The 142842-nt window shown below is 51.2% G+C and overlaps 6 protein-coding genes and 1 long non-coding RNA gene across 8 annotated transcripts in view; 6 read left to right on the forward strand and 1 right to left on the reverse strand.

The window, feature by feature from the left end:
• LOC119112821 (cytosolic endo-beta-N-acetylglucosaminidase) overlaps window positions 1–1140 on the forward strand; it is a 19256-nt gene extending 18116 nt beyond the window's left edge. The window contains exon 9 of the mRNA XM_037237108.1: window positions 1122–1140. Coding sequence (XP_037093003.1) covers window positions 1122–1140 — 19 coding nt within the window. The remainder of the gene's footprint in view (window positions 1–1121) is intronic.
• A 5129-nt stretch (window positions 1141–6269) lies between these two features.
• Window positions 6270–11115, forward strand: LOC119112470 (cytosolic endo-beta-N-acetylglucosaminidase 2). The gene is made up of 7 exons (XM_037236670.1): window positions 6270–6353; window positions 6734–6946; window positions 7447–7610; window positions 9195–9359; window positions 9722–9850; window positions 10183–10347; window positions 10748–11115. Exons 1-7 carry the CDS (start codon window positions 6306–6308, stop codon window positions 10866–10868), a joined length of 1005 nt encoding a protein of 334 aa, XP_037092565.1. The 5' UTR covers window positions 6270–6305; the 3' UTR covers window positions 10869–11115.
• Window positions 11116–37753: 26638 nt separating this feature from the next.
• LOC119112823 (tyrosine-protein kinase BAZ1B) lies at window positions 37754–53608 on the forward strand. Its single transcript, XM_037237109.1, has 15 exons — window positions 37754–37758; window positions 38759–38953; window positions 40802–40970; window positions 41483–42178; window positions 42279–42572; window positions 42988–43022; window positions 43065–43295; window positions 43804–43852; window positions 44261–44479; window positions 44579–44673; window positions 45027–45096; window positions 45235–45375; window positions 45980–46143; window positions 52882–53146; window positions 53204–53608. Exons 1-15 carry the CDS (start codon window positions 37754–37756, stop codon window positions 53606–53608), a joined length of 3033 nt encoding a protein of 1010 aa, XP_037093004.1.
• Window positions 53609–53930: 322 nt separating this feature from the next.
• Window positions 53931–57353, forward strand: LOC119113231 (protein IWS1 homolog). The gene is made up of 5 exons (XM_037237587.1): window positions 53931–53970; window positions 54858–55009; window positions 55336–55909; window positions 56402–56602; window positions 56958–57353. The coding sequence occupies exons 2-5, from the start codon at window positions 54936–54938 to the stop codon at window positions 56976–56978; spliced, it is 870 nt and encodes a 289-aa protein (XP_037093482.1). The 5' UTR covers window positions 53931–53970; window positions 54858–54935; the 3' UTR covers window positions 56979–57353.
• Window positions 57354–57710: 357 nt separating this feature from the next.
• Window positions 57711–84231, reverse strand: LOC119113230 (UDP-N-acetylhexosamine pyrophosphorylase). 2 transcript variants are annotated; one of them, XM_037237586.1, is made up of 9 exons: window positions 84163–84231; window positions 70128–70249; window positions 69184–69344; window positions 65914–66470; window positions 62184–62377; window positions 61439–61579; window positions 60523–60708; window positions 59688–59729; window positions 57711–59146 (listed from the first exon to the last, which is right to left on the reverse strand). In XM_037237586.1, exons 2-9 carry the CDS (start codon window positions 70241–70243, stop codon window positions 58987–58989), a joined length of 1557 nt encoding a protein of 518 aa, XP_037093481.1. In that variant the 5' UTR covers window positions 70244–70249; window positions 84163–84231; the 3' UTR covers window positions 57711–58986. The 2 variants fall into 2 exon arrangements, with proteins under 2 accessions (XP_037093481.1, XP_037093480.1); XM_037237585.1 differs by lacking the exon at window positions 84163–84231 and adding an exon at window positions 76589–76692.
• A 25791-nt stretch (window positions 84232–110022) lies between these two features.
• On the forward strand, window positions 110023–124839 carry LOC119112151 (rab GDP dissociation inhibitor alpha). Its single transcript, XM_037236200.1, has 9 exons — window positions 110023–110158; window positions 118409–118569; window positions 119977–120121; window positions 120585–120808; window positions 121434–121574; window positions 121927–122086; window positions 122791–122902; window positions 123278–123422; window positions 124209–124839. Exons 1-9 carry the CDS (start codon window positions 110114–110116, stop codon window positions 124399–124401), a joined length of 1326 nt encoding a protein of 441 aa, XP_037092095.1. The 5' UTR covers window positions 110023–110113; the 3' UTR covers window positions 124402–124839.
• A 16187-nt stretch (window positions 124840–141026) lies between these two features.
• Window positions 141027–142842, forward strand: part of LOC119112850 (uncharacterized) — a 3105-nt gene continuing 1289 nt past the window's right edge. Inside the window, exon 1 of the long non-coding RNA XR_005095792.1 lies at window positions 141027–141281. This is a non-coding gene — a long non-coding RNA (uncharacterized LOC119112850). The remainder of the gene's footprint in view (window positions 141282–142842) is intronic.

Here is a 142842-nt window from a genome sequence, read left to right on the forward strand (position 1 = left end):
ACCTGCCCAGCATGTACTGCGGCATATCGAGAGAGACGTTGGCCAGGATTGCATACGAATACGCCGAAAGACAGAGGATAAAGCAGCCCTTCAATCACCAGAAGAAGTGCGCTGGCCCAGACTGGCTGGCTCAGACTGGCTTTTTAAAAAGGCATCCGAAAATTTCGCCCAGAAAAGCCCAAGGCCACAGTTGGCAAGACTGGAAGGCGTCGACAAGAACAACATGGGAAAATTCTACGACAACCTGACGTGCGCAATATCAGCATGGACTGTACCCCCATCATAAGGTGTACAGTGTTGATGAAACTGGCCTGAAATCTGTGCCTGAAATTCCGAAAGTGCTGGCTGAAAGAGGACAACGCAAGGTCAGCCAAGTTACGACAGCAGAACGGGGCAAGCTGACGACGATTGTGGGGTGCATCAGCGCGTCGAGCGTGACTGTCCCACCAGTGATGATCTTCGGTGGGAGAAAAAGAAGAACCCGGCACTAACCAAGGACACTCCCGTTGGAACCATATGCGCCGTAGCGACAACGGCTGGATCAGCCTCGGACTTTTTGTACAGTGGTTCTGGCACTTCGTCGAGCATGCCGCTCCCGCGGCTGATAGAAGGGTTTTGCTGGTTATGAACAACCATAGCAGCCATGTCAGTCTGGACGTCATCGCCCTAGCGCGGAAACACGGCGTAGACATCGTGACCATACCATCACACTGTTCACATGTCCTGCAGCCTATCGGCACAGCACGGCGCCCTGGCAGCACCGACACGATCGCGGCACGCCACGTCGGTAGCAGCGGCACAACGTGGCACCGTGGCAACTTCGGTGTGGTTTGACACCCCGGCTACACCGTCACCTTACAGTCCAATAGGTGACATACTCCCTCTTCCAATAGTCTTTGTGTCCCCAAAAGACCAAATTGTCGGAAACAGAGAGGCACATCCCTCATAATGACCAGCTATCCTGTAAAATGGTGGCTGGAAGAGAATGCCTAAGCGAAAAACCAGTTAACGCCTTGCAAAAAGCAAAAGCGAGCTACAGCAGAAGAGAAAAGAAGCAGTAGGAAAAAACAGGCCATTAGAAAGTGTTCTCGGTACAGATGACACCTGTATGTACTGCTCAGGTGTCACCGGAAGGGATGAGGTGTGGCTTCTTTGTAGTGGATGCAGTCGTTAGGGCACATGAAGCGTGCAGTAACGGGTCCAGCAGTGCAGGAGTCGTTTGGGATCTGTCCTGCAGTTAGGTTTCTCGGTGAATGAGCCGTGTCGTGAGAAGAAACGCTGCTTAGTTACTGGTTAGTTTTCACAGCATGATTCAATGAGAAGAAATGAAAGATAAATGAACGAACGGTCTCTGCCGTGTAAAGGATAGGATGATGGTTTCTTAATTAGCCCTGGATCGGTTGTAAGAAGGCAATATGCCTCGAAGGTAAACTGGCTTTGGTATGCTTCAAAGTTTCAGGATATCCGTGGTCATATGATGCAGTAGGAACTTCGATATCGCCTGAAATTTCAGATCTGGAACACTGAAAAGAAAACGGGGGCAAATCTAAAGAAAGGAAAGTGGGAAATGTCGAGACGTTCCACCCACGTCGAGTCAGAACGACGTGACCTGGGTCATAGGGACAATTTTTACCCGATGGAGAACACACAGGCTACTTTTCCTGCAAATTTGGGGTTTCTAAACGTCAGGCGACCGCAACCATTGGTACACTCGGACAGACTGTACCGGGAAGCGAAGGGCGGTATAACCCCGCTTTCGGTGCTACGCCACAATATGACAATTTTTCAAAACCTTTCGGAATGCTAGTAACCCGATGTTGACCGCTCTTGAAGAAAATTAAGCAAAATGATAAGTGATTGCACGCAAATCCCTTTCCTGCCACCCGCACATCAAACTCCACCAGGATATGAAGAAGAAGAAAGGGGGGCGAGGGTCGACTTCTTCCTGCCCCACAATCCTGTCGGCTTTTTTACAAAAGAGAACGCGACGCACGTGGTCGCACACCCCTTTCATGGAGAGCTAGCAAGTGCAAAGGCCATATTAGCGCCAAGGGGCCATGGTGCGACTGGGGTTCGAAACCCACGTCGAAATCGCCGGCCTTTCGGCCATCACACCTGAATGTTATTTGGGAAAATATCACAGTTTAGCGTAATCCCCTAAGCATGCCCGCTTATTTGGACCTTGTGTTGTATTATAGAAGGCCGGCATAACGCGATGCGCAAGGTGTTCGTATGTGACGTTTGATTTTCTGGTATTTTATGGCCTGGACCTTCAGTCATCTGGTCTTTTGATTGCGGCAGGAACTCCTACGTAATCTGTGTATAGTTTACATGTGTCATTTCACTGGGAGTTCAGCTAACTTCTAAAATCACGTCACGTCACTTCACGTTCTACAATCGGTTGGGTGGTCCCAGCCGAAGAGGTTGACCGAATCCAGGGTAATAGATATCGGCATAACCTGCGTCCAAAGCTTGATTTTGTCCTGGATGTCGTCCACTTGATGCTGATGGTGAAATAAATCAAACCTTTCAATGTTTCGTGGAATCGAAGCTGTGTTTCTGCGGATGAAGAAATTTGCATTTCAAGTAAATTTGAACAACGCTTTTGTGAAAAGCTTAGAATGATTCAGAAAAAAGAAAACTTCATATACCTCAGTATGGGATCGCTGATGACCGTCGCTTTCTCTGATCCTGTTGCGTAACCGCAACAGCCACGGTTATGTAACAAATATACTAGCCACTGTTGGGGAGAACATGCGTTAACATGAATCGCCCCGCCCCCCGTACTTTCAAACGCTGGCGCATGCTGCAGTTCATTGTTCTCCATCCCAATCCAGGTGTTTTTTTTTTAGGAAAAAAATTAGTAACATTTGCGGACTAGCTGATCAGTTAAAGCAGTTCACGTGACAAAAACATTAGGCACATACAGGACATTCTTGGTACAAAATTAGCATGAGACTGATAATGATGTGCTGATAGGAACCTTTTACTTCGTACATCAAGATTTGATGATCGTTCTTTTCTTATATGGTCTAGTAATCCCTCTTTGCTCATATACATTGAAGGGCTCAGATGAGCATTATGGGGAGGGGGAAGCTCAGCCCCCCCCCTCCCCCCCCCCCCCCCCCCCTGAAAGTATATAAGTGACTTCACCGGCAATGTTTGAAATTTTAAACACACTTTGCGGCACGTTCTACACGACAAGTGGTGACGAGATCTGCACTCGTTTCCGACCTGCGTATTCCGCGCTTCTCTAAACCCATTTGTCTGTTTGGCGGCTTCACGTTGCCTATGTCAGTCGAAACGGAAAACAGTGACCACATTACGACGCTACAGAAATATGCCACCCAAAAGGGGTGGAACTTCTTATCTCAATGGGGCCATGCTCCCCAACAAAATCCAGCTCCCCAATGCTGATCTACCCCCTTACCCCGCCCCCCCCCGGCCAATGTTGGGCCGGGCTTCCGCAATAGTGGGCTGGGCGCCCAGAATACTAAACGGAACTTCCACAATGTGGAACTTGGCGCTCAATACTTAACATAGTTCTTTGAAAAAACAGTTCTTTGAAATAAAGATAATTTAAAGTTTGGAAAACTAGAAGTACATCTCAAATTGAAGTGTTTGTGTTTATTTGTGTATATCCCCGAGATATAACAAAATTGAATTATTAAGCTGTTGGTTCAGCGGGTTCCTGTACTGTGCTGGTGAAATGAAGCACACCGTATTTTAGACAACAGACATCTGTGAATGAATGTAAAATTCAAGCGCGTCTTTGCAGTCCGCTTCGTGCTGCGCGGGTCCCCCATGGTGCTCCGCAGGCACAGTGGAAGCTACAAACAACGTTTTACAGTTTTTTAGGCGTACCACGAGGGGCGAATCCAGGGGTATATTAAGGGAGAGACCACCCTGCACTACGGAACTCGAACCGGGTGACTTGAAACTTGGTGCCTCCCCTCTCACAGAATTTCACTATATATCGGCCATTTCATTTTCTGATCCCTATTTTGTAATCGGGAAACTATCGTCCCTTGCGCATCGTAAAGGGTCACACACACACACCACACACACACCACACACACACACACACACACACACACACACACACACACACACACACACACACACACACACACACACACACACACACACACACACACACCCACACACACACACACACACACACACACACACACACACACACACACACACACACACACCACACACACACACACACACACCACACACACACACACACACACACACACACACACACACACACACACACACACACACACACACACACACACACACACACACACACACACACACACACACACACACACCACACACACACACCACACACACACACACACACACACACACACACCACACACACACACACACCACACACACACACACACACACACCCACACACACACCACACACACACACACACACACACACACACACACACACACACACACACACACACACACACACACACACACACACACACACACACACACACACACACACACACACACACACACACCCACACACACACACACACACACACACACACCACACACACACCACACACACACACACACACCACACACCACACACACACACACACACACACACACACACACGCACACGCACACACACACGCACGCACGCACGCACGCACGCACGCACGCATATACATAATGTGCGTGCGTGATAGCGTGCGTGCGTGCGGTGCTTGGTGCGGCTTCATATTTTTACAGAGACTGATGAATCCTTCCTATGGTGTTTTAGAGAAGGCATGAAAAAACTAAGCGCAAGGGAAGACTCATCTGACCTAAGCATAGCTGAAGATCAGATGGAGTTGGATGGCGGGGTGGGCTGTGTGGATCATTGCGGCTCACGTTTACAGAATGAGCGCTGTTTAGCATGAGGTCTGATCCCAGGTAACCATCCATTCAAAACATTCGGATCAAACGAAGACTGAAGGATTTTTCCAAACGGTACGCCATGATTTAAAGAACTGAGTTTGCGGGAAGCATCATCGTCATTTTATCATCATACGTCGTTCATTGGACCGAGGACATTGGTTGTAATCTGGCATGTAACCATGAAAATGGAATAGCATGTGACAGTATTCAGCAGTATGGTTTACAGCACATCTCGGCAACGTGATATGCATGCTTGTTGAAGAAGCTCTTTAGCGTAGAAACTTTTATTGCAATTATTTCTACGCCCGCCGGCCAAGCCTTAACCATCCTGGTGAGCGCCTGGATTTTGTCGCAGTTCCATTTATGCATATAAGTGAACGGGAACGGCTCACAGCTAAAGATGGCCAGGATGCAAACATATCAGATTTTGCTTCCGTATTAGATTCTCCTTCCGTATGAGATTTTGCTTCCGCCCATTTTCAGCCGCAGAATGTACGATCATGTATCGAACATACATCAGAGGCTTGGCTGTCTCTCCGCTGAGATGTAGTCATCTAAATCGTTACATTCGTAGACTTTCCATCAACATTTAACTTAATTCCAGTAGAGTCGTCCTCGCGAACTGCCTCTTCTTTGCTGCGCATGGTTCTGTGGATATGACCTCGAGCGAGCGGAGACGCTGCGATGCCCGTGCGCCGAGATCTACACCTGTTTCTCCGACCTGCGTTTTCAGTACCTTTTTTTACACCTGTTCCCTCGATTTGACAATTTTGTATTCCAGTCTAATGGGTCGAAAGGTGAAAACGGTGGCGACATTATGACGCTGTACAAATATGCTGTCTGATCAAACGGTTGGAATTGAAGTACCTTGAGTGGCTTTCAAGGTTAAGAGATTCAGGGTTTAAGATTAAAGATCTGGGCCACTTGTAGACGAAAACTCAAAGACATTACGGCCAGAGGCTGCAAAGATTTAAGCCCGCAAAAGGCGTGACATGCCCAGCCGAGCCGGAGCGCTGAAGCCACGTAAATTCCGGTTTGTTGACGGGATGCTCGCTTGGCCTGCGGCCTCTCTCGTAATGACTCCTGACGAGTAATTGAATATATGCACTAGGTCTGATGGTTCATCGGACGTCGCGTACCTTTTGGCTGTTGCGATGCCGCAGTGAACATTGCCAGCAAGGGAGGACGTATATCCGGTGGACCAGCAACCAAGCCGTGTGCGAGCGTAACAACCCGAATGCTGCTCGCAGGTGCTACTTCGATCTGTGTGATGGCATATTCCTCAACTACGGCTGGACGCCGGAGCGGCTGGCGGCGTCGGGCGAGCGGGCCGGCCGGCGCCGCGCCGACCTGTACGCCGGCGTCGACATGTTCGGCCGTGGCTCGCTGGGTGGCGGCGGATTCAACGTAATCCAGGTGCACCGTCTCCCGCGGTCAGCTGCGGGCGCCGCCGAACGCTCGCTGGACTGGAGATGCTCGGCGTGTTCGTCACGGGCGGTGCTTGGGGCTGCGGCACGTCCGAGTGGCGCAAAGAAGACAACAAAAAGCGACGCGCTCTGTGGTGATCATCCTATCCTGTGTTGTGTTGCTTTGTAACGGCCATGCTGTTAAGCCTACCGCAGTATCTTCCCGTCACTTTGAATCGCCTGTTTTCACGTACATCATGGATTTCATCATCTCCTTTTTATGTTTGCCCTCGTCCGTGCGCTCTTTCACTCTCCCTTTATAACGTTCCCTGTGTCTCGCTCCCCGTGTGTGTACCGCGCCTCGCCCGACGCGCGATGCGTCGCCGGCAGCCGGTGGCCGAGTCGCGCTGGCTGGGTCTCTCGACGGCGCTGTTCGCCCCCGGATGGACACACGAGCGGCTCGGCGCCGACCGGTTCGCGCTGGCCGAGGACGTGCTGTGGTCGCGGCTCTCGACACTACTCGGCGCCCGTGGACCCGCCCGTCTGCCGCTCGTCACCGACTTCTGTCAAGGCCGCGGACTGAAGCTCTGCGCCGACGGCCAGGTGGGCCCGATTTCCTCCATGTGGCGCTGGATCCAGTCGGAACCGTTGCTCGCAAGGCGCCATCTGCAGAGCGGGACCTGGAGAGCAAACCGTTCTGTCCGCTGTGCACTCCCCGCAGCGAAGTGCCTTTCTGCTGGTGCGCCTCCTCCACTGCCCGCTGTGGCGACGGCTGTGTGGTGTGGTCAGGGGAGCCATCCATCGGCTCCCCCCTCCGCTGTGGCGACGGCTGTGTGGTGTGGTCAGGGGAGCCATCCATCGGCTCCCCTCTCCGCTGTGGCGACGGCTGTGTGGTGTGGTCAGGGGAGCCATCCATCGGCTCCCCTCTCCGCTGTGTGGCGTTTCCAGTTGTTGTCCCCAAGGTGGCCCGTCTCCTGTCCTGCCCGCTGTCCGCTGTAGCGGCATCTGTGTGGTGCTGTGTGCGGAGTGCCCCGTCTGCTTTTCCCTCCTCTGCGTGATGCTGGTGTACAGTGCACGTCATGCCCGTCATGGCCCGGCGGCAGGTGACACGCGCCAAGCCGTGGCATCGGCTTTCGGCCCAGAGTCCGCAGCCGACCTTCCTGCAGACGCGGCGGCCGGCCGAGCTGGCGCTGACCGACGCCGACGGCCGGCCGGTGCAGGCCGGCTTTGCCCTGCGCGCACCAGCCCTCGGCGCCTCGGCAAAACGGTGCGTTCCGTGGAGACCCGACACTTGCGTGTGGGCTTGTTGGGTCACGTGACCAGGAGTGCCTTTTTCAAGGGAATGTTTCACATTTGAAGATATCGAAGCAAGCATCAGATATGATGAAACAAGCTCACTTAGGACTATGGTATACTTTTTAAGTGGAAAAGACTGCTCCAAACAGCACAATTCTCTATTAAGTAAATATGCTTCTGAATACGTCATGTTTTGATTGCGCCATCGTACCTTGCATAACATTGATCGAGAGCCAGTTGACGGCCGTTACATCCGGAAATCACGTTCACGAACGTCAAATATGAGTGCCTCAACAATGATATTTTTATCGGCCTTAATCGCCGCATGAGTTATGGAATGGCAGGATTTAAATGATAGTATTATGATGTCATGGATGCCAAGATGACTTTGAAATACTCTCCCCGGTATACATTTCCCCATTTTCACTGGCGCGTAGCTCAGCAACCAAAAGGTCTTAGGTCTTAGGAAGGGCAGGATTGTTAACAGCACCCAAAGGTCTTCAAGATGACTGTTTCCGTTCAAAACTTCATATCAATGTGGAGCACTCCCTTTAAATCGGTTTAGGAGCTCAGCCAAAAAGGTTGACGTAGCCTAATTTAATAAAATCAAATTTAATAAAAGCCTAATAAAAGCCTAATTAGCCTAATTTAATAAAAGCCTGATTTCTCCCTGGATTTCGGACACTTGAATTTGTATCCTTGATGTTCAAGTAAAAAACAACTTTTTAATATTTGGTAGCTTCAAAACTGTTTTCCCGCGGAGGAATGACTTCTCATTTCAAGTGAATGTGAGCTGACTGTTGTGAAAATCTTAGAATGGGGTTTAATTCACCGAAAATTATCTCGGTAAATGTTAGCAAGGGATCACTGATGACTACCAGTGTCGCTGATCATGTTGTAAAGCCACCACAGCCATGATTATGCGACAAATGCACTTGCCGCTGTTTAGGAAAACATGCATTTACTTTTATCTGGGCGACCCTGTAAATTTAAAAGCTGCCGCACATTGCGGTAAACTTTTCTTGATCCCAAACCCCATTATCTTTTTTTTTAAACTTGTCAACCATTTGCAGACCGACTTAACGTATGAAGGAGTTGGCATGACAAAGCATCGCGCACCTACAGGATCCTGTTTGTTACAACATAAAGATGGTACTCATTGTGATGTGTTTACGCGCCTACGACCTAGTATACCCATAGTAAAGACAATTGTTCTGCACTTATTTGGTCCAATATCCCCTCCTTGCTGATATGTATTGAGAGGGTCAGAGTCAGAGGCGCATGGGGGGGGGGGGGGGCTGAGCTCCCCCGAAAGTATATGAAGTGACGCCCCTGCACGTGAGACTCGCCACCGTTTTATGTACGCTGACATGCCCGCCGCCTGTCATTCTGACATACCCACAGTCTGTCATCCTGCCGCACCCGCCACTAATCCAGCGACTCTGAGGGACGGTCGCTGATCTATGCACCGTCACAAGCATGCTGCCTGTTCGCGTCCTGACATGCCTGCCGCCCGTCTGCGGATCGTAACGTGCGTGCCATTGCACAACCGCAGGGAAGATGCTCGTACGATGGAACAGCGCCGGCTCGAAGCTGTCTCTGCCGCTGGTGAGGTGCTACCCCAGCCGGGCTGGCAGGTGCGCCACACAGATAAGGACGCCTTCAGTGGTGGCGGCTGTCTGGCCGTCAGCAACGCCTCAGACCAGGACGGCGTGTTCAGGTAGGCGTACAGCGCTCGGGTTCACTGAGTGCTCAGGTGGCGGTGATACGAGCCACCCTGTTGGCGTGTATTACAGCGGGAGCCGTTCTGGCACTCTGACACCGCCTAACGTGTTATGGACGTGTGATACCCTGCTTGAACAGGTCGAATGTTCTGACAACGCTGGTCTGTGCAATTGCTGTGGCCGACGTCAGGGACGTCAGGGGCAAGAACCAGTCCAATCTCCATTTCTTGCGTTTGTCAGTTTTTCCCGTCGTTTAATGGAGCAAGCGCGCATGTGTTCGTCTGCCAAGGTCGGGTGATCCATTACGGACCGTGTCGCGGCGGCGGTGAGCTCATCTCAGCGCGCGTCTCTGCTGCAGGCTGTTTGCGTGTGACCTGAGCCTGAGCTCCGGCCGGCAGTCGCTGGCCGTGCTGTACGCCGTGAAGACGACGGACGACGGCTGCGCCCTCTGCGTGGATCTGACGGATCGGCGGGAGCCGGGTGTCAGGTGAGACGTTGGGCTGTGCCTCGTGGCCAGGGGTCTCTTTTAATCAGTTCTAAGCGGTACTTTTTGGTAGGAATAAATGAACGCTAGTAGTGAAGAAGCTATCAGAGGGAATATTCTTCGATGCATAGAATACTCCAGGACCCATAACCCTTTTCTCCAACCGTACATAGAATGCTATCATTTTTGAGGATGCAAGGTGTTGTGAGGTATTATATGTCCTTATTTATCTACGCATTATGGGACGCACCTGGCTGAGGGCGCCGTCGGGGGCGGTCGCGTCCGGCGGCGACTCGCTGCGGTCCGCCGCTGACTGCGGTCCGCCGCCGCGGCAGCCGTTACGTGCTAGAGCCACCCAGCGGCCTGCTGGGGACCGAGCCGGGTCTGCGAGCCGACGCCCGTCGTCTGTCAGTGCACCTGCCGGTGCCGGCTGACCAGGCGGAGGCCCGACTGGCGGGCCGTCCTCTGCCCGGTCCGGGTCACAACGGCTGGCAGATCAGGTGAGCGAACAGCCGACGGACCGGCACACCACGCGCGGCCTCCATTTGGGGGAAACCAGTTTGTGTTGGGTGCCGGTATTCATCTATGTTTTGACTCAAGGGTTGCTTGCAGGTGTACATGCCATCGTGCATTTCGTTACGATGGTGTGCAGCTGTGAAGTGACGTGGATTAGATTTGGTCCTTGTTGTGCGCCGTGTACCAGTTTTCAACAACAAGATGAGCACAGGGCTGCTGTTGCTGTTGCTTCAAACCTGCTGAGTCACTCTCTGCTGATGCTGAGCTGCTGTACCTTCTGCGCGGCTCAGTCGGGGAATCCTAGGGCTGGTGGAGGGCTCAGGCACCGGCTGCGCGCGTCAGATACTCAGGTGCGGTCGAGCAGTCGCGCGCGGGTTGTTTCAGACACTACCTGTTGCCGGTGTCCGGGGACGACCCGCGGGTCGTCTCGATCGGTCTGTTCCTGGCGGCGCGCACCTCGCTGCTAATCGGCTACCTGGCGCTGCAGTCAACCCAGCCGCCCTAGGGCCTGCCGCCAGCCCGGCCGCGGGGCTGGTCAGCCTGGCGCCGCGGCAGGCAGAGCCTTCATGCTGATGCGATCGGGTCACAACTGGGAGCAATGACAAACGAAGTCAAGTTTTTTTTTTTTACTTCTCCGTTCGTCGAACGGGCTGAAGAACAGTGCGGTTTCCACCGTGATGTGTATTTTCCTGTGCGTTCCACTGCGGTTTGGAATAAATGATAAATCCATATGAATACAAAATATACAGAAATCACGGCTTTCAACGTCTGGTTGAAATGCATGGTTTTCATCAGTCAGTGCATGCGCCTTTCAGTGTCGCGGGGTCAGGCAATGCCACTTTTTCTAGCCGAGGACGTCGTTAGTTTCCTTCTTGGGTCGAGACGGTTGGCATTTCACGATTGACTTACACGAAGCCGCAGGTCTGAAGCCTTCACAACTTCAAATGATCACCTTATGTGGCATGCCACAAAGTCATGGTTATCTAGGTCTCAGGATAATGGCGTTCAGGTTCGGCCGGTGGCGTAGCTCTTGCCGTTTCCCAAGTTATCGTACTGTATATGCAAACGTGGCTGAGTGATGCGCGCTTCGCTTCACAGAAAATTGTATGCCGACCGCTGGGCACCAGGGCCGGATTCTGTGCCGACCGCCGGGCACCAGGGCTGGATTGTATGCCGACCGCCGGGCACCAGGGCTGGATTGTATGCCGACCGCCGGGCACCAGGGCTGGATTGTATGCCGACCGCCGGGCACCTGGCTGGGTTGTATGCCGACCGCCGGGCACCAGGGCTGGATTGTATGCCGACCGCCGGGCACCAGGGCTGGATTGTATGCCGACCGCCGGGCACCAGGGCTGGATTGTATGCCGACCGCCGGGCACCTGGCTGGGTTGTATGCCGACCGCCGGGCACCTGGGCTGGATTGAGACTGTCATGCCGCAGTCTCAGGGCAGGCTACAAGTAGACGCAAGGGCAGATACTAGGACAGAAAATCAAAGAAAATAATTACGGCAATGACATAGATCAGTGTTACAACACAGATCAATCAAGGAAACCTAACTGATTACAACACAAACATTTAACAATCAGGAAACAATTGACGTACAAATAAAGTGTAAAGGCGACGGACCATCACTTTACTACCCGGCTACATGATCAGATAGCGAAGCAATGACTAGTTAGCTTGAGTGTGGTGGCAAGGCTAGACCGGGGCCTTTTTAGATGAGGTCATTATACTGCGATGATTGTACTGTTATATATATATATATATATATATATATATATCAATCCAGAGACATATACGTCTTTTTATGTTCTCGTGCCATAATTTGCCATATCACGTGTTTTCCAAGAAATCGGAACACGTTGCTGAATAAATCCCTGCACAAATCGCCAAAGGTCCCCGCCATGTTGGCCTTAGTTTGACCTTAAGGTGATCTCGAGAGGTCAGGGCTTTTAAACGGAAGGTAGTTCATGTGCTGGTTAATATTCTGATACTCGAAAAACTGATATCGACTGGATTCTTCCTTTTGACAGTTTGCACTTTTCGTCCCCCGAGCCTGTGTCTGACCTTGTCAGGTGACGTTCAGAGGTGAGTGCTTTTTGACGGAGGTTAGTTCATGCACGAGAGAATATTCTAATGCTTAGAGAGTTGAATTCGAACGGCAAATTTTGGTGGTATGGGGTTCCCGCCATTGGAGCCTTAGTCTGACCTGGAAAAGTAACCGCGAGAGGTCAAGACTTTTTTCGTAGTTCCTTCTGAGGGAATACTCTGGTGCTTGCAAGTGTAAAATCAGTCGGAAGTTTGTTGGCGATAGTGAGGTCCGCGTCCTTTAATCTGATTTGACCTTGAAAGGTGACCTTGAGAGAGCAGGACTTCTGATGGCCGCTAGTTCATGGGCTGGCAGGTATACTAATGCCTGGAAAGTTGACATCGGCAGGTAACTGTTTGGTGATATGGAGTTCCACATCATTTGACCTTGCTTTTGGCCTTGAAGGCAGCGTGATATTGCAAAACTAACATCATGTTTGATTTTCTCGTGCCAGTATTTGCTGGCTTGGGAAGAGGCGCATAATTAAACATGTATTGCCGAAAACCCTATTCAAGCGCGCCGCAGGCGCTTGAATTTCTTCTTATGGCGTACACAGACACCGCATATCTTCAATGTTCTTAATTTTACTTGCATGTCTGCATTTGTATTATTGCCATTTTCACATATCTATGCGCACCATTTTTTTAATGGGACGGGGACGTGTCCAATGTCTCCCAACTCCTTGGACGCTCCGCTAGCCCACCTCGAATTTATGTTGAAATGGGCCCAGCTTGCCCATGCGCAGCCATCCGAATGATATTCACGCCAACTGTCCCTCGCATTTGTACATAACATGGTAAGACATAACCAGGAAGCACACAGCACGAAAATTATTGCGTGTATGGTCAAGATGGTAGCATATGGGCATCCCATCTGGTTCCCAGATGAAACCGAAGGACCAGCCCCCCGGCATCCCATATCGGCATGTGGCTACCTTGGTCACATGCGGTCTGTTTGAATTCCAGTCTATCCGGCCCCCTCTCTTGCTTCATACGAGTTTGTGCACGATAAGCAAATGTTCAACGGTTGGGCGCAAACCACAAAACAAATGTAACAGTGAGGGAAGATGTTGGCAAAGTACCGAGCCTAAAGCACCCGTGCCACATATGGTGACGTATGGGCAGTAGCGCAGGCAGAGGGGCACGGGGGACACGCGTCCCCCCCCCCCCTTAGGTCTCGAGGGACTCGGAGGGCCCCTCGGAAGCTACGTTTAAGGGCCGAAAAGCCAGAAAACCGGCATGTTAAAGGACGCGGAACTCTACATCGCCCAAAACTTCCGATTGATTTTACACTTGCAAGCACCAGAGTATTCCCTCAGAAAGAACTAGCGTCCATAAAAAGTCCTTGCCTGTCATGGTTACCTTTCCAGGGCCAGAAAAGCAAAAAGAAGTCTTATTCAGGGGCCTGGCCCGCAGGGCCGGGCATTTAAATGTCAGCCAGAGGGCCCTGCGCCCTGATCAGAGGTCTACTGAGCCAATAATGGCCTACATTTTGATAAGACGCTACCAGGCTCCGCGGCGGCATGGACCTAAGGGCCCATTTCCCAAGTAGGGACAAAGCTGGAGCCGATTTGCATTGCTCGGGCCCCAAAGCGCCTAACAGGGGCCTTTGTGATCTCAAAGGGCCCCGAATCGGCCAGAGGCAGTGTTCGAGGAGGCCCGAAGAGCCTAGAGGGCCCATCCGGTCCGACAATCAAAGGTCCGATTGGAGGTTCTGAAGGCATACAGGGCTGGTCGGAGTCTTCTTCAGGGGCCCAAAGCTGCGAAGACGGACCCTCAACTGACGGCCAGAGGGCTCTTTGCGCCGATCGGGGATCCCCTGAGCCGATGTGGGCCTGCATGTCGGTCGGGCACCACCGTGCCACGTAGGTGGCTCCGTGTCTGTATGGGCCTGAGGACCCATTTTCCAACCAGCTATAAAGCCGGCGCCAGCAATTTACACTGGTGTGGGGGGGGGGGGGAGGGGCTTATATCTTTCAGGGGCCACAGCGCCCGGCAGAGAGTCCTGTAAGCGTCCCGAACCGAGCGAGGAAAATGTTTCATGAAGCCCGAAGAGGGGCCCGGGCGGCCCATCGGAACCGTCGATCAAAGGTCCGGTTGGAGGGCATAAGGGCCCGAGAGAGCGGCTGTCGGTCAAATAGAGAGTCGCGGCCCGTAGGGTCGTGACCTGAAATACCAGTCAGAAGTCTTGTTGCACTGTTTTAAGAAACCCTGAGACAATGAGGGTGTCTAAGTCGGTCAGAGACCACGAACACCGAACAGTCGTCTCCATGTCCGTCTGAGCTCTTGAGACCCATTTCTCAAGCAGAAATGAGGCCGGGGCCCACGCTTTGCAATGCTCCGGTTCCTAACACAATGACGGGCTTCTGCGTCGGTTAGGGGCCACAGTGCCGAACAGGGGCCCTGTGGCGACAAGTGGTCCCGAGTCGGAGTAGTGTTTGAGGGAGCCCGAAGAGGGGCTAAAGGGTATCTCGGCACCAAAGATCAAGGGCCCGATGGGATGACTGAAGGTTCCGAAGGGCTGACTGTAGGTCACATTAAGGACCTCCGCCCAAAGGGCCGTGATATCAAATGCCATTAAGATGATCTCTTGCACCGGTAGGGATCCCTGAGACAGAGCGTTCCTCTATTTCGGCCAGAGATCATGAACAACGAACACCCAGCTCCGTGTTGGTATGAGCTCTGGGAGCCCATTTCCCAAGCAGTGACAAGGGCAGGCCGTGATTTACATCGGTCGAGTTCCTGTATCGTTCAGGATCCCACAGTGCTTAACAGGCATTATGTGTCAACATGGGGCCTCGAATCGGTCAGGGGAAGATTTACTTAACAGGGACGTGGACGAAACCCTGAATGGCAGAGGGTCTCTTCCGTTGGTCGATGCCCTCCGGCAATTGAAGGAAACAAGAACTTATAATGAGTGCTCACGTTGAGGTAAAAGAAAAGTCCTGTCCCAGTCAGGGCTCCCAATACCAAACGGTGGGCCCTCCATCTCTTTTCCAGCCCGGGCCCGTTAAGCCCAACTGGAGTATATGTGCCAATTATTTGACCATCTACGGTGAGCAAGGATGTTGTTGCGTTAACGACGGTTTATGCATCCATCCCGGGTCAACTGCGTGGGTCAGAAGGCTTCCCGCGTCAGGGAGTGGACAAATGTGATGTGGTGCATCTCTCTAAGGGCGTGATACCGTCCCGTGTCCAAAGAATGACGGCCAGAAAACTCGCCGCGGTGGGACAGAGTGGCGGCCTCGTAGTGTTATACTCAAAGGGGATCCCTCTACAGGAAATAAGCGCCTCACCAGCGCTGAATGAAGTGGGTCGAAATGAGTTCTAGGCCAGCTCACGTTTCTCTGAGAATGCTCATTATCTTGCAGAAAACAAATACCATCAGTACAAAAAATACCATCAGACTGTTTGAGCCTGCGCGCTGGCTGCCTATAGTGTAGTGGTTCACGCGGCTGCATTAGGCACTGCGCGTCTGGGAAACCACAGGCACGTGGTTCGATTGACCGCGGCGCCCGCCCTTCCCGTCAGGGTGAGAGGCTGGCGGCGCCATATAGTCCCAGCAGCTGAGTGCGTCATAAAGCCCCAATGACACGGCCGTAATCTCGGGGAGCAAGGATAGCGACGACTTAAGTCATCGTTTTTGTAAAACCGAACGGCGTTGGCAACTGCAAGTAACGCCAGGCACGGGTGTCTATTTATATTCTTTTGGTTGGGCCCTTGTCCCCCTCCCCCTCCAATGTTCAATCTGGCACCCCTATCTTTCGGAGCCCAAATTCATGTATGACATTACAATTAGAAGCTCGAAATTATACCCATTTTAAAGAAGGTTTCTAATTGTTTCACTGATTAAAGAGCGACGGAAAATGAAAACTGGGTCATCATGTCCAGTTTAGGGCACCTGACTGAGTTCGTCACACTTTTAAAGCTCCGCAGTCGTGCCGTGTTCAGTTAAGTTTTTCTGTTTTTTTCTGTCTGTATTTAACTATACGATGTATTTTTATGGTTGACTTTTGTCTAGTTTTGTGCTATTGATTGGAGGAGTTGGGAGTTATGAAGTGATGTTTAAGCTAAACAGACTGTAGCAAATTGTGTTGTTTTGCTACGTCTTATCGGGAAATGAAAACAAAGCGCTGTTAAGTTATAAGCCGTCCACTTTCCGAAGAACTCCTGCAGTGTGTCGACCTTCACTTCAACATGAATGTTCGATGAAACAGTTGCAAAACTCTGGCGATCAACACCAGCCGACTAAACCGATAACGGTATCCGTCCGACCATAACCACCAACACAAGCCGTGTCAAACACCCCTAATGGGAGTGATGCAACTACACTCCACCCTGTGGCAATCAGGCGGGATTTCCACGGCAGACGCTCTTAGTCTCACAAATCACCTTATACTCTTCGCTCCTGAGGCCGTATACGTCCAACAACTTCTGAAGCGACTTATCATTGACTCTATATCGATTACCAAAACCTGGTTTCGACGATCGACGCCAAACAAAATTATAACGATTCCCAACGACAACACCTTTCGCCAGGACAAGCAAGCAAACATATTTGATCTGGTCTGTATTTTCTTTTTGTTTCGGGAGGACTTCAAGTCCATAACGTCGCTGAGGGGACATTTGGCCAAACCCGGGAGGTAGCCCATTTTATAGTGCATTTGGCGCTAGTTTTTTTCCCGCTCTTTCTGACCACTCCTATCTGCGAAACGCGCTATTATTGTGGAGTTGATATGACCGTGACACGCAAAATATTTCCACCGGATTATACTCCAAAGTCAGGTCCGGGGCTTAGAGCCATTTACCAAGCAAACACAGGGGCGAGATCCATGATTTACATTGGTCGGGGCACTGAATTCAGGATCACTCCTGCGTCAGTCAGGGGAACACAGTGCCTAACAAGGGTCGGTTATTGAAAAGGAGCTCAGAGTCGGCCTGCGACAGTATTCGAGGGCCCCGCAGAACCAACAGCCAAAGGGTCTCTCGGAACCGATGATCAAGTGCCCAATTGGAGGGCACGAAGGCAGGGCCTTCATCAGATGTCAGTTAGAAGCTTCTTGCACCGATTGGGGGCACCCTGAGACAATGCCGGTCTCTATTCTGGCCAGAGACTACCGACACCGAATAATTTGGGAACCCGCTGTTTGCATTGGTTGGGACCTTGAAAAAAAGAAGGGCTCCGGTGTTGGTGGGAAACCTACGGCGTCTAAAAAAGCATCCAATGTTTGCAAAGGGCCTCGAGTAGGCCAGGGCGACATCTGTTAAATAGGTGAGGGGACGGGACCCCAAAAGCCAGGGGCCCCTGCGTTAGTTGAGGCCCTCTGATAACAAAAGTGGAGATGAGAATTAACCATGTGAGCCCACGACGCGACAATGCAAGACCTTTTGTCAGGCAAGGCACCGGTACCGGACGCAGGGCTCTCCATCCCTTTTCAGCCAGGGGCCCCTTATGCTGAACGGTAATCTCTATGCCAATTATTGGACACCTGAGACGATAAGGGATCTTTTGCATCAATGAGGACCCCTGCATCTATTTGGGAACCAATGACGGGCTCAGGGGGCCTTAGGCGTAAGGGAGGCGACCAATCCATAATTTATCTGCACAAGGGTCTTGGTATCAACCACGGGATCCGTCCCTGTGTCACCGGCACTACAGCCGGTAAGCAACTGACGCTGTAAGCGATCGGCCCTGAAGCTCCTAACCGGTAAATATATTGTGCCCCCCATTGGTTCACCCACTGTATCCCTTGCCCGGAAAAGAAAAGAGGTTTCCTCAGTGTCCGACAGGGTAGATAACAATGAGGTCAACAATGAAAAGGCCGACACAAACGAGGCGTCCATCCTGGTTCAGGATCACCATCATGTGAAACAAATTGCATTGAACAGCTTTGGCCCTGCGTGCTCCCAATCTTAGGAGCAAGAGCACCAATGGCCGAGGTAGCGGTTTCCATGAGACCGATCGGCGTTGGCCAGTGCAACTAACATCGGGTGGTGGGCGTCTGGCGCCCAAAAACAGCCATCGTAAAATGATGCTGCCAAGAGTCTTTTAAAATCATTTAGCACCGTCCAGACAGTGGACTGCGGTTTATAATAAACTTGAATGATTTTTAGCTTGTCCACTGTAGAGATAGATAGCGACAGTAACACGAAAATAGAGATTTAACCTTTGCTTGTCTAGTTCTACCATCAAATTATTGTAGCGGCTCGCAATGCTATAAATGCTCCAACAATATTATAAACATAAAAATTGCACAGATGAAACATACTCCCGAAACACCTTCCAAGCGTTCAAATCGATATCCTGGAACGTTCAAAGCTTTTCCATTCAGAAACGTCTTCGTCCGTCCGTTGGCTATTTCTTAGAGGGACCAACGCGGCACCAACGCGGACCAACGGACCAACGCGGCACGACCCCCCGGAGACCGCGAGGCCTGACAGCGGGTTTTTTACGGTAAGGCTTGCAAGCGCGCACAGCCAAAACTGACTCATGTAATCCTGCCCCCACTTGATTCTGAACAAAATTGAGCATTCTGAGACCAAAACGGGACGATGCGAACGCAAATTTATGGCCTTGTTTCCATCTAAGATCTGCGTTCACAATGTCCCTGAACAACCCAGAAAAATTCGGGCACAGCCCCTGAGTGCTATCGGCTTAGAAACAGTCCACTGGAACATTGTAAAATTAGTCGCACCAGTGTATTTCTTTCAGTTTATCGACTTCAAAATGCAAACAGCATTGTATCTATTGATGACTCATGGCGTTTAAGGACAGGACTCTCCTAAAAATCAAGTGGGCCATAACCGATGACTTTTTTTGGGTAGGGGCCTTTCCGCAGGGAGATTTGCTTGGCTTGGCCAGCTTGGCAGAGCTTGGCCAACCCTGTGTCCCACCCCACAATTACCAAGTCTCTGGCTGCGTTCCTGTGTCGGAACGCTCAATGAGCACCGTGCACGTAAGTATCATGACGTGGTAACTGGAAAGCCAGCTCAACTAGCAGCGCTTTTTAAATAAACCTGCATTAAGCATGACATTGATATGACGGATGTTTCATTTTTCACACGTTCGAAGTCAAGCGAGCGAGGGCTGCTTTCCCCTCAGAGGCACAACAGCTTGGAACAGCACCCCCCAGACGTACAACTGGCTTGAATTTCGTGTTTATAGGAAAGAGCGGGGAAAATCGATTCTCATTAGCAGGGCATCTGCCTAAGCGTCTTGGCGGAAAGGTGGAAAACCATGTTCTTGACTTGTGCGTGAAATGAACATTAAGAATATTTTATATGAGTTCGTTCACTTTGACGCGCACCAAAATACATTTTGTTATCGATGACATTTTGGTGCATCGAGAACCTGTGTATAAATGGGTTATGATAGCCACATATATTGTTGACGCTGTATACTCGATTCTTGTGAAGGGGTAAATAGATAGAAAAACATTCTAAGCACATAATGGTGAATTATAAACTAATTTAGTTTTTCAGTAGGCGAGAGAACTCCAGCTTGCATCCCCACAGGTTCACAAAATAGGTGCCTTTATAAGAAGCAGATATAATCTGCGGGGCTTCCATGCATGACTGCTGTGGCTATACACATTAGCATTAAATGATATGTGAGCATAGCAACACACACACACACACACACACACACACACACACACACACACACACACACACACACACACACACACACACACACACACACACACACACACACACACACACACACACACACACACACACACTCTCTCTCCGTGTATATATATATATATATATATTATATATATATATATATATATATATATATACATCTGATAACCAGAACATAAAGCATGAAATTCTAGAATATTTTGGCCCTGTCCTCTTATGACGACTCCCACGAACCTGCCCCCCGGAATCATTTTCAGAAATCGACACCCATGATGCCAGAGGCGGAAGCCGAGCGCGCAACAATGACCGTAGTAAAAACATATATTCCTGCATGTCTTTCAAAATTAATTGAGCAATACGACAAATAGAACATTTACCTTTCCTCCTCCAGTTCCACAACAGATTCCGGCACCACTTCGCGATGCTGTAATGAACAAAACGTTACTGTCGTCAATTTGAAGACCGCGCAGGTAAAATATACGCCCAGAATATATCTAAATATGTGCGATTTGGTGCCCAAAAGCGTTAAAATGTACTTAAAAACCTTTCCAGCATCTGAGAAATTCCTTCAGATGCGTTTCGCTCACCTATTGACCACGGCCTAGTGTAAACCACGCGACCGACGTTGCGCGGCCTCGGGAGACTGCAACGTCTAGCGTCGAGTTTTTTGTTGCTAAGGTATGCGAGCGCGCTTGCTCAAAACTATGTCACATAATTAGTACCACCAATAATCAGTTCTGACTGGATGATGAAGATATCCTAAGAAACATGGCCTGTTCATACTAATGAAAGTTGTTGACCCATTTTGATCTTCAGCCTACATTCGCGGCATCTTTGCTATTTCTGCACAACCCAGACAACACCAAAAAGTCCGACAATGTTTCTAGGGTCTGTCGGATTAAAAAGAGTCCACTGAGCTCTTACATAATCAAGACCGCCGGCGACGTATTTCATGTAGTCATTGAACACGCAATTTTGTCAGTTTCTTTACTGTAAACTAAGGCGGCATTGATCTCGCAGTACCGTTTAGCCTATGTCATAGTCATGGATGACAGAAATGTTTAAGATGTATATGTATATATATATATATATATATATATATATATATACATGTATACACAATAATAAAAGCATGTTCTCAATAACGAGTGGGTCGTATCCGGCGATTTTTTCTTGGGGTGGGCCCTTTGTGAACCCTGCGTCCCTCCTTGCCAAGTCTCTGGCTGCGCCCCTGCGTATGGGCAGCCCATCCGGGTCCCAGATGGGGCCCAAATACCAGGTCGCCTGCAGCCTTCATTGGCATGAGCTCAGGTAGTCCATACTCAGCCCATACGGATGCCAGTCCTGGCAGCCGTCCGATGTTGTAACATAATTTTGCATGATATGGTAAAACCTAAAGACAGAAAAACGATTAGTACACAGATCATTGTTTATGTGACAGTGGCATTGCGTATGCAACATATGGCGGCCCATATACCCCCATATTATGCCAAGATGCCAACCCGCTTGCAGATCACGCTGCCATAGTCTCGGCTTGTCCACATATAGCAAATATGGATCACATCAAAGTAAGCATTGCCTCGCTGAACATAATTTCTTCTTGAAATGGTATATAGCGACGGGGCAGCACAAGGCACGAACATTTCTGGTGCACGTGGAAATATGGTGTGATGTGGGCGTCACATATGGAGCCCAGCTGGAGCCTAAGCCTCCCTGTAATCCATGCCCTCACTAACTCAGTTGCCCCACACTTCGCTCATGTATGACGTGGGCCCCATTTTAGAATGCCAACTGGTATGGTACATATGCTGGTATATAAATGAAATTGCACCCCTGATTGAACGATGTTGATCGGGCGGGCAACAGTCATTTTGTTTGTTCCTTTGATTCTGCAGCTGCAAAACAAACACTTTGGAAAGTTTGGGTGCTTAGCCTCTGTCCCCTCACCCCCTGACACTAATAATGGGAACAGTGTGACATGTGCTTTGCGCAATTTTCGTCTATCCCGTCGAAAAACTAAAACAAAGTTACGGCAATTGGCACTTAATTCCTGAATGTCATGAGCTATTTTGTTTGTTTCCTTGCCTAATGTCAAAATCATTGCCTAAATGTCAAAATCAAACACCGACTAAGAAACGATTTTTTCTCATTATGCCCACCGAAATGCCGAATGTCAAGATTTAGTAAAATGTAATCAAATATGTGATTTACGGGCTTTTCCAGGTTTTCCAATACAGACTGCAGCGTTTTAGTCGTTGCTCACGAAAAACGCGCGCCATCTGCTCGCCGGCTAATCGTCAACCGTTGTGTACAGAGCGTTGGGGGAGCGTAGCGGGGTTGTGGTGAGCGGGGGTTCGGACAGATGTGTTGTGACAACCATGCCTATATATCAGCGTCGTGTGTATTCTGTGGCAAAGCCTTTGGATGGGGTTCAATCAGAAGAGAGCATATTTACGATTGCGCACACTGGCGAGCAGTTCAAGGACGAGAAGTAAGTAATTGCGCCCTTTTGGGCGATCATGGCGCGTTTTAGCGGGATGCTTGGTTACGTATCGGCGGGCGGGCCTGACGGGCCATGCCTGGTACCTATAGCGGCTATGGCATATGTTGGCATTTTGGTGTCCTATGGGGCAGTTTGATTGCCTGGTCTGGGAATGTGCTCAAATGATGGCCGGATTGTAAAAAGTGAAGCAGTGTTGGAAATTCCAAAATTTTTCCTGGTAGTGCAGTAGAACTTTTCTATAGTGGAGTACAAAATTATTCAAGTGCTGTGGGTCATTACTGTTTTGTTTAGGGTATCTTTGGGTCAGGGTGTTCTTCCCTACCTAACATTAGAAAAAATGATTGTATACCATTTATCATGTTTAAGGCAGGACATATAAATAATCACAAAACAGGTAGATTCATGCTCTAACCTTCAATTTTGTATAATTATGATGACGAGCTCCAGAGTGCCGCACACACACAGCACCTGCGACACTGGTGCCATTACTGCGTGCAGTCACAACATTACTGCGCATCAGGCGGCATCAAGAACCATAAAAATGCACTGGGCCAAGGTAACAACAATACATGAAATTTGATCCTTGGCGCCAACGGGACCATGGATTGCGGGGGGATTGGGTGGGGAATGTAAAGCAAAATGAGAATATGGCGGCTGAATAAAAGCTCACAATACAGCACATATATATATATGGTAGGGAACATGGATGCCAATGGGATGCTGGGTTGAAGGGGATATAGGGTGGGGAGGTTAGGTTAGGTTAGGTTAGGTTAGGTTAGGTTAGGTTAGGTTAGGTTAGGTTAGGTTAGGTTAGGTTAGGTTAGGTTAGGTTAGGTTAGGTTAGGTCAGGTTAGCTTAGCTTAGCTTAGCTTAGCTTAGGTTCTGGTCTATTCTCAGTGAGGTTAGGTTAGGTTAGGTTAGGTTAATTTAGGTTAGGTTAGGTTAGGTTAGGTTAGCTTGGCTTAGCTTAGGTACTGGTCTATTCTCAGTTAGGTTAGGTTAGGTTAGGTTAGGTTGGTTAGGCTAGTTTAAGATATCTTCTGGACTATTCTGGCCTGTGTGTTTCATAAACGTACCTAAACGCGAGAAACAATTTTGGTTGCTTTATTATTGTTACCTTGTTCCCGTACATTTTTTATGGTTCTTGATAGGCAGAAATATTGTACTTACGCAACAACGCAGAAACAGCGCTTGGGATTCAAGGCGGTGCGGTGCAGTGTGTGCGGCGCTCGGGAGCTCGCTATCATATTTATTAAAATTTGAGGGTAGGAGCATGATTCTACCCGCCACTTTTTATATACAGCAATTCATGTAAATGCACTTTAAGCAAAGGGAGACATCAGCATTAAACATGGCACACTGAAGCAAGACAGTCTCATACTCTGTATTATTAAACACAGTACATCTACATTGGTTTGCAATTTATGAAGGGCTCTGTGTAGACACCCTCCAAAAAAAGGGTAATTACACAGGCTTATACACTCCAAAATGGAGGGTGGCTGCATACTGGGCTTATATACACTCCAAATTGGAGGGTGGGTACAATATGCATGGCCAGATAAAGATGGGATACAAAAAAAATGCAAATGAACACGCCATAGACGGCCACCTATTCATGCTCCACGATCACATTACGCTCCGCCACGGTTATGCGACTGCGACCCGTGCTCCACCAGCTAACTGGCTTTAAAAACAGTCAAACATTCATGCCCTCCACCTTGCCACTGTCTCGCCCGAACAATAGAGACAGGCAGCACTCTTAACTGATTTTCCGATGCAGGCCGGCCAAAAGGGATTGGAGTCAGTCGCTGCTCGCTCTGGTGGATAGTGCAGTGTATTAATGGATTTTGATGAGCTTTAACTGATATCATTCCAAAATCTGATAATTTACATTGCAATTTATTGATGTTATTGTCCTAATAAACCCTTCCTAATTTGCCAGACCAAAGTTATGGGTTGATGTCGCTCTGGTGTCCTGGTGTTTTTGCTGGAGTGAGGTGGCTGTGTCTGAAGTTTTTTGGCTATTTATAGCTGCATTATGTGACCTTAAAGGGTATTTTTGTAAAGCCTCAATTACCAGCTTTAATTTCACACCCTTAAGTGACAAATTTACCTTGGTGGAATCCACAGCTGCCATAGCATTTTTGTACTCCGGGTACCAGCAAGTGGCCGTAAATCCAACCACATGGCAGTTCTCGATGAGTACAAATAGGTACAAAGGTCCTTCACAGTCATGTTGCCCATCTCTATACAGCTTCCCTATGAATGTTTACAAATCTGTTCAAGGCATGAGCAGGAGCAGAATGTTTATGCTCGTGACAAGTCAGTCATAAGGAGGTGAATCATTAAAACCAATGGGAGAGTTTTGCTATGATCAGCCTCCAACCTGAGCGGGGAAGCGGGCGCAAGCCACTGAATAGTTGAGACGTTTCCGATGATAAATTGCGAGTGAATCTCATATTTGCATTGCCATAGCACAGTGGTGGTGCGTGGGTAGTCGGCCATATGTGGCAGGTGATTGTGCGGTTCTCTATGGCTGTTGCATTCTTGGCGGTTAATGTGGTTTGTCATCAATGGCAGGTTAAGTCATGTCCAAGTTTGAGTTGATCTGCGTGGGGCATAGGAAGTTGGAGCTTTGCAAATACATACCAGTGTGATTCTGGTACTTGTTTCTCATATCCCAGTATTCAAAAAGGTGATAACATTCAACATTCACACACTTTTTTCACATTTCCATACATAGTTTATCATAACCTAGGTGGCAACACAGGCTGCTTGCTATTGGGCATCTTAGTCTGGTGGGTGCAAGATCTGTGCTCATGCAAATATCGATACATGGCTCCTGATGGAAGCAGCAAGTCTCAAGCTGTTGCACCTTCTGGTTTTATTTTGTCTTGGCATGAAGCAAAATGGGTTTTTCCAAATGCTGTTCTTGTTGCATCATGATGGAGTACAAACTATTTCATTTTGTCCAGTCACAATCCTGGGGTACAAAATCTCCTGCCATACATTATACCAGGAAATGTCAAGTTTTCCAACACTGGACTGAAGTTAGTATGACATTAAGAATGCCTCAATTTTAGCATTGGTGACTGTCTTCAAAGTTTGGACTGTCAGGACTAGTGTGCTGAAAGTTTTTGCACTTTTGGTTTGTTTAAAAGAACTACAGATGGAGTAAGCATGTTCAACATGTCTGAATTATTTCATATGAATGTGAAACTTCATGAATTTTTATTGTGAGTGATAGCTGTCTCATAGTTGGTTCAACAGTTTAATGTGCATTAAGGCCTTTATTTTTTGTAATGAATCCCAAAATTTTAAGTGGGGTTTGTATATGTTTCATTAGAACATATCCTGTTATGCTTGTCCTCAGATCCAAACTCTGAAATTTATGCTACCATTCCTTTCCATGTCATTGTCTGGATAAGTGCATGGCATTTTTTTACACTGCTGGCTCATTTCAAGGAATCACTCATGGAATAAGCATGTCTAACATGTCTTAGTTATTGCATATGAAAAGGAAATCTGAAAAATTTTATAAGGAATGATAACTGATGTGTGGTTCCATTGTCCAGTGCCAATCAAGCCTGTGATTCTTTGGGAATGAATCCCCAAAATTTTAAGTGGGCTTTGTGTACATTTCACTAGGATATGTTCTTTTCTGTATGTGTTCAGATCCACCCACTGAAATATATTGTACCATTCCTCCCCATGTCAGTAATTAAAGCATGTGCAGAAATGATTTAAATGGCATTAATTTTATGCTGGCAGCAGTGCTGAGTTTAGGTTTTTAGGTCCTGATAAGACTGTTATTTAATTTATGTGCATATCATGTAGGTGGCATGATAATCCTGTCTACTAGAAACAGCAAATTTTGTTAAGTCTTAGGGGAGCAGAGTTGATGCAATGATTGATATTTGTGCCAGCTTGGGAATTGAAAGAGGTCACATTTGACTTCAGAGTAGCTCAGAGGCCATTGGGGCAGGTATGGAGCTGGAAAACATGCAGATGTGCATACAAAAAGTACAAGTGACAGTTTGCAATGTTGTCTTTATCACTGCTGCCTTCCAGTCAGGCCTTGGATGCAACTGCTCATGTAACACCACTATAGTTAGAGATCCACCAATAAAGGGTGATTTGGCAGCACACCAAGAATGTTAATTACATCACATAGATTCTTTGCTGCTGGTGACAGTAGGGCTAGTTTTTGTTCACATCTTATGATCACTTATGGTCAGTCCTCTGCACATACATCAGCCTCTTTTTAATTGAAAGTTTTACCATTTCTATTTTGCTCTGATCAAGTCACAGTAAAAACTGTGGGATTCTGTATGTTGGCAAAGATTCTATGTAATATTATATAGGATTATTGGGTTGCTGTGAACACAAAAATGGGTGGCAGTTATGGGATATGGCATGAGTGGCATGGGCAGCATAAGATTTTTGTTATCTTGGTGGCTGCAAACACATCCCAAATTGAAGAGCTCAAACAATTTGTTGTGCAAGCAAGACATATTTGTGCACTCCAGCACCCTCTGCTTGCACTGAACAGATCAATCAGGCACAAACAACTGCACCCCAGATGGGACAGTATCAGCATGGTGGCTCTGAAACTGTAATATTATATTGTTTGCATCAGAAATTTGGTGCAGATTTTAGATGCTGTAAGTTTGCCAAGTTTTTGTAAGGTAAGGTAAAAATGCAAAATGTTGGCTGGTAAATGTAAGGTGGTTCTGACCAATCACAAGCAGAGCAGGGGTGGTTTGTGGTCAGTAGGTGCAAATAGGATGATTCAGAAAATCTTACAGACCACCCCTGTCATTGATTAATAGGCCCATGCCCCTCAGCAGAGACATTGGCTGCCCCATTTGGGTGACAATCAAAGCTGCCTCAAATATTTTGTCTACCTGTCTGCCAGCAACCTTTTGCAGACTGGATGACAGAGAGAGGGGTTGGTCCTTTCATTGAATGGTGGTGGTTTTGCTCAGCTTTAAAGGCATTTGTTGTGATCGCTGATACAATTTTGCCAGGTGGACTTTTCCATTTTTTTGCAACTTAGTTTGTGAAAAAGGCTCTTGTGTAATTTGAATAACTTGGATGACCAATCAACAGGATGTTTCAACTGCGCAACTTATGGCTGATATGGCCCCACATGGCAAATGGGCCTGCCAGCTTGTCTGCTTGGGGTAAGGATCAGTGACTGATGAATGGAAAAGGGGCCCTTTGGCAACCCAATTTTTCTCCTAATATATAACTGCTTTGGAAATATGTACAAGTAAATTAAATTTCCAGGTTGCTGTTCCATCTTTTGCACACGTTATTATTTCACTATGCCGGTTTACAATATGTGTCAGTGCGTCAAGCTTTTCACGCGTGAATGCTAGGAACCCACAGCTGTGAGGCTACCGTGCTTCTTGACCACTCTGCCACTGTCAGGAACCTACAGCTGCGAGGCTACCATGCTTCTTGACCACTCTGCCACTGCTAGGCACCCACAGCTGCAAGGCTACCATGCTTCTTGACCAATCTGCCACTGCTAGGCACCCACAGCTGTGAGGCCACCATGCTTCTTGACCACTCTGCCACTGCTAGGCACCCACAGCTGCAAGGCTACCATGCCTCTTGACCAATCTGTCACTGCTAGGCACCCACAGCTGCAAGGCTACCATGCTTCTTGACCACTCTGCCACCACCTGGCCTTTTAGCCATGGAGGTGTTTGTGGCTCGTGAATCACATTTGTAGTTTGTGCCAGGTTTGTGTTTATTTACCATAAAGCCACCAAATAATGTGACAGTTTCAGTTTTAACATGGGCTGCCAAAAGCAAATAGCAGTTGCATTTTATTGGAGGATCTCTGACTGCATGTGTGAGCACACAAGATATGGGGCACTGAAGAGGACAGACAGGATAGGACACAGACAGGACACTGAACAGAAACTGGGACAACTATGGTGCATTTGAAATTAACAAACTGAATTTAAAAAGATCATTCAAACCTTTTGGATGAATCCATTTCCAGGATCCAAGCTCAGTTAAGCAGTCCTTGTCATGTGAGATTTTGCCCTTATCATCTGGTCATGCAATTCCAGGGAAACAGCAGAATTTGGAGGCAAAAGTTTGCCATGTCACAATGTTTGGTATGGTCCATCCCACCCTCTGACATCAACTGACTTTGAGCACAGCTGCTGCCACCAGCCACAGGCCATACCTGTCAAGGGCAAAAAGCGAGCACCTAAAGTGACATGAACCCACCTGGCTCGGGATGGTTGGATTGAAAGGCAGGCACTGACCAACTGAGCCACCAGGATGGACCAAGGCAGCGTCTGCTTCCATTCATCACGTCCAACCTGCCCCTCAGTCCAGAATGTGACCAAGGCACTGAATGGCCCTATGGTAACATGAATGGACCCAATTAGGAACTTTTACTCTGAAATTTAACAAGCTGCCTCATGTTTAAGCTGCCTTTTTGCTCCAGTTCTGCCTGAATGAGATGTTGCTGCCATGTGCCATGTTCTGCGGGCTGGGCTCTCAGTGTTAGTTGGTTTCTTTCATATAGGGTCCCACTGGTTGGTGATGTAATAGAGATGGTTTCCTATAAAGGTTTGATGAATCTTACACAAGCTGTTCAGTGCATTAGTGATGAACATTGTTCTCATAGATAATGACAGTAGTGTAGGTCTTATTCCTCAGAAAAACCAGGAAAATGGAGATATAGTTGGGTTGATATTTTTGCAACATGCTTTTATTGCATTAATACCGGAAGACTTCTTGCTGACTTCTGCTATTGTTTCAAGAAGGGCATGTTGCCAAAATATCAACCTAATTGTCTCCATTTTCCTGGTTTTTGTTAGGAATAATGCCAATACTACTACCTTTTAGTGAATTTTTGTCAAGTTTGACATAAGAAGGCTAACAAAAGAAATTCTAAGAATTCTTGGAGATTGCATGGTGTTGTTAGTCTCATGCTGGTGGCCAAAAGTAGTCCTCAAGCATACCACAATGTGGATTCCTAGGTTTCATTCTCTTACTTTTCCCTCAAGTTTACTTCTGTCACCTATCACTGCATTCAATACTCATTTCATAGCGAACTGTGTGGTCTGTTATCCCATGTAGTTACCTTGCACTTAATCACATTAAATTCTAATGAGTCATTAAACTCTGCCCAGTGAGTCAACATCATCTGGTAGTACCATTTGTTGCGGCTATCTTGAATGGAACTGTATGTCTGCAGTCTTGTAGACATACAGTTCCATTCAATATATATATATATATATATATATATATATATATATATATATATATATGTAGTTATTTCTTATATATTAACTACATGTACATATATAGCTATATTAATAGCTTATTAGCAAGAATAGCACAGGTTAGAGGGCAAAGCACGGATTCCTTAGAGCATCCACTAGCATCATTGGCCCAGCTTGACTGGCCTTCCAAACCGCACAACTATGTTTGGTCATTGTAAAGGCTGCTGTTAATGTCTGCAGCTATGCGTGAGGTTTTGTTGTGTTGCATAATTTTGCCAGTTGATGACATTATCACAGATAATTGACCTATTAAGAAAGCCTTGTTAGGTGGTGCTACTTTTATGCTACAAGTAAAGGGAACATTTCACATTTGAAGATAATGAAGCAAATACCAAATATGATGAACTAAGCTTACTTATGATTATTGGTACACTTTCAAATGGAAAAAGGCTGCTCTAGACAACATGATTTTCTCGTTTAGTAACTAGGCTTTTCAGTACATCATTGTTTGATAATGTCATCATATCTTGCACAGCATAGGTGGAAAGCTGCTTCAAATGGGAAATGGCTGCTCTAGACATCACGATTTTCTCGTTTAGTAACTAGGCTTTTCAGTACATCATTGTTTGATGATGTCATCATATCTTGCACAGCATAGGTGGAGAGCTAATTGACGGCCGTTACGTCCGGAAATCATGCTCACGAACGCTAGATGTGAAAAAGTTGACCATTCTGTTTTTTTTGGCCTTGATCGCCCCATGACTCATGGAATGACAGCATTTGAATGATGTTATTATGACATCATGGATGTCTGTGTGGCCTGGAATAGTATTCCCGAAAAAGTGCGCACATCATAACTGGCGTGTAGCTCAGAAATTAGAGGGATTTAGGTCTTAAGAAGGACAGGGCCGTGAACCACACAGAGAATGATCTTCATGATTGCTTTTCATTTCAACACCCCATACAAATGTGGAACACTTCCTTTAACAATACAACTGACTATGTGTTAACTTTGCGACACGGACGACATCCGATGGAGGTTAGTTTAGGTCAAGTTGGTAAGAAAATATCTTAATGAAGGTTTTCAAGGTTTTGTAATCATGATAGACTGTTAAGTTCCAGGTTGAAAGGGTGAGATTGAATGGATGTTCCAGTCTCCCATGATGTCGATGTATGGTCACAATCTTCACCATCTTACGATTTCGATAAATCTCTTGTTGTTAATATGCTTTTACGTGCGGACGAATTACAGCGTTAGGCATATGACATCTATGGACATGCATACGCGGGTCATTATTTTACACTTGGATATTTTTGCCCATAATGTTTGTCAGCTCGCATCCACAACGACGTCTGCTGAGAGGCAGCTTCAGTTATGCCTGATTCGACTAACTGAATGGAGCCTTAAGAATGGCTTCAAATGTTCGACCACCAAGACTAAGTGTATGCACTTCTGCTCACGGATTAGAGGCTGTAGAGACCCGGAGTTGCGACTCTATAATGCCACTATCCCAGTTTGTAACGACATCTGTTTCCTGGGCCTCACGTTTGACCGTCGGCTCACGTGTAAGCAACGCTTTAAGATGGTTAAGACTAAGTGTCTCAAGCGCATGAACCTCATGAAGGTAATGTGTCATATGACCTTTGGAGCCGATAGAAGCACCCTGTTGAACTTGAATAGGGCCCTAATTCGATTAGTCATCGATCAAAGCAGGTTTTGGACACAATCCACCATACATGTGTTCGTATAGCCACTGGGGCGTTTCGTACGACCCGAACAAGAAACTTGCTGGTGGAAGCGAATGAGCCGCCCTTGCCTCTTAGGAGACAACGACTTACTTTGAATTACGCTATAAAAGTTTCACAATTTCCGGATCACCCAGCCTTTAAGTTCGTCTTCTCTCAGACGTTAATCCGTTCTTTCTTGAGGGGACGGCCCACGTCAGCGCGGCCGATGTGCCTGCGCGTCCGGGACTGGCTGGACGAGGCGGATATTACGCTGGATGACATTGCCCCGCACACTCTTCGGGACCCAGCTCTGTGGAGACGTCTGAGTCTGAAGTATGATTTGGAACTTTGTCAGCATCATAAAAATGACACTTCACCACGAGAGTTCCTCACCTATTCTTTGGAACAGATATCACAATACGCGAGCTCATTACAAATATTTGCCGATGGGTCCAAGGGCTCAACTGGAACGGGTTGTGCATTTGTTTGCGGTGACCATACCGTAGGTCTATGCCTGCCGCAGCACATGTCAGTTTTTTCCTCAGAACTGTTTGCCATTTTAGCAGCGCTTCAGTACGTTGCTTGTCGTCCTGAAAGGGATGTAGTCATTTTGACCAGCTCACGTAGTGCACTTTTATCATTAGACCCGACGGCGATGTCGCGTGACCACTCATTTTTGACGCGCTCAATTTGGGAGGAACTGGAATGGCTGGACAACACTTCTTGCCATATCACATTTATGTGGATCCCCAGCCACATAGGAATAATGGGAAATGAAAAAGCCGACGCCGCAGCGAAAGCTGCGGCATGTGGGAGAAACCCAATACCAATTTATGTACCCGCTCGAGATCTAAAGTCAGTCATTTACAAATACGTCCGCAGTACGCGGCAGTACATGTTCGACCAACATCTCCACGATTTCAGGGAAATCAAGCCCCAACTGGGTGATTGGGAATCCTCCCATCGCCGAAGCCGCTTCCAGGAAGTCGCCCTTTGCAGGCTTCGGTTGGGTCATGCAATGCAACACACTCGTTTTACTTGACGCGTAGGGATGTGCTACGGTGTGATAGATGCGGGGACCGGTTGTCTGTTGAACATGCCCTCGTCTCATGCCGGCGCCTTGAGACGGAGAGGCGACGATTTTTTCCTCCAGCGCCCCTTCATGGGTTACTCGGTCGAGACCCATGTGGTGAACTTGGAGATATACTCGCATTTTTAGCACACATTGACTTTGACATTGTTATTTTCACTCACCCCTCAGTGTAAGTGCGCCAGTGATACTACCTGTTATTAGTTGACAACATACTTATCGCGTCGTCGCAGAGGTAGATAACCGTCATCGAGTGGGTGCAAAATGGCCCCGATGCCGACGCGCCCTTAAAAACCAAATCACCACCACACCACACAGGTCAGAGCTTTGACTCAGAGAACATATGACTCATTTTGTTTCAGTTAGGCTGTTTTGATACCTCAAGAGCAGACTTCTGATCCCTTTATCACACCTGTCATCACTGGAACTGTACTGTACTAGCTGCTCAGCTGCGGAGGCGATCTGGCCTCGCCTGCTTCTGACACTGGCAGGAACCTCAAGAGCAGACTTCTGGTCTCTTTATCACACCTGTCATCATTGGAACTGTACTAGCTGCTGCTCAGCTGCTGAGGCGATCTGGCCTCGCCTGCCTCTGACACTGGCAGGAAGGGTGGGCGCCGCGAGCGATCCAACCCTGTACCTCTGGTGACCCAGACGCGCAATGGTCAACGCAGACACATTAAGCACTGCACTTTAGGTACCCTGTATCACACCTGGTGTGCAGATGCAGTTTGTAAGTCAGATCATAACTAAGCTCTTCTGAACAGGCACATATTTATCCGGATGTAATTTAGACAAATTTAGGCACTCTCCTGACCTTAGTAACGTTGTGTGCGGGTGAGGGCTGGCATGCTGAACAATCACACTGCATATCCGTGTATTTTTGACGATGTTTTAGCTCCCTCGCTGTAGCACCAAGTTGTTGTGCCATCTAGGCTTGATTTAGTTGTGACTGCATTCTAACGTGAAACTAGGGGCTTTGAAACAAAGTCATAAAATTGTGAGCAGTTGCAAATTATAGTTGAAATACCAACAAAGTGTGTGGTTCGTTTCACATAGCGTTCATAATTTAAAATAAAACTCTTCCTTCGATAGCTCGATAAACTCGATAAAACGTTTAATGCTCAATCGCCTCCAACTGGATAGGAAACTACAACCCTGTCCGGTAGTTTGATTGCACAGAGCAAAGCGATATAGTACTTCAATGCTGCTTTTGCCACTAATGTAGGTATCATCAGGCTACCTCATTGCAGTACTTCAGGCTACTCCATTGCACCAATCGAATGAACCTTTCGCCCACCTGTTGGCTGGCGCACGTTCTACGCACCGTTCCATCATCAGCTGCACGCCACCCGACAGCAGCCTTTTCACTCTGTCTGCACGCCTCGTCTCCCGCAGCTGGTTAACTGTGCACAAGCCAGACGTCGATCGCGCGTCGCACGAGTACATTTATGTTCTTTGAATCACAATGCTTAGCTGTGACCCGTTGCCTTCCGTGGATTCACTACTCGTGTGCTCCGTGGAGCCCGCTCTTCATCGGCTAATGGAATTCCATCCAACACTTTGAATACCTGGTGACTTCCATACCAAAGCCTGTTCATTACTTGGCCGAGAGGCGAAGTAAGTGATGTAGATCGCGGGTGTTGCATGTGTGTACATAGCAACGCCTAACAGCGGTGGACGCGTGTGAACGGTCTTGCATGTTGGGCAAATGGGCCGAGCCTCACTGCGTGTGGATTGTCTGATGGCCGACAACGGTGATTATGACTTGATAGCTTACCAATAACTGCGCAACCGAACGACATCGAAATGCGCCATGGCTATGGTTCCGTGGACGGAATCAGCTGATTCCAATTTTCCCCGCATTTGGACTTCCGGCATTATTCATAGCCACGGATGACGCACTTGCCTGAGACGCCACAGGCTGTTAACTGAATGGGCGGAGCCTGGCTTTGATAAATTGGATTCTGGTTTTCCTCCGCTCCTCCCTTCCATTACCTCCGCTGCACCCTTTCCTTCAATGTCATAAGTACAAACACATTAGGATGACAGGTGATAGAGAAGATTCTACGGACCCTGCGTATTCAGTATATGCGTTGAGTACAGGCATTCATTATGCTGATTATTTAAACTGTGCAGGATCCAGCCCTTCTGGGCTCTTCGACCCTGCTACCTACCTCGGATCGCAGACTTCCACAGCAAGCGACCCTTCTTTTGGCCCTTTTCAGTGTAGTTGTAGGTATGACACCCCGCTCTGACACGGGCAGGGGGCCTATACCGAGCGATATACAAATTGATCGATGTACCCGCCTCACGCCGATCCGATCGCCGGCCGGTCCGGTTCTCCGGCTCAGGGGTACGACCGTTGTCCCGTTCTTCAGTGAGGTTGCTGGTTAGAGGTCGTGAAAGGAGAATCCCAAGAATAGGTAAATGATACGTGCCTGGGTGTTTTATCTAGGCTGAGGTTCCTGTTACATTTCCCGCTTTGGCCCGCTTGCTTGCCTGTTGGCATGTTCACTGTTCAAGCGAACTGAAGCTGTTAAAAAGCCGTCAAGCTTTTTGACAGCTTAAAAAGTTTGAGCAGCTTTAAGGCTTTAAAGCTACCTTCGTTTTCCGGTGAGGGCTAAAGCAAACAGTGCTATTATGGTAGCTGTAGAAAGTTCACAAGTCATTATTATGAACTCAAGTATTCTTCCCGGCGATGTTATTTTCAAGTGATTTGCGTTAGTTTGTTGTCATGAATCGCTTGGTGAAATGTGTACCGCACGAAATGGTCATAACATATATTTTGCTTTCATCGATCCTTTTATGCTAGTTGCGTATCGTAGATAGTAGTCCTCAACTTTCAGACAAAAAGAAGAAAAAAATCCGTGCTGTGGTGGCATTTCAGTGATTATAATGGGGCCATCAGGATTAACATCCTAGAGCAAGCCGGCTCCTCTGCAGCTATGAGTGGGTGTTTTTTCGTGCAGTAACCACCTTCACATTAACTGGTATGTGCATGTATGTGTGCGTGCGCATTCACTGGTCGGTGTAAGGGAGTGTATCGGGGATTAGCCGACGCCCACCTGCCCAGTCGTGCTCTCGAGCCGGTGCATGGCGCGACGGCCGCTTTCTCCCCGCTGCAGCCGGCGTGAGGGACCGCGACGCTGCCGAACCAGCACAGCCGATCTGTCGTGCGGTAATCCCGGAGTGGACATGACGAGTGCGTGTGCGTATGTTTCAGTGAGTACCGGAGCCGCTGTGAGCTGTACGAGCAGGAGGTGTGGGTGTGCCAGTGCACCGGCCGCTCGGGACTCACCCACAAACAGGCGTGGGACAGCGAGCATCAGATCCGCGGCATGCTGGACAAACAGTTCCCCGAATTTCTGCACAGACCGATCCTTTCGGTGGTGCACCACAGTGAGTGCCGCTGACGCCATTCTGTTGTCTTTTTCATTCATTTATTTTGCTACGCAATCTGCGTCGATCCCGACGGACACTCTTTTAGACATATGAGGTGCCCGTTATGAATGTCGCAGTCGCTTGGCCATGGTAAACTTTCAGTGTGAAGTCCAGGCAGACTTGATGTTACGTTCCATGCCGTCGATTTGGGTTAGATTAAAGGCGCACGTTTAACGTAGCTACGCTGGTACCGGCGCCAGTGTAGATGCATTGGAACCGAGTAGAACTCTAAAGGTGTGGCTGGCACCGACGCTGGTACCTCCTTTTAACTGATTCAGTGCAGGGTGCCGTGGCTTTCCATCGGAAGGCACCGGTCAGGCATCGCCATAACGAATCCGTGCACATTCCTTCTGCAGACGACACCACGGAATCAACAACTGGTTACCGCTGTCGGCGGACCGAAATCTAGCCTGCACTTTATGTTTAGGTGCCTTGTGTCTGCCCAATTTTCTGCTAATGTGGTCAGTTCCATAAGTATCTGTTTATGCTTTCTTCGCTTTCAGGTACGAAACCGCTGGATGCTTTGATAGATGAGGCTTTCAACCTTGCGCACAGTCGTTTTCATGTTGGAGAGCCTGTCACCTGTCTTAAACATGAAAAGTGAGTATCTTACTTCCTTACCGTGTCTTTTCTTGAGTATTTTATTCCTTGTTCGGTGTGATAAGGTCGAGGTCGTAGTCAAAGAACACTGGGTTCGAGCTACTGAGATAACGAACTGTTTGACGCAGAATGTTGCAGCATTAAAACAAAACAAAAAATACCGGGAGATATTGGATGGCATGGAAAGTTGTGCAGCAGAGTTACGTGCCGCGAAACAGATCTATCTGCGTTCTCGCTTGGCAAGAACGCCTAATGAAGGAAGAATCCTTGTGGCTTGGCTTAATACGTGCTCGGGCGGGGGTCAAATTGAACCCCTCCCCGAAGGTTTTCCCAGAATGGTCTCCGAACGGCGCGGCGTAGCCGCACCAAATTTTGCATAGCTGTAGACAATTGAATAGGGGATCGTTTGATATAATTTAGATGTACCTTATGAGGTCGTTGACTTATGGCAGATCAAAGTCAGGCCATGCATTCAGCGAAGTCGATTTCAAGGGAATCGTTTAATCTGATGCAGCAACAGATTGCTAGACGAAGCTATGCATCTCTGAGGTACTTCCTTAGGCAACGCAACAGTTGAGTGAACAAATTACATTGACTTAAGGTCAGATGTGAAGACTAGACCAAGGTCAAAACCAACCTGTTTCATTACTCTAGGGGTTGCTGTATGGGTAGTTTCTGGTGCTCATTTCGAATTTATTGATAACAGGAACCGCATGATGCACCTTCCATGACCTTTTCGAGGTCATAATAAGTCGCTGACCTAAAAGGACCCAGGTTAAAATTTTGTCTGAGGAATATGCTGCCTAGCGTAATCTTTGTCGCTTATTGAAATGCAAAACTCAAGGCAGTCTTGTATGATTTTGGTCACCGTGATCTTTAAAAGGGTAAACAATGTCACTGACCTTAAATGAACATGCCACCTTTTCCTTAGAACAGTTATCTAGATTCTGGGGGCCCTTTGGAAACTAACCTGGAATTAGACCTTTTTACCTTATTTTACCCGAAGGTCGTGATCCAGCAACCTCAAACTATGACGTAAGCGAGTTCACGCACAGGTCAATGCATCCTGTGAATTTAGTGTCCAGCTCTCTTAGTTCCTGAGATCTCAAGGGGGTCAAATTACCCCCCCCCCCCTCCTCACCCCACCCAAAACGAAGGGTATCCTACCGGCCACGCAGGCGCGTGTTAATCTTGAGCTTGAGGTTTAGGCAACAAGCCCCGCTAAGCATGCAGCGGCTCGTATTTTGATTTTAGAGGCCCCTGTTGCAATTTTTTAGAAGATGGTTGCTGCTTCGCTGTTTCCTGACGCTTAACGAGAATGACGGATAAGTTATATTGTCAGTGTATCGAGCTATTCATTTCAGTTGACCGTGAGACTGTTGTGGACGTAAAGAAGGTTAGATGACCTTTAGATGAGGTTACTAGCATTGCTACGAAACCGCACAAGGCTGGTAATTTGTTTCGGACAAAAAAGCGATGTGCCTGCGTCATGTCACCTCTACTCGTCAGTTGTTACAGAAGCTGACGGGTGGGCTTTGCGCGCGCTTCCCTTTCAAGATAACCTCATGAAATTCGTGCTGTGATTCGCTTGTTTTCGGATGTCATCTCAACACGTTGTAGAAAGCTGTATGTCTTAAGTAAGCCATTGTGGTGGCAAATGTGAAATCTGCATCTCACCTAGTGACGTTTCGCAGAGATGTTCTTACTCACTGCTGACCACGCCACACACTCCGATATTTCATGACCTGATAATGTGGCACGAGGCTGATGAGACGAACTTACTTCACATAAAGCATCTGGAATAAAAACGCATCACTGTGCCCATAGACCGCAAGTTTCCTTCATTTTGCACGCGATTTTAATATCAATGTTCAAAACACTGCATGGAGTTGAACCGCGGCACTCATTCGCCAATAAACTGACAATTATTCGCCTGTCCCACCCGTCAAATCTATCAATGGGATTTACTGTCAGGTGCAATAGGCCTGTGTTGTGGTGGCGTTCCGTGGTGTATGGTCGCTGCGCCGACCGGCAGGGCGCTGGGCCTGGTGACGGAGGTGGCCGAGCAGGAGACGGCCAGCAGCTCGCCGTCCAGCGACAAGGAGAACAAGGGCGGTCAGGCGTCACCGGCGCCCAACGGCCGCTTCCCCAGCCTGCTGCCACTGCGCTACACCGTGCGGCTGGAGCAGTCGCGGCGCGTGGTGACCGGCTTGGCGCCGGCCGACCTCAGGTCAGGCGTCACTCTGTGTGCCGACCGACCCCAGGTCAGACGTGACTGGCGCCGGGCGACCTCAGGTCAGACGTCACTCTGGGTGCCGGCTGGCCTCAGGTCACACGTGACTGGCGCCGGCCGACCTAAGGTCAGGCGTGACTGGCACCGGCCGACCTCAGGTCGGACGTGACTGGCGCCGGCCGACCTGAAGTCAGACGTGGCTGGTGCCGGCCGACCTAAGGTCGGACGTGACTGGCACCGGCCGACCTCAGGTCAGACGTGACTGGCACCGGCCGACCTCAAGTCAGACGTGACTGGCACCGGCCGACCTCAAGTCAGAGGTGACTGGCACCGGCCGACCTCAGGTCAGAGGTGACTGGCGCCGGCCGACCTCAAGTCAGAGGTGACTGGCGCCGGCCGACCTCAGGTCAGGCGTGACTGGCACCGGCCGGCCTCAGGTCAGGCGTGACTGGCACCGGCCGACCTCATGTCGGACGTGGCTGGCACCGGCCGACCTCAGGTCAGACGTGACTGGCACCGGCCGACCTCAAGTCAGACGTGACTGGCACCGGCCGACCTCAAGTCAGAGGTGACTGGCACCGGCCGACCTCAGGTCAGAGGTGACTGGCGCCGGCCGACCTCAGGTCGGACGTGGCTGGCGCTGGCCGACCTAAGGTCGGACGTGACTGGCACCGGCCGACCTCAGGTCAGGCGTGACTGGCGCTGGCCGACCTAAGGTCGGACGTGACTGGCACCGGCCGACCTCAGGTCAGAGGTGACTGGCACCGGCCGACCTCAGGTCGGACGTGGCTGGCACCGGCCGACCTCAGGTCGGACGTGACTGGCACCGGCCGACCTCAGGTCAGAGGTGACTGGCACCGGCCGACCTCAGGTCAGACGTGACTGGCACCGGCCGACCTCAGGTCAGACGTGACTGGCACCGGCCGACCTCAGGTCAGACGTGACTGGCACCGGCCGACCTCAGGTCAGAGGTGACTGGCGCCGGCCGACCTCAGGTCGGACGTGACTGGCACCGGCCGACCTCAGGTCGGACGTGACTGGCACCGGCCGACCTCAGGTCAGAGGTGACTGGCACCGGCCGACCTCAGGTCAGAGGTGACTGGCGCCGGCCGACCTCAGGTCAGACATGACTGACGCCCGCCGGCCTGAGGATGGCACATTAGAGCACAGATCACAGCGCACAGAGAGCGGTCCCTTACCATGTGTGCAGGTACGCAGTGGCAATGCGGAAGCTAGTCAGCGTGGGTCGGGTTCGGCCCAGCAGAAGGGGCAGCACTGTGGCAGATTTGTTCAGTGTGAGCATCGGCGATAGTTCGTCGGCGGTGGATCAGTGCCAGCATCCGCGATAGCTTGTCGGCGGTGGATCAGTGTGAGTATCGGCGATAGTTTGTCTGCGGTGGATCAGTGTGAGCGTCGGCGATAGTTTGTCGGCCGTGGATCAGTGTGAGCGTCGGCGATAGTTTGTCGGCCGTGGATCAGTGTGAGCGTCGGCGATAGTTTGTCGGCCGTGGATCAGTGTGAGCGTCGGCGATAGTTTGTCGGCCGTGGATCAGTGTGAGCGTCGGCGTAGTTTGTCGGCCGTGGATCAGTGTGAGCGTCGGCGATAGTTTGTCGGCCGTGGATCAGTGTGAGCGTCGGCGATAGTTTGTCGGCCGTGGATCAGTGTGAGCGTCGGCGATAGTTTGTCGGCCGTGGGTCGGTGTGATCGGATCGTCGGACATCGGCTTCCCACCATCGGCGTGACAGCGTGTCCGGGCAACGCCGTGCGCGGTGGACGCTTGCTGTCGTGCTGCCTAGACGCGTGTCCCGCTAACCGGACCTGACGTGACCTGGCCTTGCCGGCAGCCGGGCGGACCGCCTGCCCACACGGGACACGCTGCGCCTCTTCATCCGCTCCAGCGCGCTGCGCCAGGGCAGCAGCCCCACGGCGCCCTGGGTCGTCTCGGCGCCGCTCTTCATCAAGCACGGCCTCAAGAACAAGATCGCCGCCATCTTTCTGCCGTCCATCGAGCGGGTAACGGCTGGCGGCGCCCCGACGCTGTTCAGAGGGAACTCTTGGGCAAATTGCTGCGCCACGGTCGTACGGGTGGTTGTACGGGTATACAGCGCGGGCCCCCAAACTAGAGCTCTTGTTGGCGTCATTATCGCATCTAAAGACCGGTGTAAATCAAGTTCCTGGGAGGACATCTGCACGTGTTCGCTGGCGATTTATTCTGGGCTTCGAGTATTTGCAGACACTGATCAAGTTGAAAGAACAATTTACATTTGTATTTTTGTGTCCATAGCATGCAATTATTACAAAACTTGTATCGGTTCGGTCTGAGGCGTCCAGTTTAATCTAAATTACGCGTACGTTGTTACACTGTACTGTTTGTATAACTACCCTGTTGGATATGGTGTGGTTGTGACAAATATTAGCATGCTGTGCAATTTGAAATTTGTTGTTCATTTAAAACGTGTAATGTTGTTTGCTGTATGATTTTTGTGATTGAAATCTGTGATTCATTTATCTTTGTGTTGCTGCAGAAGAACAGCTCCAACACTCCCCTGTCTCCCAAGAAGAGGAAGTTGGAGGGCCTCAAAGAGAAGCCCACCAAGAAGGCCAGGTCCGACAAACCTGCACGCAGCCCCATGAAGGGGCCATCGCCGGGCAAACCAAACGCCGCGGTTCTCACCCCTAAGAAGCCCGGTCCTCCAGACTCGGACAGCGACTGCGAGGTACTGGCCAACATCGCCTCCTCTTCCAAAACCAAGAATGTGCTGAAGGTGACGCTGTCGCCGAAGAAGAACGAGTGCCACTCGAAGCTGTCTGTCATGTTGTCCCCGACCAAGATATCGGCGGCCGCCGCCGACGGCGACAGCGACGATTCAGACGATGTGAAGCTCAGCGTCCTGGCAAAGTCACCAAAGAAGCTGTCCTTTTGCGGCGGTGGGCAACCAGGCAAGAAGGCACTTTTTGGTAAGAAGACGGCCTCTTCTAAGCACTCCGCAAAAGGTGATTCGAAGCAGAATGAGAAACAAAAGAGGGGTAGAAAACCCAAAGACAAAGGGAAAGACCCGAAGCGGATGGGGAAGCCGGGTACGTCAAAATCCCAAAAGAAGGCGATGAAGCAGGTCTCGCTGCTGGAGATGGGAAAAAAGAAGCGAGGCCGTCCGAGGAAGACCGAGGAGAAGGACATGAAACAAATGTCGTTGTTTGACCTCAGCAAGAGGAAGCCGCCCGCGCGGCAAAAGACGGGCGACAGCTCTGAAGAAGGCGGGCGACGCTCCGAAGAAGGCGGGCGCCGCATCGCAAAGGACTCCGGTGAAATGCTCGCCGCAGAAGCCACTCAGCCTGCCGCCCTGTGTGCGCAAGCTGACGCGCGAGCTGGAGGCGGGCAAGCGCATCAACATCCACAACGCCTACCTGAACATGTGCGTGAAGGTGCTACGTCGCGAGCAGTACGCGCTCATCAAGCACGAACCGACGCGCGAGCTGATCGAGCGCCGGCGCACCAAGGTCGACGAGCAGCGGCTGCTGTCGCGCATGACGGCCGAGCAGAAAGACGAGTACATGAAGCGCAAGAAGCTGGAGCTGGACGAGGAGCGGCGCGCCCGGCTCAATGAGAAGCGCATGGTTAGTGAGGCTGGGCCGGCGTCGGCTGCTGCCGCCTGCCGTGTGCGGCGGCGGCCTCAGTGCCGCGCCGCGCATGCTTCAGGCCATGGTGGCTTTTGGGTGCGAAAAATAGCCAGGGCATCTCACTGGATGCTGGACGTACTGCTGTTAAAGCGTGCTCACATAATGTTGCATCTTGCCTGCACGTAATGGGTTTACGTCTATACCTTTTGTCCATGGATACAAGCCCCAGGGAATCGGTAGGCCAAACCCGTGTTCATGGTCACGCACATCACCGCGGAGTTAATTCTGAATTGTCACAGAGGGCAATTAGACCGGCTTGAAGTGGCCGGGGCCCCTTCACGGTGCTCCGCCGATGGGCGCTCCCACCTGCCGCGTACCGGCCGCCCGCGCTGACGACCTCCGTGCGCCGCAGCGGTTCGAGGACCAGACTCTGCAGCTGCAGCCGCTGCCGGAGCCGACGCCGGTGCGTACGCCGGACGGCCTGCCCAGCCGGCTGTTCGGCGACGTCGCCATGGTTACAGAGTTCGTGCGGGCGTACGGCGGCCTTCTGATGCCGCAGGGCGTGCAGCCCCTGTCGAGCGAGCACCTGATGCTGGCGCTGGCCGGCCGCCAGGCGCACCACAGGCTCTTGCTCGACGTCATCACCATGATGCTCAAGGTGCTGGTCAACGACGAGATCGCCGAGGTGAGTGGTCGGCCGCGCGACGGCCGGACGCGGATGTGAGAGTGGACAGGATTGACGCCCGGCACGGGCTGTGATGACGACAGGCGTCTTTGTGCCTTTGCGTCTTTGTGCCTGGAGGGGGGGGGGGGGGGGGGGAAGCTGCTGCGCTGCGCCTTGTGCGCTTTGCCGCCCTTCCTCAGCACGATGGCAGAACTGTGTTACATGAATCTGAATACGTATGGTAAGTTATGGACGAAAAAGCTAACCGTGATTCTGACGGTCGGAATTTCAGTACCATTCGACTACAGAGGTATATATTGTTGTGTTTGTCCTTGCATCATGCTGATTCCTGGTCATTTCGGCGCTGCTGTTCTGGCCTGGAGCCGCTGGCGCTCAGTATCGTAATCGCGCTGGCGGCTGGCTCGGTGCCTGACTGCCGTCCGCCCGTCTCCAGAACTACGCGGAACTGTCGATGCCACTACGCCAGATCCCGGCCACGCCGCAGACGGCCGCCGAGCTGGTGCGGCTGTCGCTGCGCCGCGCCGACGCCGACGACGCCGGCAGCGGCGCCAGCGACGCGCCCGACCACGACAGCACCATTGAGGACGAGCTGGTACGCCCGCGGCGCGCACCGGGGCGGCACGGGCTGTACTGGCCGGCGGTGGAGCGTGCGGCTGCTGCCGGGCGCTCTTCGGCCTGGCGGGCAAGCCAATGCACTGGGTTATTGGCGGGATTGTCTCGAGGTGACATGGAAACGGGTCATGCGCGCTCTGGCAGTGCCACGTCACCGATTTTGTTAGCCCGCACTGCGGCTCGGCTCGTGTTGATGTCATGGGCGCAATGTGCCGGCGGTCTGGCCGCGGCGAGCATTCGTGCTCGTCGGTACCCGCTGCGAGTGTCCGTGCCGCCTGTCGGACAGGCGGACGTGCTGGTGCGAGCGGCCGCAGACTCGGCCGCCCGGCACCCTCAGTACCCGGCACTCCGGCGGACCTGTGTCCTGACGTCCAGCCGCCCGTTCCAGTCGGACGGCGTGCTGGCGCGACTCGAACAGTGCGAGCTGTTCGAGCTGACAACAGACGAGCGCGTGGAGGTGCTGCGCGTGCTCGTGCACCGGCTGCTCGGCACGTACTCTCTGGCCGAGTACCAGGACGAGGCGGACGAGCGGTTCCGCCGAGTATGGACTCGCAAGCTGGCCATCTACCGCGACCGCAAGGCTGAACGGCTGCGCGAGGGCGAGCAGGCGCCGCCGCCGCCGCCGCCGCCACCGCCGCCGCCGCCGCCACCGCCACCGCCACCGCCACCGCCACCGCCACCGCCGCCGCCAGCGGCGCCGGCGGAGGGCGAGGAGCTGACGCCTGGCGCCAAACGCAGCCGGCGCAACGTGGAGGCGGCGCGCCGGGAGCGCGAGCAGCGCGAGAAGGAGGCCCGCGAAAGGTGAGAGGCGGATGGGCGGGCCGTCGCCGGCCAATTGCCTCCAGCACCTGGCAAGGGACGGAGCCTTGTGTGTCTGTGTAGAGTTGGGTTGGGCGTTTGGTGTTCGTTGTGTGACCATGCCGCTGACACGCCCCCAAGCCCAGTAAATAACCGCCGCCTGTCAATAGTCGAGCTACCTTGCCGCTGTCTTCCTCTTCCTCGTCCATCCCTGACGCTGCACCGTTCTCCCTGGCACAGTAAGACGGCCGCCGCCCGTGTGAGGCGGAGGCCGTTGACGTCGGGCGCGGCGGTGGGGACGCCTCGCGGGCGGGCCTCTCCGACATTGTCCCGACCGTGGTGTCCGTGGGCTACAGGCGGCTGCAGGAGCTGGAGCGGCACCAGAAGGAGCAGGATGAGGCGGCGGCGTTCCGCGAGTTCAGCCAGGTGACGGCGGAGCACCAGCGGCTGCAGCGGCACGCGCCGCTCGGCCTGGACCGCCACCACCGCCGCTACTGGCTGCTGCCGTCGCTGCCGGCCGCGCTGTACGTTGAATCGGGCTGGGCTAACCGCGACACGCTGGAGTACCGCGTGTCACCGCCGGCCGGGGCCGCCGCCTCTGATGACGACGATGACGAGCAGCCGCTGAAGGTGGTGCAGCGGCGCGCGGCGTCTGAACGGACCGTCCACGAGCGAGGCCGTGTCGTGCTGGTTAGCCACAAGCAGGTGAGGCGACGGCCCGGTGGCAGACGGGTCAGGCTGTCGGGCGTTCAGACTGTGACACGGTGGGGCGGGCCAGACTGGGGAAGCGGGACAGAATGTTGGACGGGGTTGTTTGCTTAGACTGATGAACAGGCTCGGACTGTGGGCAGGACGGGCCAGACTGTGGAACACTGTTGGAGTAGCAAGACCGGCACAGGGTAAGTATGGTGGTGACTGGTTAGGTGGATAAACTCGCACGATCGTGGGTGACTGAGACTGCCGGCCTAATGAAGCCGACTCAGACTAGGGAACAGTCGCGTGCGAGCCCGAGTGCACGACGGGTCCGGACCTTTTCGACTGCGGCGCTGCATGATGTGTGATCGCCGGCCTGCGCGGGCGGGAAGACAGGTCTGCGTTGCCATTGTTGCAGGCGCTAACCTCCGGCGGAAACCAGACAAATCCGCCGTCGGCAGTACTCTGGTGCGAAGTTTTGCCGGCGCCAACCGTAGTGGGCAGTCTGCGTTACTCGTTTGACGAGACATTGAATGTTGGTCAGTGCGTCACGTGTTCTTGCCCTTGTTGACGTAACGTCCGTGTGTCTGATGTGACACGCCCTCTCCGGCGGCAGGCGACGACGCCGGCGGCGGGCGAGAACCGCTGGTTCTGCTACACGTCGCTGGTGCAGGTGGACCGGTTGGTGGCGGCGCTCGCTGAGAAGGGCGAGCGCGAGTCGGCGCTGCGCGGCGCGCTGGCCGGCATTCGCGCTCATCTCGTCAGCACGCTGCCGGCATGGTGAGGGGGCGGGTCTACAGTGGTCGGCTGACGGGTGGCGTCGTTTTGCCGGGCGGTGCTAGGCTTCATTTACATCCCCCGCAGGGGCACCGGCTTCGGTCAGTGTATGGGACTAGCGCCCCCTCGGGTCCCAGCTCCGGTAACGGGTGGACAGCGCAAGCTGTGCCTCTCAGGGCGTAGCGACGCTGCCGGTACGTGAGCTCCTGCTCCTTGTCCCGCCCGCTCCCTCCACATTACCCGCACTCTCGCATCCGACCCTATCACCACTCCTCATCCTCGTTTTATCGGGGTCGCCGTGCCCCCTCGTCCGCGTCCCCGGGTTGATCGGATCCTTGTGGCTGAGGGGCGCGTCGTGCGGGTCAGTCACCGCGCGTCTCAACACTCCACTTTGGCCAGGATATCCGGGGCGTGGGGGGCCTGTGGGGCCCCACACGGGTCTAGCGGCTTGTCGCTCGCGTCGCGGTTGGGTGCTCCTTGCGGATCTCCGCTTCGGGCGCCTGGCCGCGCGCAGCGGCTTAAGGGTTCAAGAGACGGCGGTGCTGAACCACGGTCAGGACGGGGAGGGGTCTCCCCGGTTGCACCTGGCCGTGTGGGAGGCGGCGTTCGCCCCGTATAACACCGGGGTAGCCCTGACGGCACCACCACCACCTGGGTGAGTGGGCCGTCCCCCAGTTGGGCTCCGAGGTGGGTGGGGAGCCCCGGTGCTGAAATTAACAATTAAACTGCATGTCATCTACAACCCCTCCCCCCCGGGGGGGGGGGGGGGGGACGGACTGCGGTGAATTTAGGGCGCAGCGAGGAGTCGCTTCCACCTGCCCCACGCGTTCTTGTCTTCCGTAGTGATGTGAAGAACCTGGCATTGCTTTCACCGTTTCAGCGCCGAAACGGATGCGACAGGTTGGGAAAAGTCACCCGCTGTGATAAGCTGGGGGATGGCGCGATCGAGGTGGAGTTCGCAAACGGCACCAATGCGACTCGAGCTATGGCAGCCACTGAATTTGTGTGTGCCTCAAGAACCGAGGGTGGAAAACGAGACGTGAGCGTGCCAGTCATGGTCACACCGCACCACGCGAAAAAAAATTCCCAAAAGGCATCATAAACTGCTATGACCTTCGTGAAGTCAGCGAGGAGGAAATCATTGAAGAGTTTGGAATCTTTGGGGTCGCCGCAGCGCGAACGATCACGACCAGGAGGGATGATGACCAAATCCATACAAATAACACTATATTGACATTTAACCGGCCTGATCTACCTTCAGATATCCGCATTCGCCACTCCGGTGTCAAAGTCAGAGTCTTCGTTCCGAATCCGATGCGGTGTTTCCATTGCCAGCGCTTTGGTCACACAAAACCACACTGCCGCAATCGAGCTGTCTGTGGGAAGTGAGCATCTTACAAGCATTCAGGAGACTAGTGTACTTCTGTGCAGCCCTGGTGCGTGAACTGTGGCACGGGGCAGATACCGCACACAACTTTCGATCGAAGTTGTCCAGCCTTCATGAAGGAAAATGAAATTGTGTCACTCAAAACTTCAAAGAACATCTCTTTCCGCGAGGCGTGTGAACAGTATGAGGCATATCACCGCAAAGTATCGTATGCCGAACAATCCAAAACCCCTGTACTACAGTCCACCAGCATCAATCACATGTCAGCGGTCCAATTCACCGCGCTCCTGCGATCCTTCGGTTTGTCTCTGGTGCCGGCGGGACGGGTGACTCCCGCTCAGTCAGATCCTCCGGGTTCTTCAGCTGCGTCCTGCTCGACCAACGCTGTGCCGCCGGCCCCTCAGGTGTCGTCGGGGTCGCTAGCGGGGGAGGAGGAGGGATGGACGTTGGTCAAGCGCGGCCATGATCCGCGGGCTCGGCCGTCCTCGCCGTCTGGCACCCTGCCGCCCTCGTCGCCCCCGGCGACACTGACGAGTGCGTGTGGACGGGCAGTGGAAACGATGGAACGACACGAAGCAGACAGGCGCGCCCGCGACGCCAAGCGGACCCGCTTGGCGGAGTTGAAGAGGGCTAAGGCGGCTAATCGTTCGTCCGGTGGAAGCAAGGAGCCCGTCCCTCGCAGTGGTACACCATCGCCGAGAAGGCCAGTGGGGGCCCCCGCCGACCCCCAGACGTGCGGTAGAGGCCCGCCAATGGGCCCTCCCCCGCCGCCACCCCGGACTGGGCTCGCTGGCGTGAAGCGTGCCCCGGCCGGTCCCCCGTCTCCATCTGACGGAGGAAGCCCCAGGATTCGTCCCAGAGTGGGGCACGTTCCTGCAGAATCGAGCCGTGGCTCTCAGTCTGAAACGTCTGCTCCTGCAACGGGCGCAGCCCAGTTCGTTTAGGACGTGTCCGGTTTTAGTATATGACCTCCAACCGCCTTTTTAATACTCTCCCTTTACAGGCCTTTTTACAGTGGAACTGTAGAGGAATAAGGGCGAATGCCCTGGACCTCCAGGCTGTCGTCGGCAAGCACCGTCCTGCAGCCGTAGCGCTGCAAGAGACCAAGCTGGCTTCTATTCACCATTGCACACTGGAGGGCTACGCCCTGTTTCGCAACGATGTGTTAACTGACGGTATCGCACACGGCGGTGCCCTCTTTGCAGTGCACCACAGCGTGTCAGCCAGGAGGTTTAACCTGCGATCTACGCTACAGGCTGTGGCCGCACGCCTACATTTTAATCACCGTTACATCACGGTGCGTTCGTTATATCTTCCACCTGGCGTCGCTTTTCCATTGGAAGAGATGAGACGCTTAGTGCATGAGTTACCTTCATCATGTCTTCATTTAGGCGACTTCAGCGCTCATCACACTGCGTGGGGCTGTGATAGCACGAACACCCGTGGAAGGATTTGCGAGCATTCTATCCATGACTTGTCACCGTGTATTTTAAACACAGGGACTTATACCCATTTTACACTTCCGTCTGGTCAGACTTCCGCGCTGGACTTGAGTCTTTCTAGTCCCGAGCTGGCGAGAGCCTCGAGGGGTCTGTGTCAGATGATCCAATGGGCAGCGGTCACTTCCCAGTGTGGCCTGGATTCCAGATAAGGGGAACGTTGGGTGTAAGACCACGACGTTGGAATTTAAAAAAGGCTGACTGGAGTGAGTTTGAGGCTCGACTGGAGACATTGTGTCAAACCGGAGGTGAGAGGGCGGCACCCTCAATTGAGGATTGTACTCACCGACTTCTAAATCGCGCTAGCGATTACATCCGCACTTCTGGATTTCCCCTCTATGCTGCTATGCCGTGGTGGACAGAGAAGTGTCGTGACGCAATTTGCGCTCGCAAACGTGCTTTCCAAACATTTGACGCCAGAAGTACCCTGGAGAATTTAGGAGCTTTTAAGAAGGCGAGAGCTTTCGCCCGTCGTACGATAAAAGAAGCCAAACGTGATTCCTGGCGTGTGTAAGCACGCTTAACTGGTTCACGCCAACTTTGCAGGTTTGGGCTCGGAGCAAGCGCATCTCTGGGCGGTCGTCATCCGTGCCACTTCCTGTGCTACATGTTAACGGCCAGGTGGTGACTCATCCGTTAGATGTGGCTAACGAGATCGTCCGAGCACTCTCCCACCGTAGCGAAGGTGCAAACACGAGCCCACAGTTCTTGCAGCAAAGAGCACAATGCGAAAAAATCGTGGTGGACATTTTCACAAGGCAACCACAGGCGTACAGTGAGCCCTTCACTTTGGTGGAGTTGGAGTTGGCAATCGCAAAGCTTCTTAGTGTATCGGAAGGTCCTGATGACATCCGCAGTGAGATGCTCCGACATTGCCACCGTGTGCACGTCCTGTGCTATTGGCGGCCTTCAACAGGGTGTGGTCAAGTGGCGAATTCCCTCCGGCCTGGCGGGAAGCTGGTGCCTTTTCTAGAACCGGGAAAGAGTGGGATGGGCCCTCTTCATTACCGACCCATTTCACTGACGTCATCACTGTCCAAGCTCATAGAAAGGTTGGTAAACGTTTGACTGACTTGGTTTTTGGAGAACAACGATATTTTGAGTAACTCGCAGTGCGGGTTTAGGAAAAACCGTAGTACAGTGGACCACCTTTTAGCTTTGGGCACCACGGTTCGTAACGCTTTTCAAGTGAAAGCACATATGGGGACAGTGTTCTGTGACATTGAAGCCGCCTATGACACCACATGGTACCATGGCATTGTTCAAAAGCTTTTTGAATATGGTATACGTGGCCATATGGGTATTTTTCTCCAAAGGTGTTTAGCCAAACAATATTTTCGTGTTCGGGTCGGCAACGTCCTCTCCGATAGGTACCAACAAATAAATGGCGTGTCCCAGGGCGGCGTGTTAAGTGTAGCGCTGTTCGCAGTTATGATAAATGATATTTGTGATGTGCTCCTCCAATCGGTCGGACGTGCCCTTTTTGTTGACGATTTTACTATCTGGAGCAGTGCAGGGAGGGCACCAGCGATGGAACGACGTCTCCAGCTGGCTGTGGACCGCGTTGAAAGATGGAGTGACATGAACGGGTTTCGTTTTTCAGGCGACAAGACCGTTGCGATGCATTTTTGTCGTCACCAGCGATGTGATGACCTGGGTATCCGTCTATATGGTCGCACTATTCCAAATAAGGTCGTGGCCAGGTACCTTGGGATGCACTTTAACCGCCGCCTTACATGTCATGCACATCTTGAAATGTTACGCGATCGCTGATTACTTAAGTGTGTGGCTCGCACATACGGGGGAGACAGAAGCACGCTTATGCTTTTATATCGTTCACTCGTCCGCTCCAAACTGGATTATGCATGCTTTGTGTATGATGGCGTGTCTGAATCCAGCAAGCGTGTTCTTGGTACCGTCCACCATACTGTCATTCGTATTGTTACTGGGGCGTTCCGCACATCACATTCCGTCAGCCTTTTAACGGGGGCACACGAGCCACCACTTTCGACGAGGGTGAAAGTGGTCGGCATACGTTATGCCTTGAAGCTGCGGCAGTTCCCATTTCATCCGACATATTCTGCAGTATTGTCTCGGTTTGCCGTAAGTTCCTTTCGCCATGGGCCGCAGCAGCATGCTTTAATTTTTGGTTTCCGAATGAGAGCCTTATTGCTCGAGGGCGGAATTCCTCTTCGAGGTGTGAAGCAAGTAAACCACCTGGCTTCTCCTCCTTGGCAAGTGACCAGACCCTTCATTGACACCTCACTTATGGAAATTGGGAAAAAAGACGTCACACCACACCTTATGAGATCCAGGGCACTTGAGCTTTTGGCGTGTTATGAAGCATACACTCTGACGTACACAGACGGATCCAAAACCTCGGATGGCGTGGGTTGTGCTTCCGCCAGCGGCTCCGTCACTCGATCGTTCTCGTTACCGGCCCACTCGTCAGTTTTCACAGCGGAATTAATTGCGATGACCAAGGTGATATGTTTCATAGAAGTGGGTGAAGAACCTTCACACGCCAGTTTTACAGATTCACTGAGCAGTCTCTCTGCACTGAAGTCCTTTTGTCCGTCATGTCCCCTCATACAGGACATTTATCACGCCTGACACAGTTGAATCGGGCTGGAAAGAGAGCTGCCCTGTGCTGGATCCCCAGTCACGTCGGTATCGTGGGCAACGAGTTGGCTGATGCCGCTACTAAGCGAGCACCGGTGGCACCATATACCCGTTTTTGCCTATCCCTGCCAGAGATTTATACCCGGCAGTCAAGACCTTCCTGAAAAGCAAATTGCAGCGTTGTTGGGACCAGATGGGCTGCAATAAGCTCAGGGTGATAAAAACCGAGTGGGGCTTGTGGTCGTCATGCCTTCGTAGTGTGGGGTGGGAAGAAGTGGCTTTATGCAGGTTGCGTATTAGGCATACATATGCCACCCATGGCCATCTGTTGCATGGAGCCGACAGACTCCTATGCCAGCAGTGTGGTGCCGTTCTCACCGTCCACCATGTCACTGTATCATGTCCATGCCTCGTCGAAGAACGACGACGTCACCGGTCCGCAGGCTTCGCCCCTGACGATTAGCGATGTGCTCGGGGACAGCTCCTCCCTTATTGATTCCAAACAACTCTTCGTTCTTAAAAGATATCGATTTTCAAGTCATTTTCACACGATACTAATTAAGTAAAAGCATCGTTATGGGCGCAAAATGACTATTTCAGTCGACGCGCCCGAAAGCACCAATTAATAACAAATTGAAGGTTCCTCACTTGTATCACGTTAAAAAGTTTTTTTCTGATAAGGATCTTTCAAAACGAGTGAGCATGTGATTTTTTGGCGTGGATAAGCAGCCTATCGCAAATATTTTTTGCTGCCACGGTTTGAGACGATTTTGATCGCTAGGTATCGTGCAGGTCTCCATTAAGCAACGTGACGGCTGGGCGAAATATACATTCCACCAAAATTAGTGGTGACTGTCCCAAGACGGCTTCAGCGCGAGTTCAAGTGTCGCCCGTGATCTCGGACTGACACAAAACGCCAAGGAAGGGGTCATGTGTGCAATCTGAGCAGAAGACCATTGTAGTCGACGCGCCCAAAAACACCAATGAACAACAACAAAGCTTCATTTACATCTCTGCCGGTGTGTGTGTGTGGGATCCTCCTCGCCCCCTTGAAGGGTTTGCGAAAACGTGTTCCAACGATTGTTCGTCACGGCCACGTATCGTTCCACGCGCAGATAAGTCCGTCCTCTCGAGTAATATTGTTATCACGTTCATCACCGGTACTTTCGGCTGGATTTGGCCTGGGCCTGGGTTTGGTACAGTAATGTTTCAGTCGTGCGTGTCGTGTTTCAGTGATTCAGTACCTGAGCAGAGTCTGCTGGTTGCGGCGTCCGAACAGGGGACTGCTGTGGCGGCGGCCACTCCTGCCAAACGCGCAACCGAAGGCACGGCCGACAACTCGGTGAAGCTCGAGCCTGATGTGGTCGCTGCCGGAGAAAACAAGGCGAGCGCAGGCGTGGAGACCGACCCGGCCGTCCAGGCGGACGCAGGCGCCTTGACGGCCGGGAATGGGGCCGACACGAGAGCCGAGTCCAAGGCGGACGACGAGACCAAGCCGGCAGCGGCGGCGAAGACGGAGGCCGACGGGGCGGCGCCGGAGCTGTCCTGTCGCCAGTTCCTGCTCGGCACGCTGAAGGAGGACATCCTGAGCATCGAGGAGGAGCTGTCTGAGGGCTGGCTGGGCGCCGTGCCGGGGCCGGCCGACTGGGCCGCGCGCGTTCTCTCGGCCGACTCGCCCGCCCAGCTGGCCGACACGGTGCTCGAGTGTCAGCGTCACATCGACCGACACGCGCTACAGGGCCTGATGGCGCCGGGGCCGACCGGGGGCGGCGCCCCCTCGGCCAGCGAGATACGCTGGCTGCAGGCCGTGCGCCAGTGCCACACCTTCTCGCGGCTGCACGTGCTGGTCGGGCTGCTCGACTCGTCCATCAAGTGGGACCTCTCCACGGCCACTAAGGTCAGCCAGGGCTGCGGCGCATCCAGCCGTCACCGTCTTGGGGAAGGGAACAGGGAACGGTGATGACAGTTCGGCGGACGGAGCTAATGGCCGTACGCCGTCATGCCGTATGCTGGCCAGCGAGCCAACGTGTGCAAACACAATCGCTTCGTCTCCAATGTGTTTCGTTCGTGCTGCGCCCTTGGTTCTTCTGACCGTTTTCTTGACCGTGTGCCCGGCAGAAGTGCAAGGTGTGCCGCAAGCGGGACGCGCGGCCCATGTCGCTGTGCGCGCTCTGCAAGCAGCTGTACCACTGGACGTGCATGCGGCCGGCGCTGCAGGAGATGCCCGCCGCCGACTGGAGCTGTCCGGCCTGCCGACCGCGCGAGCAGCGCAGCTGCCGCCAGCGCGCGCGCCGCCAGCCGGCCGTCGAGCTGCCCGAACAGGTCAGCGGCCGGTGGCCCACTCGTCGAATCCCGGGCGGATGCAGTCCATGGCGTCGCTCTTCAGCACTGTTCGGGTGCAGTTCAGGACGGTGCCGTGCTTCGTGGGTGGGCTCCAGTGCAGGGGCCACTGCTCAGCGCGACGGGGTGCGGTTGGAGAATGTTACTTGGTAAAGCTAGTGTATTGGTGCAGTCTGGGTGGTACCGCTCAACACAGCTGACGTGATGGTTCAGTCCAGGAAAACCACCCATACCCGCTGTGCTGTAGTCTCGGACTGCCATGCTGGACATTGTGGGAGTAGTGGTGCAGTCCGGGGCAGCACTGCTGAGCACGGCATAGACGGGGACGGAGGCGGCACTGATCATGGTTGATCAACCATGATCATGTGGTGCCGGTAGTGTAGTGGTTAGCGCGTCTGCGTTGGCTACTGCGCGTCTGGGAAACCAGAGGTACGGGGTTCGATTCCCCGCGGTGCCCGCCCTTCCCGCCAGGGTGAGAGACAGGCGACGCCATATAGCCTCAGCAGCTGAGCGCGTCGTAAAGCCCCAATCACACACACAACCATGATCATGGTTGCGGTCCGGTGAAGTACTGCACAGCGGAGCTATAATGGTGATGATGCAGGCTGAGCAGCACTGCTGAACATTCTTGGTGGGATGTCTGGACCAGTGGTGGCGGTGAAGACGTGTGCGCAGTCTTGAACAGTGACGGCCGAGCAGTGTCGGCACTGACTGTGTTCGTGGTGGCGGCGAAGACGTGTGCGCAGTCTTGAACAGTGGCGGCCGAGCAGTGTCGGCACTGACTGTGTTCGTGGTGGCGGTGAAGACGTGTGCGCAGTCTTGAATAATGACGGCCGAGCAGTGTCGGGACTCACTGTGTTCGGTCTCAGGAGGAGGAGGAACAGGAGGAGCCTCTGCCGAAGAAGGAGGACGTGTGCCGTGTGTGCCAGTCGACCAACGAGGACGAGATGATCTTCTGCACCCGGTGTCCGGCGGCTTTCCACAAGACGTGTCACGACCCGGCCGTGCTACTGCGCGTCAGGTGGGTGGTGCCAGCACCCGGCAGTGCGCATGAATCCAGCCGGTGAGGCGGCTGAATATGCAATAAGTACATGCAATTGCTTCGTCGTCGTGCGAGTTATCTGCGACGGTGCGTCACTTAAGGCAAGGCGCTGGCCGTTGTCAGCGCAGCGAGCAGGTCAGGAATCACGCAATGGTCGGAGGAAGGAGCCAGCAGTCCTTGTGAAGTTGGTTCGATGGCGAAATGATTGGAGGCCTGCACGTATAGTGGTGTCGCTGCCGCTGGCTTACCTTTTGTGTGAGACGCCGGCACGCTGTTTGACGACGTGTGCGCCTCGTCCGCCGCAGACCGGGCTGGGAGTGCATGGACTGCAAGGGTGCCCCGAAGAAGCGCCGAGGTCGCGGCGCCTCGCAGCCGCTGCCGTCGGCCCTGCTGCGCGCAGCCCGCGCCGGGAGCGGCGACTCGCACGACGAGGACGAGGAAGCCGCTCATGAGGAGGATGGCGCCGAGGGCGAGGGGGAAGAGGAGCCCGCGGTGGCGGAGGAAGCTGCTCGCGAGGAGGACGACGCGGAGGAGGAGGAGGCAGCTCCGCGAGCGCGGGCGCGACGGTCGGCCGGCCGATCGCGCCCCGCCGGTCGGGCGGCGCGCCGCCGGCCGCTGTTCAGCAGCGAGTCGGAGGACGAGCGTCACATCCGCCAGCTGAGCTCGGATGAGGAGAGCTGGGCGCCGCGGGCGCGGCGCAGCTCCGCCAGCCGGCGCACTGAGGTGCGCCACCGCTGCCGCCGCCAGCCGCGCAAGACCTACCAGGAGCGCGAGGAGAGCGACCTGGAACCGAGCGCGCCGGGCTCGCCGACCGGCGCGGCCGCCGCACCGGACACGCCTGAGCCGCCGGCGCGGCCCTCGCCCAGCAAAGTGGAGCTGGTGAGTGGCACGCTCTGTGGCTGTCGGCGTGGGAGGGGAGCGACTTTTTGAGTAGACCGGGGCTCGCCCGGAAGGCTGACCTCAGAGCGGGGCTACGATCGACGGCCCCTTTTGAAAACGGCGCCGGATTCGTGGCGTCGATTGTCCTTTGCTATGGAACTATGTGCTGTAAGTGGGCATTGCCTGCGGTTTAGAACGAATCTAGACTTAAGTGTAGTGTAAATTAGCAGAGGAGGGATCGGCAGCCTCTGGTGCCGAGGCTGATGTGTAGTCAACCTTCATCCCATGCAGCTGTCAGCAAGCTTGTGTGGAGCTCGGTATCCAGGCTCTGTCTGGAGAGAGCGTGCTGGCCAGTTCGGGGACGGCTGCGCTTTAATGGGCAGCCTGAGGCCCCCAGAGGTCGGCTGGAGTGTACGGTACTGATGGCTCGCGGCGTAAGGAACCAGCGCCGCCGTGCAGCGTCCGTGACACTGCCGCCGCTGCCGCCGCCAGATCCAGCAGGCTGGCGCAGTCTGCATGTACTGCGACCAGCCGCGCACGCGCCGGAACGAGCTGGCCGTGTGTCAGTCGTGCTCGAACCTGTACCACCGGCGGTGCGCGGCGCGCGCCGGCCTTGTCGACGCCTGGCAGTGCTCGGTGTGCGTCATGCCGGCCGTGCACCGCTCCAGGCCCGTCAAACCACCCGTGAGCGAGGTGAGAGTCGATGACGCCGGCGGCGGCCCGCCGTCGTAAACTGATACGGTGAAGCCAATGTGGAAGTCTTCTGTTCCGTTTACAGACTTGTGTGGACCGTGAGCTCGACTCGGTATGAGGTGGGCCGCTGTTGCCGCTCGGGGCCGCTTTGCGCGGCTGGCTGTTGCCATCGTTGGGGCTATGGCCCTCCGCCGCAGTGTGCGGATGGATGGGCCCGCCTGGATGGTGTGCGCGTGGGCGACGCTTCGATCGCCCCGGCCGTGCCCGGGTCGGCGTGACGCTCTGGTCTGTCGTGTACTGCCAGCGGCGCTGCCCCCCCCCCCCCCCCCCCTGATGCCGGCCGGCTCTGTTTCAGGACTTCGAGTACGACGAGTGATGGCCGCTGGCGCCGTTAGATTATTTTCGTACAGCTCGTGTAGCCGGCGGATGCGCGTGCCGGCTGGGAGGCCCGCTGTCCGCCGCCGGCGTCCGCCCGCTGCACGGCGACACCACCGCCGCCGCCGCCGCTGCCGCCGTCGCCGTCTGTTGTCGTTAGCGGCGAGCTGCCGCCGCCTGTTGTCCGTCTCCCTGTAGTGTTTTAGTCCGCTGTAGCCCTCAGTCTCGCCGTTTAGGTTCCCGCGCACAAGGTCGGACTGTCCCGGAGCCAAGCGAACAGTGATCCTTCTAGATGAGTTGCACATCCGTAGTCGGTGTAAGGCCTATTTAATTGATATTCCCCCATGCTCTGGCAAATACATGACTTCTGGTTCAGTGTCCGGGTATGGAGTGCAACACAGTTCGTGGCTGCTCTGTATTGTATCGAAAACGGCAACCACGGAAAGAACACGAGGCAGAAAGTGCGCAGCACGGGCCCTGCAAGGCTAAAGATCACGGCACAACATGCCACGGTGTCAGCGTGGCTCCAGTCAAGTTTGGCTCACATAAAATAAAAGCAGTGTGCCATGCAGTGGAGCGAATGCTGGATCTCAGAAAATAAGATATGGAGGTATTGTGAGCGCGTCATTCCATATCAGATTTAAATGATCGCTGCGATTCACATGATTTTGAAGGCACATTTAGGAAGCGGGCGGTATAATGAAGGCACTTGTTTTAAACGTGTGTCGCCGTATCACCGCTGCCAGCTTTATTTGATCATTGCCGCCGAGTGCTGCCAAAGTACCCCACAGAGACCCGCTGGGCTAAAGATCGTCTCGCACAATCACCGCAAGTAGCTCCGTTTCTCGCGCCCGGTGCTGCGGTAGGAGGGCGAGCACGCGTCGGTCGGGCATCGAACTCCGAGCGTTCGGGGGACTGGCTCCGGCTGTGGTCCCGCCGGCCGGGCGTCATTCCCCTGCATTCATTGCGGCCCGTCTTCACCACCCAGCGGACCGCCTGCCACACACTTCCGATAATTAACTACAAAACTAGCTGTCGGGATTAGTGCCCGCACTCCGAGTGCCTCGGTCCGCAATAACCCTACCGTGGTGCCCGCATCGTGCGGAGGGCCTGTCGAGCGCCGGGCGCGGAGGCACGCGTGACGTCACGGCGGAGGCACGACGGACGTCACGGCGGAGGCGCGACGGACGTCACGGCGGAGGCACGACGGACGTCACGGCGGAGGCGCGACGGACGTCACGGCGGAGGCACGACGGACGTCACGGCGGAGGCACGACGGACGTCACGGCGGAGGCACGACGGACGTCACGGCGGAGGCACGACTGATGCCACTGCGTATTGCACAAGATATACTTTTGTGCGTTCTGCTGTTCGCAGGCCTCGTATAAAAATAAATCAACGCAGGTTCTGATAATGAACGATGTGTATGCATATATCACAATATCAGGTGGCTCCTCCCTGGAGCGCTGGTGTCATCTGGTACCCACCGAAAGGATAGCGCGAAGCGACGGTATATGATGCATTGGTGTGAAACCACCTAGCCCACTTGTAAAAGAGTAAAGGTGCGCACTAATTGGGAGTCGACGGGAGCAGTTTTATGAGATATATAAAAAATAATTCATCTGGCGCACCGCGACACGCTTTAAAAAGTTCACCACGTGCAGCGCGTCGAGGCGCGATTTGAGCGATTGCAAACAGCCATTCCGGTAAAATGCTCTGGAGTGCAGGCTATCGTTCCAGAGCCCGTGCTTGGAGCCGGGACCCACGGCTACAAAAGTGCGGCTCATAGCCCGCGGTCCTGCCACACAGTTCAGAAAGGGGTCGGAGTGTGGACACCAGGACGCCACCGGGAAGCCAGCCGTGTGGGCCGCCGGCAGACGCTGGTTTGTACTCTTCTGCCGGGCGGCCATCTTGGCCTGGCCTGGCCTGGTCCGCTCGGCGCCGGCGACGGCTGACCCGACCGCGCGCCGCGCCCCTGCCAGGCCGGCTGGCACCCCTAGCGGCGCCGCTCAGCAGTGGCCGTTGGTCGGCTTGTGCGGCTCGTTGAGCAGCAGCGGCGGCAGCAAGCGCTTGCCCTTGACGAGCGGCTCGAGCCCCTCGCCGGCGTACGAGACGAGCGGCGAGATCTCGCAGATGATCGGCTCCTCGCCCTTCAGCCAGGCCTGCTGACTGTAACGACAAGGTCGGCCGGGGTCAGAGGCGCCGTCGCACAGGTCCGCAACGGGTCATGCTAACCGGGACGGTAGGATCAGGATCACAGAAGTCATCAGCCAGGACTGCTGACTAACGAGAACAGGGGTCATCAATCAGAACTGCTGGCTGTAACGGCAGGGCCAGGCTCGCAGGCGCCATCACGGAGGTCCACAACCAGGCCTGCCGGCCGTAGTGACGGGGTCGGTGTCGCGGGGGTCAACAGCCTGGGCTGCTTACAGCAGCAACAGAGCGGTGTCACGCCCAGATGATTGGCGACGGGACGAATGAGCGCCAGACGTCACTGATAGCGTGCGCTCGTGGTACGCCCGGTGCGGCCGACCTTGTCCATTTCCGATGAGGGGCGCCAGTGGCGGTGACCCGCGCCCGCCCGCCGGTGAGGCCGACCTTTGGCTGCCGGATGTCACCCAGGAGATAACGAATCCCAGAGATCGCCGATAGCGAGTGGCATGACGACATCTCGAGACGCGTGGGCGTGGCAGGAGGGGGTGGTACTCACGCCTCGTTGTTGTTCGCCTCGTCTCCGTTGATGGCCGCCGGGCTGCCGGATGGAAGCTGTGTGTTAAAGTAGGAGACGGCGGGTCTGGTAGTGTAGTGGTTAACGCGTCAGCGTTAACCACTGCGCGTCTGGGAAACCAGGCGTACGGGGTTCGATTCCCCTCGGTGCCCGCCTTTCCCGCCAGGGTGAGCGGCAAGCGACGCCATATAGCCTCAGCAGCTGAGTGCGTCGTTAAGTCCCAATGACATAGGAAACACGGCAAGCAGCCATGAAAATCACACGTTAGTGCGACAGTTGTGAACATGCAGACGGAGATAAAGATGTTTTATGCACAGGCTGGGCACTGGCACGCGCTAGCGCTGAGCAGATGAACGACACGAGTATGCGATCGCACTGCGGAGCATATCAACATAGGCAGTGGAGTCTACAGCTGTCAGGCTTCAGTGACCTGCCGTGGGAGAATGAAGCATGCCATCGGGACCAGCGGGTCACGCTCACACGAAGTGATTAGCTGCACGTTGAAGGAGGTGGGCCAGCCTGTTAGGTAAACAGATATCACGCAGGGGCTTGCTGACCGAAGTTAGAGAAAGACAGATCAAATATGCTCTGGAAACGGAAAGACAATGTGAAGAGAGCGTAATAGAGAGAGATGGACAGAGAGGGAGGAAGTCTCGACGGACGGCGCTAAACGCTACTGTATGAAGAGGGTCTTTAACTGTGACTGAGACATAGTTCGGTTTCCAAGAACCGAGCAAGCCACTGATTGGTGTCACATGATTTGGTGACGGCCCCGAGTATTAGGCCGCCCGGGGTCGGTCCGGTCCGGTCCGCTCACCTGGGCATCAGCGGGATCGGCTCGCCGAGCTCGTCCACGAACTGACCGCCGGCGGCCAGCACGTAGCGCTGGTGGAGCGAGCAGAGCGCCAGCCGGGCCGTGGTGGGCGTGTCCTTCTCGGCGCCGTCGGCGTTCTTCAGCGGCGAGAACTCGTCCTCGCGCAGCACCTCCCACACGGCAAAGTCGCTGCCCGGGAACGGAGACAGTGAGCGACGCATGGACGAGTACAACACTTGGAAACGTAATGATAGCTTGAGGCACTAGTGACGCTGTTACTTCCGCTGTCACTCGCCTGCCTTCGGAGGTTAACAATCTACGGTTTGACAAGAAACAAATCGAGACAATAGCTGTACGTACGGCATGATGCTTGCTTGTGTCTGCTCATGTGCTGTCCGATGCGACGTCATGTGTTTACGTTCACTGAAGCTCCCGTTCTTACACGCAGCGTGGCATGTGCAGTTTCAGATGTTTGACATGGGCTGCTGTGATCCTGCTATCACGCATAACACTCACTCGGTCGGCATAATAAACAAGTCAGGTTCAAGGTTCTGACGATAAGTAGCACCGAGTGTTAACACGCTACCACTAAGGTAATAAAGCAATAAGCATCCCGTCTGGGCGAGATAGCCATTCATGTTAAAGGCTATTCTCACGTAATTGAAACTACTAACCGAGTAAATGGATAATGAGCATGCTGAAGTTACGGAATGGCCGTTCTCGCCTGTACATATAACGTGCTAATGACATGGTCAACAGAACACTGCTGGCTGCTGACAGAGCCCCTGTAGGCGATTCGGATTCAGTTCAGATTCAGGTCCCTTGGCACAACTAGCAGGTGTCAGCGGGCACGCTGATCGCTCCAGAGGCCGCGGCCAGCCGGGCGACTCGCACCCGGCTCGGCGGCCTCGCCACGTACTTGGCCACCTGGAACACGTCGAACACGAACTTCTCCATCTTGATGCCGTTGGGCTTGTCGGGCTTCCGAGTCTGGCCGGTCTCATCCGCGTACGGAATCTTCTTCTTGGCCATGTGGTGCAGCAGCTGTGCCTCGCGTTCGCTGTAACGGTGTTGCAGCCGGTCAGAGAGCGGGCCGATCAGAGGGGCGGTCCGATCAGAACGGCGACCGATCAGAGCGGCGGTACGATCAGAGCGGCGACCCGCTCAGAGCGGTAACCGGTCAGAGCGGCGACCCGCTCAGAGCAGCGACCGGTCAGAGCGGCGGCCCGGTCAGAGCAGCGGTCCGATCAGAGCGGCGACCTGGTCAAAGCGGCGGCTCGATCAAAGCAGTGCCGCGTCCAGAACAGCGGTCAAAGCGGCGGCCCGGTCAGAGCGGTAGCCAGGTCAGAGCGGTGGCCGTACTCGTAGGCCGCCGGCAGAGGGAGCGTCACACACGACAGAGGTGAGATGCTCCGATGACTGCCAGCATCGACGCGGTGCACACCAGCAGGGGTATTGTCAACACAATAAGCTGCCGTGAACATTATGGATATCGTGATGGACACCGGCCAAATACGAGCAATCATTCGAAGGGCGGCATTTGAGCTCGGGCTGACCGGAGACGGCGGCCGGGATGGTGGGCACTGCGGACAGCCAACACGTCACTCCGGCAGCGCGGCCTGTGAGACCTCGGCTCTGACTGAGGGGCCCGGCACCGCACGGACCTGACGACGCTCTCCAGGAACTCGATAGTGAAGAAGTGGTTGCAGATGGAGCCGGCGGCGAACGTGAGCCGACCGTCCGCGTTCCGCTTCTGGGCAGTCTTGAGCGTGATCTCCGAGTACTCCACCACCTGGTAACGGCCGTCCACCTGGCAGACCACGCCCACTGGCTCCGTGGGGAACGCCTTCTCCACCACCTGAGGAAGCCGACCCGGTGCGTCACGGCGCGGCACGGCACGGCGTGGCATGGCACGGCGTTGGACGTGGATGGCACGTCAACGTGCGGGTCGCCACAGCAAGACACGGCATGTCATGGCACGTCGGCACGGCAGCGATAACACGGTATGACACGGCACAGGTCTGGGCGTAGACGACACAAGAGGTGGCGCGACAGAGCATGCATGTCCCGGAACATCACAGCGCAGTGCGGGACGGCACACCCACGGCACGACGCCAGATATTCGAGACTTTCCCTGTGAAAGCGGAGTTAGTGGTACCCACTGCGACTGCTCGAGCGTGCCCAAACTTCAGGGAACACACCTATGACGTACACTCTATTTCGAGCCGTGTAGAAGAGAGAAGAAAGGGCGGGTCGGGTAGCGTGCACCTGGGCCATGGCATCGGGAGTAGGCCCAACCGCAGCCCACCGTAGCCTTACAAGGAAAAACTGAACACAAGGTTATGTACGGGATGGAGTTCTCGGAGATCCGCTGAGTAGTGGTGTGAGGCATTCATGAAGGTCTTTTCGCTGGTTGTTGGCCTGCGTGCCGCGGTTGTACAGGGTGCGAGGAAGCTCGTACAAGAAACGTTCGCCTGATATTGTGAGGTTAACCCTCGTCACTCTTTACGGCATAGAGACTAACAACCATTAAGAAAAGAGGTCTATCGAGCTCACAAGACGGCTCGACGTTGACGGGTCTGAGTCATGCCGACTTGACATGAACACTTTTTAGAGGAACAGCGTCGAAGGAAGGTTCATTTGGAGCCTTGTGGCAATATTGTCATCAAATAACGGACGCTTTATGCAGACGGTTCTTTCATCATGTCGTATCTCACTCAAGGCATATCGATATTCGACTCCGAGACCGTGTTGACGCACCAGGATCGTATAACTAATCCCACCTGGCGTGACCAAGCTCCGCCGCTCCGGCGCTGTCTCTTGACGGCCAGATAAAGGATCATAAAGGTCGGCGCCGGACGTCATCAGCGCCCCGCTGGCCCTGCGAGCTCAACCCATGATAATAAAAAAGCACAGAGTCCACAGGTCTTGATCAGGGCCCACAAGGTGGGATCGGAACGTCAAGGTCAGGACTCGGTCAGGTGATAGGAAGCAGAATGAGGGGACGGCACCGAGGGAGGTCATGGTGTATCAGTAGGAAGCAGCTTGACGTTCTAAGGTCAGCCTGGGGAGTAGATCAGCAGTTGATAGTGATTAGCATGCGCCCGGATGGCCGGTTGAATGCCTTTCGCTCGGGTCGGGGGAGGGTAATTTGACCCTCCTGAGATCTCAGGAACGAAGAGGGCTAGAGTCACCAAATTCACAGTGTGTTGGCCTGCACGCGAACTCACTTGGGTTAAAGTTTGAGCTTCCTAGTTCATGACCTTCGGGTCAAATAAAGTCGAAGAAGGTCAGACTCCAAGTTGACCTCTAAATTGTCCCCAGAACCTAGATACCTCTTCAAAGCAAAAAGTTGCATGCTTATTCAAGGTCAGTGACCTTGTTTGACCTTTCAAAAGCAACGGCGATCAACATAATAAGAGACTGCTTTGAGTTTTGCAGTCGAATACACGGCACAGACTAAGCTAGGCAATATGCTCCTATAAAAGGAAATGTTGACCGGGGTCATTTTAGATCAGTGACCTGTCGTGACCTATAAGAAACCCATGGAAGATTTCCTATGCGGTTCCCGTGATAAAAAATTCGAAATGCTCACCAGAAACTCGACGTTGAAACTCACGAAACTCACGAAAACCCCAAACAGCAGGCCCCAGAGTAAAAAATAGGTTGGTTTTGACCTTGGTCTGACCTTCATATTTGACCCCAGGTCACTGTAATTTGTTCAATCAATTATTATGCTGCCTAAGAAGAAAGTATTTTAGAGATGTATGGCTTCCTCTAGCACTCCGTTGTCTCATAGATTAAACAATTCCGTTGAAATTGACTTCGCTAAATCCATGGCCTGACTTTTACCTGCCGGGGGCTAGTGATGTTACAAGGCATATGCAATTTTTCTGATATCACACGATCCGCTATTAAATTGCCTACAGCTATGCAAAATTTGGCGTGGCTACACCGCGTCGTTCGGAAACCATTCCGGAAAAAGCCTCGTGGGAGTCAATTTGACCCCTACTCGAGGGCGTGTTTAAGTGATACGCGTGCCATGTCAGAAGCTCTGTGGATAGAGGATATGGAATCAAATATAACATTCTCGAGGACAGGAAGCAAATACAGTAATCCGATTTAACACCTTAATCATGGTCTGTCTAGTGTACTTCAAAGTGCTTTTAGACTGCCTCCGAACCGATTTAGAAACTTATAGACTATGGTATCAAGAGACCTGTAAGGACTGAGCAACAATAAGATGCCCAAACGAAGTGCGCGGCAAACGTCACACGCAATCACACCAGGACCACATTAGATTAATGTTATAGTCTTCGCATCGCCATCGCAATCCTTTAGACCGTATTTCATGTAAAGCATAACGGATCTCTTATGGCATACCGTGCGGCTAGCAGAGGTGTGGTCAGCGTGACAAGGCGAGAGTTATGTTCACGCAGTACACTCGTGCGAGGCAGTGCGCCAGCAGGCAGACGGTTACGTGCGAGGAAAGCATATGAAAAGCACATATGCGTTGCTTTAAGCACATACAGAGAGGCCCGCGTGAGCTCTCGCTCCGCTGAGCACCCAGGTGCATTGCTTGCAAGATATGTATGACACGTGCCGCTTGTGACTTAGCAAAGTGGCAGCAACGGGTAGAACTGCGGCTTTAACGTCATGCCCTTCCGCTACAGTGGAGGGCGTTTGAGAGGCGAATAACGTCCGACTCTTGACGTCATGCCGTGTGCCTGTTCGACCTATGCATCGTTGCAAGGGAAACGGAAAACCTACATCTGCCCACACCTGACAGTCTAATGGAGGAAGAGACATGACTGGTGATGAACAGGAGCCGGATGGGGAGCCGAGTGGAGCCGGGTGGGGAGCCGGATGGGGAGCCGGATGGGAAGCCGCGTGGAGCCGGGTGGGGCAGGATGGGAAGCCGCTTGGGGCCGGGTGGAGCCGGATAGGGAGCCGGGTGGGGAGCCGGGTGGAGCCGGATGGAGCCAAATGGGGAGCTGGGTGGGAAGTCGGGTAGAGCCGGGTGGAGCCGGATGGGGATCCGGATGGAAAGCCGCGTGAAGCCGGGTGGAGCCGGATAGAGAGCCGGGTGGGGAGCCGGGTGGAGCCGGATGGAGCCGAATGAGGAGCTGGGTGGGAAGTCGGGTAGAACCGGGTGGAGCCGGATGGGGATCCGGATGGGAAGCCGCGTGGAGCCGGGTGGAGCCGGGTGGGGAGCCGGGCGGGGAGCCAGGTGGAGCCCTGTGGGGAACCGGGTGGAGCCGGGTGGAGCTGGGTGGGGAGCAGGATGGGGAGTCGCGTAAGGAGCCGGATGGGGGGGCCGGGTGAGAAGCCGGGTGGAGCCGGATGGGACTTGGTTCTGACATCCGCGCCAGGCGCTGGCCCCAGTGGACTCACCTTAGCACCGCAGTCGGCACCACGGGAAATGCAGTAGCCCATGAAGACGGGGTCGGCCATCTTCACCAGGATGTTGTCCACGCAGTAGACGTGTAAGTACTTGATGCCCCTGGCGTGCATGTCCTCCAGGATGTTTTCGCGCTTGAGGGCGCGGTAGAGGCCGCCGTTGCCGTCAGGCGCATGCGCCAACTGGCTGGGCGTCTGCAGGATGATCTTGCCATCAAAGGTAAAGCAGGGCAGCGTGCCCTGCTCGAAGAACACAAGGTCCTTCCTGTCCAGGCCAAAGTAGTCGTTGTTTTCGAAGTAGCGCTGTGTGGGCTGCTTGGTGGCCTCACTGGCCATGATGTACCAGGTACAGGCGCCGCCGGTACGGCCGGTACGGTCAGCTGCCACCTCCTGCAGGTGCGCCAGGCGCTCCGCCTGCAGCTGGTACAACGACTTGTGCGACGGCAGGCCCACATCGTACATGCCCTTTGGGTAGTTGACGCCGAGCCGGGTGCCCTGTCCACCGGCCAGTAGGAGCACGCCGATCTGGCCGCGCGAGACGGCCTCCAGACCTGCAGACAGCGGCGGCGGGCACCTTCACGTCAGCAAGGCTCACTCATTCGCTGAGAACACGGCATGGCAGGCGGACGCAGTGGACACACAGCACAGCAGGCGGACACAGCGGACACACAGCACGGCAGGCGGACACAGCAGCATCAAGTCGTGACGAGCAGCAAAAATGTCCATAATCAGAGTTGGGCGTACATACAGATAGCGACGTGCAACATGGCTCACGCACTGTTGAAAATGCATCAAATGCATTGGGTTTGTACCTTTGACTAATCTTATTGATGTGATCAGTGTACATTGTGTGTTATGCTCTCTATTAACTGCCGTGGTTATAACTCTTCTTCGGTAGTCACGCTACACTTGAAGGAAACGGCTGGTTCATAAAATGGTCGCCTAAAAAGTTACCAGAATTTAAAAAGTACTTCAGAAACGTTAAATCAATATACCTACATCGTAACAAATATCCTCGCGTTTAGGATAGGGACCACGCACATCAATAACAGCACTGACAGCATGAACGCTAGCCGGGTGCAGCTAAGCAGAGCACAGCTCATGAATTAAACCGGGCAGCCCGGAACGGCGGCGTCCTCATTGCCTTCGCGCCGCTGACTGGCTCGCCAAATAGAGACCTCGCCGGAGACGGTGTGTCACAAGCGCCGCTCGCGCGCCGGATATCAGCTATGAGCCGGATGGGGCTCATGAGGGCCGGCCGTGGGCTGCCCGTGGCGCGCCGGACGCGTCGCAGCCGCGCCCCGCGCTCGTCTGTCCGTGCCCCGGCCGCTGACAGCGCCGCAAACAAACAGTGTGCCGGCGGCCGGGGCAGGGCGGTCCGGCTCGTCTCCGGGCGACGCAACGGCCCTCGGGTCAGCCCGGGCCCGCGGCGGGCGGCGCCATCCGGCGCACCCCGCCCGTCCGGTGTGTGGCCGCACTGCACCGTTGCGGGCGCCGAGACGGGAGGTTCGGGTCTGACGGGCCTGCCCAGGTGACGACGGCGCCAGCACGGCGCGACTCAGCGGAAGTCTGGATTGTGAATAACGGTATTGGTTGTGAGACGAGTACGCGCGACGTACGAGTTCAGCGCTCGTCGTGTTGTGCATCCATAGCAGGTGAACTGTGTTCGAGTATATCAGGTTGGTCGACAGCACTGACCGCTCGTGCTCGCTATACATAACCGGTCCCGGCCGGCGGTAGGGGCGGGGGCGAAAGTGATCACACAGATTCAGGGACGCGGAGTGCGGGCGACCGTTACGCGCCTCCCGAGGGCAAGGCCCTAGGCACTCGCACACCGCTGTAGGTCACAGTCAGCCGGACCCCACGGTCGAAAAAGTCAGGACCAGGCTCGGCAAGTGCGGCTTTGTGCGCAAACGGAGGGAATCTAGCCTTCCCTCAAGGACTTCTACTTTCTAAACACGGCCGACACCGCTGCAACCGTTAAGCTGCGGGGACTCGGCTCAGCGCTGCCGCCGTCAGGCCGCGTCTCCACGGCCGGTGGCGGTGGACGCGAAACAGTTGTCGGCCCGACCTTCAGCGGAGGCCAATGCCTTCCAGAGCGCGCGCCCGGCTGGCCCGGACGTGCCGGCGCCGGTGCAGGGCGCCGCTGGAGAGGCTGCGTGCGGTGGGCGCCGGCCGCCGCACACGCGCAGCACACCATAAAGCAGACAGATGTCGATAATGGCGCCCATGTCGGGACATAAACCCCCTGGGACACCAGGGCAAGAGCTGTGGCCGACACGGAGCGTGCGCCAGCTGTCGCTGGCGAGATGAAGCCGTGAGAGGTGCCTGCCACCTAAGGGTAAGAGGTGCCTACCGCCATAGATGTTGATATTTTTTGGACGGTGGCCCACAGATGTCAACGTCCGTGCGCCAGACCAAGCGACTGATGAGTCTGAAGGAATGGTTCTGACCTCCGAAATATAACCAAGAGGTCGTTGGCCTATGCATGAAACCCCGCAAGCTGCATCGAGCGCAAAGAAGAACCTGGCTAGGCCTTGGTGAGGCTTCAAGCTGATGAATCATACTCTAAAGCGGATGCACGTATCTTTGAGGCATTATCTCTGAGGACAATGACCTCTGCTTATAAAAGGGCTCATGCCTTCATCGAAATTTCAAACAACTCTTCCCGTGAAAACCCTTAACTTGATAGCGTCGCGGTGTTTTCCACAGAGCCACATGGGCAACACAGTCACACAACAGGGCAAATAGGAGCCGGCAGCCGCGCGCCACCGATGAAGGGGCCAACACTTCGCCCTCCGATAGCGGCGTCCACTCGAGGTTCGCGAGTAGCTTACCAGCCCGTTCATCACCTCGCGCGTCCACCGGTCGGCAGGTCAGACCAGCCCGTTGTGCCGGCTCGTTGGAGCAGCGCAATGAGGACCGACGCGACTCTTAGCCGCTCGGTCAGCGAAGGCGATGCGCTCGGATCAGAAAATCGAGGGGAGGGGGGCAAAGAAACAGGTTCGCTCGGACCCGCTGCGCCGCCAAATTCGCAGGCACCTCCGCGCCGTCTGACCGATCAAAATATCGAGCTGCAGCTACGCATAGCTGCCGCCCTAGCACTACATCACCCACAGGCGAGTAGCTTCCGTGCGGACGGCTCGGACGACGGCAGCCGGCGCGACTGACCGAGGTTCTCATACAGTCGCAACTGCTCGGGCGAGGAGCGCACCACCGAGCCGAAGTCGTCCGAGTGCACCGGCTGCAGACGGCGTGACTGACCGAGGTTCTCATACAGTCGCAGCTGCTCGGGCGAGGAGCGCACCACCGAGCCGAAGTCGTCCGAGTGCACCGGCTGCAGACGGTCGTCTAGCTTGGCCTGGTCCGCGCTCTGCGCCTCCGTCGTGCGTTTGAAGAAGCCGCACACTTCGTCCAGGTCCAGACTGTCGTCAGGACAAGCGCGTCAGCATGCTGATCTGGCCTAAATACCATGTGGAAATACGTGACGCGATGAGCGAGTTTGCCAAAGACAACGCATATATATATATATATATATATATATATATATATATATATATATACATATATATATATATACAAAGAAATAGATACAAATAGACACAGCTGATAAAACCAAAAACCAAAGAGAATTACAATACTAATAAACAAAAAGGGACAGTTTTCGGGGCACAAGTTCAGTTACACGCAAGGTGTCTTATTCTCATGTAAGAAATCGCGAACCAGGAGGCACTTACAAGTAAACGTCCCGAGCTGGGCTGTCAAGGAGACAGATCGGGAAGTTCAACACATAGGTTTAGACCCGTGTGCTTGTGGGTACGGGCCTGTTCCAGGGGCCCATAAAAACATGCAATGTTTTTACCGTTACAGAGAGAGGGGCTTAGACGGCCTTTGGACATCAGCCACACCTTTCCAGAACCTAACATTTCACAGTGCACATCTTCTACACGATAGCTGGTGAATCATTTCATCACTGTGTAGCTCTCTGAGAGTCGGGAGAGATCATAAGGCAAGTGCACACGGGACGAAATGCAACGTAATGTGGTGACTACACACATATCTAGAAGCGAATTCTTGGTGAAACCTGGAGTAAGTTTCACTGTATGAACGTAAATTTGAATCCTAGTTTCTCTTGGTTCCCCATCACCTCCCGTGCCGTAACTGTTCTGCTACCGTCCGTCCTCCCGGGCAGCTCACTCTGCTCTCACCGTTGGATTTCGTCGCTGAGCTCCCGCTGCTGCTGGGGTGCCAGGTCGTCCCAGAACTGCAGCAGGTGCCCCTGACCGGCCGCGTTCACCTTACTGCGCAGACTCTCCACGTCCATGGTGACCTGCGGCGGAGCAAACAGAGCGGCGTCAGCCGATGAAGCGCTGGGGCCGACACTGCGCCGCGCACGGAGACCGAGAGGGCCGACACTGCGCCGCGCACGGGCACCGGAGAGGATCGCATGGGCTGGGCGGGGACCCAAGGGGCTGGGCTGGTGTGGAAACGCGCGGCGCCCGACCCCAGCGCAGGTCGACACCACTGTCGACGCCCCGGCGCGCTGTCTGTTGACCTGGTTGCCCTGCGGGACAGGGGGGGGGGGGGTGACTACACGAGGTCGTCGATTTACACCTGGCCGGTGACGTGGGCATGGGTGGTGGGCAGCTGGGTCGATAGCGTTGTCGTTATAGGCAGGTGCACGCGTGGTGAAGCGCAAAACAGAAAGCCAACTATGCTGTGTTCTCGTAAAGTGCTGATAATGTGGCGGACAGAAGGAAGGGTCCATGACCTGGAATGTAAAACAATGTCGCAGTCAGGTTAGGTAGCGCCATGAAAACATCATGATTAGCGGCAATATCGCAACGTATACTGGATTAATGCCAGTCCATACTGATTTTGCGGTTGAATCTTGATATTACCACATCGGATTTCATACCAAACCTAACACTGTTTTCGGGAAAACAGGATTCGACGCATTTGTAGATATTGAGCTCGTTTCAAAGACATTTGGTATTGGTCTATAGGGCGTTGAGTCACGTTTGTTTAGCGCGAGCGATCGGCTGGTCACTGCATTCGAAGTCACCGCTAACCGTCTAGGAAAAAGCTGGCCACTTAAGCTGACGGACAGCGGCGGGCGCCGCTACCGGCATGAGAGCTGGTCCTAACGAATCAGCCGCCCGTCGCCCGATCCGGCTCCTGCCGACTTCGGGTCTCCGCCCGTCCTAACCGTTCCGGCTTCTGCCGACTTCGGGTCTCAGCCCGTCGCCCGGTCCGGCTCCTGCCGACCTCGGGTCCCCGCCCGTCCTGACCGTTCCGGCTCCTGCCGACTTCGGGTCTCCGCCCGTCGCCCGGTCCGGCTCCTGCCGACCTCGGGTCTCCGCCCGTCGCCAGGTCTGGCTCCTGCCGACCTCGGGTCCCCGTCCGTCCTGACCGTTCCGGCTCCTGCCGATCTCGGGTCCTCGCCCGTCGCCCGGTCCGGCTCCAGCCGACCTCGGGTCCCCGCCCGTCCTGACCGTTCCGGCTCCTGCCGACCTCGGGTCCCCGTCCGTCCTGACCGTTCCGGCTCCTGCCGATCTCGGGTCCTCGCCCGTCGCCCGGTCCGGCTCCTGCCGACCTCGGGTCCCCGCCCGTCCTGCCCGGCCCTGGCTGGCCTCACATGACCGACTGCAGGCCAATCTGCCGCCATCAGCTGGCGGGAGACGCCGCTTCCGCGCACTGGCGCCGACCTCCGCCGGCCGCGGAGACCGGCGGCCGGCACCCGGCGACCTTGAGGCCAACGGCGGCCGGCGAGCCAGCCCCGGCGGCCGGCGAGCCATCCCCGGCGGCCGGCGAGCCATCCCCGGCGGCCGGTGGGGCTCGCCCGCCGCCGCGCGTCCCGCCACTCCCCAGACCGCAGGGAACGGAGACGCGTGCCGCCCTCCCACTGACGTGCCTCAACAAAGCGGCTGTGACTTTGCTGCCGTTCGACCCTCCAGCAGTTGCGGTCGTTCCTCAGACCAGCAGCTTCTAATGTTTTGGTTACAAAGGTGTCCTTAGGACTTCGATGGAAAGATATCATCGTTGTTCCGGAAATCAGTCAAAATCGCGATTTCAAGGGCTTTGACCGTCAGTTACACGTGCGAAGGTCAAACATGCAGTACTGCAGATTCGATCGGCAACTGCCTTCACGTACCATAAGTATCCCGGTCCACGCTGATAATTATGATATCAGACGTATAAGTGATATCAGACGTATAAGTGATATCAGACGTATAAGTGTTTGATGGTGACCGGCATGGGCAAATAAGATGCCAATGCGACATCAACTGCCGTTCCCTGTTTCACTTTGTGCATCCAATGACGTATACAAATTTAGCAAGATCAGAAGATATGTTATTATTTTGAGTGCAAAGCCGGCAGAGGGGAACGGTGAATGCGACAATGACGGCGCCCCTTTAAAGTCAACGGAGCTCACAAACGGGGTAGAGCAGTGCGTGAAAAACTGGCTGCAAAAGGAACAATCAAACAGGGGGCATGGACTAGACAATCCCGAATCTGCTCTTCTGTGCGCAGTATGCCTTTGTATGGAGGGGACCTCGCGCACTCTGGCTGGACGCGGCATGGCTGCTGCTTTACGGACACCACCTCCCTGCGGCTGGACGCGGCATGGCTGCTGCTTTACGGACACCACCTCCCTGCGGCTTGACGGGGCACGAAGGCACCACACCCAGCCGTCGCGCACATATACATTGGCCAATCGGCCGCCGTCCACTGGAGCTGCAACACGGCCGGCGACAGCGTCTCATGGTCATGACCCGGTCCTACTTTCGACGCCGTTACAAAACAGCGGCGGTCGCCGAAGGTCTCCGCGTCTGACGGGCGCCGGCCGGAGCTCTCTCCCTCCCCCAGCGCGGCAGCGGAGGGTCCCTCCGCGCACCCCAGCCGGGTGTGTTCGGCTCTTCAGATGACGCACGCTGGTCCCGCCGCTCGCCGCGCGAGGTTGGGCTTGGGCGAGCGAAAAGTGAACCCTGGTTCAAAGCAACGAGGACCATTTCCCTCGTTAGCTGAGTGACCGCAAGGTGACGCATGTTTGCCAAGGGATTCATTTGTCATTAGCTGCTGGCTTCAGGTGCGCATTAGGCAAACAAATCGGTCTGCCTCGCTGACATCTGACGCCAAATCCGGTGTGATAATGGGTTCGATACGATAATCCGGCGCAAAACCTAACCACTCACATCGAAATCCACCCACATCTTAGCAACTGATAGTGGCTGATAGTGGCGGAGCCGCAGGCGATGGCCGCTAGGGGCCGGGCGCAGGACTGTCAGCCACTCGACTGCCATCCGGTCCGGCCGAGTCGTGCCCTGCTGCTGATCGCCACAAGCGCTCCCTATGGACGGCGCTGCTGGAGCTCACGTCATACCGCTGCGTTGGGCGTATTGGTGTATTTATAAACGCGTCCTGCTCTTGCAGCATTCACGATGACTGGAGTGAAGAACAGGCAAGCATTGGATACCGTCAGCGTGCGCCGATCTGGACCGATTGCGACGGTCGTCGCGTCTGAGGCAGGGCTGGCTGGGGGGCGATCGCTGCGTCTGAGGCAGGACCGGCTGGGCCCCGGTCCCGCCGCACAACGTGGGCCGGCTGTGGCCGCTGCTCCCCCCCCCCCATCCCCACCCCACCTTCGACCTCATAACCAGCGGACGCCCTGCTGAGGTGCGGCCGCACCTGCTGAGGTGCGGCCGCACCTGCTGAGGTGCCGCCGCACCTGCTGAGGTGCGGCCGCACCTGCTGAGGTGCCGCCGCACCTGCTGAGGTGCCGCCGCACCTGCTGAGGTGCCGCCGCACCTGCTGAGGTGCGGCCGCACCTGCTGAGGTGCGGCCGCGCCTGCTGAGGTGCCGCTCGCCACGCCAACAGCAGGCCGGGGCAGCGGGCCCGCGTTGAGGTCGCAGCTTGACCAGAGGGAATCCGTCACACACCGCCGGAGGTGACGAAGCGGCAATATAGAAGGCACGCGCTACAATCCAGACGAGGTGAAACGAATCCGGCTCCAGTACCGATGACCATGTAATGCTGCAGGCCTGATGAGCCTCTTTTGAATAGATTGTTACCCAGGTTTCGTGCCATGTGCTACGAGACACGTTTGAATTGGGCTTATCTGTATCGATCTGTTCGATTTATTGCCCGTCCTATCCAGAATACGTATTTACGCAATTAGGTACAATGCTGCAAATCTCGGTTTACTTGATTTACCAATTATGTGCTCGGAGAACAACCCGCCATTATGCTAAAAATACGATGACTTCAACTGTCGCCCTTCCGCTATGTCACGTGACCGTTCACCGCCATCCATGTTTCATACCGCGCCAGGGGATCGGCCAAGCTGACCAAAACACAGCAGTGAGCAACTACACAATCTGCCATGCAATGAAGTACGCATTGGTCACCTAAGGGGGGGGGGGGGCAAAAGGTAGGTAGAGATATGTTGGGATATAGGTCTTCAGACGTCTGTTTTCACGCAACGTTATAAACGGACAGTTGAATTCTGCAAAGCTTGGATAACCCATTCCCATCCTCCTTTCCTGGGAGGCGGAGCCATTAAGCATTTGGGGTCGCCGTATAGTCTCGTGGAGTTAAGTCATGGACATAGCGGTTGCACGTGACATCGATGTTTTATTTATCCCCGGGTCCAAGCGACTACCTAAAAACCACGCCGTGATCTGGGCAATCCTAGATCGGCGAGTCATGACCAAGGTAACACACCACTTGCGTGTGGTAGCCGTAACATATATAGCGAAGTGAAGCCGAACAAAGGGAGTTGGGACAAGGCGAGCCGGTAAGAGGAAAGGATGCACAGGTGCCACGTCATATGTCCCAGCGTAACATGCGAGGCACGCCCAAAAGCTTAACAGAGATACATGCGGCAACCAATGTGAGGGCGAAGAGTACATCAAATCATTATGTTGAGGTTCTCGGGCCCCTGCTGTGATCCCATTTCATAATGAAGGATTATCATGGGCTTCACGATAGGCCGGGAAGGCAAATGCTCAGCACCCAACATACACCTGGCACGATTCTGCTGGGCATTTTGTCGCGACATGTTCTCAGCTCACTGCCCGCCCGGCGACAGACTGAGCCGAGTGACATGTTCCCAGCTCACTGCCCGCCCGGCGACAGACTGAGCCGAGTGACATGTTCCCAGCTCACTGCCCGCCCGGCGACAGACTGAGCCGAGTGACATGTTCTCAGCTCACTGCCCGCCCGGCGACAGACTGAGCCGAGTGACATGTTCCCAGCTCACTGCCCGCCCGGCGACAGACTGAGCCGAGTGACATGTTCTCAGCTCACTGCCCGCCCGGCGACAGACTGAGCCGAGTGACATGTTCCCAGCTCACTGCCCGCCCGGCGACAGACTGAGCCGAGTGACATGTTCCCAGCTCACTGCCCGCCCGGCGACAGACTGAGCCGAGTGACATGTTCTCAGCTCACTGCCCGCCCGGCGACAGGCTGAGCCGAGTCCGAAGCCGAATATTTTTATGACCTTCGGAGCTCAGGGACCGGCACATTGCGATGAAAGCAAGGACGCGCCGCCGCGCCGCCGCTCAGGAGCCAACAGCTGAGGCGGGCCGCGCGCGCAGCCAGCTGAACGAGACGGAAGCACTCGAGGACACATGACATCAGGAAAAGTAAATACCCAGCCGAGGCATGAATGGGTGCCGAAGCGACACAGTGGACGAGTCATGCGCAACAGGCTACTAACTGGTAACTGCTTGTATAAATACGGCCAGTATGTTTTACTAGTGCATTATTGTTCACCATGATCTGCCACTACTACCACGACGTGATTCATGACTCGAGCCTGCATTTCAGTGCAATTCATGACGTAAGCGTTTTAGAGAAGTCGCCCTCATTTTTATGTATCAAGTCACTGCGTCGAAGCAAAACGGATATAGGATATTGCGATATCTTCTCTGTGGCCGTTACTCATAACAAATTTCCCGACGGCGCGTCCGAGGCTGCACGCCAATCCCCCGCGTGTTCCCCTCCAATGGCAGCACTTAGCGTGCCAGCTGACGAGCCACTCTGCAAAGCCTTGCGAACCGGCGACTGATCTAACTGAACCCGGACCTGGCGAGCGAGGGCTAGGCCGACTGATCTAACAGCCCGCTTACTGGCAGTGCCGTACCATCACGGCTGTCCACCCTCTCACCTGCTGGGGATTCTGCCCATCCTCCCATCTGCAGCTAGCTCGTTATCTTCATGGCGTAGCTCTGCGTGCGCTCTCACCTGGTCAGCTCCAGCATCAGTCTATCGGGGCTATTTACCCTCTCACCTGGTCAGCTCCAGCATCAGTCTGTCGGGGCTGCCCGCCTTCTCATCTGGTAAGCTCCAGCATCAGTCTGTCTGTCGGGGCTGCCCGCCCTCTCACCTGGTCAGCTCCAGCACCAGTCTGTCGGGTCTGTTCACCCTCTCACCTGGTCAGCTCCAGGGCCAGTCTCTCGGGGCTATCCGCCCTCTCACCTGGTCAGCTCCAGCATCAGTCTGTCGGGGCTGCCCGCCTTCTCACCTGGTCAGCTCCAGCACCAGTCTGTCGCGGCTGCCCGCCCTCTCACCTGGTCAACTCCAGGGCCGGTCTCTCGGGGCTATCTGCCCTCTCACCTGGTCAGCTCCAGCGCAAGTCTGCGATGACTCTACGCCGCCTCTCACCTGCTGTGGGCTCCGGTGTGGGGGTTAGTGAGACTAGGTGGTCGGACCGGTCAGTCGGACGCTCCGCCGCGCGAACACAGGAGACGAGCCGGCTCACCGCTGCCGTTATATACCCGCCGCCTGTCAGGCGGCTATCTGCCGCGGCCACCGCGACGCCGTCTGGCGGACGACGGCCGTCACCACGCGGCCGGCGTCACCGCGTAGGTCCGTCACCGCAGTGGGACCGCCCACGGGCGTCGTTTGGCAGATCCATGACCACACGGAGACTACCCGCCATGCCACGAATGCCAAGGTAGAGGCACCCAATGACCATTAGTGGAAATTTTCCGAAATCATTAGGGGTACATCGATATTTTAAGCTGGTCACTTTTACGCAACGCCATGGGTCCCATGCCACGAATTTTTCTGATGGCGGTGACGGAGAACTATGTGTGAGAGGCCCGATGCTTACTCTCACACGATATGAGGCAGGAAGTCGGGTGAGAGAGATAAAAAGCTTAGAGCTCTGTATGGAGAGGTATGAAAGACTCGGTACTATGAGAAAGTCGGGTACGGGAAATGCAAGGTTAAAGCCTGGCGACTCTGTGTAAGACACAGGACACATTTTCCCCGAGAGAAGTTGAGAGGAACCCTTTAGCAGAGTGGCTTGGCATGAGACGGAAGACTGAGAGCCGGTTCGGGTCTCGAGAGACCAGGGACTGAGCAGAGACGAGCAGAGACTCGGCCGCAGCATGGAGTCGTCGCAACACAACGCCATACAATCGGCGCGTCTAAGCCGCACTCCCTCGGGATGAATCCAGCTAGTTAATTACATTCCCGGAGCTTGCGCCGGCGCCGCGCTGCACAACGCTGACGTCAGCACTGCCGGTCGGCGCAGGGGAAGGTCGTGTCAGCTCCGGCCGCTGCGGTCCTCCCCGGAGAGTGGCTCGTGTCCGCTGCGGAGGCTCCCCACCCGGCCGCTGCGGTCCTCCGCCGAAGAGTGGCTCGTGTCCGCTGCGGAGGCACCCCACCCGGCCGCTGCGGTCCTCCCCGGAGAGTGGCCTGTGTCCGCTGCGGAGGCTCCCCACCCGGCTGCTGCGGTCCTCCGCCGAAGAGTGGCCCGTGTCCGCTGCGGAGGCACCCCACCCGGCCGCTGCGGTCCTCCGCCGAAGAGTGGCCTGTGTCCGCTGCGGAGGCACCCCACCCGGCCGCTGCGGTCCTCCGCCGAAGAGTTGCCTGTGTCCGCTGCGGAGGCTCCCCACCCGGCCAGTCCCTTGCGGTGGACGCGGTGCTTGGCACGCGCCCGCGGACCCGGCCTCGGGCGATCGGCGGGAAATCCGGTCCAGTTGGGGGGCCATCGCGCACACCAGCATGCAGAGACGGTAAAGAAGCGCGTGTAAGCAGGCGACCGCATCCTTTACGTTGGTGCTGGCGCTTCGTTGTTAACACGCGCTCGGGTGGAGGTCAAATTGACCCACCCTGAAGGTTTTTCCAGAATGGTTTCCGAACGGCGCGGCACAGCCGCGCCAAATTTTGCATAGCTGTAGAAAATTGAATAGTGGATCACTTAACGTCAACAATTTATATTTACCTTATAAGGTAGCCGACCTATGGCAGGTCAAAGTCAGGTCATGGCTTCAGCGAAGTCATTTTCTAGGGAATTATCCAATTTGATCCAACAACAGAATGTTAGACGAAGCCATACATTTCTGAGATGCTTCCTTATTCAACACAACGATCTGAGTAAATCGTATTGACCTTAGGCCAGGTATGAAGGCCACACCAACGTTAAACCAACGTGTTTTTTACACTAGGGCTTGCTGTAGGGCATGGTTTCTGGTCTTCATTTCATATTTATTGACAGCAGGAATCGCATTCTACATCTTTGATGGACTTCTTAGAGGTCAGAATAGGTCATTGACCCAAAATGACCCAGGCCAACATTTTGTTTTTAGAAATGCAAAGCTCAGGGCGGTCTTGTATGATTCTGTTCACCATGACCTTCAAAAGGTCAAACAAGGTCACTGAACTTAACTGAGCATGTGACCTTTCGCTTAGAAACGATTATCTAGGCTCTGGTGACACCTTAGAAACCAAACTGGAATTCAACCTTGTTTGGCCATATTTGACACGAAGATCATGACCTAGAAACCTCAAACTTTGACCTAAGTGAGTTCACGTACAGGTCAATACACCCTGTGAATTTGGTGTCTCTAGGTTTCTTAGTTCCCGAGGTCTCAGGAGGGTCAAATTGACTCCCCACCCGAGCGAAGGGCATCTAGCCAGCCACTTGGGCGCGTGTTGAAGTTCCGCCTCGTGACGCGGAACCCTTGGCTGCGGCTATTGATTTCAGTATCAAGCCATGTCTGGCTAGTTTTGCGTTTATTTGAAAGGCTGTCTCAGAAATATACGGAGGTGGTTGGTGAGATGCCATGAAGCGCAATCCACGGGCTGTCCATATAACGATGCAGAATACCCATGCAAAAGGCTTTTGGTTGATATATCGAGCAACCATGATGCTGCGTGGTTTTACGGGCAGCATACACCCAAAATATTTATGTCAGCGCCATGTTCACGTGTTCACGAGATCCTGACCATCTTTAATAAAAAAAAAACATGTGAGCGCTTCCACAGATGCCCTGCTTCGGTGGCCAAGCCGATGGTCCGAGCACCTATCCCTCCAAAAAAATATTATCGAATTTGGCTCAATATGTGTTGACGGACGGTGGTTTATTATTTGTATGGTATGATCATATTACAAAAGTGTGCAATTTAAAATGGCCGTAATGTTGTATTTGCCAAAGAATTGGGGAGACCAAGTGGACATGGGGGCCGACTCATCATTGGAGCCAGGATCCTCACAAAATAATGCAAATCGACACCCCCAAGCGGTTTCAGTAGACACATGAGTGACGCCAAACAATGTAGCTTGTTGTGTTACATTCTGTCTTAAGGCGCAGCATCTTGCCCCTGTGTGCTTATGCGTACAAAGGAAGGAGCAGGAAGATGGACAACAGAAAGAAAGGAAAGAGATAAAAATCCCTCTCAACTTTGGCAATAGATCACAAGACATTAATTGCCGCAAGACCAAATCATAGGCGCAAGAGCGTTTCAAAAAGCGTGCGTATGTTTGGGGGGGGGGAGGTTCAGGGTTTACTTAAGTAACTTTTACGAGGAGCAGAGCTAGGCGATCGGGTGATGGGACGGAAAAATTTGTCCACTTGTTGAGTACCACATGGGTGACGCAACCGGAGTCAATGTAATGGATTATATCCTATAAAGTTAAAGCGCAATAAGCAGTACTGACACGGTTGCTGACCCGGTCGATACATGGGAGACTTCATGAGCGGCCCGGCCCGTGATTGGACGGGCCCCCTGCCAGGCACGCAGCGGAACAAAGCCGACCGCTCCAGGAAGCGCCGCCGGCCCCGCGGCAGGACCCCGCCCTCCGCCGAGGGGCGTGCCGGCTCCGGCCTTGCCTTGCCCGCCCCCGATATCGGACCGGGACGGGCGTGGGCCGGTCGACGCCAGCGCCGCGCGACGGACGGGCAGTGAACTAGAGTACGGCGTACTCCCGACGCGCACGGCTCTGGACGACGGCGCTGAGCCGTGAGAAAGTCAGCGAGACAGGTGCTGACGTTAGTTTCTACGTGACCGCAGTTTAGGTTTTCCAAGACCCATGACACGTGCGCGGTAATTGTCAACTGATTAATCTGACTAGGTTTTGAAAAGCAAGTAACTGAGGTGAGCAAAGCCTAACACGTTCCGTGACGGCAAGAGCTCAGCTGATTATATATATATATATATATATATATATATATATATATATATATATATATATATATAATTCAATGTACGGTTTACAGCCGAACGTCAGGATGAACACGGTGCCATGCTGTTTTAGACGTCCTCGTGGCACGCTATGCAGACAAAACACATTTGACCAAACTTTATGTCAAAGAAGCGCTCTCTGGCATAACCTCACTTTTCATCCGCACGTCCAAGGCTCACAGAATTACACACTGAAAAATGAGCTACGGCGAGCTGTTTATCTTTCATGCACACCGCAGGCCATCCGCCGCAGCACACACCGTGTCGCGCATAGATCACCGCAGCACATTGCAGCACACACAGTGTCGCGCATAGATCACCGCAGCACATTGCAGCACACACCGTGTCGCGCATAGATCACCGCAGCACATCGCAGCACACACCGTGTCGCGCATAGATCACCGCAGCACATCGCAGCACACACCGTGTCGCGCATAGATCCTCAAGCAACGGACAACCCAGAGGCTAATTCAAATCTTGGTTAAGCAAGCTATTAATCAGCGTCCCAGTCCCGATCATCCGCCACGAAGAAAATTAAATATGGTGTACCTCGCACAACCTTTCATCGACGACCAGTTATGCCAGGAGGTCCAACATCCGTAAAAAAAATAGCGGCATAGAATATAGGGTGGCTTGGAATAATTCCGAGTCAATAAAACAGAACCTCGTGCGCACCAACCTGCGCAAACCAACAACCTGCGCTCAACACGTCCCCCATCGGAAGGTGCAGGCGCATCCCGTGTTCCTCTGGCCTCGACAAATGCTCCACCAACAACGAAGTAAATCAAGTCGCATGCACTCTGTGTTTAGCTACCTGCATAGCGGAGTGCATTTGTCCGGTACGTGAAAGGTTTTTAATCACTGGCGTGCAACATTCAGCAAGGGCATCAAATATCCATTTGGGCTTCATTTTCGGACCGATCACCGCTTTATGTGCCTCCTGAATGTCAATACGAGAGGAAATTGTGTGCAAGTGTTGTATGCACGCCGAAAGAAACCTTAAAGAAAATACCTTCTTTGGTACTCTGAGACCTTCCATAAAAACGTCAATCGGTGGACCTTACTAGGATAGCCAAGGAAACTTGTTCGATATCGGCCTTAGTACGCTGCTTTTGTATGCCTTGGTATATCGGTTTACCTTCATTCATGTCATCTTTGTGTTGCCATCTGTTTGCCCTATTTTTTGTCATCGAGTCTCCTGTTTTTTTACAATGTGTAAAATGTCTGCGAGGCTGAGATAGTTTAACCTGTACAAACAACTATTACCTGAATTGTCCCTTAGACGTTCCAAGCTCCGAATTCTTATTCAGCTTTGGATTGCATTGTATGCCTCACCACAGAGTATAAATTTCAAACTCACCTGAAGAGGGTATGTCTGCTGAAATATAGTGATCTTTGTGGATCATTTGTTATGTTTCTTGGAGATTGAGGTTGCAGTGAACAGTGAACGGTATAATACCAATGTAGCATAGCCATTGTGTTGCCCAGATCGTGTTGAAAAACACAATGCATGTTGCAAGGTTAAAGCCCTATGTACCGTGGGAATCGCAGGGGCTGCGTTTGAAGTGCTGACGGTTTGCAAGCTAATGGCACACGTTCTTTCATGATCGAAAAACGCCATGGCTGCTGGGAGTTGAGTACAATTTTATTATTGTGAAGAAAAACGCCGTTACGTTCATAGCAAAAACATTGGGCCGAGCACAGCACCTCCTTCACCAGCCGTCGTTGAAGTCAGCAACATTGCTAGGTTGATAGATTAAAAACTATATCCAGTGCCTTCAGCCATGCGCATAAACATCCCAACTACCACTGGCTCTTGAATTCAGGCATCCCTGCACTCAGCTCTCAGCCAAATGCACAAAACACATAGGAACGTAGCCGAGGGCACGGGGCCACAGGTGTCACAGCGGTTTGGGGACCCTCCCCCCCCCCCCCCCCCACCCCCCGCTGAACGGGAGGCCTTCACTAGGTACTGAATTATTTCGGAGTAATTCGGTCCACCGTATACAGGTAGACAGAACTGGCGCTCTTAAGGCCGTAACTGAACTCGGCCGCCTGGGCGCATCAGGCGCTGGAGGGGTGTGGCCCGGCCTGGGTAGCGGCGGGTAACGGACCAGACGCCGTGTTCGGGGACTGGTCTGTCGGCCGTCCGACACCGCGCCTCTTGAAAAGCCACTGGAGGCTGGATGTTATTCAGACTCGTGGCAGAATCGGTATCAGGACATGCACAATATCAGGCGGCGAGAGGAATGATGACGGAGGCGGAGGCTGCTTACCTAATGATAGTTCTTGGTTATTTCTTGCTGCGCATGATATTGTGGTTAGTGGCGTCGCAACAGCCGGTGTGAGCCGACGCAAGAGAACGATTCCTGCCAGGGGCCTCAAACTCCGTGCTGTTTTACCTGAAGTCAAATTTTCCCGGCCACTCGGCGTCTTAAGTGAAATCAATGAAATGTGGACAGGCCTCACTATTCGTACTGCGCAAATGTCACCTCGCTTTGCTCGCACATCATGTAACATGCATGCCACTCGTGTTTCAGGTAGTTTCGGACCTTCAAGGCCAATTTATCTCCATACACCTTTTCTGCCAGTAAGCATTAGGCATGCATATGTTTTGTCACCGCCGTGTGATTTAATCAAGTCTCATGTTTACTCGATATAACTGCTCTACCAGCCTACCGGTAAGCAATTACAACTGATGTGTGCATTCCAGGTACGCACTCGACCGCCACTGAGGCAGACGGGAGGGGCTGAGAGGTGCCGTCACCAATCGCATCGCGGGCGCGGTTGGGGGAGGGGGAGGGGGCGGTGCTCTGACATTGGCCGAGTGACCTGCTCACTTTCCCGAACACGTAACGCCGCAAGCGCTCCTCATTGGGAAACCTGATCAGTGTCGCCTGATCAGAACCGCACCCGACACCTGACACATGACACATTCGGCAGGTATATGTAGCGCACGCATCAATCATATTAACGATTTGCAAAACGCAAATCGTAACATATAACGATTTGCAAAATGCTGTCACAAAATCAAGCGGGATTGATGTAGCTCCCACGTTTTCGGATCATAGTGTTGAGGTGTATGTGTCGTTGCAAGTTACTACACCATGGAGATATGTGAATGAGCGAACTGCGTTTTCCAGCGCTCTGCACTATAGGTCTAGGTAGGGTTTTTAGGTTTAGGTTTATTTAGGTTTAGGCATTCAGTACCTTACTTTACGCCGGTGGCAGTTGCGCAGTGTCTTATTGTGAATGGAGTTCTTTACTTTACAGTGCCTTGGATGCCTGAGAGGAAGTGAGACTGACTCGTAAGGCGATCAACTTTTCAGGCAAACTTAACAGGCTTCATCAAGTACCACTCGTCCGGCTTGTGCAGCTCATATGGCGAAGCCACACCTATGCATCACCAATTGAGAGCTTTTTAACAAATGTGGATTTTCTTCACGCTAGCGACAAGCATACGCACGCGCGCGCACACACACACACACACACACACACACACACACACACACACACACACACACACACACACACACACACACACACACACACACACACACACACACACACACACACACACAATCTAAATGGATTATATAGAGCGATGACGTGTCCGGGCTTAGAAAGGCCAGACGGCTAGCCGGCTGGCGTGGTCGACTCTGAGAGAGTGCACGGGCCGGGCCAGACCGTAGCCAGCCGGTGGTGTCGGGCCGCGTCCGCTCGGGCCGCCGCCACGTGCGCGGCCCGCCGTCGCGGTCACTCACCCGTGCGAACAGATCTCAGGCCACCGGCAGACGAACGCACAGGCGGCTGGCACTCCGGCGCGCACGCACAGGGAGCGGGCGGCGGCTCGGGCTGACGGTGGCGGCGGCGCACGAGCCTGTGGGCCGCCCACCACTGGACCGCGCCACTTTCACTTTCGGGGCGAGTGGCGCCCAGTGACCGGGCACCGGGCGGAGCCGGCGGCCAACCGACCTCAAAGGTCAGGCCCGCGGGCCACCCTGTCCGCTCGGCTGACCCAGATACGCTCGGCTGGCCCTGACCTTGGCCGACCACCGGCCGGCCGCGTCCCACGTGCACCGCAGACACGGAGACAATGGACGGCGTGCTCAGAAATCGTCACCGCTTTCTCCGTGGGTAGATACAGGCTGTGGTTATCTCTTTTCTCTGGCGTTGCATTATGCTTATATTCTTCATGGGACGGAAGATAACTTGAGATACCAAAATGTTCCGGGCCAGTTTTGCGTTGCGGGATTTTGTTTCGAAATGAGGGACTTTTGAAAATGTTGGCTATGGCGTGTGCAGAAAGGGAAAAGTGGGACAAACGCAATTTGTGATAACGCATGGGGCTAGTTACGTTGGGGGGGGGGGGGGGACAACGTGATGACTTGGGCACTCACATAGGATATTGAAGACTGCACAAAGTTGACTTTTGTGCCAGTGGTGGTTGCAGGAATTTTCTTTTAGAATGAAGCAGGGTAAAACTTCAGCCATGGCTGAGGTCTCTCAATTCACCTCGCTGATTTCGACAACAAATAACAAAAATGCGGTCAGAAGGGAGTTTTTTTACCAAGGGGTTCTGTTTGGAGCATCAAAGACGGACTCGAGCATACTGAGAACGGGTAACATAACAAGTTACTCATCGGGTCTTTTATTTCTAGGCTTTCGAGACTGGGACCACCTAACCCTGTCATGTGGGAAAACTGATAAGATAATTCGATAACAACCAGGGGTCTCGTGCCAAAACAGTTTCTGACAATTATCTGAGCATAACGTATGGTGCAGCGTTTCAGTGCTATTTGAACGCCCTGCGTCGTTTTTTCATGCAATAGCGCATTGACTGGTGAACAGGTTTACATACTACAAACACCAGAACAGCAGTTAGAACTTGGCACCAGAATGCTCGCCTCGTCCACTTGACCTAACAGAACTAAGTATTAATTGTAAACTTAAAGGGATGATGTGCGGGTGCAAAGCAACGAGTTCAAGACAAAAGTACTGGCGTGTTTGCTTACCAAACGGCTCAGGGTGTATCGTAACGACGGACGTGTCAAAAATAACAAATCCTTAAGACGCAAAAAGTCTATGGATGGCTGAGCTAATTTGCCTCGTTAAAAGCATGGTTCGGTGAAACACAACCACTAAGTAGAAAACTTTAGCTTCAGGGCTTGTTTTTGGTCGCTATCCGTACTTAACTATACTTGCCAACTATTCAATATTTTAGCTTGTCCAAAACGGTTAAAGCAAGGGCGCAGCCAGAGCCCTGGCAAGGGCGGGGCACAGGGCAACAAAGAGCCCCTGATTGGAAAAGCATCACCCAAACATCACTGGATGTTGTCCATTTGTCAATAGGGGCATGTTTTCTTTCTTTTTTCATTTTTTACCTGCCATAACTAAAACAACACAGCACAGGGCGTAAACCTGCCCTCTCCACCTCGCCGTCAAATGCCCAGCCCTTCTGACCAGAATTCGCTCCAAAGGCACTAGCCATAGAGATTTCCCTGCGGCCGGTGCTCCCAACAACAAACTCATGCGCGGCAACAGCCGTCTAGTTGAGTCATGCCTCGTCGCCTGTGCCTGCGGCTGCTTAGACGCGCGAGTCGGGAGTCAAGGAATGAATGACCAGAATGTGTACGTTTCGACCACCTCTGCCCAAAAATGGCACTAATTCAAACATGTAATAAGTCTTCTCATGCATTAAGATGCACCGTTCTTTTCATCAATACTTTTTACTTGTGCTGTCATAATTAAGTAAAGCTCTTGGCCTAATCCATGTCCCAACGATAGACAAGTACGAACCAGTTATACTTTCATTATGACACATTTTAGTTCATGGCAGTACATTTTGCGCCAACTTGACATTATTGGACATGGCTGAAATAAACAAAACCCAGTAAACATAGGACCGGAGCCGAAGATATGGCGTCGGTTGTATCAAAATAGCCGGTAAATTCCGGAATTGTTTTTGATCAGTCTCTAAGCATTTCTCTGTCTTTTACCCGTCCGGTACTCTATGATTTTGTCGTATGGACCACATAAGAAAACATAACATGACGCTCAGGTACACGGTGACGGAGCAAGAACGTTTCCGCAATGAAACTTTTTTTTACAGCTGCTGACTAAAACTGTAATGCAACGAAGGCATCACTACCTGTTTCTCGCTCCACGGGGCCCTAGTCAGAGCAAAAACAAAGTAAAAACAAGAGCTGCAAAATTATTACAGCGCAAGACGAAAACTCGCAGTAAAAAGAAAGACACCAAATGACGAGCATAGCATGTCGTAACTTTACACACACTTAACTCAAAATTTGTGTGCCTGAAGTTGTAATTCATTTCAAATTAAACTGCCTCGCCCCAACCGCAAGCTCAATATGTCGCCGGTTCAGTCCCATCCATACCATTTTCCACATCATCACGCATTTTCAGTTTAACCGTCATCCACCAGGACAGATCTCAAAAGGCGAATAGGTGTCAAAAGGCTCGCATGCCATGCGTCGAAAACACGAACACTGACGACTGAATACAGAAGTGACTGCGTTCGGTCAGTGTATCCTTTTGGCAAGTATTGTAAAACAGTGGTTTAGGGTGGACATTAGAGTTTAGTGAAACGCTTCAGCAATAGCGTTTCAACGACACCGCTTATAAGGGCTAGGCCCGCAGAAAAACCATTTTTAAGTTGTCAACATTAAATAGTCATGACGTTTCATTCTGATTCATGTCATCGTGACCCATTTGCTCTATCCCCCAGTGGTTCTTGACGATAATATGGATGGCTTGATTTTAGGATTATCCATGTCATAACAACCGGCACCCCTCACATCTGCTATTACTTCACTCGTTACACTCAAAATGTGTCTTACTTGTGTGCAAATAAATGGAGCGTACTCAGACCGCGGGCATCATCCCGTAGGAAAAGCGGTTAGGCTACTGCCGAAGATTGATAGAGCACGGCAGTGAAAAGTGCTAGACCATAAATTCGGTGGCATGTGCGACGTGAACCGCCGTGGTCGAGACCTTGTGCGGCGCCGAGCGCGATTTATTAGCATAGGACACCACAAACACACGTCAGCTTCCGGAGCGGAGGTCCAGAGGCCCACCGTTCTGCACTTCAGGGCATCGGCTGTCATCCATAAGGCTATAAAACCCAATGCTTAAACTGGGCCGTGCCGACGCTTCAATACATCTGTCGGCTGATTAAAGGCCGAGTTTCGATTGCGTATAGGGAATGCCATATGATCCTGAATTGCTTACAACAGACTAAGCAAGCCAGGACAGTAAAACGTGACAGACAGACTCTTTACAAGCCAATTAAGGTCGGGTTCGCTCCAGATCTTATCTCAGCCTCATTTTGGAGAAAGGGATCGATTCAGGAATGGTTGTTACAGTTTTTACCTCAAAATGACGTGCCTGGAAAACCTACGCACACTTGTGCGTACCTTTGTACACTAAGCATGCACAATGCGAACAGCTAATTAATATTTTCGAGTTAGCCCTCAAGAGCTCAGACGGAGCTCAGCCTTCTCCAAGTTACAGAATTTCCTGGAATTTGGCTTATGTATCGGTCCACATGACGTCAACCATGAAATTTTATTCAGTGTGATAGTACCCTTGGAAGGCATTTTGAAAGGGCGTAAGTAAAATTAGATGAGGAGTTTTGGACTACTTTTGAAGCGTCATGGTTGAAATCACCTGCGAGCCTCGCCATAAAAGACTGAAATTTATAACTCATGCGGTTCGGCGGCAATCAGAGGCGCAGGCAAAAATTGGCGCAAGGGCACATGCCGCTTTCCCCCTTACTGCCCGAAGGTTATTTGGGGCCCTATGGGGCCGATGATCAAGGGCGCGATTGTGGGATCTAATGGCTCAAAGCAGTGTCCTAGAATTGCCGACTTTGGGTGTAAGGCAACACCCTAGGAGGAGGAATTTTTCACTCCCTTTCACCATATGTTATGTGAAGTTTTCACTCCTGCCTGGCATTGTCTAATCGCACATGCTAAACCCCTATTTCCCTTTCTGAGGTTTTCAGGTGTCATGCAAAACCGAGCTCACTTGAAACCACCAAGCATAAACGAGGCTCCGCAGAACATGGACACCTTTGGCTATGTCCTGCCTCACCTACATCTGAATCATGTATATGTATGCACAAAGCAAGGGCGCCAGGTACCTCCAAGCCCAAGAACCCCAGCGACCCCAGCCGCTTGCACGCATTAAATTTGGTTTGTTTACAAAATGCATCACAATCTGCAGCTGTGCGCCAAATACAAGGTTTTCACGCATCCCCTATTTTTTTGGTCTCACCACCACACCACGAAAACAGAGCCTGGCGCAAACACCAGCAAGACCTGGTAGATAATTTTACTCCACGCATTTCTTTTTTCCCAAGGAAACTTGACCACTAAATTGCATCACTCCCGAAATGCATGAGTGAAAAGTTCAAGAAATGTCTTCTTATTTAAACTTACAAGATGAATATCACCATTTGAGCACTTGCGTTAACAGATTTTAAGTCAAATCAGCTTATTACAAAATTTTGCGAGAAAAGTACCAGTCTTTATATTTATTTAGCTAATTTTGTTTTTCTTGGCATCATACTAGTGTGATACCACTTTATTCTTCTTTCCTTTTGGATTGTCTTTAGATGTACCATCTGCCGCTTAAAATTTTGACCAATATGCTCCAACTGGAAACTTGTACCTATTTCATACATGAATTGGATGAATTCGCCAGCCGCCCAAACATGTTTGATATGCGCCCAAGCGTGAACAGCTCACAGGGAATGAAGGAGACAATTGAAGCATGGAACTTATTTTTACCGCCATTTTTGCCCTCTGGAGCCTTCCGTTAACAGTTTTCTTAGTTCATGGCGGCGCTCAATAATGATAAATCCAAGCCTTTCGAGTGTCCGACTCACCAGGCCACCTGGCAAGGCTATTAAGGCAAGGCAAGGCTGCGATATAGAGCCTTGGGACAGACCTGACGCAGCTAATACAGAAGTGTTTGATGGCGGATGCCCTTTGGAGGTGTTTATCGTGCACACCTCTTACTTATTTCGCATTTTAATCTCAAAGTTTGGTAGGCATAATTGAAATTTACATTTGGGGGATGAGTCGGATGACTCTGTCTGCCAGCAGACCATGCAAAAGGTTCCGAATTTTTGTTTTTGGGGGAGCAGGAAGAAGCCAGCACGTCTTCTGTGGACCAAGTAATTGCTTACCTCGCCTGCTTTGAACACGTGATTGGTAACCGGAGTAAGCCATTCTCTGTTTTAATCCATCGAGTTTTGTGATGAGACAAATTATGATGCCACAAGGCATACAATGGGCTTATCTTGTTCCATATTCTTGATTATTTGCCCCAAATTTCTTGAAGTGGTCTCTCATGGTTGCTTTACCAAATGTTTTCTATAGTTGTCATGGGTTGCTGACTGGCAAATGACTGTTCTGTATAAATGCATTATATTTTTAACACAGGGTTACTATAAGCTGCATAGCAATTATAATGAGTTAAATATTAGAATGTAGCAAATAGTTGGACCATCCCATTTAAAATGTGAAGCCAACATCTCAAACTTTGTCATTATTTTGAATAAACAAGCCTAAATAGATGCCTTTGCTGCAGCTGAAAAGGCAAGCAGCAATACTGGCATGGTCATCTAAAAGTTATGTTACTTTTGGAGAAGAGGGATTGTTCTGTGGAGCATGTACATTATTGCCCTCAACATAGGTTAACCATGACAATCAAAATAACATTGTTCAGAGTGATTTAAAGTTTTGATTTGTGTGTTGTCAACTATGTCTGATGTCAACAAGTACACACAATCAAACTGAATAAAAATGCAAGTTGAAACCAGCCAAAAATTAGCTTTATATACCATGTTTTTATCACAAGGGCTGCTGTCAACAGATAGGTGAGTTGAGATGATGTTCATCATATGGGCTACTCTAAGTTAGGTTAAGTTGGTCAAGTGCATGGCAAGTGGCAATAGGAATTGTGCAAGAATCATTAACTCACAACTGCTGCTGTGGTATAAACAGGTTATACAAGATGAGATGATGTTAGGCCTCTTTAGGTTAGGCTAGGCTACTTTCATGGAAATAAGCATTGGTGTTTTGTAAGAAACAGTGAAAAAATGTTTGTTTTCCCTGACCCCATCTTAACAGAAGCCCGAAGTATGCATATTGTGTTTGGCTTGGTGATGGGCTGATGTGTAAGAGTCTAAGGTTTTTTTGTTTGGGTGTTTTATGCTTGTTGCATTTTCTGTTGTTATTTTGTTATTGAATTCCTTTGCTTTGTTTTGTTTTAAAAGTTCGGTGGAAAGGAATTGAAAAGTGCAGCATCAAATTGCTGGTATTAATAATATGTTATGCTCATAATACTGTCATAAAATAAGTATGTTTTGACATGCGCCCGGTTGGCCGTCTAGATACCCTTCTCTCGGGTGGGGGGGGGGTCAATTTGACCCCCCTCTGAGATCTCGGGAACTAGGAAAGCTAGATACAACAAATTCGCAGGGTGTCGTGACCTACACGTCAACTCACCTAGGTTAAGATTTCGGCTTCTTAGGTCATGACCTTCAGGTCTAATAAGGTCAAACAAGGTCAAATTCCAGGTTGGTCTCCAAAACGTCCCCAGAACCTAGTCAACCGTCTCTAAGCAAAAGGTCACAAGCCCATTTGAGGTCATTGGCATTGTTTGACCCTTTTAGGGTCATGGTGACCAAAATGATACAAGACTGCTCTGCGTTTTGCATTTGAATAAGCGACAAAGATTGCGCTAGGCAGTATGCTCCTAAAATAAAACGTTCGACCAAAGTCATCTTAGGTCAATGACCTGTTCTGACCTCTAAGAAGCAAAATAAAGATGTATAACGCAGTTGCTGCTGTCGACAAATTCGAAATGAGCACCAGAAACCACTCCATACAGCAAGCCCCAGAGTAATAAATCAGGCTGGTTTTGACCTCGGTCTGACCATCATATCTGACCTTAGGTCAACATAATTTGCCCATTCAATATTTGTGGTGCCTAAGAAAGCATCTCAGAGATGTATGTCTTCGTCAAACACTCCGTTGTTGTATCAGATTGAACGATTCCCTAGAAATTGCCTTCGCTGAAACCATGGGCTGACTTTGACCTGTCATAGGTCAGCGACCTTACCAGGTATATCTAAAATTGGTATGTCAAACAATCTGCTATGCACTTTTCTACAGCTATGCAAATTTTGGCGCAGATACGCCGTGCCGTTCAGAAACCATTCCGGAAAAGCTCTCGGAGGGGGGGGGGGTCAATTTGCCCCCCCCCCCCACCCGAGCGCGTGTTAATGCATTCTGTTTCACTTTAATGGCCTAAGATGTTAAAAAACGAAATGGTTTGTCAGGGTCCTGATATTACGTCCATGCCAACTTGAAATAGATGCATTTGCTGAAGCATCAGTCACGAGCTCATAACCTTCATCTTTTGTGAATTGATTTTTTCACTCCCGCACGATCTTTTTCCGATGGAGTTTTTCACTCCCACCCTAGTTCAAAAGCGATTCTAGCTCCCTGGCTCAAAGGGCACGCCGAAGGTCACTTTAAGGGATCCTCGCCGGCGGACTGGGAACTTCGAAGGCCAATCAGAGGCCCTCTTGCGCCGATAGGGCCTCACAGCGCCTAATGGTTGATCCAATGTCGGCATTGGTCCGCGAGTTGGTAGAGGCTCATTTGCTGCATACAGACTGAAACGGGATCCTGAATGTCAGATAGCCTCTTGTGTTGGTCGAGGCCCTCCAGTAAATAAATGGGCTATGATAAACAGCAGTGAACGGGCTCACGGTGAGACCATGGAAAGAGTTCAGCTGGGTCCCAGTATGTGTAAGACGGGATCCCCAGTGACAAACAAATGACCTTTCACCCTGTTTCGGCCAGGCTTCCAATAGATCGAACTGGGGTCATGTGCCATTATCACATTGCCTGTGGTGGATCCTTTCGGGTCAGTACCTGTTTCTTGGGTCTGCCTATTTGGGTCCTGTTCCTATCTGGGGTCCACTGCTCCGGTCAGAGGATCTCCTGCTTTGTTTTTGCGGGGAGTCCTTCGAGCTCCACGTGCCTTCCCAACAACCCAAGACACTGACTACGCCCCTAGCGGCCATTTAAATTCCCTGAAAAGAAAATGCGTCATTGCTGTCCGCGTCACGCCAAAACGCACGTATAATCAAAATATAAGATGTGTACGTTTGGGGTGTTTTGAGAAGCAGTCATGTCAAGGGAGAAGTGGACCGTGGATAAACAGCATGCGAGATAAATGGGTCGTTCAGAAAGAATAAAAACATTAGAAATGAGTATGAGACTTCTGGGGATAAAGTGGGCTACCATGGACCAGTAGCCCACTTGGGCGCGCACGATTCAGAAGGTTTCGGTAACGGACGATTTCCAGCTGCTTGTGGGTATCGAGTCAAAATGGATGTACGCAGCATAGCAATGAAAAAATATCTGGTGATCACGCGTGCGGAAAAGAATGAAAAAGTCCAAACAAAATATCGTTTCACATCGCAATCTATGCTCGCAGAGCTTTTCTCAATACAAAGGTAAATAACGCAGTTTATCTAAACGCCATTTCTCACAAATATTCTGCAGCCCTCCAAACTAACTCAACGTAGAACCGTAAAGCAAGAAGACATTACGTGGATACGGCTGTATAATTAGAGCTGAAAACGATGCCCAGAAACAGAATATGCGCCGTATCGTGTACCACACCTCTCACGCAGCACAAATTTTCCCAGGTATCACCATCCTTGGGTAAAATAGCTTTATATCGCCCTTATCTTTTATCAAATGAAACCTTCAGAACCACAGGGAAAGTTATCTGGTGCGCACCTTGTCGAAAAGTCATGTTGCGTGGTGATTTACTGCCAGCACAACAATTTTCGTACAAAAAAGAAAGCAAGGTCATTGGCAGGGTCATTTGAAAGCAAGGCTTAAAAGTAAGGTCATAGCCCAGTGCGCTGACCCGCATAAGTTGGAACTTTTGGGTCAGACGTACGCAAGTAGGTTACAAGATCAGGTGATTCAAATATCGGTCGGATCCATGGGACGGTTTATTATAGTTGCTTTTAACCTTTTCAAGTTCTACTTTTCGGTTTTCGAAGCAAACCTTCGACTTCGCTTTTGAAAATCTTGGTTGCAGATTTGGGTCTACCCGTTCCAGTCGGTTTGGTTTACCGAAACCTTTCGGCTCAGCCGCCTGTGTTTCAGACCACCCTTTACAGTACCACATATAGGGTGCTAGGGTGTAAGCGCCTGAATAGTCGATGTGTTCGTGAGCTTGGTGCAAAGTTCATGGCACTGGGCCTTCGTGGAAGGCTAATTTAAAACATGAAACCTTAATTTTTAGATATAATACCCGCTTCGGGACTTCGCAACCTTCCGGCGCAACCGTTTGGGTTTCGTGCAGCCAGTGGCCTTGCGATGCCGTGTATCCGATGTTGAGGCGCGGGGACTTGGATGATTTGACACATTCTCAGAGCCAGTGCCTGCGCAGATTGCGAACATTGTCTGGATTTACAGGCCTTGGGTACAAAAGCTTGTTTGCTTATGGCACCACTTGAAACGACAAGTATTGACAAAATAATCTGTATTTGCGTTATTACGTCGTTAAAGCTGTCAATGGCCGGGCTCCTCAGCGGCACACCATTGGCCGGTGGGGGCAGGTTTAAACCTCCTGCTTATCTTAGGCATGGTCGGGCCGTATCCAAGCACTTAAACTGCAATCGATCGCACCGTGGCGTGCAATTTCAGAACACAAAACAAACGTGCGTCCAAGTGTTCATTAAGGTCACAGGTCGTCATATTTTAAAAGAAAATGCTTCTTTGGGATATCTGACCGCTCCCACAACGCATTTCATTTGGAAAGCGTATCTCACTGTGTCAAATCACTGCGTCCTAATCAATGTTACATAGGAAGGTATTCGATGTTGCACGCGGTCAAAGATCGAACTGGTAAATAAGCGGTTGAATCGATTTTCGCGTTGCTTTCAACGTTTCAGTCCTGTCGACATTGCCACCTGATGCCCTTTAACCCCGCCGCCAGGCACGTGGTCGTTGGCTTGCGTGTGAAACTGATGAACGGCCCCTATCCCCAGCGCCACGGCGCCTCCGCGGCAGACCTGAGCTCCGCCGCCCGCCGCCTCGGGCCCGGCTCCATCACCCTCAAGGGCAACATACGCTGTGATGTATTTTAAGCCACAACTAAATTATTGTTTCATATAATTGCTTGAAACTTGGTGCAAGTATCCTTCATAGTCTTATCTAGGACACCTTGTTTGTCTTTAAAATTTTGAGTTCAAGACAGAAAAAATGTCAAGCTTACCTCTTACCAATATTTCCGTTATCTGACGTGCCAATATTTCAGTGCACAACACTGAAACATCACAACGACAAGATATATGAATGATAGACTAACTGGCTCACATTTCCCAGTTACAAAGATAAAATATACCCTTTCGTTCGGCTTGTCTGTCAATATGTCTTCGGCTATGCGCTTTTGTGCAGAAGGCGAACATGACATCACTCTGACGTCAAGAACGCTCGATTTTTTTTTGGTCTCGTATTTTGGCACAAGGCGTGTAGCTTGTTATTGTATATTTGGTTGTTATTTTTTGGGAAAGCGTACAACTCAACAACTGACGGTTGCTGAAAACTTCGCAGCGATATCTTAAGGGGTTTTAATGATCACGAATATCTGGAGGCAGATTTGATCCCTCGATCAATGCCAGATTTGAGTCAGTCCCTTCTAGAATATCGCTTGTCGATTACTGTCCGCATAATACCTAATTGGAGTTGGCTCCATCCTGACATGCTAGCTTACTTTATAGTAGACTTTTACTATGCCCATGAAGTTGACATATTTAGCGACTTACTCAACGTCGAGTTTCGATTTCCTTTAAACACACCACATGGTCAATTATGGCGTGAGAATATCGAACAAAAATACCTAAAACTGATACCAGTAATTCAGAAAATAGCATTGATTATTGGAAAGTATAATCACTGGTGCATAAGCCACAGTCCGTCAAAAAATTCCAACCTCTCACGGTAACTGTTCAAATTTAAATTTACGCTCAAAACACGGGAAATACCATATCACAAAAAACACCCCCAGACTTCAAATATTCAAGCATTCAAACATAAAATATTTACCAAAGAAGGGCATAGCGTCCGTCAAAAGACCCGATAGCTGAAAGTAAACTTTTAAGCACGAAAAGCCAACTAACCTCACAAACAAAATATTACCAGCAATTTTTGTTTATTGTGAGGATCATAAAAATAACTGGCACATAAAATACCGTCCATCGAAAAGTCACGACCTCAAGATCAGCGCACAAGGTCAGATTCTGGATCAAGTAACGGGGAACTCCATATCACTAAGAACTTAATCGGATAATTCGGACTATAAGTAACAGGATCATCACTAGCGCGTAAACTGGTGTCTGTCAAAATTTTCCACCTCTCTAGGTCACTCTTCAAGATGAAATTTATGCTGAAATGATAAAGAGCTCCAAATCACTTTAAAACTACCGTCCGATTTTAAATTTTCAAGCATCAGAATATTCGCCAGTGCAGGAACTAGTGTTTGCCAAAACGTCCCGAAAACTCAAGGTACCTTTTCAAGTAAACTTCAGTCTTTAAAGACGGTGAACTATCTATGGCCCAAAAAATATCGGACGGTTTGCACCAGAATAGTCACTAGGGCATCAGGCAGTCCATTTACATGTCCTCACCTTACGATGCAACCTCTAAAGTTAAATTAAGTTCCAAATGACGAGAGCGTCTTAACACCGAGAAATTACCGGCCGATTTGGATATTTTCTAACATCAGAATACTGACCAGCGCAAAGAAGAGCATTTGCCAAAAAATTCTGACCTCAAGTTCAAATACGGGAGGCTCCATAGTATTAAAGAACTCAATATTGTCGAAAATTCTTAGTGTTAAAAGTTGAGTTGACATTTGTTTGTTGTTGCGAAACACTTACGGCTACACGGTATGGCTCACGAGACTTCGAGGGCACTGGCTTTCTAAGCCAGTGTTCTCGAAGAACCGCCACTGGTGCCATGCCAGGCACAGCGCGAGGCGAAGCACGCAGAACCAAGATCTGCCGGATGCTGACGCGGCGCACCCAGGGATAACGGCTCCGGCGTCTCAGCACCGGTCAGTCTGACAACGTCTGGCAGCCTGAATAGGGTTACCTGCTGATACATATGGGCAATGAAGCGTTCGCTTACTCGTTTTTGTTCACACATGTTACCTGCCGTCGACTGCACCGCGACTATTTTCATGTTCGTCCATGCACCGTGGAATGGGACGTTCAGGCCAGGAATCCCACGCAGTTCGGTGTCCGTCGTGATTGTACGCACTCCGCGCATCGGAGCTTTATGACCAGTCGTGGTGCTGAGTTACGATATGAGACCAATTGTACAACCCTCTGCGCAGGCATGCGTGGTTTCAAAAGTGGCTGGATTTCGTATTGCGCCGCGCGGTCCAGCTGTGATCACCTTGATCACACCTTGTCAAATCTGAAACAGAGCCTGACTTCGACGTGCGTTGTGTGACGGCCCCCGCCTATGTCGCGCGCACTCTTTATTGCCACTTTCCTCTTCACCAGTTATCTACTTCCCGACGTTTCGTCTTGTGTGTGCACATGTTTGTGTGCGTGGACGTGTGTGCCAGCTGGCAGCTGCGTGTAGCCCAGCCTGAGTCGTGCCCTGGTAGTGGCTGGTCGTTAGGTCGTCCTGAGCGTCTGGGATATGACGTCCTGGCGTCGGTCACATGTCTGAATGGAAGGCCAGCCGAAATGTTTGTGTTTTCCTGTACCATACGGCTTTGTGTTACGGTGAGGACAGTGTCGATGGCCTGGAAAGGCGAGGTACCGGAAAGCCGGTGACGGAAATGGGAGGAGACGGATGTTCTGTCCACTCTTTAGGGTATCACCAGTATTTCAACATCGACTTAGGTGGGCAATCACCAAAACATCCACGTTCCGTTCTCGTACAGACATGTTCGTCAACTTTTTTGATAAATTATTCAAAGTCATAGACAAACGTTGAAAAGAAACCCTACACTGAGAAACGTTAAACTCAACCGTCCAGCCTTAACCACCACCACAAAATGCTAAATGGGAGATGATCTGGAGCGCACAAAATGGTTTCACAAAGGGCCAAACACTCTGTAGCAGATTTAAATTCAATATCACTGGTGACGAATCGCACACCGACACTTCACGCTGATTGGGCTCTACATGCCTCTCATGTCCAGTAAAGGTGGTCACACATTTTCGGCACCGGCTAGTTCAAAATATCTTAATGATTTAAAAATCCGAAATAAGTCCATTTCTTTTGGGTGGTATGGGGCGTCCACTCCTATGAACCCGAATTTAAGGGTGACCTTAAGATTTCAGGACCTCTTGGCAGACGCTACTTCTAGTTCTAGTTCGCCGGTGAATTTTTTGATGACTGAAAATTGAAATCTGCTGGATTTTTTTTGTGATATGGAGATCCCGGCCTGTGAGAATACATTTGACCATAAAAGAAGACATTGAGAGGTCAGGAACTTTTCATGGACGGTAGTTGCTGCGCTGGTAAACTTTGCGGCAGTTTGTAAGTTCAAATCTGTTAATAAGTATTTTTGGTGATATAGAGCTTCCTGTGCCGTGCGCCCTAAACTTGGCCTTAAAGGTCGACCCTGAGAGGTCGGGATTTTTAACGGGCGCTAGTACCTGCCCTGGAGAATATTCTGATACGCTTGAAAATTTGAAATCGGCCAGAGGCTTGCTAGCGATAGAGTTCCCTGACCTTTAAAGCCCGTATTTGACCTTTAAGGTCATGCTTGAGTTTCAGGACTCCTTGACATTTGCTCGTTCCTGCGCTGGTCAATATCCTAATGCTGGAAAAATTGAAATCGCTCGGTATTTTTTAGTACCATCGAGCGCATCTTCATTTTAGCCTGAATTTGACCTCGAAGAGTGACCATGAGAGCTCGGGACTTCTTAACGTACGCCAGCTGATGCTTTAGCTATTTTTTCAGCACTGGAAAATCCCAAATAGACTGGCAGCGTTTTGGTGATATGTAGTTCCCCGTAATCGAAACGTAAAACTGTCCTTTAAAGGTTGCTTTTAGCTTGCAATAATATTATTTATCATACAGACGCTGGTTCCTACGCTGGTAGGTATTTTTATGCCTAAAAATTTGAAATCGGATGACAATCTTTTGGTGATGTGGAGTTCTCCTGTTTGACCGTGGTTCGACATTAAAAGTCGTATGCTATGGCAAAATAAACGTCATATTCAATGTTCTCGTGCTATAATTAACCATCTGGCGCATTTTCAGTGAAATCGGAGCTTGCCGCTGAATCAAATTGCTCCTTTTAGCCACTGTCGGAATGGAGCACAAGTCCGGATATGACAACTTAATGCTTTCCAGTCCCAAGAGCTGCTTGGGATGGGCTGGGGTGGGAGTGAGAAAATCTTAGGGGTTGTTAAGACATCGCTAAACTCCACGCGTTGCAGCATGTACAAGGAGAGGACACTAAGAAAAAAAACGCACACGCGTTACATGCTTTACAGGTAGCCTCTATCCATAGATTTACAATACCGTACACATCCATACCTGCATGTCTACGCCTCCGTCTGCACATGCATATACCTGTGTGTATATCTATGCCCCGATCGCTTTTACATGGAAATGACCGGGGTCCAGTCTAGTATAAAATATGGCAGCAACGGAGCACATTTCACGGCTAGCCATAGGGTCCCAATGTTAAAATGCCCCTTTTCAGGCCCATTTTAAAGGCTTAACGGCTTTCTAGATCTTTAACAGGTATATGCACAAAAAGTGCATTGAACTGAATTTTGAGCATGCTAAAGGTGTGCGCCGTGACACTCCTTTTCGAGCTATTAGGCGAATCGTGGACCCACGCACGCCCCCCCCCCCCCCCCGATGTCCAGGCGCGGGATCGAATCCCGTTACCACTAACTTTTTCAGCAGTGTTGAGATGGAACACAGAGCGAATGCGGTCACGGGTTGGCGATAGAAATATCGGGTACAACAATATTTTGATTAGTTTTATCATATTACAATATATATATATATATATATATATATATATATATATATATAAGTTATTACAGAAGTATTTTGAGTCATCATGAGAAATACACATATATTTTTATATCTATAAAATACACTTGACAGGTGTTATGTAGCCACCAGGCTACAGGCAACAACCTGTGGCAGGGGTGCACAGCTATAATGTGCCTGACACATGGAACCTGTCGCGAAGGTAGCCGTCCAAAGCTGGTCGTCCCCAACACCATGGCCTCCGCTGTAAAGGGCCGGCAGTGCCGCCTCAGGACCAGCACAGCGGTGATGGCACAGTAACATTGCATGCACATCTGATTTGGAAGTAGTTTTGCTTGAAGGCAGAAAAATTAACATCATAACAATAAGTGCCATGATGGTGAGCTGGTACTGCAGCTGCCCTGAAATGAAAATATTGGAAAAGCTTCTCTGAATGATCTTGAAGAGCTTAAACACCTGACATGTATAGCCTATGTGACCATGCTCAGAATTTGTTTTGGCATAAAGAGAGCACAACTGTTTTTTCACAGGCTTCAAAGAAAACTTAACCTGAAAAGCTAGCTTTCCCCTTACCAATGCTGCACAATACATGTTCGGTAATTGAACACAACACAAATTTGTTTTATTCCTCACCAAGCCTTGTGATTTTTAACTTAAACTTCCATCCATTGATCCCGGGGAAGGAAAGGCACACCAAAGCAGCTGGAGTGGAATGGGCAGCTAATATAAATTTAGAGGACACATCATTGTCACTGACTCAAGTTGCCTGCAGCATTGACTCAAGGCAACAAGAGCAACAAATGGACATTAGATTGCTTGAACCATACCCCAGCTATACACATTCTTATCAAAATGCAACATGAATTGTTGATATAATATTTCTATACCAGCTTCCACTCAGCATTTACTGCAACTGTTACAAAGAAATCACATTGATATAAATTATGTAATGATGTTGTATAATAGGCATAATACTGAGGACCGGGTTAAAGCTGAACATTCAGAATATTGCAACATTTGACCCAAACTTCAACTTCTGCAAAGGTCACCATGTTGAAATCCTTCCTTGGATAAGCAACCATCCTAAAATGCTGTAGTGGTTGTTTTTTCAGGCACATCACAAACCATTGCACCCATCAACTGCAACATTTGCTAGTTCCATTAGATACATTTACTGAGCAGAGATCACTGTTTAATACAAGGTTTGTATTGCAGGCAATCACATGAAGCAATCACATGTTGTGATGGGGGCCACCTTCCACAATGTTAAAATGAACTAGCACATGTTGGTTTGCCCTCATTATCTTGTTGCTGAAATATTACACAAAAAATTGAGGTTAACAGTACTAGTGCACCATGATCACCTTCTTTGAGCATCATTTGATGGTGCTGATTGGACTACAGGATGAATGAAACAAAGCTACAAAATGACCATAGCATTTTGCTAAATTGTGTTCCAGACCCCATGAGAAACACACATTGGGTGGAGGTGGGGTGAGACAGCCTACAGCACAATCCATCAGTGATTTACTCAATTGAATTCTCCTGATCAGGAAAGATCAGACAAATCATTGATCATTGTGCTGTTCATTCCTCAATGAACATAGCCAATGTGATCATGCTGTTGTGCTGGATTGATATGATTGCTGCTTGGCCTATTTCATGGATGGCAACACCCCTGTACATAATGGTGCATGGCTATCATTGCATATGTTGAGCATGCAAATGCCAATCAGACAATAGTCTCTTCATTCATATATTGAAAAATAACAAGATTACCAGCTCCAGCATGAATATACTTGGGAACAACTTAAACCGTTAATTGGCATGCAGCGCCCTTCAGCTGATAGCCCACGCCGCCCACGCCATACTACTCACAATTGAGTCACTGTGCAGTAACTGAGGCAATGCAATATAATTTATCATACATAATGTCTAAAATGAAACACAATGTGTGAACCCAGACATAATATGACTTGGCAAAAAACAAGATGTATCAGCCTGACCCAGAGGTATCTGAAATTACTGTAAGCCAACTCGACCCTCTAGCCACCAATCCTACTACACACCGCACTTCAACTGTTTCGCGACTTATAAACGTTTGGTCGCCACCAAATCGCAACAAACAAATCAAATGTGCCGTTAGGAAAGCACTGCCGAATATTAATATTATTAGTTTAGTGTATATCGACTCATGAGTCCATATCCTGAAAACAGCCCTCCTGTGTTAATCACCCCTGATCCGAGTCGATTTACACACAACTGCTACTGTGTAAATCGAGTCAGATTTATGACGTCACGTTTGCGCATGCGCACTCGCCTGCGTTTGCGACCGTGTCCGCGCCGACGCGCGGCCTTGAATGCCGGCCGTGTTGAGGGGTCGGTGGGGGTGGGTGGGGTCCGCCGGCGACGAGGGCTGGAGGTATGTGCATATTGCGCGTGCATGAAGGTATGTGCATACCGAATGGAGTCACCGATCAAATGAAGTGATTTCTTTAAATAGGTACGCGTAGCCAGAGACGAGGTGTAGGTCAAAATCACTGTGCTTTCAACCAGGGGCGACAGCAGTGGCGTAGGGGCTGTCCCGCTCCCCACCCTTTGCCGGCAGGCAGGTAGATGGCAGCAGTTCCAAATCAGGATTCACTTAAACTTTGAAGACCCCTTTTGTGGATTGAAAGTATGCTGTTCTTGGTGACAAAGCCCTTGCATGTGCCAGGAGGCCATGTATGGTACCAATACCCTTCGTTGCAAAATTAGAAGGCCCAGTGTTTTTAATTGTCAGCATCTATTTACCTGGATATAATGCTTGTAGCAGTTTGGTAAAGGAGCATATGCCAGCAATTTTCCTTTCCCTTCAACTTTCAAGACAACATTGCCCAGTAGGCCCACTGTGAGACAGCCCCATTTTGCTTGGGAGGCCCCTTGAAAATCCTCCCCCCCAAACTGAAAATCCGTGGTGCCACCCCCTCTGTCAGCATCAGCAGGCTGGACTGATTTTCCATCACTTGTTTCTACTTTGTATGCAGGTAATTAATTAAAAGTAGCACATACTTTGTACTCATACATTTTGCTATAAATGGGACCAGCTTTTGTCAGCTGATTGAATGTTGCAGTGCCTATATGTAGGATAAATGGTAATCATCAGCTGATTCTTTGAATACCTGTATTCTGGTCTGAAGATGAATTGGCCCATCCTCACTGAAAGCAAAACTGAGTAGGTGTTCAAATCAAAATCTGTGGATTTTGTTTAAATGCGAGAAAGAATTTTGCATCATGTGGTATTAATTCAAGAAAATATTTGGCAAATACTTGCACAATCCTAACAAAGTTGCTTGAAAGTTGTAAAGTAACAGCTGGGAATGATTAAATGTTTTTCAAACTCTAGCATTGACAAGCAGATGTCTTGTGAGCAAGGTACACAACTGTAACAAAACACAAGTGATCAAAAACAGCTATTTATCAATTTCACAAACTTTGGGCAAACAGCAGCTGTGTTTCAAAAGCAAATTTGGATCTGGTGAGGTAAGAAAAAATGTTTTTGAAGAGGTTAGCTTCATCAACATGTATTTCAGGACCCACTAAGGCTAGAATACAAACATTAAACATGATTGGTTGTTGTTGAACTGTTCACATACTCTTTGCATCTATGTAAACTGAATTAAAAGCAAAGTTTGGATCATATTTATATATAAAGAAGATATGCTAGCAAACATGCTGGCTTTATCAGTTTATTTGATAGCCTTTCAAGATTGCAAATTGGATTGACTCCCCTCAATGCCCTTTTTTCAAATATTATTACTTAATGACTTGGTCAGCCTCTGTGGGGGTAAAAAAGCTGGCTGTGTGCTGAGTGATCCCTGCATTATGCACCAGTTATTGAGCCAAACTAGGCCTTAAACATTGTATGTGGTGTACAGCCTTGACAACTTTTTCATATAGCACTGATGGTCTGGCCCTGACCTCTGCCCTTGATAGTCTGATGTAGTACTCCTGCCATCTGGCACCCTGGCTCCTGGTGTTCTAGATCAGAAAGCCCAATGTTGTGTTATAGTGAGTCCTTTGCTGGCTTGGGAGGCTGTGCTACAAGCTAGGAAGCCCTGTACTGGGTTGGGAAGCACTCTATTCAAGAGGCCCCTTTGATGCATCAGATGGCAGCAGTTTCAGGTCAGGGGTTGCTGACCTGATATTACCACCCTTGAGAGTCTGCCATGGTACTCCTACCTCCTGGTACTCTGGCCCCTGGTGGCCAGACCTGGCACTCCTGCCCCTGGTGGTCTGCCCTGATGCTACGTCCTCCTGTTGGCCTTACCTGGTACTACCGCATGACAGTGTGAATTGGTACCAGTGGTCCTGGTAGAATAATACTGCGGTCTCATGGTGATCTGATGTGGTACTTGTGCCACATGGTAGAAGGACTTGATACCTCTGCCCCTGATGATCTCACCGGGTATTCCTGCCACCTGATAAGGTACCCCTGTCACTGATGGTCTGACCTGGCACCGCGGCTGCCAGCTGGTCTGACCTCATACCCATGCTCCCTGTTTGTTCGGCTTGATGCCTTGTACCTGGTGGTCTGACCTGGTGCTCCTGATGATCAGACCATCAGTGTGTGGGGTCACCAGATCAGACTACTGGGGTCAGAATTATCAGGTCAGACCACCAGGAGGTGGGTACCAGATCTGATGTCAAACCCCTGATGATGTGACCTGGTACCCCTGATGATGTGACCTGGTACCCCTGATGATGTGACCTGGTACCCCTGATATGATTGACCTGGTACCATGATGTGACCTGGTACCCCTGATGATGTGACCTGGTACCCCTGATGATGTGACCTGGTACCCCTGATGATGTGACCTGGTACCCCTGATGATCTGGCCTGGTACCCCTGATGATCTGACATGGTACCCTTGATGATCTGACCGTCGGGCGTGCTCCTTTTGCTGGTCCGTCTACCAGTGGTGTTCCTCAGTTGACCCGGCGAGATGTAGGCGCTCCTCTGCACCACCTTATGATGCCTCCGCGAGTAACGAAAAATCGCGGTCGTCCTAAAGGCAGCGTCACCACAGTCGTGGGATCAGCAAAGAAATACGTTAAGTTTGCCTGTTGTGAATTGATACGACCTTCCATTGACAGTTGTTAGTAAAACCACGTCTCGAACAGAAGTGAGTCGGCAAATGTGACAAGCTCATATGCGGTGCGTTTCCGGTCGTGACTACCGTTTATTGATCAATAACACATGGGACGGCGTAAAACTAGTTCCTAATGTTTCTCCTCAGTTCGCACCATGTCTTAATGTATGTTTTTATTAACTCGTTCTTTTTTCTTCAGAATACTGAACAACAGTGGTGGATGATGGGAGCACTGGATTACACCATCCACGTACTCGGCTTTAAACTCGTCATCATCATGCACCGCGTGATCACGGTGTTCTACGAATTGGGCATAACTTCGTTCATCGGAAATGCCTTGACTTTTCCCGGATACCTGTAGAGCTCTGAGGCTTGCTCTATTGTAGAGAACATGCCCGATATCCCTACTTGTTTAACTAAACTATCCCTAGGTTAACCAGTGACCGCTAAGGAGAATGTGCTTTTAAAAATACCAACTTGAGAGCATTGCTTTGGCTACTTAATCAATATGTCGTGGTGCTGTCATATAATTGCTTAGTGCGTTCAACGCTTTTCAACCATGGTTGCCATTGATGATGTTTTTTGACACTGGTTGTGCTGGCACGCTTTGAATGTAGTCAAGAAGAACGTTGATGATTGTACCTAGTGGTAGATTTCCATGCATCTCAGCACTCAGGGTGTACCTTTGTTAGTGTACGGGGTTTATTGGCATGTGAGAAAGTCTTCCTGACAGCGTGGCATGTCTGGCCGCTCCAATGCGGTAAAATACCTGCGCTGTTGTGACATGGTTGCTACTTCCCATGGCATGCATGTGTGATAAGCCCATACGGCTGCCTGCCCAGAACTGTATGTAGTGTACCTTCCAAGACTGTGGTTATCCCGGAGAGGTCATTGACCTTAATACTTAAATACATTTAAAGCTGACCAACTCTGCTGAAGTGACTATAGCGTGTTGTGAAAATCCCACGTATCCACAAATACGTCTGATGAAGCCCAACAAATGTCTTGTGAGTTTCATCGGTTTGCGTAAGACCTCTGGCAGCTCCAATGACACCTCTCATTGCGAATGCGTGGCTGGGTCATGTTCACGCTCATTCCAATCACAAATTATTCCGACAGCTGGGTTGTTTGACTCGGTACAATTGCAACAGTAGTATGGGTGCAATATAAAAAAAACGGCGCGACTAGATTCGCACGTTATCAATCGTTCCTTCGTTCTAGCAGCTTGGCCAATAATAAATTATGTATCAAAATTTAAGCCGTCAGAATATGTCACGAAGCGGCAAACAAGCAATGATTACACAACAGGGCAATCTACATCGCCCAGACCGACGCAAAGCACATTGTTAGTGTAAGAGGTGGTGGTGGTCGGCGGCAGCGGAATGAGGCCGCGTAAATACTAGAAGACCTACGTGCTGTCGGTAGATGAGGGCTGGCAGACCCATGGCGCCCATCGTTGCCGCGCGGGTGACACGCTGGCGTAAAGTTGTACGCGTGGTGGAACAAGGACCGAATCTCCAACAGAACCCACGAGTCATTAAGGGCCCTGAACACAGCGAGGATGCCACGGGGGATGACTAGGTCACCGCGCCAGCCCAGCGCTTGAACAGTCGCCGCCATTGGATCTTGCTGAAGAGCACCGGTGACGATCTTGGCCCCACGGGTAATCATCCCTTGCACTCTATTTAGGTGACGCGCTGCAGCCACACCCCAGACCGAGAGGCAGTACGGAAGATGAGAACATGGGACTGGATGATAGATTTACGAGCCTCGGATGACGAATCTGTTGATTGTGATTGGATTGTGGTGGAGTTTGTTCATTGCGATTCGTCACAAACAGCCAATATGGTTGGTTGTGGAGGATTTTATGCAAGCGGAAAAGGATGGGGCTGCGCATTTTGACATAGGATGCGAGCATCTCCCAAGAAAAGGTACCTGCAATAGGACCCCCAGCACCTTCATGGGCGACAAAGGGCTCAATTGGTGTCACGCACTGCCCGGGTGAAAATATAAGGTTTCCTTCCAGGATTGTGGAGTGCCGGGAAGAAGAGCTCTTTTGGTTGGCTTCATTTCAAGAGAGTTAGATGTGAAGTAGGAATTAACCACTTGAATGGTTTCCTCCTGTCATGATTTCAAAACGCATGGTTGGTCTGGATGTGTAGAGTCTAGCAGTTGGGTGTGGTCGGCACAGAATACTAGATATTCGTGAAGGAGGTAAGATTGAGATTCATTCGTAAAAATACTGAAGGGGGTGGGGTCAACCAAGGATCACTGAGGGACACCGTAAATCGACAGAAGAGAAAGATTCCGCTTCTCACCATCCACCTTTGACCGGCAAGGTAACTCCTAAGCCAATTCGGATCAATACAATATCATTGCAGCTTTATCAGAACTACGCCATGGTCGATACAATTAAAGGCACAGCTGAAGTTTACGAACCTGACGGCCACGACGTGCTTATCCAAGTACCCCAATACCCCAATCTTATCCGAGTACCCCAATACCCCAATCTTATCCGAGTACCCCAATACCCCAATCTTATCCGAGTAACCCCAATACCCCAATCTTATCCGAGTAACCCCAATCCGAGTACAGCTCACTCAACGGCATCGTCCAGGGCATTTTCGGTTGAGTGACAAGATCTGCACGCGTACTGTAGCGTAGCTAAAAGATTATGGGTACCGAGGTTGGACGACAGCTGCATGCACACAACTTTTTCGTGTGTCTGACAAAACAGGCAAAGCTGATGTGCGTACGAAAATGCTAACGATTTCACGGAAGACGTATTTGTGAAGAGCCGAAGGTAGAAAATAGAAGAGCGAAGAGAATATTTTTCGCATTTCATTATTGGCGGTACCCTCATTAGGTACCGCCAATGTCTGTCTTTAACCGTGAGGTTCTTTCGGCACAGACGTCTGCAAGTGTCCGAAACCTAAAAAACGTTTCCCATAGCGTTGCGCAAAAGTGAACTTCGTGGTTTTCAGCTAGCCCCAAGTTAAGTAGTCCCGACTTCAAATTTACAGGCGAAAGACTGGTCTGGATGTAAAACACACCCATATTGGTACCGCGTGTGAATCAGTTGGGTAGCTTCAGTTGGGTTACTTCACAGTACTAGGTTCAGTGAAGGTACCGAATTGTATTCAGAATGTAGGTTGCATAGGCATAGGTAGGTACGGCCCAAGTTTGGGTTTACCGATTTCGGTTCCAATTTGTTTTTTTTTTGTTTTTTAGTGAGGACTTAACGAAGTCTTCCATGCATTTCTCCATTTTACCTACCCCGTTATTCAACGCTCAATCATTGCGATTTTCCAGCCCAGGGGAGCGCTACTTAAATTAAGTCTGTTTTTCCAAAGATGACTTCAAGTACTCCCATTCGAAAATATTATGGGTAGGGTCGGCCATTTCTTACCATTGCCTTTTGAATGCTCGGTACTATTACAGATGCTAATTACAAGACCTTAGGTTCATCGGAAGTGACCTGACTTGACCTCTGAAATCGAGGATACACTTGCCGCATTGAAACTCTGAGCGAGGATGCATTACTGCATGAGGAGATGTCATCATAGCATTAGATTAGGCTTCTAAGACTTGAGGTGCGTATCCTAACCACTGTTACATAAGTTGCATCACTAATAAATTCTAACAGAACGTTTAACATCCCCAGACGAACATAAGTTAGCCTAGGTGAAAAAATTGCTGACCCCATTTCCATCTACACTCAAAGTGCACGGGGTCACGAATGTCTCTGTAGAGCTCAGAACAAAAACTTGGCAAAGCTCTGAGGTCTATCCCTTTGGATAGAACCAGCTTAGCAATTTAAAAGGAATAACACTGATGCGTTATTTTGTATGTCATCTAACATCACCTCCCTACTGTTAATTATTGCCTGCAATAAAATACAGACCGCAAATTGCTTGCCAGTACGTTTCATGGCTTTTGGCCCCAATGAAGAAAGTTAGAAATGCATAAAACACGCACAAAAGCATGCCGGTCGAGATCTATCGGCCAAAGCCGACGAATTTGAGTGTATGGGGGATGGGGGGGGGGGGGCGTTTCATTATCAAGGAGCCCTCCTTATTTATCAAGGAGCTCCCTTATTTGGGAGCCCTCCGCACCCCTTACCCGTCAACCGTTACCAAGACTGGATAAAAGCCGCACACTGCAAACCACCGGGTGACAAGCATGCGATGCTGCATGGCGTGCCTTGTAAGCAATATGACAAGTTCAGCATCTACCTTTCCTGGTACATACACATGTACACGCACAAACGCACGCATACTATATATATATATATATATATATATATATATATATATATATATATATATATATGTGTGTGTGTGTACACATTCGCATCTCTGGACGGTATGTTCTCAATAAAGTACGCAGATATGTAGCTTCAGTGATGCAAAAATAAGCTATGCATGGGCAAATGCATATTTTCAGCTTTTGTGCGTTTGATTGATTGCTGAAATCGCACCTTTCCCTTATTCGGTAAGTCATAGATCAGTTCGCCAGTTCGCTGCGTTGAACACGCTCTGTCGCCTGCGCAGATCACATCGCGATGTAATTCACAGGTGTGTGTATCCATCATGAATGCATCTACACAGAACACCTTCTCTGCTTAAATCCACTCGCGGGTGGCATTGCACAGAATGGGGCTTCTGTGTATATCACGTCATGAGTGGATCTACACAGACACCTTCTCTGCTTAAATCCACTCGCGAGTGGAATTACACAGGATGGCGCTTCTGTGTATATCACTTCATGAGTGAATCTACACAGAATACCTTCTCTGCTTAAATCCACTCACGAGTGGAATTACACAGAATGGCGCTTCTGTGTATATCACGTCATGAGTGGATCTACACAGAACACCTTCTCTGCTTAAATCCACTCCGGAGTGTATATACACAGAATGGCGGTCCTGTGTAAATCCACTCAGATCTGGGTCGATTTGCTCCTGAAGCCACACTTGTGTAGATCTACTCACAACTGGATTTACCCAACAGTGCGTTTATGTGTAGATCAACTCAGATCTGAGTCGATTTACAAAGGAGTGGCATTCTGTGTAAATCCACTTCGTAGTGGATTTAAGCAGAGGAACTGTTCTTTGTAGATGCACTCGTGAGTCGATTTACACGCGTCCAATGTTCTATTGCCCTGGCTATGACCTTGGAAGCTTGGTAAGGTAGTTTAAGGCGATATTAAGAGGAATATTCATCTTGTGATGTTGAACCGGAGCAATCATTTTTTTTCACTGGATTTTTCAAATACTGGACTCATTCTGATGCAGATGAATTTACTCTGAGCGCCTGAAGTTTACAGAAAAATGCTAGTTTCATATGAGGCAGTGAATCACATTTTTTCAACACAAGAAATCTGTTGACGGGGGAGGGGCGGCTGCGGTGGTTAGTCAGGAGAGAGGTGGGCTGGGACAATATTTTCTGAGTGTTTACTGTCAGATTTAGTAATCATGGATGAAGAGTATGACGCGATTGTTTTGGGAACGGGTCTCAAGGTATGTGATACGACAAGCATCCTTTCCATTGGCGCCGCTTGATGCGCCTAATATGCCTTCTGTTCGGCAGGGAACTTTATGGTTGATCATGCTAAAAAGATTGCACGTCGTGCACTCCGTATTTGTTTTAAATTGAACATATGTCTGGTGTTTGGTGACGCATGAATTTTGCTTGATTTTCGTTCGCTTGTGCACTTTGTTATGTCTGATGCATTGTGTCATGTAGTTCAGCGTTTGAAGTACTTGTGTGCCCAGTTGTTGGAATTGGCTGGATCAGGGTAGATTTTGATGTTTTAGAATGACTTTAGCTCTTAATTTTGGAATTGAAGGTAAATTTCAGAATTTTAAAAACTGCTGTATAATTTATTTGGTTGCTTATATATCAATACTCATGAACATGCTTGAGAAAGGAAGTGTGAATGCAGCAGGTCTATATCTTGTTTGCCTACCTGTACCTGGCTGTGATGGTTGTGTTGTGATGGCATTGAAGCATAGAGTAAAAAGGACTGAGGCAAAACTAACATTTGATTGTGTAAATGATTGCGGACATCTTTTACCCCGGGCCGTTTTACTGAAGTAAATATTTCCTGTTTCCACCCTGCTCCCTCCCCTGCCACTCATAACTTATTCTGTACTGATGTATGAAAAGTATTCTACATGGATTGAAAAGGATGACCAATTCCAAAATCTGCATAGGAATTTACAGTAAATGCAAGGGCCTCCAAATGGGTGATAGCATAGATTCAGCAAACTTCAATCAATATTTCTTATCAGCTTTGCAAATTAGCATTGCCTGGCAGAGCAGGATCAGTAATGCACTGGATTGATTAGCTTTAACACTTCTGAAATCTAACTGATAACCTTAAAACATTGTTACAATTTGTTCTCTGTATTTGGCTGGTTCTGTCAATGTTCAGTATCAGCCATGCAGCTTTATCTGTCATGTTATATGTGTATATATATATATATATATATATATATATATATATATATATATATATATGTATATATATATATGCTTTTTTGTTTCACTCTGTCAGTACTTTCTGTTGCTTAACTGATGCCCTTAACTGATACCCTTAAGACATTGTTACAATTTAGTGTGTGTAGTTAGCTAGTTCTATCAGTGTTCAGTATCAGCCACGCAGCTTTATTTGTCATGCTATATATAGACTTTTTTGTTTCACTCTTGTCAGTAGTCTGTTACTTTTGGGGAAGTCATGATCATTTCAAATTGTAGGTAATATGATGCAAGCATGATCTTTAGTTTCTTTTATGGATACTGTGCTGCTAAGTAGTAGTACAATGTAGCCAGTTCCAGACAAATTTTGTTCTTGCTATAATGTCATGTCCACCAAGGTTCAGAGAGCACCTTTATGCTGTGCTCACTGCACAGCAGCAAAAATCTTGTTTTGGGACCAAGGATGGATTCAATGAAATCTATAGGCAGCTGTATTTAGAATACCATGTGTGGACTAGGTATGGATCCAAAGTCCTAGCCTTGTGAGAGAATCTGTTCATTGTCAGTTTTGGGCAGAACCAGGGACATGACTTATCTGACACCCCTGTTTACTCTGGCAGTACACCATATTTGTGGCATAATTGGCCAGTGTTGGGAATCAGTGTTGGAAATTTCAAAAAAAAATCCTGGTAGCAGAGTACAAATTTTCTATAGTGAAGTACAAAATTATCCAAGTGCTGCAGGTCATTACAGTTTTTTTTTTAGCTCATCTTTGAGAGATAACAGTATGATGGATGGTACTCAACAAAAGTGCCACTTGTAATATGCAGCAATTCATGTAAAAATATTTTAAATGAAAGGAAACATCAGTATTAAACATGACACACTGAAATGATGCAGTCTCATACCCAGTATTATGCAACACATGTGCATATACATGGGTTTGCAATTTATGAGAGGATCTGTGCATACACCCTCCAAAATGGAGAGAAATTATGCATCAGGCCTATACACTCTCCAAAATGGAGGGTGGCTACACATGGGGCTTACACACCCTCCGAAGTGGGGGGTGGGTATGATACTGCACAGCTAGAGAAAAGTGGTACACAAAAAATGCAAATGAACATGCCACAGATGGCCACCTACTCATGTTCCACCATGATCACGCTACTCACGCTCCACCACGGTCATGCTACTCACGCTCCACCAGCTAACTGGTTTTAAAAACAGCTAAGCACTCATGCACTCCACCTTTCAACTCCCAGTTAACACACGAGGCCCTGCACGTCCCATCCGAACAATAGATACAGGCAGCACTCTTAATCGATTTACCGAGCCAGCGAAAGTACAATGCCTGACAGACCCGTGCGGGCCGGTCAAAAGGGATCAGAGTTAGTCACTCCACTGACTCCAGCGGCTAATGCAGAGTATTAATATATTTTGATGCGCTTTAACTGATATCATTGCAAAACATGATAATTTATGTTGCAATTTATTGATGTCTTTGTCCTAATAAACCCTTTCTCCTTAATTTGTCAGGTCAAAGTTATGGGTTCATGTTACTCTGGCATCCTGGTGTTTTTGCTTGAGCGAGTTGTCTGTCTCTGAACAGTTTTTTGGCTATTTATAGCAACATTTTTTGACTTTAAAGGATATTTTTGTAAAGCCTGAATTACCAGCTTTAATTTCACACCCTTAAGTGAGAAATTGAACTTGGTTGAAATCCGCGAGTGCGGTAACATTTTTTTTTACTCCGGATACCAGGAAGTGGCCAAAAATCCAACCACATGGTGGTTCTGGATGAGTACAAATAAGTCCGTCTTCAGGATCGTGGTGCCCATCTCTATACAGCTGCCCTCCAAAGGTTTGCAAATCTGTTCAAGGCATGGGTGCGAGCAGAATATTTATGCTCTTGACAAATCAGTCACAAGGAGGCAAGTCATTAAAAGCAATTGGAGAGTTTTGCTATGTTCAACCTCCAACCTGAGCTGGTAGGTGGGCGCAAGCCGCTGAATAGTTGAGACGTTTCCGACGCGGAATTGCGAGTGATTCTCGTATTTACATTGTCATACCACAGTGGTGTTGCGTGAGTAGGCGTCCGCCTGTGGTAGGTGATTGGGCGTGTGGTTTTCTATGACTGTTCGTTTCATCCTTGGCAATTAATGCGGTTTGTCGTCAGTGGTAGGTTATGTTCAAGTTTGAGTTGGTCAGCATAGGGCATAGGAAGTAAGAACTTTGCTAATCTACAGACCAGACCTACAGACCTATGATTCTGGTACTCGTTTGTCATTTCCCAGTATTGTTCAAAGGTGATTCCATTCAACATTCACACACTTTATTTTTCACATCTCCACACATGGTTAATAATATACCTAGGTGGCAACACAGGCGGCTTGCTATTGGACATCTTAATCTGGTGGGTGCAAGATTTTTGCTCTTGGAAATATCAATACATGGCTCCTGATGGAAGCAGCAAGTCTCGAGCTGTTGCACCTTATGGTTCTATTTTGTCCTGACACAAAGAGGTAAAATGGGTTTTGCAAAAGCTGTTTGTTACATCTGATGGAGTACAAAATATTTCATTTTACCTAGTCACAATCCTGGAGTACAAAATCTGGTATACCTTATACCAGGAAACGTCAAGTTTTCCAACACTGATACATAATGACTCGACGGCTGGGCTGATAGCACGGCAAGTCGCTGGTCAGACGACTGAACAGGACCGGTCCGGCTATCGATCCCCATGGTACGCCATGTGTGACGGGTAGGGGGGAGAGGGGGGTCGCACTTACACCTCTGATAACCTGACTCTGTCCGGCGAGGCAGCCCTTATACCACGAACGCCGTGGTCGGCGCTTTCGAAGGCTTCGTTCATGTCAGCTGCTATGATCAATGATATGTCACCACTGTCTTAATTATGTAAAACCCAGTGATGACACGATGACACGATTTGCACGATGAAAACCCCACTATTCGCACGATTCCTGTCCACCTCTCGGCCTTCCCCGACCTTCAGATAAGTCTGTCCTCAGAAGTTTGTTTTTGATGCATTGATGCAAGGCACCTTTTTTCAACTTAACGGACCTGGAGTCACTTCCGATGGGTTATGAACAGCGTGTATTTGACTTCAGTGCATGGCAATTGTAACGCTAACGAGATGATGCTGCCAGATTGCTTTCAGATTCAAGGAAGTGTTCCACATTTGTGTGGGGTTTTGAACCGAACTAGCTGTTTTGAAAATCATACGAGGTAGTTGACAGCCCTGCCCTTCTCAAGACCTACAACTCTAGTTTCTACCATATACGACCACGAAGATGTGGAGACACCTCGTACAGACCATTTGAAGGTCGCTTGGACATCCGTGGCGTCCTAATGACATTCAAATATTGGCATGCCATTGTTCCTGTGGTGATCAAGGTTAAAAGTATGATTGTCGAGTTGTTCATATCTGGCATTGTTGAACTTGATTTCCAGATATAATGGCCGTCGATCGGCTCTCAGTCAATATGCGAGGTACGCTGACGTTTCAATGACGTTTTGAGTGGCATATTTACTAAAAAGAGAAGTTGTGTTGTCCATAGCAGTCCTTTCCACGTAAAAGTATACCGATAGTGGTAAGTGAGCTCATTTCATCATATGTAATGCTTTCCTCAATATCTTCAAATGTTCATTTTTTGTTCATGTTTGTTCAAATGTTCATCAAACATTCCTTTTGGCTGGAATATCGACTCTCCACCAAAAATGAGGGACAGAATAATGACGAAAACGCACACTTCACCCCTCCTTAGGTTTTCTTATTTAGAAAACTGGCCTTGTGCCTTGCATCACGGCTTTCGGAAATTTTGAAGTTTTGTCCTCAAATTGCAGGCGCCTCTATTTTTCAGTCATGAAATGGTTCAAAATTACGATTTTTTCATGGTGTCAAACCTTTATCATCATTTGTCCAGGACTGTTCCAACTAGACAATTAATATCAGTTACTTCCGTTGGGAGTTTTCGTCTTCCAGGGCATACCTAAGTACGAAAATAATTACTCCCGGCACGTTAAACTACTTGAGCGGCGGTTTACGGCCACGTTCGTTTCTTTTCCATGGACATCTTGCAGAAGAATCCGAGTAGTAAACGCACTGTCTCCAACGGATGCCGATGCCCACTGTAAATTTGATAATGCCCACACTTTTAATTTTCGCCTAGAAATTCAATTTGAGACTGCGTCATGCTGCACAACATTTTGAACTTAAAATATTTGATTTCCGTTCAAGGACCTATGATATATTGGCCCCTATGTGGAGCACTGTTCTATTTCAGCATCCCCATTTGGAATCCGAATGTGCGGGTGATTTTTTTTGCTGCACGAACTTCATGAGCTGTTTCCACAATGACTGCGATTGGTCATCAGGGAAGGTGGGGAGGAGATGCAAGGTAATACTTTTGTTTGTGCCCCACCTCCATTCACCTGTCTGATACCTGAGTCGCGGCGCGTGGGTGTGGCACCCAGACAGGCGCCCAGTGGCTATTTACGTTACTGTGTTGCTGTTTGTTATCGCACCTGAGGGCCTGTAGTGGAAGGTTTCTGAATGACATCGCTGGATTTTCCGTATGTTTATACTGATGCCAAATAAGGAAAGCCTTGCCATAGATGTCGGATAGCCACTGTGACCATGGAAAACGCTTTTTGTATCGCTTCATATGGTCTTAGTAACCATGTATCTGCGATGGAAGTGAGAACATCGTGATTGGGGATGTTAACTGCTAGAATCTGATGGGTGCAACCTGACAAAAATAGTATTTTCTGCGAGAAAACTATGAAATATGTGCATTCCCCGAACAAGCAAATTCCAATTTCATGACAATTACGCGACATATCCTCCCATTGGTTGCACTCATAGTTCTAGGTGTATGTGTTCTGTATCTTCACTGGCCCTACATGGGGCAATAGGGGCAAACTTGGAGGCCAGTACGATATATGTTAGTGTACCTACTTAAAATGAAGTGCGCTGGCTCAATTAAAACACATCACATCATGCCACCTGCAATTTGATAATGTGCATCCAAACCTAATAATCATTTTGATGATTTTGGTAGCAGGATTGCCAAGTCACTCTTTATTAATTGTTCGAGATTGATGTAAAAGTGCCCAACTAATTTAGCGTGATCTAAGCCTGACTGTAGCAGTGAAGCGGCACCCCCAGTGCACTCACCTCCTCCCTTCTCCCCTAAGAAGTCACACCAATGTATATTTTCACCAATGGACCAGGCTCGGAGCAACACTTTTCTCAAATGCTCTATCGATGAGGAAGTTTTCTTAAGTAACTGGTCTGAAGAAAGGTCTCGTCAATATTTGCATTCCCTTTTATGCCAGGCCTGGGGAGGTGGTGGGGGCGGCACAGAACTGTCGATGAAATAAGACGTGTTCACCACATGGTTGTCCGAGGAAGTAGAAATAATGGGTTATCGCGTGACTTTTTTTTTACTGAACTATTTTTTTAATGCGTGAACATGTTATTAAGGGGGGGGGGGGGCATGCGTGCCTCTTGGTTTTTCTTGGTGCACATCTCCGGTACATTGTGCAATTGCGCCGAAATTCTCAGTCGTCTTGGGGCATCTTTTGTGCGTGTTTTGACACCAAAAACGTGCCCTTTGCATTTATGTTTTGTTTTTTTTAGTTACAATGTCTTTTTTAAAGAACGCTGCACAGCGGTTCACGGCCGTGGTGGGCGGCGGCCAGCATCCGACGATGTCGCGGACCGCATATGCTCACAAGTATATAAAAAACATACTGTTGTGCTCAGAACTAGACGATAAGGACGAGCATGGTCCTATACATATGGGCATGTAAAGCCAAAGAAATTGTAACTATACCAAAACTTGACCTTTGACCTGGATTATCGGGGCCTATTCTCAACCTATCCACATAAGACTTATTGCAATCGTGAGATCCCGTACATGCCAATGTGCCGTACCTTTTCCGCAAAGCTCCCTGTTTTTTAGTTTGAAAACGATAGCGGTCGTATCGCTTCATTAGTCCGTGCTATTAGAAATGCGCGAATCAAGGTGAGAGTTACGTGGTTCTCAGTTCTGCCCAAAGTGTGCTGCCGTTCGCCAAACAATGACAGATACCCGAAGACGGTAGCAGAATCCCACCAACGCGCTGAACCAGATCAGATATTTATAGACTGCTGGCGTCTGACAATAGCCTGCTGACACTGACGGCTCGCGTGGTGCTTCTTTGTCACTACTTTATCGTTGGTAGGGATGCGCCTCCCAAAAATCATCAGGTTAATTGTGCCTGAATTTTTGGCACGGTTTTGGTTCATTCGGTTTCCCATTTTTTCCTGAGTTTGCTGAGTTGTGATCGGGCAGTTTTAATCTTGACACGGCCCAAGTGCGGGATGTATGCCACAGTGCGGTACATTCGCCATGAGTTCAGGGTTTGTTGTGCGTCGAGAGACGCCCAGTGGATGCATCTTGCTCGTTGTGCATATCATGAATGAGAAAACCAGTTTGTAGACGCAGTTTCCCCAGCTCGATATGCTGGTAAAAAATTAGCCTGCTGAGCCGTGATCGTGCCGGGACCGGGACACCGTGCACGGGACTGTGCCGGTGTGTCATTTATTCTTTATGTCTAGACTGAGAAAAACTTTTAAAGATCACGCGCACCTGACATGTATTTTCTACCATTTCAAACAATGTAAACATGAGTTATGATCACGAGTAACAGTCACACAATGAAATATAGTCTTCAGTGGACAGTGAATGCTGAGGGTGTCTAGAATTAGGAAATGCCTGTACTCGGTTAGGATACCAAACCGGCATGCGGTGATCGGGACCTAAAAGAGAGGATGGGATGGAGAACAGAAGTAAGCAGTCAAATGTTTTATGTTGCGACCCATTTTTGTGGCGTTGCACATGCCAGCAATGATATCCCTTTCCACCCCCTAGTGGATTGTGACATCATCCCCACACCCAAGTAGGAACAATTTCAGGACCACGCCGAACGCTGATATATGACCGGCCCGGCCGATTGGCCTAGCCCCAGGCGCCCGGTTCGGTGCTGATTGGCGATCATAAGCAAGGGGAGGAGTAACAGATAGGGAGCCCGGGGCCGGGGCTGCGACAGAAGGAAACATGTCGTCATTCCGCACCTTACCACCCGATTGGCGGAATGTTGGACCACTTAGGTATTGAGGCTGCTGGGTGTCTGTCAGCTTAGATGCCAGCGTTGCCCTGAGCTGATCGGACGATCGGCGAACGCTGCACGAGGCCTGACGCGGCGGCCACATCCTACAGGAGTGCATCCTGTCAGGCCTACTCTCCGTCTCGGGCAAGAAGGTGCTGCACATCGACCGCAACAAGTACTATGGCGCCGAGTCAGCCTCCATCACCCCGCTGGAGGAGATGTTTGACAAGTTCGGCCTGCCCAAGCCGGATGAGTCGTACGGTCGCGGCAGGTGAGGGAATAGGGCCCTGCCCAGGCAGGGCAAACGGATTCGGCAGGTGAGGGGACCTGGCCCTGGTGAGTCAGATGGACATGGCAGGTGGGAGGACCTGGCCCGGGTGGGTCATACGGACATGGCAGGTAAGAGGACCTGGCCCGGGTGGGTCAGACGGACATGGTAGGTGAGAGGACCTGGCCCGGGTGGGTCAGACGGACATGACAGGTGAGAGGACCTGGCCCGCACAGCTCAGACGGACATGGAAGGTGCGAGGACCTGGCCCGCACAGCTCAGACGGACATGGAAGGTGGGAGGACTTGGCCCGCACAGATCAGACGGATGCCCTTGTAAGAGGGTTTCGCGCGTTGGAAATGGAGAGTAACCGGGGTCATGGACGGTTGGCAGGGGGTAGACTCGCATTATCTAACGGTTAACCATGTGAACGAAGAAGAGGGGCACGTTTGGTGTAGAGACGTGCTGCTTAGAGCGAAGGACTGCTGTGTTCCGCCGGTGGCGTTGTCGTCATGCAGTACACGGACGTCACTGAGAGGACGTCGCAAGCTCTGCAGTGGGGTTTGGTTATGCTGAATGGCCGAAAAATATCGGACCAGGCCCTGCAGTGACCAGCCACAGGCTTTCCAACCACGCCCGGTTCTGTTTTGCACTGGGGCGCTGCCTAGGACGGCAGCTCGGTGACCGCTGGTCTGATGTCGACCCACACGGACACGCGCGGCGCCAGCTGCCGCCCGGGCCACGTCTCGCACCGCCGCTCGCCGTCACTGCTGCGGTCACGTGATCAGGACACTCCCACCGCACCGGCCGGGGCCGCCGGCGCCGTCTGCGGCCTTTCTGCCCGGCTAGCGCTGTTTACCGTGGCGTTTTACATTCCGCACCGATTTTCCGTCGGTAACAAGCGAGACCTTCGGCTGGGGTGCTGGCGAACACTTGTGCGTATTCGTGACCCAGTGGCACCGCAGCGAGTCTTTCCTTGATCAATGCACGCATCTGGTGCTAGCTTATTCGGGAACCAAGCTTTGCTGCAGCTGTCCGTGGTTACCAAAAAGGAGCACGTCTCGTGTATATACCGCGTTGTGCTCCCGTCAGTTCAGTTGTCGGTGTGGTGTCGTGGCGTTATGTGGAAGTCGACCCCTCGCGAACCAGGCGGGGAATAGGCAGCTGGTCGCGAAGGCACGTAGGAGTTATTGCATGGCTTCGAGAAAGCTGTAGTATGACCCGCAATCAGAACAAAAACCCAATCTGCCGTGATCAGGATTGGCCAGTTGCCCATTGCCCCACTGTCTCCGTCGAAGGCTGCACACCAGGCAAACGCGGCATTAGTAAGCCACCGAGTGTGAAGCGATCATTGAAACGGGGATTAGTCGTGTGCTGTTTTTTCCCCATGCGTTATCGTTTTGTCTCCAGGGACTGGAACGTGGATCTGGTCCCCAAGTTTCTGATGGCGAACGGCCAGCTGGTGAAGCTCCTGATCCACACGGGCGTCACGCGCTACCTCGAGTTCAAGTCGGTCGAGGGCAGCTATGTCTACAAGGGCGCCAAGATCTCCAAGGTGCTCGGCGCCGCCGGCTGACTGGCGCCTTAGGCTTGTTGCCTGACGCGCGCCAGGGGGATCCGGAGCCCAGCGGGATCACGTGATTCGGAGCTCCCTCTGAACAGCCCTCTGGCTGGCAGAAAGCGTGGTGCCACTGTGCGGGCGATGGCGTGACACTACAATGGTATCCCTGCAGCCAGCGGCCACCGTCAGCGCGGCGTAGACCCGGTGCTGCCCCGGCGAAACACCGCTGCGGTGTCTCGCGGCCTGTGGTCTTGAGGTGTTTCATCATGTTGGTACATTCTTAGGGGGGGGGGGGGGGGGCGCCGCCGTTGTTTTGCCATGTGTGCTTGGGCAATCAAGATCCACCTCGCGTGCTTTCCTTCATTCAGTCGGATGACCCAAAAGTGGCGTTGGGTGCATATGGCACCTGGTGTAAAATCCACTGTGGCAAATGCCGTAACGGCGACCTGGGTCCCAGGTGCCAGCCGACGAGCGGGAGGCGCTCAGTTCTGACCTCATGGGCTTGTTCGAAAAACGGCGCTTCAAGAATCTGCTGGCCTACATCCAGGACTTCAAGGAGGACGACCCCAACACCTGGAAGGGACTCGATCCGAAGACGTCGCCTATGAGCGCCGTGTTCGAGAAGTTTGGCGTTGACAAGAACACGATCGACTTCACTGGCCACGCGCTGGCGCTGCACAGGTACGAGCGTCGCCGCGCGTCGACGGTCTCGTGCTGCCGGGGTGCGGAACGCGGCTTGCGCGCCTCAGCCCTCACTCATGAATTAGCCACTGCTCGTTTTCAGCAGCCGGGGACGAGTCCCCCCTGCTCTACGGATTGGGGCCGGAAATGGATGGAGTTTGTCCCAGCTCGGTATTCGGGGGGTAATCCACGAGCGTAAGCGCTCTCAAGCTTATTCTATGGTCGCCGTCTCACGTGGGATGTCATCACTTGTGTCGACCCGGGCCCGCGTCAGCTAACGTATGACGCCGCTGTCGTGAGGAGGCGCCACGTGTATGAAAACCAGCCATGCTGCGTGTCGGTCATCTGACGTGTCATGTTCGCCGCGTACGTGCCCGGCCCGGCTCAGTCGTCTGGACCCGCGCGGAGGCGCTGCCTACTGCCCCTCCCCCTCCCAATCTCCCCGCACAGCGCGTAGTCGCAGCCTGATCAGCGGAATGAGATGGTCTGCATCGAAAACAAGCGTACCGGCTAGCGCGTCCCGGCGGCGCTGGCGACGCCTTTGATTAGTACCTGCTGATGTCGGCGCATCGGCGGCCGCGGTGACGGCTCGGGACAGCGGGCGACTGACGGCTGTTCGTTACAGAGATGACGACTACATCGGCCAGCCTTGCGGCACCACCATCGCGCGGATCCGACTCTACAGCGAGTCTCTGGCCCGCTACGGCAAGTCGCCCTACCTGTACCCCATGTACGGGCTGGGCGAGCTGCCACAGGGCTTCGCCAGGTGAGTCAGTCCGCCCCGCCCCGAGTCGATGCTGCCGGTCCGGACAGGATGCTGGTGCCCTATGTGATCCCAACGTGCGGAAGTCGAACCGTCATAACATTGTTTGGCGGGCCGTCGGCAGTATCACGCTTCCCAAGTGTCGCCGCGATTTGTGGGGGTCATGCAGCCCACCCCAGCCGTCGCCGGTCAGTCGGCAGCGTGCCGGCCTCTTGTTTGACCACCTGGCTGCGCCGCTCCCGGTCTGGCCGCCTGGCTGCGCCGCTCCCGGTCTGGCCGCCTGACTGCGCCGTTCCCGACCTGGTCGCCTGGCTCCGCCGCTCCCTGTCTGACGTGAAGCGATCGCGACCGTCAGGCTGGCGGCCATCTATGGCGGCACGTACATGCTGGACAAGCCAGTGGACGAGATCGTGGTGGAGGACGGCCGCGCCGTCGGCGTCCGCTCCGGCTCCGAGGTGGCCCGCTGCAAACAGGTCTACTGCGACCCCAGCTACGTGCCCGACCGCGTCACCAAGGTCAGCATCGGCTCACTGAGGTCAGACCGGGTGACGGATGGAGTCATCAAGGTCAGCAGATTACATATAAGATCAGCGCTAGGTCACAGATCTGTCGCTGGTGCACCGAACCTCAACCCGCGCCGGCTGGACGGCTCGTATGGACAGGTCGTTCCGTCTGAGGCTAGCCTCCTCACACTGCATCGCGGGCCGGCTGCTGTGCCAGATGATGTCAGGCGATGGAAAGCAGCGGGTGAGAACTGGCGGGAGGCACTCAATAGGTGCAGTGGAGGGCATGACATGGACACGTGACGTAATGATGAGTTGGTCACAAGTTTGTGCAAAGATGCTCATCCTTTTCTTGAACCTCATTGGCTCATTATCGTTTGAGGTCCTTGTTGATGGCGTCGGCGTCTACCGCCTTACCGCACGAAGAAAATGGCGGGTCTCATGCAGGCTACTGAGCTAAACGCTGTTCCCTGAGGCGATTGATTAAGTTCGCTGTTCCTTTGTCCGTGTGGATGCTGCTTATTCTGCCGGCACTAGCCGTCCCTGGGAAGTCACGTGTCAGCTCCCGCGCTGGCCGCTGCCTGCCACCTGCGCCCCAGCCAGCGAGCTGAGGAGCGGCCGCTCGGCGCGCGCTGCCGACCGTCCGTCCGTCCGTCCGTCCGTCCATCCGTCCGTCCGTCCGTCTGAGCGGGGCTTGGGTGTCTTGTCCGTTGCAGTCGGGCCAGGTGGTGCGCTGCATCTGTCTGATGGACCATCCGATCCCCAACACCAAGGACGCGCTCTCGACCCAGATCATCATACCGCAGAAGCAGGTCAACCGGAACTCTGGTAGGTCCGGCCGGCCGCCCCTGCTCCGGACGCCAGACCACCGCCGAAAATACGCCGCTCGCGGTGCCGGCCGCGCCTTTGTTGTTGCACGCCGCCCACAAATATTTGTCTGCTGTTTGTTTGTTTCTTTGACGTCATCGCGCAGGGGTCGCGGGTTTGATTGTGAGTCCTGCCTTCACATTGTCACCTACACACACACACACACACACGCACGCACACACACGCACACACACGCGCGCACGCACGCACGCACGCACGCACGCACGCACGCACGCACGCACGCACGCACGCACGCACGCACAGATTCCAGCCGTGCCTGATGACTGCTGACTGGAATCACACTTGTTCTAATGGCTGTGATTGGTCCGTCCGCAGATATCTACATATCGCTGGTGTCCTATACACACCAGGTGGCGGCCAAGGGCTGGTTCGTAGCCATGGTCTCCACAACTGTCGAGACGGACAACCCGGAGGCCGAGATCAAACCAGGCCTGGACCTGCTGGGACCCGTCAAGCGGAAGTACGCGTTCTCCTCGTATCGGGGCCTGGCCGCCTTCGCGCACTGGAGCCGGCAGGAATGAGCGCGATTTTGTTGTATTCTTTTGCGATTAAGATTTTGTTAAGTCGAAACACACGGCGGTGAATGCCATTCTGAAAATTGCGGAGTTTTAGTCTGGCTGACACACCGAGCTCTTTGAGTTAAGCTGGTTTAGCACTATATCTATGAGGGGTTGAAAACGTCCGTCAGAGGCTCCCAGAAAGCCTTGAGACTTGGCGACCTCCGAACCTTGTCTTACATGTATCTTAAAATAGCAATCCTTTTAGCTGTCGGTGCCATGCTACAGGAATTCAATGCATTTTTGTTGTCGGTTGTCAATGTGGAACTAATAATAGTTCGGCGCAGAAAGTGTAATTGGCAGGATTGACGTCCTCAGGTGACGGGGGTAGCGATGTGTTCAAGTAGATTGGCAGATTTGAAATTCGCTTGAGAAGACTTGCGAGCAGATCGTTCCAATACATTCTGAGATCCGAGCGAGGGGGGGGGGGGGTAGGTCAATAGAATTCTGAGTCTCCACGGACCCAGGAGATGCAGAGGGATGTGAAGTGCTGTCTGTCACCAGAAGGATTTGTGCTCAAAGCTCATCTGCAAATGCATTAGCGGACCGCGGGTTAAGTTCGCTTGATGTGACCAGAGTGGGTGCCCGGGAGGAGGAGCCGCCGCGGCCCGGCCCGCCGCGCCCCTGCTGACCGCCGCCTGAGGTGGCCTCGCCACCGCCGGTCTGACCGCGTTCCCCCGCCTGGCCAGGTTCCTGACGGTGTCTGACCACTACGTGCCGACCGACGACGGCACCGACTCGCAGGTCTTCATCTCCAGCTCGTACGACGCCACCAGCCACTTCGAGACCACCTGCCTGGACGTGCTGGACATCTTCCGGCGCGGCTTCGGCTGCGACTTCGACTTCTCCAAGGTGACGCACACCCTGGAGGACGACCAGTAGCGCCGGCCGCGCGCCCGCGCGCGCCGTGGCGCCATTCCAGTGTCGGTGGCGCCGCCTCTCGGCCGGCTCGTTCGTCACCGTCACCCAGCCTCTGTGACCTTCCCCAACACGGTGGCCGGCGGCGCCCCGTCCGCGCCCTGTGCGACACGGGACCTCGCCGACGCCGACGACTGTCTCTGTCTGCTTTGTTTGCGCACCGCAGATCAGCTAAGACCATTGAATTATTTCTGTCGGTTGCATCATCAATGGACGCTTGTGATTTTTTGTAAGTCTGACGGACGCGTCACGCTGTGTATCGATATTACTCGTGCATAGATTGCTATCTGGGTGTTTTGGGGTGCAACATATCGTACTGGTCAGGCTCTAAAGTCACGTTGCTTCCCTCATGATTTACGGGCCCCTGTATTGGCATTCCAATAAAAGAAAAACGGTAGGTTCGTTTGTCTGTGCGAAAGCCTGCGCTTCGCCATACCCTTCATCTTATCTCGAGCGTTGCCCGCCCATTGGTTGGTCGACCTGATGATGCGAGACCGCCGTGAGCAGCAGCCAGCACCGACGGAGCGCCTCACCTGCACTGGACGCAACCAAACATTGGGCAGCTAAGTGATGGGCTGACTGGGGTGGTGTAACGCCACTAATGTTGAACCATCAAACAACACATTAGGACAGGCTGAGTCAACTTCGGTGTTGAGAGAAACATTTTCTATGTATTTCTTTATCTTGTGTCGCCAAGCAGCAATGACTGAGCTCCATGATGTGCGTGCTGAAATGGTCTCACCCTCGTCCGTCACTGCGCGACTTGGGGCAGCTCGAACCCCTCGGGACGCATCGAACGTCTTGTGGGCTGGAGAACTGGCCGCGTTTCGAGCTTTGCCCCTGCTCACGGCGCCGTTCTGCCCGGCTGTTTGAACAGCGAGCGACTCTACATCACCCGTCTGTAGACTCCGACTGGCTGGAGCCGGGCGCAGGCATGCTCTGGTCTTTTTCTGATGAGACGAGAAATACGCACTACAAATACACGCGGCAACATGCAGTGACTCTACCGTTCGTAACAATACGTGATCGTCGAAATACACGCATGTCGTCTGGTGATTTGGTTTATTTCGTCTATGGTAGCCCAACTGCGAATACGGCCGATCCATATGAGTCATTTAGATTTGGGACTCAGACGCGTTGACTGCATCATGAGAATGTAGCATCATCCGATGTGCATCTTACAGATCGTTCACCACAATAGTGGGAGAGTAGCGCGTATTCACCACGACGGGAGCATGGGAGCCCACTAAACAAGTTGGGACATAGGCAGTGGTGCGTCCCTGGCAACCGGGTAACACTCGGTGAGATCACCGTAGAGGGTCAGTTACATCTTCGTGGTTTGCTTAGCCTGTTAACCCCAAAAGTTGGATGTCTGCGGGCAAGGTGCGGCAGCGGCGACGTCCGACGATGTCCACAGCACTGCCCTCCCCCCCCCCCCCCCCACGTACCCCGCTTCATAATCTCATTTTCCTGAGATGGTCAGACCTTGACCGATGGGGCTGCAGCGAACCAAACCAAAATCGTAGTATCATTTTTTACGGCAGATATGTTGATGAAGTGGTGCTCCCGCGGATGAAGAACGAGGGCGATGTTCGGTGTGACTGAGTTTTCAAAGCGAAAGCCTTTTAATGACGAAATGTACCTCAAACTTGTATTTATTTTATTAGTTTATCGTGTGTTTTTTTAAGTGGACTGTCAGCTGCCTTTGGCATGACCACTTAAAGCCTACTCCTGTAAGATTTGCCCTTGTCTTTTGCATGACACGTATCCTGCCGGATCTGCACCACCTCCTAGTCTTTCTTTGCGTTTGTTTCCACTTCTTAGCTGGGAGTCCCGCAACTTTATTTGCTGCTTTTTTGGTGTAAACGAACGGATTGTTGCGTCGCTGGGATGGAAGGAAGGGTACTCCTGGCCGCCTGTTCTTGAGTAACGGTGCGGTAGTAATGGGGAGCAGATATATATATATATATATATATATATATATATATATATATATATATATATATATATATGTGTGTGTGTGTGTGTGTGTGTGTGTGTGTGTGTGTGTGTGTGTGTGTGTGTGTGTGTGTGTGTGTGTGTGTGTGTGTGTGTGTGTGTGTGTGTGCGTGTGCGCGTGCGCGTGCGCGTGCGCGTGCGCGTGCGCGTGCGCGTGCGCGTGCGCGTGCGCGTGTGCGTGTGCGTGTGCGTGTGCGTGTGTGTGTGTGTGTGCGTGCGTGCGTGTGTGTCAGACCGTCCGACTCCCTATGTATGCACCATTTTTCACAGATGCACAGCACATACGGTGGCAGGGATAGTCTTCCAATGTGTACAGACGATGTGTATGTCTTCCAATGTGTACAGGTTTAACGTCAATGAAGATCCACGAAATAAATTATCGCCCGTCCGATTTTTGTCGCCCACAGCGCGCAAGGCGGGGGCATGTTTTGGTATTTAGCGGGTAGACACTGCGATTATACGGACGGACGTGAGACTGCGACTATTTGGTCATGGTTTTATTAGCATTTATCAACAGTCCAATTGTTTTAATATCGAACTAAATCTTAAATACGCAACTTTGTATGCCAATGTCGCACATTTTCACTGCTTCGATCCTCCCTTGGCAGAGCTCAGGACGTTTCGCTCTTTGTCTGGCGCGAGGAACATGCTGAACATGATGTAGTTGGCAACTGGGCTGATGAAAGGTAATTTGCCAATTATTCTTGATGTGCGTGTCACGTTCAAAATCATACATTTTACATGTGACTCTCATGACAATAAAAGTACGAAAGCTGGCGTATTATCAGCTCTCACACCATGGATAGAAATGGTGTTCTACCCGAAAGGTGCTCTCGTAAACGCGCTTCAACATTGCACAGAACATCGCGCGCACCCGTGCTCGCGCGCGATTTAAGCCGTTGTGTTCATGGGTTTAAAAGCATACCTAAACTAATTTAAAACTGCTCGATCACCCGCTCCTGCCGCTCCGGTAAATTCTGCATTAAAAGTGATGCATCCGAACTGTACTCGAAGCAGTGGAAAATGCAATTTTTGCTGCTCAGACATAATGGCAGCTTAGTGCAACGGCGTCGTATCTTCGCGCAGCGTAAGAAACCAAGATTTCAAGTAGGCAGGCAACTTCCTGAGGCTGTGTGTAGGCCGCTCCCTCTATAAACCATGGGTCGCTCCGAAAAGATTACAATGCGATGTCTGCCCGTGCGCCTATCTCCTTGTGTCAGAGATCCCGAAAATGCTGCCCCAAAACGCGCGGACAGATGGTGATACAGATGGCACAATCTGGTGCATGGGCTGGATGGAGGGACCACTGTGCGGTTTCAAATCAAGCGGTAGCGCATGGCACGCCCCGCGTTCTGTTAGTCGGACCTCGGAAGTCGGAAGGGAGCGAGGCGACCAAACTCGGAAGGCAGACGAAGGGTGTATTCGCAATGAACCAAGAATGCTATATTCGACATGGCGTTACGTAGAATCTTTGCCGGACGTGTTCGCGGTGCAACACGTTTTCTGTTGACATCTTTGTAATTGTTGCGACAACAGCTGCACCTGCAGACACGAAGAATTTCGTTTGTTGATACTGCGGTGCTCTTAACAATAAAACATGGAATTTATGCTGTTTGCAGCTTATAAAAAACAAAACATCTCGATTATTTGCTGTCGGCCAGGGTAGAGGGGTGTCATCCGTATCGTTTAACACTATCGAAAAGTTGCGACATGAGCTGCTTGGGAAAGGAGGTAGTTTGGACACAAAGGCTCCATGACGTCATACACCCCATATTTGATGACGTCAGTGGCACGGATCAACACATCCTCGAGCCTTGTTAATACGGATCCTTACTAAGAGGGGAGCCGTGTTTAGTACCGATTTGTGCTAAAACTGGCGGAGTTTAACACGCATAGATATTAAACAACGCAGTCCCGTAACCCAAGGCTCCACATCGGAAATAAGGCTATTTTAGAGGTTAACCTCGTGAATTTCTTTTCGTTCTATGGGAGTGGAAAACCTTCACCATTTTGACATCCCAATTCTCATTTGATTGCGAGTTGCTTCGAGGACGCAGTCGGCCGATTGTTGGTCAGCAGGGGGCGTGGGCAAGAAGCAAGGGAACGTGCCCGGAGAAACACTTGTACCTAGTTTACAAATCAGTATTTTCTACGGGATGAGTATGATATTTATATATCCTGGACTACCGGCCTTGGGGTATATCGTCTTGCGGGTAGTGTGGATGATGGAACATGGTTTTTGGGCCGTAGTGGTTTGCAGTAGGCATGGGTTTGGCTCAAATTTATTGAGTCACCTAAGGAATGGCTCACATGATTTAGGATCTGATTCAGCTCATGACTCATTCCTGTTCTATTTTTCACTTAGGTGAGGGTGTACTTTCCTACCTCATGTTGCAAAAGAGCATTTGTTTACCATACAGTTGAGCATACAGTTATCTCATGCTACATTGTACATCCATCGTTGTTTTTAAGGCAGAACATATCATAATTAATCGTAAAACAGGTCGTCTATACTCTTACCTTGGGACTTACCTAATTACGATACCGAACATCCGACCGCCGCAAACACACAGCAGCCGCGACACCAGCGCCATTACTGCGCGCGATCACAACATTACTGCGCATCAAGCAGCATCAATTGATAAGGTTTGGTTTGGTTAGGTTAGGTTAGGTTAGGTTAGGTTAGGTTAGGTTAGGTTAGGTTAGGTTAGTTTGGGCTATGTTCTGGACTATTCTGGCCTGTTTGTTTCGTAAACGTACCTACACGCGATAAGAAACGATTTTCATTGCATTATTATTGTTACTTTTGTCACGTATACTTCTATCGTTCTTGACAAGCAGAAATATTGTACTTACGCAATAACGCAGAAACGGCGCTGGGGAGTCGAGGCGGTGTGGTGGGGTGTGTGCGGCGCTCGGGAGCTCGCTATCGTATTTTCATTTGACTTGTTTGAGTTGAACAGCTCAACTTGCATAATTTGTTCTGTCTATAGGTATGATTATATGAACATTTGCAATATTGATTTGTAATAGCTTTCACTCTTCTTATCACAGTGATGTGAGTACAGTAAGGTAAGTACAGTAAAACGCTATATTAGCCTTGTGATGCTACAGTCAAGTGTTTTTTACTTAAGGGTTGTACACATATGCATAACAAAATGTTCAGACTGAAGATTTTAAATGCTACCAATCGTTCAAGACAAACTGCACGGGAGATCTCTCGTACAAGGCGTAGTCATGGCAACTGATCGCAACGCTCTGACATGAAGCACCAAGCAGCTGTCAATCTAGCAGCAGATTAATATCCAATTGCCAATTGGATATTGCGGGTCATCTCGATTGCCCCCAAATTTGGTGTGCAGGGCCTTCTCGACACGCTGATTCCGAAAATCACTACCTTTGGGATGGAATTTTGCGTCATTTTCGAGTTATACGCGCCGCGTAACATCCCACGTGATATTGCGGGGCATCTCGATTGCCCCCAAATTTGGTGTCCAGGGCCTTCTCGACACGCTGATTCCGAAAATCACTGCCCTTGGGGTGGAATTTTGCGTAATTTTCGAGTTATACGCCGCGTAACCATCCCAATGTGATATTGCGGGGCGTCTCGATTGCCCCCAAATTTGGTGTGCAGGCCTTCTCGACACGTGATTTGAAAATCACTTCCGACACTGCCTTTGGGATGGAATTTTGCGTAATTTCTAGTTACACGCTGCGTAGCATCCCAATGTGATATTGCGGGGCGTCTCGATTGCCCCAAATTTGGTGTGCAGGGCCTTCTCGACAGCTGATTCCGAAAATCCTGCCTTTGGGGTGGAATTTTGCGTAATTTTCTAGTGATAACGCGCCGCGTAACAATCCCAATGTGATATTGCGGGGCGTCTCGATTGCCCCCAAATTTGGTGGTGCATGGCCTTCTCAACACGCTGATTCCGAAAATCACTACCTTTGGGGTGGATATTTGCTAACTAATATAGATGACATATAGACATATAGACTATATATCTATAGGCTATATAGATGACAGTCAACTAATATGGATGACATAACGTGTATACGTCATATAGACGTGAATGCAAGTTGACATTTAGCTCCCACCCGACACGCCACGAGACTGCATAAGTGATTGACCATGTTTGGGATGCACAACGTTCGCAGGTGTACTTATAGAAGCACTCTGCCTGAGCCTGGAACATTTTATTGGTGAGGGTATAGGTAAGATATATTGGCGTGGAAGTGTATTGATGATGATGATACACACATATATATATATATATATATATATATATATATATATATATATACGTAATCATTATCGACGGCGCTGGGCCAGAAGAAAACCCACGCAACGACGGCTTGTATGCAAAATGCGTGGAAAACACGAAAGAAATAGTGACGTAAGTAATGCAAATAACCGTATACGTCGAAAATTTATATGACCGGTATTGGTTTACAGACGAAGACCAGGCTCAGGAGCGTCACGCTCGGCTTCAACGCCAGAAAGGAGCTAGAGATGCTAATGCCGAGCCTCCGGGAGGTCCAGAACATCGGCGATCCTGTGTCGTTCCTCCGCGACCTACAACTGGCTTCAGGTAAACGCTGCTTGTGAGAAGTTTTCACGCCGCCAGTCATCTAGCTGTGCCAGCCGTTACCGCAGAAATCCCAGACGCTCGAACGGGCCCTGTCAATGCATCGTGACACGCTTCATTAATCACCTCCTGGCGCCGCCTTCCACACGAATGAGGTTTGCGTTCTGTCATGGGGTTTGCGGGCAACGAAATACGAAGTGTATAAACACAAGCACGAGAGTGCACCTTATTTATTGACAAAATAGATCGATTAACTCAATGATGAAACTAAGTCCTGGGAAATAAGCCCTAAATGCATCATGCTGTGATTCGACCTAAGCTTGATGACCACACCTATAATGATCGCGCGGCCCAAACCAAACAAAAATTCTCACAGATGCAGTTCACACCCCGCTGAGGTCAGGGCACGAAAGTGCCCAAAAGGCCGGTCTTTACAGTTCGCATTGTGCTTGATTTGGATCTGGCTGTTTCCTCCTCCACCTTCACGCATGCGCATAACCCAACTGTAGCAACTGGGGCGGTTGATGTGACATTCTCGGTCACCCGGCCGCCGGGCCTCGGCTTCAGGCCCGGTGTAGCCGACAGTCAACGTGGCCGTCGCCGGGGGACAGGCGCACGAACTTCCAGTGGTGCCGTGCCTCGCCGCTTAGGAAAAACGGCTCCCACAAGCCGTCCCGCGATGCCGTTCCGCAGGGTGACACCGGCTTGACGGCCGCTAGAAACATGTGACACTTGTGCGTAGGCGCACCCAAAATTTGACCAGCGGGACACAACTCCAACGCTTTCGCTGAAAACCGCGGTACGGCCCTCGCCGTTTCTTGCGTGCCTGGAACTGCTGAAATGGATGCTGCATATTGTTGATCTTCTCTTTTTTGCCGACTTACATGCAGTTTTCAGCTTTCAGCATACTGTTACGTACGCACGAATACATGGCCTTAAATTTGGTGAGGGGATGGGTAGGATGAGGTGCATATACCTACATGGGGGTCACTACTTAGCCCAATATTTGTCTCGGAGTAAGGTCAGAGAGAATTTGGGTTTGCATAGTTACGAACAGTCCTCCGTTGGCTCCCAAATCGAATCGACTAGGCTGCTCTGTTCACCTCTTCTCAGTTAACAGCATCTTGTTTGCGGTTTGTCGTCTTTTTTGCACATTGATGTATATTTGTTTCCGCAATACCTGTGCCTTCAGGCCGCGCCATCGTGCTGGTATCTTTGGAACTTGTGCTTTTTATTTGCGTCTTTGGCTACCCCAGCAAGGACGCTCCGACCAGTGTCCCTGGCTGCCCCAGAATGTTCTGTCTGATCCATCCCCATGACCGTCGGCATGTACAAGCATACCTTGTGTCGCTGCTGGAGCTGAAATCGGACACTCTGTGGCCGGCGTTCGGCATCAGCTAGGTGTCCGTGCTGCCAACGCCGGTGCCATTCTAGGCGCGTCACGGTGCCACACTGGCCGCCGCCTGCCACAGCCAGCCGGCCAAAATGAAGTCCAACGGCGTGGTCATGGTGCTTCTCGCAGAGGTTGTCTTCAGGGCGGCGCCCGAGACGGGTCGGTATCGAAACCCCTAATGCGTGTAACCACTAATGTATCGGAACGCCTAATGTATCACAACCGCTAGCGCTTCATAACGCCTAATGTACGTAGCACCTAATGTGTCATAACCCCTAAGGTATCGTAACTCCTAATGTATCACAACACCTAATGCATCACAACTCCTAATGCATCGTAACTCCCAATGTGTCATAACGCCTAACGTATTATAATCCCTAATGCTCGTAGCCTCTAATGTAACACAACTCCTAATATATCATATTCCCTAAGGTATCATAACACCTAGTGTCTCATAACACCTAATGTGTCGCAAGACCCAACGTATCGTAATTCCTAACGCTCGTAACCTCTAATGTCACACAACTCCTAATATATCATAACACCTAATGTATTGTAAGACCTAGTGTATCATAACCCCTAATGTTCGTAACTCCTAAATCAGCTGACTGCAGCGGGTTTGTCGCACACGATTCTCACCCGCACAGCTGGGCGATGTGCAGTCTACTAAAGTCTACCGAACCACCCGCTAGTATTCCGGAGCCACTGCAGTCACGATGGAACACTTCCCGTATTGTATTACGTGGAGGCTGTAGTTAACCATGAGCTCTACAGATGGCGCTAGTGGCCGGTAGGGTATTGCGGGTATGTACGAGCTGAAGCCTGAGACATGGTCCCCTCTGCCGTTGCGGTAGGCGACTGGGTTGTTAGGGTCTTGAGTCGCTTGCTAGTGTTTAGTCATTTGTTGGTCTCTAAGATGTTGGGCTGCGGTTGTTCTGTGTTCTGGGTGGTTATCCCAGGGATGAGTATAGTCTCTTCCTGAGACTTGAATATAGAGCCGCATTCGAATGGACAAACTCAACAGAGTTTGTCTATTTGAATTGTGGGTAGTGGAAAGGGTGAAATTTCTGCTATTCATATGTGTAGCCGAAACCCGGCAAGATGGCGGACTAAACGACGGGTATAAGTGCACGGTCGTCGGTGAAGGGTTGGCTGTTCAGTGCAGTCTACAAGCTTCATCAGCTTGGTGAGAGATTCACCAGCTTGACTGTTCGTTGTCAGTGGTCCTGGCCCACATGGAGGCCCTCTGACTGGCGTCTGAGGTAACAGTCCTACTGGGGTGTTCTGAACATGCAAATGGAGGCCCTCTGACTGGCGTCTGAGGTAACAGTCCTACTGGGGTGTTCTGAACATGCAAATGGAGGCCCTCTGACTGGCGTCTGAGGTAACAGTCCTACTGGGGTGTTCTGAACATGCAAATGGAGGCCCTCTGACTGGCGTCTGAGGTAACAGTCCTACCGGGGTGTTCTGAACATGCAAATGGAGGCCCTCTGACTGGCGTCTGAGGTAACAGTCCTACCGGGGTGTTCTGAACATGCAAATGGAGGCCCTCTGACTGGCGTCTGAGGTCACAGTCCTACTAGGGTGTTCTGAACATGCAAATGGAGGCCCTCTGACTGGCGTCTGAGGTCACAGTCCTACTAGGGTGTTCTGAACATGCAAACGCAACCCACACCAATGCGAATCGTGGGTCCAGGCCTTTTTCCTGCTTGGAAAATGGGTCCCAGACAGCCCGTGACAGCCGCTGGGTGGACCTTCAGGCCCATATGGACATGCAGGTGTCCTCGATTGGTGCAAATGACATTCCGGCTGCCACATGAGGGCTGACCCCGCACGTCTGGCTCCTGAATAAGACAACGGCAAGTCTTTAAGCCCCTATGCCCTCTAATCGGGTCCTTGATAGTCGGTCCCAGTGAGCCCTCCAGACTTCCTTCGGGCTTCCTCGAACACTGTCCCGGCCGATTCGGCCCCTCGCCAAAACAGAGCTCTCTTTTAGACACTGAGGACCCATGACAAATGAGAGGGCCCCACCAATGTAAATCGCTTGCCCCGGCTTCGTCCCCTTTTGAGAAATGGGGCCTTGGCCATGCCGACAAGGATTTAATTGTGCGACCTTGGGGATGTCTCAAAGGCCTATATGCCCTCACTCAGGTGGCCTCCGATCGGCACAAAGGGCACTCTGGCTGGCATTGAAGTGCTTGGCCTAGCGGGCTGGGCCCCTGAATATGACCTCTGGTCGGCCTCTCAGATCCGCCAATGAGTCTTTAATCCTCAGTCCGGAGAGACCCCTGAGGCCCCTCATAACCTAACGGGGGAGCACGTGTCCCCTGACTCCCTGCCTACGCCACTGGTTGCTAGTGACAAAATCTACTCTGACTGCTTCCCGCGTCAATAATGGCTGGCGGCTGAATCACCACTTGTCATTCTCGCAGGTGATGAAAATGGTGCACCCAGAACTAGACGCTCACCAGCGAGGGTATGGCAACCCAGTGTGCCGTAGCCAGGATGCGCCTTCGCCCAGCTGGGCCGCCTGAACATTGACCCGAACCGGCGACAGATCGATTCACTGTCTGGTAGCCGATGTCACCCTGTTGCTGCACGGTGACCGGCTGGCCTCCACCCCTTGACAATGGAAGCACACAATATGCAGAGGCAGCTAGCGTAGAACGCCAGACGTTAAGATCGTTCTGTGAGTTGCTACTTCGTGATCGTATTTTGCGTTATCCGTTGACTGTCGCATCATTCACGTTGTGAGTCGGGACTGATTGCGTTTGGTTTAGAATTATTTCCGCTCCGCTTCCCCTCAATTCCCATCTCACGGTTCGCGGCAGTGCTACTTATCTTGGCATAATGTTCTAGTGATTAATTGGGCGCCATGTGAGGGCTGAGAAAGACAGGCCTGAATTGTCATCATTGTCATCATCATTGTCATCACGTCTTTACGATAGGCTGCACGAATATTGCTGTCAGACGCTTGTGTCGCTGTTCTGCATACCGGTGTGCGTGTGGGCTACCTATTTATCGTGACAGTCAGAGGCGGCTGAACATTGCCAAATGCATCATGAGGCCAATGGAGGGGAGCATTCAGGTCAATGGCCGTTGGACCACGCTCAACGCTCATATTCTGACGCATTGCAATCGGTAGGTAGCGGCTGACATTGTTTGAGAATTTAAAGTTGTGCATCTCGGAATCTAACAATTTACCAACCGTGACCTGATGTGACCTTGTGAGATTTTTATTCACAATACTTTATCTGACCCAAAATTTTACTGCCGTCAAAATCGTTAAATGGCCCACTATCGACACCATTCAACTTTGATTTTGGTTGCGAAAACGGTTCGTAAGTTATCAAGGACAGACGGAGAGGTCGTGCTTCCTCTAAGCTCCCCCCCCCCGCTCAATGTTTTGGATTTCGTTACTTCTAACAATTGTAAGCCTGGATTTAGATCAAGGTTTTGGTTTAAGCATGGCGTTTTCTTTTTTTCACTTTTAGTGCTTCAAGTGAAGAGCAGTGATGTTCCGATGACAAGCAGATAAACTGCAAACAGGGCCGAAGTTGTGGGGCGCTTTTTTGTTGTTGGTAGGTGGGTGTGCTGTACTCATGTCCAATAAACGGTCACATTTTCCACTTTGTCGTGAAATGTTTCGAGACAACGAAGTGGCTTACATCTCATCTTTTTCAAATACGCTCTGGTGGCAGCTTGAATAAGATGCCCTCTGGTAGTCAATCAACCCCGTGAAATACTAAAAATTAATGAACATAGCAACACCAATATGGTGGGCAAGGCCCCATGTGAACTCGTTCCTGAAAATATTTTACATCTCTAGATCGTGACGTTCGGTTTCACTGATGTCACGCAATGTCAAACTTGAAACAAGTACCTGAAATGACCCTGGGTATCCTCATGTAACCAACAGCCCTGTAACCAACGTACCCTCTCCAAGAAAATCTGTAGGTATACGATTTGACCGACAGGTAACATACTGAATGCACACAAAAGCCTCCGCGACGAATGTTTAAAATCCCTTAACACCTTAGCGTCCGTGGGACGTACGTCATACGGTGTTTATAGGAGTACGCTCTCACCTCTGTCGTTCCCTCATTCTTTAAAGACTTGACTACAACTGCTTTATTTATGACGGTACAACAGACCTGCAAACGCACTTTGAACACGGTGCACTACGTCGCACTACGCATGACCACAGGGGCTTTTCGAACGTCGTCCATGTCGTCTGGTAGAAGCGCACGAGCCCCCATTAGCATTGCGAAGCATTCACGTGAATCTTCTACTGTATTCACGCATTCTCATGAATACAGGTCAGAGGGTTTGGACGTCCAAACGTCCAAACCTATCACATTCACAGCCATGTGAAATAGATCACGTGGCATAGATTGAGCGTCTTGTGTTCGCGGGTCAGGAGAATTGATTTGGCCGGCACCGACCGTTTGTCAGTGTTCGATACAATGCAATGTTGTTTAATACAACGGCAGTGCGTCCTGCCATCATTCAAAGGCGACATTTGATGCAGGGCGCAGAAATAACCGGTTACGTCCCACGATCAATCGCCGGTCCCGTGGAATAGGTTTGTCTGTTTTGCGGAAACCGCAGGCGAATATCATATATAGTCATGATCATTGACATGATAGTCTCCTGGTAGAGGCTCAGGAGCACCCCACTAGCATTGCGAAGGCAGGTGCTGGGACTGAGCCACACGTGCAAGCTAGCGCAGTTCCCAGATTATTCCATCTACAAAGCAGTATTTCCGTGCGACTTACGAAAGCCACTCCAACAGTCACGACAATGTGGCGGCTTCAACTTATGAGGTGTAATCAAATCTAAAGAAAGGAATTGCCCCTTGGAAGCAAGCGTCGCCAAAAGTGGACGTTCCTTATCAAACACGAAAACAACGTAATCGCGATAGAACTTGGAAACACGGCCTTAAAGTGCATGGTCTTCTTTGACGGATATTTGACGACTTACACGGATTGTGTTACGACGCATGCAGGTATAGGAAGCGCTGTTGTATGTGGCTATAAAACACGGCCATTTGCGCGGGCTACACACGCGTCAGTTTTCACTTCCGAGCTGACAGCCATCATCAAAACTTTGTTTTAAAAACTTGGCGCTAGCGATCTTCATTTGGCTCTTTCCGACACCATGAGCAGCCTCCTGGCTGTTTGCGGCTTCTCCACGTCGAATCTACGGGTCCAGGACATTCAGACACGTCTTACCCCTCTGGTTCGAACAGAAAAAACGGTCCGCTACTGTGTTGCGTCCCAAGTCACGTGGGGATCTAAGGAAATGATCTTGCTGATGCCGCGGCAAATCGCACTACGATTGGGACACACACCCCTGTAATACCACAACCAACTCAGGACACGTACGCCGTGGTGTCGTCTTTTATGCGGGAGCGATGGCGGCGCACCACTGGGACAGCGCCAACAAGCTGAACTCAGTGAAACCCCGTATCGGAAGTTGCAGTTGCGTTTCCGCAACAATACGAGGGAGGAACTTGCCCTGTGCCAACAACGCATATGACACACATATGTTACACACCGCCATAGCATTGGCTTGCGACAGACCGCCTTGCGGTCGATGCTGTGACCTATTGACTGCGCATCACCTGCTTGTCGCTTGCCACCAACTTGCTGCAACGCAAGTGCAGATTATCGGACACCATGTCCAGAGTCGCCCATTGCACAAAACATACACTTTTCTGTTATCATGCCCAATGCGATAATCACCGAATTATTCAACGAATGCCATGCGTTGCCGTTGGTGCAGTCGTCAGCGCAGTGTTTCGTGCCGTCGTCGCGGTCTCTCCAGCGGAAACCATTTTCCTGCTACCTATTTCGTTTTGTTGCGGGAGACACCGTAGCGCGGTGTGCTGCGCAGGATGGCCCCTGAAAATAACGATCTTTGGTTCCTCAGATTACTGCTCCACAACGTGAGCGACGATGATTTTTCATATAAACAGAGTTTACTACTCAAAAGAACTGATTTTATGTTAAGCCATTTGCCGAGGTTGATAATAACGAACGTAGCTATGCCGAATAGCAGTGCAGAAATGCACTACACACGCACTTGCTCGGGGTACTTGTATGGGAAATGTTTACGTAAGGCCTCTTGCATGGAGTGCTTGCCTGAAAGCAGACTTGACTTAGTCTTCATACGGTCACAATAACGACACCAAACCATCCATGGTGCCATTTATGAGATAACGGCATAATCCATAAAAAGAAATGAAGCGTTGTAGTTTAATTCACCAGGACGATGCTAACAAGCTTGTCATTGTCATGATCAAACAGATTGGAGCATAGTGACTGTCATCGGTCGATGTGAGAATACGATATTATCTCGATAGTAATTTCTTATTCTAAAGCGGTTGGTTTCCGATCCACTTCAGTCATTAAAGGGTGAGTTTGGGTCGTTTAAGGCACCCGCTGTTTGCCCCCGGAATGAATGGATTGTGGCTGATGGCAACGAAAGCAGCCAAGGATGAAAAGGTGCACTTAATAAAAATACATGCAATAAAGAATAAAACAGCAGATTCCTGGCAAACACCGCCAGCCCAGTTTGAAAAAGACTGCTGTGAGAATGCTTTGTGTGAAAAAGAGTGCCAATTTCCTTTTTTATGACACAATTCGAAAACTTGGTTTGCTACTGTTGCCTGCGAAAGTGCTCAGAGAAATATAGCAGATTTTATCTTTGCCATGTCCATGGTATGGAGTTACCAATAATCGTGGCAAGGAAATCATCGACGTAGATTTTGGCAGAATTGTTCGTGAAGCACGAACTGAGCATTACGGGCCCATATGGCACAATGCCTACTTTCCTAAAAATGATGATTCTGGAGCAGCACCAGATGACTGGCAGAGGCCTCTGATTGCCGTGCCAGCTTGCTGGCAGACTGAAAGCTTCCGGGCGGCCAGCAGCACTCCTCAAACAGCCATCCAGAGCAGAGTAGCTGCGTTCTCAGCAGCAGCCCATCAGTTCAACAGCGGAGCACCTCCCCAGCTAACGAAGGGCTGAAGTTGATGTCCATACCGCTGTCATCAATATCCGCAACAGCGAGCTTTATCCTGCCGGAGAAAATACGCAAAAAGGGCCGCAAGCCGAAAACACCAACAACGCATCGTTCGCATATTGCAAGCAAGTACATCAAAAGAAACAGGCGAGATATATCGCAAATGTATTGTTGCACAAGAAAAAAATCACGCAGGCCCAGGACCTCGTCTAAAGCCTTCTTCAATGAGGGGAGAGAGATTTCTTACCCATACATAAATAAGCCTTATATGACGCTGTACACAATGACTGGAACCGACTTTTTAATTGAGGTTCATGTTACTATAGGAGGGGTTTCCACGTCACTAAGTGGGCAAGGATGCACAATATTGGAAGGCTTTTCGCTCTCCAAGCAACATGGCGCGGCCCTGCAAGTGGGCCGGTGTTATCAAAGACAACAAGTCAATATAAAAGAGTCCTGCCACACGACAGCACAATGAACGAAACGGAAATGATATTGCACAATGCACTCTCACCGATGCGCCCAGCACGCTCACCAAAACACTTCCAGGAGCCGTCCTCCCCACGCGCCAACTTGTCTGGGGCGGCGGGGGGGAGCAGCCACCTCTTCGCAACGGGACGGGCCAAACAACCCCCGGCCGCCAGCCGCCACCATAACAACCGGGACGCCGGGGTGGGGACGATATGACCAAGCATAGGCGAGGTAACGATGGCGTTATTGGGGGGGGGGGGGGGGGAGAGGACCTTGGGGGATATATTCTACTTCCCAGCAACTGAGATAATTCAGCACTAGGCTTCCGGCGGTACATGGAAAGAAACGACTCAAATGCCTCTGACCCATTCCCCATTCTTGACAACTTCCCTCGCTCCTGCGACCAATAAGATTTTTAGGTGATATTTTCACGATGACATAATGCCTGGCCAAGACTAAATAAGATTTTTTTGATACTCCTGTTTAGTTTACGGCCCTGTAGAATATGATAGTTGTGGGTGCTGCATGACCACCTACAGTCGATTCGCCCAAAAAGCTCAGATAGGCATCATCATCATTTTCCAAGGAAAGGATCACTCGTGAGCATTTCAGGTTACTTACCATTTCGACGGTTGGAACAACGAAATGATAAAAAGCGCTCGAAATAATTTTGTAAATGATAATATGAGGTCCGTGTCAACATCTACCGTACGCGGCATGTTTTTGCGAAGTGAAACGTTAGCCAGGTTATGCTAGATCAGTGTCGTCATTCAAGTCAGTTTTCACATGCCGGTACTAGAAGTCAGGGAATAAATTTGAAAATATGTTTATGAGAAGCAACGCAGCGACGCGGAGGACACCAAGACACGTCAACAACGTTCAAGACATGCGGCATATGCTGGTCGGAATCGTATCGGGCAAAACTGCGAAAGAACACGCTGCGAACCTGGCGGCGTGTTTGCTGCGATTCGAGCTACGCGGTCGGTACAGTGTCTTGGGGAGTGTCGCATTGCACAATGCTGGCTCGAAAACCACGCCACCGGCACGGATGTGCGAGTACCCGGTCGGCCGAATCGGACGCGACTCCTAGACGCATGGGGACATCGTCTGGGTGTCTTCAGAGGGAAAAGCTATTTTTCGCCGGCGTCATAAAAGGGTGACCCTGCGCCGGTGCGCTCGCGGCATTATCGCGCCAGTTGTGATCGCGCCATCACACGGTCCTGGTTGTGGTACGCCTTGCCCTCAAGACTATCATGGAGTATGAGGTGCGGGAAGGTAGGCGACGGGGCAGCCGCGTCTACGCATGTGCTGACGGCCACATCTACGTTTCGAAAACCAAGATTGGACTCAGCACATATCTCCAGTGAGTACCCAAACCCTTCACCTTATAGCAGTGTTTTATTCGCCCGGGCTTGGCTGAGGTTGCGCATGCGCTGATGCAATGATGCGTTGCTGCGCTGTTAACATTTTCACCGCGAAGCAACGAAACATTTACTCTATTACGCTTAAATTCTGCATCTAAGAGTGTGCCGATCCAATTTACTCATGCGACAACCCACGCCCGGTCGTGATGGGAAGTTGACTTCCCTTACTGTTCTTGGAGCACAGGCCAAAAAAGAACGCTCGCAGCAACGCGAAGTTCTCAACATCTCTTCATCTATCAATTTGGCATTCTTTGAACAAATTTGGAATTATGATGTTCTAAGATCAGTGACGTTGGTCAGTTGAAAGAGGCCAATTGGCAAGAACACGCTGGCAGACGGCCGGGAAGCGACCCATTGCGGTTTTTTCCAAGCTAATATCACATACATGACACTGAAGCCTAAACGGTACGAGCCCGGGCTGTAAAAATGATACAGGCGCAAAGCCCGGTTTACGGCGATCAGTGTTCACCCAAAACCTTTTTTTCATTTCGCCATGGTTTGGTTGCAATTACCACAAACATCCGTCATTGCAAAGGTCATGCGAATTGCCGCCAAGATTTGCAGACATATCGTCGACTGCGCATCGGCCTTGAAATCACGAGTTTCTGCCCGTCCTCCGCGCGGAAGATATTCAGGCGTATCAATGGGCATGCCGCGGTTGTAGCTAAACACGGCGAAAAGGATTCTCTGAGACAACGGCAAGCAAATGCAGTAGCGTTAATGTCCGTTTCTGTGTGCAGCCGGCTTAACGTCTTTGAACGATTAATTTGGACTGTCTACCGCACATATGCCGTATGTCACATTCAAGCGCGGAAAAGATTTAGACATGCCAGTGGCCATTCGGCTGCCTGGACCATGGCGATGCGGGACGAAAACAACAGTGAGACTAAAGCACAAGAGCCTGTGCGCACACATTTCTAGTGCACACTATTCTGCAGCAGTCCGACAGCGCATGGTCAGCGCGTTCAGTTGGCGCGAGCTGTCGTTCACAATGCATAAGCCGGCTAATTTTATGAAGTGTTGTTTGTGAAAGGTATCCCTAGGGGAACACTCAGATTTGTCATGCGGTAGCTGACATCGAGTCATCCGGAACTCTTGGGTAAATGATGCCCTGATATATTTTAGAATAGCCCAATGCAATGGGAGGGGAGGGGCCAGGACTGAAGCAGGTGCGGGGAGAACGCTGAGATACATGCTGTAAACAATTCCTTTTGGTCATTTTGAGTAGCATTCTTTGTGCGGTAAGGCTAAGTTGGTCATCTTAGGTTGGTTGGTTATTTGGTTGGTAAGGCTAAGTTGGTAAGGCAAGTTAGTTGGTCATCGTATCAAATTTTTGGCATGGTCAGATCCGGCCATAAAAGTGTTTGATGTAATCAAAGGACGAGACCCCTTAGCGGTCAGATCATAAGCGACCACACCGAATAAAACGGTACACAATACGCAAATTGCGCATCGCGCAATGACGCTCCTCTGGTTCCAGTCAGGACATGTAGTAATATC

The sequence above is a fragment of the Pollicipes pollicipes genome, unplaced genomic scaffold (genome assembly GCF_011947565.3).
Source record: "Pollicipes pollicipes isolate AB1234 unplaced genomic scaffold, Ppol_2.1 Scaffold_7261;HRSCAF=8764_pilon_pilon_pilon, whole genome shotgun sequence".
Lineage (NCBI taxonomy): Eukaryota > Metazoa > Arthropoda > Thecostraca > Pollicipedomorpha > Pollicipedidae > Pollicipes > Pollicipes pollicipes.

What these genes read in the sequence shown, in the direction of transcription:
- LOC119112151 (XM_037236200.1), top strand. Translation starts at nt 110,114, where the DNA reads ATGGATGAAGAGTATGACGCGATTGTTTTGGGAACGGGTCTCAAG. An exon ending in TTTTGGGAACGGGTCTCAAG is followed by an intron (nt 110,159 to 118,408) that starts GTATGTGATACG and finishes CACATCCTACAG; the next exon opens with GAGTGCATCCTGTCAGGCCT. An exon ending in AGGGCGCCAAGATCTCCAAG is followed by an intron (nt 120,122 to 120,584) that starts GTGCTCGGCGCC and finishes CCTGGGTCCCAG; the next exon opens with GTGCCAGCCGACGAGCGGGA.
- LOC119113230 (XM_037237586.1), bottom strand. Translation starts at nt 70,243, where the DNA reads ATGGACGTGGAGAGTCTGCGCAGTAAGGTGAACGCGGCCGGTCAGGGG. An exon ending in GCGACTGTATGAGAACCTCG is followed by an intron (nt 66,471 to 69,183) that starts GTCAGTCACGCC and finishes CGCTGTCTGCAG; the next exon opens with GTCTGGAGGCCGTCTCGCGC. An exon ending in GAGGCGAACAACAACGAGGC is followed by an intron (nt 59,147 to 59,687) that starts GTGAGTACCACC and finishes TTGTCGTTACAG; the next exon opens with TCAGCAGGCCTGGCTGAAGG.
- LOC119112470 (XM_037236670.1), top strand. Translation starts at nt 6,306, where the DNA reads ATGTTCGGCCGTGGCTCGCTGGGTGGCGGCGGATTCAACGTAATCCAG. An exon ending in GCGGATTCAACGTAATCCAG is followed by an intron (nt 6,354 to 6,733) that starts GTGCACCGTCTC and finishes CGTCGCCGGCAG; the next exon opens with CCGGTGGCCGAGTCGCGCTG. An exon ending in CTCGGCGCCTCGGCAAAACG is followed by an intron (nt 7,611 to 9,194) that starts GTGCGTTCCGTG and finishes GCACAACCGCAG; the next exon opens with GGAAGATGCTCGTACGATGG.
- LOC119112823 (XM_037237109.1), top strand. An exon ending in TCAGCAAGAGGAAGCCGCCC is followed by an intron (nt 42,179 to 42,278) that starts GCGCGGCAAAAG and finishes TGCTCGCCGCAG; the next exon opens with AAGCCACTCAGCCTGCCGCC. An exon ending in GAGAAGGAGGCCCGCGAAAG is followed by an intron (nt 44,674 to 45,026) that starts GTGAGAGGCGGA and finishes CGTGGGCTACAG; the next exon opens with GCGGCTGCAGGAGCTGGAGC.
- LOC119113231 (XM_037237587.1), top strand. Translation starts at nt 54,936, where the DNA reads ATGATCTTCTGCACCCGGTGTCCGGCGGCTTTCCACAAGACGTGTCAC. An exon ending in GCCGTGCTACTGCGCGTCAG is followed by an intron (nt 55,010 to 55,335) that starts GTGGGTGGTGCC and finishes CGTCCGCCGCAG; the next exon opens with ACCGGGCTGGGAGTGCATGG. An exon ending in TCAAACCACCCGTGAGCGAG is followed by an intron (nt 56,603 to 56,957) that starts GTGAGAGTCGAT and finishes GCTCTGTTTCAG; the next exon opens with GACTTCGAGTACGACGAGTG.